Source organism: Chaetodon auriga, chromosome 12 (genome assembly GCF_051107435.1).
Source record: "Chaetodon auriga isolate fChaAug3 chromosome 12, fChaAug3.hap1, whole genome shotgun sequence".
In the NCBI taxonomy this organism is placed as follows: domain Eukaryota; kingdom Metazoa; phylum Chordata; class Actinopteri; order Chaetodontiformes; family Chaetodontidae; genus Chaetodon; species Chaetodon auriga.
The window spans coordinates 3,539,352-3,683,530 of record NC_135085.1 but is presented as its reverse complement, the minus strand read 5'-3'; the positions used below and the strand labels follow the sequence as shown (position 1 = coordinate 3,683,530).

The window sequence follows — 144,179 nt, the reverse complement described above, 5'->3', positions numbered from 1 at the left end:
CCGGAAAGGCTAACACTTCAGCAATGCTTATGCTTGATATGGTCTTCAAGAGTTGCTGAGACATCTGAAATGTTGTGTGACACTGTCTGGGAGACTGTCAGTGATGTAACATCATCCTCTGTTGGTTTCCAGACAACACAGCTGGCATTGTTACTCGACGCTCGGGATTCCAGCGTCGGCTGCAGGATGTCTACATACTTCCTGTTGTGGTTGAAGACAGTGGTTACCCCGCCCAGAGCAGCACAGCCACCCTCACCATCCGAGTGTGTTCCTGTGAGGTGGGAGGCTCGCTGCTTACCTGCTCAGCTGAGGCCACAGTGGGCTGCTTGAAACCATGTCTTCTAGCCAGAGTTGAATCAATGCATGAGATTTTCAGCCACTAGGTGTTGCACTAGACCACTAGCCTATATTAGGAGAGGATGTGCATCTTGAATATTGTTTAACTGGCTGGAATGCTGATTTTTACAGTTTAGAGTCAGTAACATTGGTAACATATTCAGCTTTGTGAGGAGCTATTTCTTCCATCTATTGAGTGACCTAAATCCATGTAACATCATTATTAACTTGGCAGCTATTCTGGTAACACTAGCTATGTTAAACATCAAGTAAAATATGCTTTAGGAACCTAAAGTTTGATAGGTGCAATTGAATGTTAATTGGGACACCACTGCACTCTGCCAGGCGGCACAGTGGCGCAGCAGGTAGTGCACATGCCTCACAGCATGAAGGTCGCTGGTTCGATCCCCTTTCTGTGTGAAGTTTGCATGTTCTTCCCATGCACGCATGGGTTCTCTCCGGGCACTCCGGCTTCCTCCCACAGACCAAAAACATGCTTATTAGGTTAACTGGTGATTCTAAATTGTCCTTAGGTTTGATTGTGAGTGTGAATGGTTGTCTGTCTGTATATGTTGCCCTGCAATCGACTGGTGACCGGTTCAGGGTGTACCCTGCCTCTCGCCCGTTGACAGCTGGGATAGGCTCCAGCCCCCCCACAATCCCGAAAGGGATAGTCGGGTATAGAAGATGAATGAATGAATGCACTCTGCCATCTTGCTTTTACAATGCTACAATGCTATGTGGGTGTCTTTAAGCATGGGGCGGGCCAACAGTTTCACAGGCAGGGTCTCACGCTTACTAACATGCAAAGAACAGACGAGCTTGGATTACGACACAGTCAGATGGTGAGTGCCTTCATTCTCTTCTCAGGAAGACTTTAAGCTGCTATATCTTTACGTCGCAAATAGTTACTATATGAATGTTAAAAATCTCATATAGAACCTTTAAACCTTTGCAGGCTAAACAAGCTAGGAAGCACCATCAACTTTATCAACTGAACCAAGCATGCTAACTAATTTAACGTTATTCAACCATTTAAAACAAGTAGCAACATTAATCTATAAAACGAATGAAAACCAGCAGTGACGAATATTGAGATTTGACGGACGTAATGTAACCTACATTATTCAATGCTTAAATTGTAATGTCATCCAACCTGCATGTGCTACCATGTAACATAAATGTTCACAGTGTTTCCACTACATAACCAAGGTGTCAGAACTAGGACAGACAAACTGGGGACCCACAGAGCAGACCAGAGACAGGCAGGTGCAGAGAGGCGGTTTATTAACAGTCCAAGGTCAGTATACGGAAATCAGTCCGGAAAAGCAGCAGTACAAAATCACTAGGCAGATCGGGAGTCACAAAACCAGTTGAGAGTTCAAAAACCAGATGGACCGTATGAAAGGCAAAAGTACAGTGACGCTGGGCAAAAGGCAACAAGAGACAAAACAGGTCGAAACACAAGGAAGGCAAATACAAGGAAGAACACCGGAAAGCTACTCACAATGGATGCAGACAATCTGACAAAGACACGCTGGGAAGGGCAGGTATATATACACAAGGGGGTGGAGCAATTAGACACAGGTGGAGACAATGAACAATCACACACGGGGAGTCAAGACACCTAACAAGACAACACAAAACAGGAACTGAAAATACCCTTCAAAAATAAAACAGGAAATGACAGAACAGAACACAGACTAGGGCCTGACACAAGGCAGCCTATCTGAAGTACACTACTATAAACTACTATATTAACATTGATATGATCCTGAACGTAACTTAGCCCTTTCAGATGGCAATGATATCCAAGCTCTAATAGATAGCCTTGTGGTAGGAATTAGGGAAATTTTGAAATACTTTTCAAACACAACACATTCCCTCATTTTCAATGTGTTTTCCATGACTGGAAAATTAATTAGTTTCCCAGGTTTTCCAGGACACCCTCAAATCTTCATAGCTCTCATGGCATTCAAATGTTTTTACATTGAGGATTTTTCTATGGCATCTAATTCAGCAAAGTTGTAAAATGCTTTCATTTATAATTAAGAATATAACATCAATCAATTGTAAATATGCAAATAGTCCATTTGAGCTGTTCTGTCATTTTTTCCTCTCTGGATTAGGGTGTTCCTATAGCTTGTATGTAAATAATTTGTTTGATCTTGTAATTGTTTAAATCGTTCATTTGATCTCCTCTCTCCCTTTGTAGATTTAGATTTATTTAACTTCAAATGTAATTGAGTATTTGGCAAAAGCACACATAAAATGAATTCATGAGGAAGATGATGATCCAAGAAACGATGACGACGATGAATAAAAAACATTTATTGCAAAATCTCATCCTTTCATATGTTAAATAGATGAAAGTGAAATCATACAATCCTGGACCCTCAGGGTGAAGACAGTAAAGTAAGGTCAGTAAATCTTTGCAGTATGACAAGCTTAAAATGTCTTTCAATCCTCTGGCAGGAGATCTGGAAGAATGGAAAAATATCCAGCATGGGAACAATTACAACAATGTTTAACAAACTATTACTATGGAAGCAGCGAGGCATGTGCAAGCTGCATGATAGCATTTCTTTTTTTTTAGCCCATTATCTCAAGATCCCACATTAAGTACTTTGTTATCTGGGGATCAATGTTTAATTGTACAGACATGAAATTCATCATTCCTGTACACATGCATTCATATTTTACTTCCAAAGATTACAGTTTTGAAGTTGCATGGTTGATCAAAGTCGACTCTTGACCACAGGGAGCCCGAGACACACACACATAAATATATATGAGTGAGCATAATGCAGTCAAGTTTTTTGTTACACATACTGGTTTTACCAATGAAAGGTTTGTTGGACATGGATCTGATATTTAGCAGGGCCATCTTTAAACTGTTAGTAGTAGTAGAAGCAGCAGCAGCAGCAGCAGCAGCAGCTGGATATTACATAGCAGGTTTAACATAAACAAGGTTCTCCAAGTGAGCACCATGATGGCTGACTGATCTAGGTGATGTTTTACTGCAGTTATGTCTATTGTTAATCATTACTGGAATAGCGCATGCAGGTGTGAGATTTTTGTGATGGAGAAAACTGAGAGAAGAGTAAATAGGATATCAACTCACTGGCCTTCACATAGTGAATGTTTTGCAGTAAAGTAGCGCGAGTTCAGTGTTCACAGACAAAAAATGAAATCCTGCTTGATTTGGATGGAGGTGGCCATGTATAAAGAGATCGCTTATATTGTAGAAAGGTGGTGCCCATGAAAGGGATGTTTCTGATGCAGCTGTAGCTTTTAAGCCAGATGTGCAGTTGCTTCAATCAGCTAAACTTGACGTTGCCAAATGGTCAGAAGGCAGTGGGCCTGAAATTAGGAATTTCCTGCCGGTAAATGTCTGCCCTGCAGCTTTCCACTCTTCACCAAAGCCCAGGGATCTGGGGTAGAACAAGCTTGGGACTTGGGGTTTGCTTCAAGCCTCAATCACGCACCCTGTTTCACAGCCGGCAGTGCATCAAATGGGGCCGACTCAGTCACAGCAAGAAAGGACCCAGACCAAGGCAGGATGGTGCCGGAGTCCAGTGAGACCGTGAAATGTGCTTGGTCTGGCAAGTGGCAGAAATGAGATTCTGTGTGGACTACAGACAACTAAACAGTGTGACCAAGAAAGACTCATACCCGCTGCCCCGCATCGATGAATCATTAAACTGGTGTCCAGCTTCTACTGGTTCTCCCCACTTGACCTGCACAGTGGTTACGGGCAAGTGCCCCTCAGACCTGAGGCTAGACCAAAGACTGCCTTCTATACCAGCAGGCTACATCTGAGAGACTAATGAACAAGGTGCTGCTAGCATTCCCCACAAGGAATGTCTTGTTTACCTGGATGATATCCTGGTTCATGGGAGCTTTTACCAGGCAGTCTTGGGGGTGCGGGTCCTTCAGAGAGTGGTGGCAGCAGGCCTTAAGATCCACCCTGAAAAATGTTGCTTTATGAGAAAAAAAGGTGGAGTTGTTGGGGAACAGACCAGGAGGCGATGTCGTCAGCTCTCTGGAGGAGAAAGTGCAGGCAAAAATGGACTGGCTCCTTACCAGCAGCAGCTGACGAGCTTTCTGGGCCTGACCTCTTTATACGGGAGGTTTGTGTGGGGCTTCTCCTGCATCCATGGCCCTGTACCGTCTACTCCAGAGGGAACGGTGCTTCATCTGAATGCCAACAGGCCTTCAGCTTTCTCCAGAAGGCTTTGATGGAAACCTCCATCTTCAGTCCCCCCTACCCTGCCTTGCCATTTGTTCTGGACAAAGATACCAGCAACACTGGCATGGGTGCGGTGCTGGCTCAGGTGGGGCTGAGGGTAGAGAGTGGTGGTGTATTTCATTAAGACTTTTAGCAAGGCAGAGCGCTACTACTGTGTCACATGTCAAAAGCTTCTTGACAAAGTGTTAGCAGTAGAACACTTCAAGTACTACCTCTGTGGCCAGCCCTTTACTGTTATGACCAATCATTCTGCTCTCCAAGTCACCCCTCCAGTTCTCTGAAACCGGAAATGCTGCCTGGAAATGCTACAGTCTGGGGCTGGCCACGCTGACACCCTCTCCCGATGCCACTGTGCTCCAGATGGGTACTGGTATTGTGAGTGGAGAGAGGCCACTTCAGAGACTTTGTTTGATCCCTTGGATCGAGGGATTTTGTGCTGGGGAGCAGTGTGGCAAACCTGCTCACATGTTATGAGATTATCCTGTTTAGATGTTACGAGTTTATTCTTACTGTCAGTTATAGTCAGCTGGTAAATGTTTACATCTGTTAATGTTATTAATTATTACAAAGCAAGACAGAGAGACAGGTCCAAGGAGTGAGTGGAGGAAGTCACTGGATTTTTTTTGATGTTCTTGTGGCTCCAGGTAAAGAGGTCATTGTTGTTTAGGTAATTTTCTGTATGGTGTGGTCATGGCCAACAGCCATCAAGTTTAGCTGAAAAAATGCACTAATTGCAAGGTAATTTCTTTTCCTGGTATTTCATCATATCGGTCTTAAGCAGGACACTACAGTATGTACGAATGTATGGACATGCCCACAACCTGAATACACAGTGCCCCTGGCCAGGGCTGTTGCCAAAACAGAGGTTTAAAAAGTATTATGGAGTAGGAGAACAGGGTGAATTGTCTGAGTCAATTCTGTTCTTTCTGGCAGTTCAGACTTTAGCCACTTTATGAGTGATAGACTTTCAAATTAGAGCATACATGTTTCTGTCACTTTGGTGTCAACTTTTTGTAAACTAAGACTGAAAGTAGACAAATACAGACAAGACATACAATATTCCTGCTTTTGGTTTGCCTCTTCAGGGGTCTATCAAGCTCTCCTCAAGATCTTTGTAATAATTCCTGGAAAAGCAACATACTGGATAGAAGGTCAGAATTTGCAATTTGTTGTCTGTTGCAATTTTTATGAAGTTAGACATCAAAAGTAGTCTTACATAGAGAAACCTGTCTCCACATGGCACTATGTCAGTGCTGGAGAAAGGTCTAGCTACACCCATTATTATTCTGCTGTAGGAGAAAAAAACCTCTGGCATGTTTGTATTTCTTTGAAACAATCACAATCATCCTGGGCGGCAATAAGCCCAGGGTGCAGTGATGGTGCCCTTGCAAATTAGGGGGAACTTGCAAAAAGAAAAGGCAACAGCTGCCAGCTTGTTTGTCATATCGTTAGAAACCCTAGTGGTTGCTCACTATTTCTGTGACTGAATTGTCATTTTGATCATGAAGGTGACACTACTCTTTAGAGTATCTAGGCTACAATATAGTATAGAATTGAGTATTATAGTATATAGTTTTGAGAATGTTAGAGACCCAGACCCCCCCCCCCCCCACCAATATCACCTACTGGTTACAAGTAATTGATGAATCCAAATGTGGTCTGTCTTCTGCAGTGTGTTGGATCTTGCCTGGTTTGTGTGGTTGAAGAATGTACTTTTTTTTTTTCTTAAAAATTATTTTTGGGCTTTTTGCCTTTATTGTAACAGAGACAGCTGATGACATGACAGGAAAGAGGGGACGACACGCAGCAAATGAGCTGCAGGTGGGAGTCAAACCTGCGGCCACTGCAGAGGAGTGGCAGCCTCAGTGCATGGGGCGCACACCCTAATAACTGGGCTATGGGGGCACCCCTTGAAGGATGTACTTGATTTAAATGTCCAGTGTATAGGATGGATTCTGGGGGATTAATTTGCAGAAATGTAATATAATATTCATAGCTACATTTTCATTAGTGTATGATCACCTGAAAATAAGAATTATTATGTTTTTGTTGCCTTTGAGCTCTTTATATCTACAGAGGCAGCAGGTCCTATTCCACAGAGTCCGCCATGTTGCACCATCGTGTTTCTACAGTAGCCAAGAATGGACAAGATTTTTTTTAAACACTTTGTAACATTGTTAAGACCTTTAAGGGGAGTCATCTGGGAATAATAGAGCTTCATGGCATTTTGCCTTGTTGAATAACATTTATTCCCATTTAAGACTTTCCAGGTATTTCTGGAGCAGTTTATGCATTGATTTTGTTACAACTCCTGAACTCCTGCCAACTTCTAATCATTACCTCTGCCAAGGGGGTTATGATTTGCAATGCAGTTTGTTTGTTTGTCTGTCAGCAAGATCATGGAAAAACTACTGGCCCAATTTTCATGAAAGTAGGTGCAAGGGTATAGCACGAGCCAAGGAAGACCTCATGAAGTTGTGGAGTAAATCTGAATCACAGGGCAAACACGTGGTTTGTATTTCACTGTCTTCAACACTGCGAATCAGGGTGTTTGGAATTGAGGCCTGCTCAGAGACAGGCTCTTTGTCAGCGAGGAAACCCTGTAGCACAGTAAACTAGGGGTGTAAAAATCCATCAATCTGGATCATGTATTAATTCAATAATCAGATCAAGCAGCCTACTGCAAAGAAGAAAAAGGCAGTCTGCTGCCTCTCTGCCTCTGCTTACCTGTTTCCATGAGGGCAAGGCTGAGCTCCTCACACACAGGCAATGGACAGCAGTTTAACTTCAGAGCAGAGCCCACAGCAGAGGGAACGAAAGACACTTTAGGATATGTTTTACTGGAGTCTACAAATGCAACAAAGGGTAGGCAGTATGATGAGTTTATTAGACTGTTGAACAAGCATAACGCAGACTTGCAGAAATGTGATGCCTTTGGCCACTCTGGCAGCAGTACCTTGCTGCCCCTCTTAATCCACAAACATATTTATTTAACATACTGTTTTCTGATTTATACATTGTATGACAGATACTAACTTAATAAATCATACTGTTTGTATAAAGAGGTTTTTTTTTTTTTTGCCAGATGCTTAAATTTTTCTCAAGTAAAAATTTCAGGTCAGTTCAGTTTTTCAGCTGTTAATTAATAAAAAGCTGCCATGTTAATGTTATTTCAGTCTAAAATGTAATATATGTGATATTTGTGCATATGTACCTGTGAAAGTGTTTTCTGGTTTTCACGAAATATGTAAGTATTTGAAAAAAATGTTTTTGTCGAGCTACATAATAAATGCACAGCTGAGATGTTGAGGCTTCAGCTAGGCACAACCATATTTTGACATAATTCTGATAGTCTTGGAAATATATACAAACATATACAGTGCTTGTGCTTGTCGATTTGCATATCATAAACGAGTGGGCTATTGGCCTTGGCGGAGGTCTGTGCCCTCTGACTGACCTTCTTATTCATTCTGTTGTCTGCTCTGTTTTATCCCCGTTACATACTAACTCTTCTGTCATTTCATAACCAGCAACTCTCTGCCTTTCCTGTTTTTCCATCCCCTGACCTTCCCAGCAGCCCACTTGTTCACCTATTCCCACTCTCCCTCATCAACCCTGCAAAATATATACTGGCCCATTTCCCTGCCAGAATGTCTGTTGTGCTTATGCCTAAGCATAAACCTTTTGTTCTGTCTGCCTGACCCTTGTTTGCATAAATTTGTCTGTTTTGATCTGCCTGCCTGGTTTTAACTTTTGCCTGTTTCTGACTACAAGTAAAGTTGAACTTTTACATAATCAGGTTTGAAACAACATGCAGGACTCAGACACAAACAGTTTGTCAACTATTTTTTATGAATTCCATTGCTGTTAGTTGTTAAGTCTTGCACCTCTTGAAGGGTCTAGGTCAGCTAGAAAGCCATTAGAAATAATGCCCGTCTCAACAGCTACAACCTCACATAAAAGCATGGTTTTGAACTAGCCTGGAGTGCTCAACTGAAGACACCTGGTGGTCATTCATGGTCGGAATATTCTTCTTTAGCAGACCAATGTCCTGTCAGTCATGCTGAGTCAGTATTAACCCTAAACCTGCACTGTTTCCCCTAAAAGTGTTACTGAAAACTTAAATAAAGGAGGACACTGCTGATAAGTAATTGTTTGATCCATAACAAAAGTGCCCAGTGTAGTAGATGGAAAATTTTCTTCTTCGGTGTGTGTGATAAACATGGCTTATTCACTATAAATCAGTCTATCGATCTATCAGTGTCTTAATATTTATGAATGCACACAGAAAGATTCACAAATGTATTTTGTATATTCTAATAATATTCCTATCATATCATTGTCTATAGATGTACAAGAAATTCACTTATAAAAAAGAAATTCCCAAATGTATTCTTGATACACCTACAATTATTTATTGTTTTAAGTAAATTGCAGCAATCCACAAATACATGCACGTAAAAATATATGGGAAAAAAAACCCCACGTTTGAATGTTGTTACATTTACATACAAACTGTTGAACCTGCATTTAGAATCTGTTGTTATTTGTGAACTTCACTGCCTTTGTGCGTGGTTGTGTGGCTAACATGCCTTCATGACTCAAACATATTTAATCATGCATGACAAGAGAGTTATCACTTACCTGTGGAGAGCAGCTACCAGACAGCAGGCAGCTGTTTGACTTTCATTCTCTCCTCGTGCTGTAATTCATCATTGCAGACTGTGCAGATGTAACGCTATGTGATCACATTAAATCTAAGCTCATGTGATTGGCTGAAGCGAGAAGAGACATCTGATAATTCCCATTTTGAAAAAAATGCATTTGTGAATTGAGCCACAGCGAGGAAGTCAAAAGAAACTCACTAGCAAATACAATGAAGTTCACAATGACAAGCAGTTTACAAATGGAGGTTCAGTCTGTGACAACATCCAATTATGCTTTTGATTGCATATAGCTTTAAACACATATATATGCGGATCCATTTTACATTTTTTTAAAGCAAGAAACATGTCTGTGTATGCAGAAATCAGAAATATATATCAGAAATACATTTGTAAACCTTTTATATATTTTTACACATTGATATACAACAAGAAATATTTTGTCTGAATTGAAAAAATCTTTTTGTGCAGAGAATCATTTATATAGAAATCACAAAACACATTTACTAATCTTTCTGTGCGCATTCATTATTATTCATTAGACTCATCTGATTCCATAATGAAAGAGCTCATCATTAATATCTGCTGCACCAAATGTCAAAATTTACATTTTACTAAGCAATATTAACAATAGAGAAAATTAATTACCACCCAGTCACAGTGTTTTACTTCATGTGTGCTATTATAAGCAAGCAAACAAACCTGCCACATTGATTGGCTGTAGAAACTTAATGGGAAAAGGTAATTTAAAAGTACTGTTCAGTGTTTTCAACAATGTCTGATTTCAGGTGATGTTGCAGCGTAGAATTGCCACCCAGCTGCTCTGCTGTGTTACGAGAAGCTAGCAACAGATAGATGTGATTACAGTATTTATTCTAAAACAAAATATGAAAAATTTCTCATATTAGCTCATGTTCAGAACAGAATGTCAGTCAGTGCCTGCACATTGGTTAGCCACCAACCTCAATGTGAGCATGCATCATGTGTTCAGGGGTTGTGTGTATGCATTTTAATCGTGGCCCCAACAGCGAAAACATTTCGAAGCATCTACAAACCCCCCCCATAAATGTGGTATTATTACAAAGAGGTTACACATTTAATAAAGAAGTACTATAAGACAAACTCTGAAATACTAGAATTTTGTATCACAAGAGCCTGGCCTGATCTTCCAGCAGTCTGTTAACCTTGTAGCTAAAAATGTTGTTCACATTTGTTTTTCCCTTACAACTACTGTTTCTGAATGGAGGAGTGTCGCAAACCCAGGCAGGACCATAGCTGCGATTTTAGAAATACAGAGGTCATAAGTCCTATAACACATTCAAAAAGAAATAGAATTTATTTGAATAATACAACAAGTGTATGTGTAGTGCATGTATACACAGAGCAGAAAGTTCCTGTGTGCAAAAAGTTTGGACATGTCTTGTTTTGAAAGCTCATAGGTTAATGGTTTCTGAGCTCAGATGCCCATCGTCATGGCATCTTGCTTTAAGAGCCAGTCTGTATATAAGGAGTGTATCTGCTTTTTATTGCCATTCTATATAATTCTTAAATTAACTAAGAGTATTTGTGTCATCCATATTCCCAATGCCATATTGCTATGGCCTGCCACGCGCTTTGGCAGTGCTTCCTGTATTCAAATGCAGTGTTGACTAAATTTGTAGTGTTGCATGTACGTCGGTTACAGCCCTCTCACCCAGAAAGTGAACTGAATGACAACTGTGCTGTACGTGCACAACTCATTACAGGTATGTTACACATTGTAACATGGACTGCATGCAGAGCTATTCAGCTCAGCTGGTGAGATGATGCCAACCTTTGTTCACAACACACCATACAACTATGTAGTTTTAGCATGTTGTTGCTTTAATTAAACATGATATATATTGAAAAATTGAAAAAGAGCCAGAAAAAATACAGAGGACATGACCTTACTGTCCTCAAAGTAGCTATGGACCTGAACCAGTTAGGGACAAGTTTCCTGTAAGAAAAAAATCTGAACGTGATCACTTCTTTATATATTTCCAGAGTAATTTAATTTACAAGCTGCTTAAAGGAAATGGGACCCCGCACTACACATAAAAGGTGGACAGTATATTTCTGTTTACTATTTGTACTATCACTGACGATGCACGCTGTGATAGGATCCCAATCCAATTATAAGGTATTGAGTTCAAGATAGTGCCAGGTGGATTGGGGCAGTCTAGGGAAAAACCTAATTACTCTCAAGTCCACTCTTTCTGGTAATTATGGTAATCTACTGCGGCTGATGGCTCAAGACCTCATAGGTGTATTGTTATGTTTTCAATTTGTCAAATGTCAAGAGTTGTTGATTGTTAAAGTTGCAGCTGGTGCAAGCTGTAGAGTACTTACAGTCAGACAGTGGTTAGACACTGGCTGGGCACCATTTTCTTTTTCAAGACAGGGACCTTCTGCGACTGTGGACCCGGGGAGAAATCACATTCATCACAAATTATCCATGTCGGAGCCTGGTCCTCTGCTCCTGTGCACCTGGAACAATTGAAAGCGCAAGATAATAATGGAAATGGGAGGAGATAATGACTCGCTTCTGCTGCTTGGAGAAATCTATTTGTCAGTAATAGAGTCAGTCCATCTCAGGGGACTCAGGGGACCTCAGCTATCAACCAGTACGTGGGCTATCACGATAGCATGTGGGACCCACTGATGTGCCCAAGTTTTCCCCCACTTCCCCACCTCATTGAGAAGCATTGCAGTGCATTCCCCTGCCTCCACCGTGGGGAAAACCCCCATGAGTGGAGGCAATGGTGGAGAAAACACAAAGATGAGACCAAAGAGCATCAGACATTGCCTTCCTAGAGGCAGCCACCAAAGGATGGGTAGACAACCCTGTGACATGCATCTCAAACAGCTTGTGTGTCAGTGTAGCAATGTGAAAATGCTTAGGTGCTCTTGACTGGTGAAATGAGGCATGTGGGGAGGGAATGGAAGACAGAGGCTGGGGCAGGCACCTGGCAGTCACCCGTCACTCGCTCCACCTGACTTAGGGCGTGAAGACTCAACCCCATCTAAGGTATGCAGCCTCAATCAACATATGTATTACAGCTGGAAAACATCCTGTACTTCAAGGTACTAAGGAAATGTCACAACTCGTCCCCAACGTCATCCAAATGGGCCCACCCCATGCAACGCACAAGGCTGAAACTGAAGGTGAAACTCAGATCAAATTGTCAAACTGAAACATGAATCAAGATTCTGTGCCTTCACTTCCTGTATCTCGCCTAAAATCTTTTCTGAAAAATATTTTAGTGCACTGTTGAGTTTTAATATGAGAGATGAAGGTAAAAGGCCAAAATAAAAAAGAGAGATTCCCCTGATCACAGTGGAGCAAGGGAGGAGGTATTGTTAACTAGTGCTGAGGTTGATAGCAGATGATAGAGGGTCATGATGTAGCTACAACTTGCATCCCTCCTCAGCAGGCAAAGCAGAGGAAATGAGCTCAACTCGATGAGCGAGAAGTAAAAGTGTTTTTGACCAGTAAGACTTGTATAAGGGTTACTGTTTATAGGAAGGAGCTGGAAACATCCGATACGGTAAGCTAGGACTTAATTCTCCCTGCTGCCCTGCATATGGGTTGGACGATACTGGGGAAAACATACAAACCATGCCTTCATCAAACGTCATTGATTCACGGGACATCAGTGACATGGCAGGGGACATTTTGAAACAGCTTCTTCTTCACATATGAGCCAGTGAATGTGCACTACAGCTGGATGATCCAACTGACGTAGCTGGCTTGGATATTGTGGAAATCTCCTTTCCGTTGTCAGTGGACTCTGAGCTAGTTAGCTAACGATCAAACATCGAACAACAAAAACATCAAATCTTGCTTCCCTACACTGTAAAATTCAGAATAAACTACAAGGGTTAATCCTGTAAAGTATTCCTGTTGACTAAGGCTCTACATGGCTTTGCCCCTCTCTCATTTCTGTACTCCTTGCCCCGTATTCCACTTCTCGACCGCTTCAATCTTCTAATTCCTGTCATTTATCCATCCCTTGCTCCAACTGCAAAACAAAAGGCAATCGTTCCTTTGCTGTTTCAGCCCCAACCCTCTGCAATCATCTTCCCCATCTGTCAGATTTCCCGGGTCTTTGGACTGTTTCAAGTGTCTTCTAAGAACTCATCCTGATAGGCAAGTCTTTTTATAGATCTCCACTCTTGGCTTTGTTTTGGTTCATTTTTTTTTTCTCTGGCCTGTCCCTCACTGTATTTTTACCTTATTTGTTGATTCATTTTTATATTTCATGTGTGAATCACTTTGCAACAGTGCGCTTCAAAAAGTGCTATATAAATAAAGCTTTATTTACTGACTTACTTACTTTCCTACTCACAAGATGGTGGAAAGGCCATGACAGGAAGTGATAATGTGAGTGCAAGCTGTTTCTCCCGACACTCAGTGGATACACTGCAGCATCCACAGAGAGGCTCTTGCTGCCAAGGGAATGCCTTTCAGCTTGAAGGACGTTTTGGTCACTTCAGTGAATTCGATGAACTTTGTTAAAGCCAGGCCCCTGAACTGTCACATATTTATTGCATTACGCACTGAAATGGGAAGTGACCGTGTGATGTTATGACTGCACAAGGACATGTGCAGTTTATCAAGGGGCAAAGGAACACGTTTCTGTCAGACTATCTTATCTGGGTGATAAGTTTTTTCTTTCTTGAATGAAATGAATCTTGTGTTATCAGGAGTCACTGTGACCCTCTTCAATGTATGTGATAAAACTGAGCCTATGATAAAGAAGTTGAAGTTCTGGTCAGACTGCATCAACATCAGCAAGAAATCTTCATGTCTAAATTTTTTGTGGGCAAATCAACTCTGTGTGACAGCGTCAAAATCACCATAATGCACCTCATTGAGCTGGCTGCACAGCTGTAAGGGTACTTCCCCAAAACAGAGGAGTTGGATGGTTGGATTCTTTATCCCTTTTCTGCTGTGCCTGCTGCCTTAGCAGCATCTGAACAGGAGAGCCTCACTGATGTCACAACAAGTGGATCCATGAAAACTGAATTCAGTCAGATGATTTCTGGATAGGATTGTGCACCAAGCACTGGCCAGTCATGCAAGACTCTGATGCTCATTGTCACCATGTACTTAGGTGAGAGTGGGTTCTCAGCTTGGACAAGCATGAAAACAAAATACGGGCACAGACTGTGTGGAAAATGATTCAGACATTCTCAAATTCAGCCAAACATTGAAAACACTGTTGAGTTATGTGCGTCCTCTCAAGCACACCCTGCTCATGAACCTGTGTTCAATATTTCGCACTGGGACACATGTATTATACGAGGTGTCTCTTTTACGCCGTGGACAGAGGGTCAGAAATGCAATTGAAGTCTGCTGCACTTCTGATGAAGTCTGACATCAAATGTAAAAGTAAATCAATATTTATTAAAGTTGCATAAATAATAATGAATTCTCAATAATTAATGTGATAAGTGTTTTTCTCAGGACTAAATCCACTCCAAACAAAGCCAAGATTTGGGAAAAGGCACAGGACTATGTGCAAGAACTGTGGAGTCAACACCTCCTTCAAACCTGTCAGGCTCTGCATTAAGTTATCTGGACTCCCTCAGGGGATCTTAAGGTTTTTTAAGGTTGTCTAAGTTTAACTGAAAGTTTGTACTAAAAGTGATTCCTTGCAAATATGTTGGTGGGTTTGACCTGGTTTGCGTGGTTGAGCAATGTACTTGGATTTAAGGAGGGTCAGCTGGGAATAACAGAGTTTCATGGTAAAAGGACAAATGGTTTGACAGTCATTAAGATACTGCTGCACTGAATGTGACTGCATTTTTTTTTCTTGTTGATTATATAACAGTTATTCTCCTTTTGCTGCTGGAAGATTTTTTTTTGTTGTTGTTGTTGCCATTTTCTCTTTTATTGGACTGTTGGTAGTAAAGAGGCAGACAGGACACAAAGGAAGAGCGAGTGGTATGACATACAGCAAAGGTATGAATTTCTGATGCACATTTGACCATGACCTAACCCCTGCAACAATGCCTCAGACAGGTAAAAAAGACAAATGAGTAAATAAAAACAAAACAAACAAACAAACAAAAAAAAAAAACACCACATGATTTCAGGTAAAACACTGTAAAATTTAAAATCTTGTGCAAACAGTCGACCCATTTGTTTATGGGTACAGATCCACAGGCCTTCCATTAACGGCCCCAGAATGCTCAAGATGAAGGTGACGGGATGGTTCTGGTGCTGATCTTGCAGGTGTGAAGCTTGCTCAGGTTTGCAAAACTGGATTTTCTGAATTTTCATCAAGTCAGTGAACCTCCATCATTTCCACCAGAGTCCAACTACAAACTTGCAAAACAGCTTGTAGCAAAGTACACGAATAATTACAAAATCTTGAACACATTTACTGTTGAAGAGGACTATGGGCCTCATGGAAGAACCGCTTGTTTTCATCCATTCTGAGGTGGCATGAGGAATGATTTCAAAGAATGTGTTGTGATGGCAACTTTCTTCTGGGTGCATACAAGACTTATGTGCTGTTCAGTCCCGTCACAAGAGTCTTACACAAATCGTTGGCATGCCTCAATGGGGTGAAAGAATTTTTGTGACAGAAATCAACTAAAATAAAAAAATCATCATCGATCAGATCACCTCCACATGAACATGGTATTCATCTGATTGAAACAAGATATTTATGACATTTATGATATTTGTGCTGTTAAGATAGTTTGAGGAATCTCACTTGTAATACAGCAAGGCTCGCAAGAAAGTGAGACAAACACTATTGGAGACACAATACATGTGCTGCTCTATGGAGGAATCTTTGTTTACAAGGCACAAAGTCAAAAGAAACATCTCAAATAAATAGCAGTCACACTTTCCTTCTTAAAAGCAGGAAAACACTTTACCTATCCCTCTTTAAAAGAACACAACAACTCACTTCAGTATCAGCTATTGTTCTGGTGGCTGCCTCAGCTGCACACCGAACCCAAGACTGCTCCTGCTCAGTGGGCTACAGTCGAGGACTGAATGTCCTGGACAGCTGAATGAATATGAAGCAGAATGCTTCATCAACTCTTTTGTGTGGAGAAAAAAATTCAATCAAATAAATCTTACTCATACAGAAATGCCATAAAAATCCCACCAAAAAATTGTTCAGGTGACATTTCTGACATGTACATTACTGCAAAAAATATCCCAGTTGTTGTGCTCCTGAAACCGATGGTTTGGGTTATCAGTGTTTTGGATGGATGCAGCAGTCGGAGGGGGAGGGAGGGCTGAGGTTTGGACTGAGGAGCCCGAGGATGCAGAAACAGCTTTAGGCTGCACAGCCCACACAAGGCTGGCACAACGGCTTGTGAAAAGTGTGAGTGGGTGGGTTGGTGTGCATATTTAGGGTGTGCACGTGTTTATATGGATGTATGGTGTGTCCGTTTGTGAGTATTTGTGTGTGTAGACATTTGTGCTCTGCTACGGCAATAAGAAAGTCAAGACTTTGTATTATGCAGTGACTAACATGAGGGTGTGTGTGTGTGTGTGTGTGTGTGTGTGTGTGAGGGCAGCATCCTTATCTAGTGAGCTGACTTCTTTTAGAAGCATGAAAAGAGAGGATAAGGGCGTACGGTCATTTTAAGTGTTGGTGTACTTGTGTGTGTCTGAATGTGTATCTGTCAGTTTCAGTTTTTGTGTTTTACACTTGACCATGCCCCACAAATGTCAAGTGAAGCACAAAAGATAATGCCACAAATCAATAAAAGCTTGGCTTGGATGGTGGCAGACAGCCTCAAGGAGACCTGTGTTTTTGGACACATCTCAGCTTCTGAACCTTTTCAGGCCTGGCTGATCAGAGCCAATTTTCTATGTGGCTACACCAGAGCAGCTGTGAACACAGCACATTGGATGTGTGAACGTGTTTAGCCAGTGGATCAGAGAGCAGCAGTCCTAGCCAGACAACAGGCTGTCACAGATCTTAGGGGACCAAGGGCGGGAGGAAAACCTATTCACAGCCTGCAAACACAAAACAAGCACTCGGGACAAAGACATATCTTATTTGCTTATCCTTGGAAATGAGTTCAATGCTGGCACTCTTGTCTCCAGAAAACAAGCCTCATTAGCCATGGCCACAACAAATTCTCAACCTTCCATGTTCCCTAATCCACTGTTGTCCTTACATGACCTAACAAGGTCCCATGTATTCCTCTTTTTCTGATAGTTTTTGAACTGTGGAGTTAGAATTTATTCTTTTTCGACAGACAAAGCCGTTGGGTGCTCAAGGTGGTGTCATGTTCACAGTCACATTGGGTTTAACAGGGGATGAAATGAATGAATGAATGAATTGTCACCCTTTAATTATCATAACGTTTTGTTGTCAGGCTTGCTGCTTACAAGTTTAGAATTCTGCAGCTGTAATTTTAACTAAAACTAGACAATGCGATCATATTGCACCATTTGCCTTCCCTATGCATTTCAGATTAGACTTCAGGTGTTTCTGATGGCTTACAAAATTGTGTCTGATCTCCTTCTAACCTTACATTGCATCCCATGCTCTCTGCTCTCTGAGTACAGGGCTCCTGTCTGTCGTCTGAGTTAAAAAGAAGTCCGCGGGCTGCAGGGCCTTGTCCTGCCTCCCTGCTGACATCAGACAGTGTGACTCCATGTTCGTACCTGTTACCATTATCCTCCCAGCGAGTCGTTCTCATTTAGTCTGTTAACTCTACCATTTATCGTCCTGCCAGTGACAATAATTTTCTCAAAACCACTGCATCTGTCTGTTTGTTTGTGTCCCACGAACACAGTAGTGTACCTCTCTCTCTCTCTCTCTCTCTCTCTCTATCCCCTTCTCACCCTTCTGGTGTTGTCCTCATCTTGTCTGAATGTGCGCTTGAGTTTTGCTTCTTGTATGTTTGTACAGTGTGTCCTCTTTCCAGGTCTCCATGGTCGGGAGAAGACCTTGTGGCTCAGGTCTGTTTGGTGACACTTGAAGCTGCTCAACATCCTCCGCGATCCATTCTTCATATATGTTTCATTTCTATTTCTGTATTTCTAATTGTACCATCCTAATTGTCTGTACTGTAATTTTACTATGATAGTCCCTTCTGTACATACATCTATTACATGTCTGTCTGTCCAATATTCACTATTCTAGTTCTGTTTTGGTCTCCATCAACTTCTGAGAAAAACTGCTCTTTCTCTTAAGAATGTGGTCACACTGTATGGATTACATTTACACCCACCTCCAAATATGGTCTGGCTGATCTGATCGCACATTTTTCCGTATCCAGGGAGGATCTCCTGATGCAAGCTGTGTGTTAATGCCAGATGTAAATAGGATCTTAGGGTTTCGGATGCTGTCAGATGATCCAACAGGCACATTGTGTAAGCACCAAGGCCTTAACGCACCAAGGCCTTCAGTTTAGTCTCAGAATTCAAGTTCAGCCTGCTAATGGTTTGAGCTGTTCAGTTCAGTACAAACAAGGCCTATAAGCAGTGTCTAAGGTTAAAAGCTCAGCAGCTATTTATCAGAGTTGTTGCATCATGATTGTTCCTGTAGCTGTTATGGTCTTTCTGGAAGCTTTTAATCACAGAGTAACATCCAATCATGGCTGAGCTCCCAACAGCGATAAGAGTCACCTGCAAGGAGAGCTTCAATGCCAAAAAAGCTACTCATTGACTCTGTAACACTGGTGATTCCATCCAGCTCTCAGCTCTCAGTTGAGCTAGAGAATTTGGCGTTAACCTCAACCTCATTAACCTCATACATTAGTAAATAGATTGGCACCATGATGGTCCCAGGCCCCTGCAGTCTCCATGTCCTTGGGCAAGATGCAGGACCCCAAATTGCTTCTGTTTGTGGTGCCATCAGTTTGTGAGTGTGCATGTGAATGGCTGTCGTGATGATGAGCATTATGATGATGAGCGGGTGCCACCTTGTATAGTAGCCTCCGCCACAATGTGTGTGTGACTGGGTGAATGCTGGCTTGTGTTGCAAACTGCTCTGAGTGGCTGGTAACACTAGAAAAGTGCTATATAAACGCAGTCCATTTACAATTTACCAGTCACCACAGTACTGACTTTAATGTACACTTGCCATCAATATCATACAACTCTCCCCCATTTATAAAAACAAGGACAAAACTGTGTTTTTGCTGAGTCTTTCTTCTGCTATTGAACATTGCTGAGCCAAGGTTTCCATGAATGAGACCCTGGAGGAAGAAGGTCAGATAAAGCAACGCGTTAGCTGTTAATCAAAAGAGGAAAGGACAGGAAATGAAAAACATTAGATGGAGATTAAATTCATTTGTTGTTCGAGCAATAACCTGTCAGATGGAGCATCCTTCCATGGAGTTAAATTAAATAATCGATTAATAGGGAACTCAAATGAAATGCATTGCTGTTAACGGTTTTGTTTTATGCTGCCTTTCAGAATTGGCTATTTCCCTGTGTTGTGATGAAGTATATGGATTTCAAGGTCACAATTTCCTCTTGTATTGCACATTTCTTTTCCCAGTGCTGCACTACTACTACTCCTCGTCTCCATAGCAAACAGCAACACTAGCATTGTAAGAGAAGGATGAGAAAGTGATGTCCACAGTTTTACTTTCAAGAAAAGTCAAGTCAAAGAAAATGACATGGGACATGAACCCTGTCAGTTGTGATTTTCAGTCTGTCTGACGAAACAAGTGTACCTCACTTTTATTCAGCATCACTGTCTACACTGGCTGCATAACAATTCACATTTTAATAGTATCATGATGTGTGTGAACATGATGTCAGATGCATTTTTAACCACTCAGTCAGTTCATCACTTTGATTCAGATATCTGAACAACTACTGCATAGATTGTCATGAAATGTGGTTCAGACGGTGATATTTCCCCTCAGGATGAATTATATTCACTTTGGTTTTCTGTTTGCAGTAATTTGTGGCAAAGTTTTAGCATGCTAATCCTAAACTAAGATGATGAACATGGTCACCATGCTGAATGTGGTTTCCATGCTGAGGTTGCTAACATTAGCTGATAAGCTCTCTCCAATTTCATGCTGTTTTCAAATGATCTATACTCTCTTTGCAATTCACTTAGAGATGTTCTTTTGGGAATATTGCTGTCTTTTTTCTTTTCTTTCTGGCATAGGGTTAGGGTTATCCTGTTATATTTTATGAGAGGCACTCAAGGCCAATACAAAGAAATCCTGATATTACACACACAATAGGTAAAGGTAAAGGTACAAACACAGCAAACAGCATCTCTCTGTGCAGTCAAAGGAGTGGTGTAATGGCCACACTCCTGTCCAGCTTCGGCAGGCACACGTACCACCTTGAGGATTACGCTCTGGCCTCAGACAAAGAGAGAAGACACACATGATGTAAGTATACACACACCTTAACTATCTTTAAAAACAACCAAGGAGAAACCTTGTAAAACCCAGCACTGACATAAAATGTGTATAGTGTAGACAAGAATGTGGGAAAGTATCAGTCAGCACTGCAAGAAAAGAACAAAAGAAAACATTTCTACACTAGAAAGAGCCACTAAATGGGTATTGAAGAATGATCTGACATGTTTTACCTCAATGGCAACCAAATGGGTTCACTCAGCTTGCACTCAGGGCAGGCATTCTCCACTGCATGAAACACATTCTGTGAAATAGGTGACTGAAGTGTCAGTTTTGTCAGCAACATGCAGCATGTCCTGCATCCCTTTGTCATCAGTCACAAACAACCCAGGGGGGTGTGCTGGCAGTCAAGGGAACACTTGGCCTGCGACACTGAAACGAGTCAGTCAGTCATCTAAAATCATACACAGGATCCCAATGCTTTGTCAAATCATAGCTCAAATAAATTACATAAATAAATTCAGGCCCAAGGGATCTGGTGTACTGACCTTGAAGGTGTTCCACTTACTATACAGGCTTCAATTAGCATTAGTAAGAAACTATTAACAAAGATATAGAGCAGATGTACGCCAACATCAGATGGATGTTACAGACTTTGTCTCTTCAACATGTCTCATTTTGTGCTCACAAAGTTATTTTTTGCACAAAGCGTACTGCTTTATGTCAACACACATCCTCAGCTGTCAGGACTCCCAGGCTCCATAAGAGCGAATGGATAATGGTTGTGTTGATGCACAGCTGTAGAGAGAGTTGGAACAGTCAGTGCAGCAGCTCGTATCTATAATTTAACAGTAGCACAGGGAGAGTAAGGAGGTATGAAGAATTCAGAGAAGTGCAGGAAGAGGGGAAGCCACAAGCCTCAGAGGCCGTCTCTTTCTCACACACGTACAGCAGAGAACAGTGTGTCCTCCACGGGGGAATCTAAAAGCAGATACCATTAGCTGTCTCTCAAGTCCAGACCTGGCGGACTTGAATCAGTGATTTGTTTTTCAGTTTCAACTTCATGCTCGGTCTGTAAAGATGCACAAAATGCTTTGATATGCTTGTTGAATGCATGTATGTTTATGGAAATTCACGAATTTCCCAATTTTTGTCTCAAAAGTTTGCTTTTGAAAACTATGATTATTTTAATTGCTTGATTTTTAATTTAACAATGAGTGAGTACGAGAATAAAAAATGAGTGAGTAGAGTATTATGGGATTTTTTCAAATGCACTTGGGTTGTTCGTATGTATGGGTCTTTGTAGAAAGGATCAGGCTGAGAATAGAGTCCACAAATAAAACCAGTTAAATGTTTTTCTAAGCCAAAACACTGAGAATTGTAAAGAAAAACAGGATAAATATACATTAACAAACACTGAATATATCAATGTTGCATCAGCTTCTTTAGCTCATCACTTCATAAAGTTCAAAAGTGACGTGTTGGCGAAACATGACCTTTTCACACATCCAGCAGACACAGAGCAACATTAACATTTATTCATATGGAATAGCGTTCATGTCCACCCGATGAATACAAGTCCCATATTCACTCTCCTTTCAGCTCTGGTTTGGGCTCCAAAAACATGTGGCTCTTTAGTTGATAAATCTTTCACTATGTTCATGAGCTAGTCTCTTGTCAACCTGTCAGTGGGTGCTGGGCAGGTAGTGTTCAGGGCTGTTAGAGATATTTAAATGAATTAGCTGACTGCTGCTGCTAGAAATAAACTTGATGAGAGTGGTGTTGTCAAGGAAACCAAAACAACGAGCTGAAGGAGGCTACAATGCTGTGACTGCGTGTGACGATTGATTAGCAGAAATTAGGCTGAACTAATGGGAGTGGAATGGAGTCTAGAAAAAATCAGTTTGGGTTTTTCTAAGAACCTCATATGATATAATGCATTTAAATATACAACAATAAAAAAATATAAAATAATATGGAAAAATTACACAAGGTTAATATCTTCACACACACACACACACACACACACACACACACACACACACACACACACACCACACACAGACACACACTCACACACAGTGTTTGTAGTGAAAAATAATTGTAAGGGTATATTCTTTTAAATTGCCCATTTGACATTTCAGGCTTTTAGTCAGATGTGGCATCGAGATAAATGCAGGAAATTTACAGTACGCCCCAAATCCAATTTCACAGCAGTGTGTGAAACATTGAGAGTGTAGTGCTAAATAAAGTATCATGTGTTTTGTTCTGGCTTTTAGGCATAAATAGATCATCTTATCCCATTACAAACCTCAGATCTTGCTTCGCTGCATCAGAATCAGATTGTGGGCTTACGTATGAGTGCAGAAAACAAAGACGGCTGATCTGCTCTGCATCACTGGCAGGTCCACATGCAGTTTGTATGCACTGTATGTATTTATCTTTCACTGAACAAAGAGGGCACAGAAATAATCACATTTACTCGTCTGTTTTACAGTGGGGAGGTCTCATCTTTGATGTTGCATGGATGAAAAGAGTATTATGTAGGTGGACTTATTTAGCATTTTACTTAAAGTGGCATATTGATTAAGTTAGAGTGGTGCCTCCTTTCCAGATATTTTTAGGCACAGCAACACTCTGCCTTTGATGGCCACATGCATTCAGTGGGTCTAAATCGATGGGGTGAGTGGAACGGAGCATAATGGTGTGTTTTAGATGGGTGAGGGGAGTGATATGAGGTAGACATGATGAGATGTAATTACTGACTTCAAAAAAAGTCACAGCAGCTTCATTCAGCTCTCTCTGATGCATCCTCCAGACAAGAGAGCTCAATTTCAGTGGGCTCACAGGCACAAAATATGACTCACTTCTTCGTTTCAGTCGTAGAGATAGCATTACCCGCACTTAATGAAGAGCAACTTCGGTCAAAGTCATGCTTTTTGTAAAATATGCCACATGGATCGTAGTGTGTCACACAGAAGGAGAAGCGATGTGAGCCAGCATGACAAATGTGCCAAGCAGAAACGCCCCCAAGAGGCACAGAGGCATTCACTGACGATGACTGTATTTACACTATCTCTGCCATCCGTTTCATGATCGCAATTCACATACATCAGGAAACTAAATTTATCTGTTTCCATTTACGTAATGCAGGGATGCTCACAGCAGTTCACTTTCAACCAAATATCTGATTCTGACCACCTAAATGTAGTCACTTACTTAACGTAGGCACTAGTTAACTCAGTCCTAGTTACTGAAGTGGTTGCCTGGTGGTGATTTTAGGATTCACTGTGTGTACTCCTGTCTGCGTTGATAGGTATGACCTTGTCGGTGGAGGTTGTCGGGGCTGCGAGTATGTTGTGGACAGTGATTACCTGCAGATCATGTGCAGGTCATCTTATGGAGCCACTGGACCTCAGTATTCAACACGTTTATTTCCAAAATCTCTCCAAAGCGTCTGTGCTCACATGGTCTAACGCAGCCTTGGTGATAACAGACTTCCCTCCTCATCCTTTTCTCTTTATCTACGACTGCTGGTGCCATTCATTCAATCAGTCCCTGTATCCAAACACTTACTGTGTGCTGGAGTAAACTCCCAGTCGCTGCTGAGAAGTTTCTGCTTCTTTTTCTCTCAGCCCATCCGCAGTGTGTCTGATTCAAGAAGACTCTGACCAAAGAAAATAAGATCCACTGAGTCTGCTCTGAAGCAAATGTTGAAATCATCTGCTTTCTGTTTTTATCTCAGCAGCCAGAAAGAAGAGGATTCTGCCGGCCTTTGCCAAATCCAAACACGCCAACTGCAAGTCTTCAACACAGCATGTTATCCTGGCAATAAGACATAAGCATTATTCATAACTTAAACCTGGCACATCATATAGCTAAATATAGTATTATGGCTGTGATGATACTAGTCCACAGAGAACACGTTTTAATGTTGTTGTATTGTTTCACTAAATGTAATTGTTGCATGTAATTGTCCTTTAATAACTGATTCATTTCAGGTTAATAATTAGGAGTCTATATTAAGCAGTGTGGTTGAACAGGTTCTTCTTCCAGCTGGATGTAAAAGCCTGATCTTACTGTAGCTGGCGATGTTTTTTGTGGTAGCAGATGCTCCTTTGTTCTGTCACTCTCTCTGTTTCACACTCAACTCCACAATTTCACACACAAAGAGAAACCCTCAAATCTGCATCCCTTCAAGTCTTGCCCTCTTGGCATCTTTACCGGAATCCATTAAGGATTGCAGCACATGCCCACACACACCTGAAAACACCACTTCTCCATCTTCCAAACAGCACTTAAGAGCAGCTGACCCTCCCTTCTGGTGTTCCCTTCCTCTTTTCTATCCCTCTTCCTGGAGCGCCTTCAGATGGAGGGTCTGGGTGGATTGACAGCCTTCTGACTGAGTAAAAGCTCTGCACTCTATCACACAGTTTGCATTGTTTGATTATGCAGACAGCGGTGATTGGGTGATAATCTGTGTGCTTATGCTGCATTTAGATGCCTTATCATTAATGAACAGCCCACACAAATTGAGTTTACCCATCGTATTTGCATAGTAGTTAACACATATTAAGGGTCTGATGCGGACCCTTAAAGAAATCAATGGTACACACTGTAGTAAGCAGCACTGAACTAATACATGCTGCAGAAAATAAAGATGCACTAATCAACATTTTTAGATTAACAATGGATCAAATGACTACGTCTAATGTGAGAGGAGTCGCTCATAGTGACAACCCCAGAGAGAATTATCTCCACCTCTGCAGCAACTCTCATCTCCTTTTACACTTTTTCAGTGTATTTCAGCCCATTGTTTTGGTTCTATGGCCTGCAAACTCTGCTCTCATTAGCAGGCAAGTGTCACTGAAAAAGCTGTAAAAACCCACTGTACAGTAATTGTTCAGCACCATGCAGTAGATGAAACATGGTCAGCGACTAGCTAGCAAACATAGTGCAATAATATAGCGAGCTGTCTTCCCTGATATCTATAGGTTGTGTGTTCCAGAGCGGGGCATCATTGTCAAAGACTGCACCCCTGATTTTCTTTCTGCTGTTGCTGGGAACGTTCAGTAGGGCGGCAGCACATGATCGCAGTATACTTGAAGGCAAATAGTGAACAAGGGAGTAAGCAATGTAGCTAACTCATGTAAGCCTCGATTATAAAAACGTGTGACTGAAAATCCCGGACATGTCATTTTTTGGTCAATAATCTTCAGTAAAATGTTAAAATTCATCCAATGCCTTGCCATCTGAATTAACACCAGTATAAAAATGGAGTGCGAATGAAAAAAGCACAATGAGCTAATGACGGGAAGAAATAGAGGGAAAATGTGATGAAACAGGAGGTATAGTAATAATAGTAAGAGACAGATTGGATTGAGTTTTGGGTTTATGATGCTGGAAGGCAGGACAGCTGAGACTGTGGCTTTCACCACAGATGATGCGGCAGCAAGCAACAGCTAAAGGGCTGGTGTGTATTTACTGAGGACTTCATCAGGAGACTGGCAGCATGTGTGTGCAGGTGTGTGTGGAAGCTCGGTTAAGGAGAAAGGTGCTAATGCTGCAGACAGCTGCAGAGCGGGAGGGGAGTAACGGGCTTGAGAGGGACAGTCAGGACAGTCACTTAAACAACAACAAGGGTGTGAACACTGAGCGGTTAAAAACATGGTCATCTTGTGAAAAATGTTGCTGTCATGAACAGAACAAATATCCATGAACGAAAATGTGACAAAAGACAAACCAGATTTTGAAGACAGTCTGTCTAAAAGAGACCACAAATGAAAAGTTTTGACTGAAATATCACTGCCAAATGTCTTCAATCTGAAAGTTCAAGGAGCCGGACTTGCAGCTCGTTGTTTGAACTTGAAATTAAACGGTGGATATGCCATGTTTAGAAAAGCTCAAATACACATTAATCATTCAAAGTGGGTCTTTAAGCGTCCCCATTAAGACAAAGGAGGAAGGACAAGTTTAATTAGAAAATCTCATCATGTATACATTTGGAGGTTATAATAATCAAAGCGGAGGATAATCTTTTAATCATTGGGAAATATTATTAAACAATTTGTAATTAATTAGAAGCTATCTGATTAAATATTGAGTATTAAACATTGAGATTAAGGATGCGATTTGCTCTCTCTCCCTCTGCCATCTGTCTCTCATTTAATCTCACATTTCATCTGCCTGCTTTGACTTTATTGCCTCTGTAGTTTCACATTTCTGTTTTTTTTTATAAGATTTTTTGCTTCTTTCTGCCTCCTCTTCAGTTGTCTCTACTGGATTACATCTGATGATACTTCTCATGTCTTCAATGTTGTCCAACAAAGACTCAGCAGTTACATGTCAAGTCTGGACCAGTTCCATTAGTTGGAAGAGGAGCATATTGCTAATAATGTTAAATGTCCCAAAATGATGGTGGTGCACCAGGTTCAATATCTGAAAGACTTATATGTCTCCTTTCATTTGCTCCTAGCGTCTTGATTCATGGAGAATATTCAACACAGCAACAAGTGTAAAAGAAACAAACATACTGTACTCTGTGAATGAGTGACATCATTTTAACCCTCGTGCTGCGTTCGTTTCAGGGTTTCATTGCTTGAGTTTCTGTCCTGCTTTTCAGGGGTTCTAAACTAAAATAAAGTCAGTGTGCCATCAAACACTGTTTAACATCAGCTCACCAACTTAACTGCCATTGAAAGTGGCGCACTTTATTTGAAATATTCAGATCTTCCATCATACATGTCTGCCTTCAAAGTCAGTCATGTCAAGCAATATCCTTGCATGAAGGTGACAAAAACAAAGGACAGTCAAGAAAAGCACAAGATCTTGGTTGAATTGTCATTCAAATTAAACCAAGTCGCCAGAATCAGGGGTCCTCAAAAAGACAGACACAGAGACAGGGACGTTTAAGGATGATACTGAAATGTGCAACAGAAGAATCAGACTTGGGGTCATAATGGACAGGCAGGAGAGGAGTCCACACTTTGTACTTAAAAGCAATGAATCCACAGCGAGCACACTGCAGAGCAGGATGGAGAACAGAACCTGAGGCAGGCAAAAACACAGCAGTCAGACATGCAGGTCAACAGCTGCACAGACAAGCAAAGCACTGAGGCTGGAGAGAACGGTTACCACTGTTCACAACAGAAGACTCAAACACACTGGACGCAGAGCCGGGCTTTAAATACTGGAGAGCAGAGGGACAGCAGGCTGATGTGTCTCAGGTGAGCTCAGGTGGTGAGGGGGTGTGGGCAGGTGGAGCCAATCCCGTCAGTATGACCTGCGTCACACACCCACACACAGACAGGGAGCGACAGACAACACACACACTGGGAAAAAGAGACAAGAGGCAAGCTGCTGATCTGAACGGAACAGAACTCCATTACATTTCACTTCCTTACAAAATGAATGATTTTCTTTGTATCTATCAGTGTGAACAGACTCCTAAAAAAGAAAAATTCCATAATGGTAACTAAATTCTGAACTAGATTGTGTTCTCAGTATTGTCGGCGCTCAATAGAAAATCCACAGTTCAACTACCAATGAATGAGTCCTGACAAGCAAACAAAAATTCTCAGATTGACACTCAGTGCAACAGTCGGTCAATGAAAATAAACCCGTGACGCCTCTTGCATCTAACAGACAAGCTTAGTGATTCTCCAACAACTCCTCCCATAGTCTGGCCAGTGCGCTGCTGTCAGCTCCAGAACATGTCCAGCGTGGGAGCCGAGCAGTTTGATGGTGAGTCCACGGTGTGGAGAGGAAGGCACTGGAGAATTGTCAAATTTCGTAGAACAGATAAACTCCAAATTACAGACTTTTTGGCTGCAGGGGTTAGTGAATTAATCTATGATCACCCTCACGACTGACTGGGCCTCTTCCACTGCTGAGTAATGTTAGAAGAGCCCATTTTGTGAATTCCTTGACATTCTGTGGAATGGGGAGCTTTGGGTGGCTGGATGTGGCCAGAATCAATGTTGGCGTTGTAGGTTTTTGCAAGTAACAAATATGCTGAAACTTTGTGTTTCTTTTCATTTCTATTTACACTTCTGTGTTGTGACAGTGCTGTGTTAAGGTCTGGTTAGCTTTAGGCACAAAACCCACTTGGTTAGTGTTAGGAGAAGAAACGTTACTGGTTTGGTTACCACGAACACTAACAGCGCCACCATCCCCTTCGCCTCCTGATGAGGAACTCAGCTCCTACCAATAATCTGAACTCCGTCACTTTGATACCTATTGTAGAAACGTTGATTTTATACATCTGAAAAGTACAAATTTAACAAATCTATGGTTTGTAGAAAAGGACAATATCAGTATTTTATTGTGGAGACCTAAAGCAGTCAGATGTTTTTTTTTTCTTTTTGTGACAGTAGAAGATTTTAAATAGGTCAAATTTGACTGGAACACACCTCAAAGGCTAAACATGCACACAGCATGTTGCTCTTGATGCTACAGAGCAGCGCTGCTGACACCTATTCGCTTTTAGATCTTTGGAATGCATTTTTACAGAGTGAGGACTGTTAATATGGAATAACAGACAGTGTGAGCAGGAGGAATAAATAAATGAAAGCAAGTAAAAACTGTTTCAATGTACAGATGGACACCTGACTCTTGTTTTAAAAAAAGAATCCTTTAACATCAGAGTCTAGCCTGTGGGAGGAGGCATGAAGAGGACATCTACTGGACAGATTGCCATGAGGTTTGACATTCATGGTCCCCAAAGGATGACTGGAGACTCATAATGATGTTACAATATAGAGAACACCCACTTCTCTGTGCTGAGCCGGGTTTTTAACTGTTTTTTGACTTGATTATTGATCACTTCTCTTCATCACAGCTTCCGCGCTCTGCAAGAATGCTTCATTATGTTAGTCGTCCTGACCAGCACCACCCCTGAATATCCCCTCTGGATAACTAAAAAAACATTGTGTAAATGCAGCATGTGGTTGGACTGACCACGTCGAGTGTGATCAGGCTCACATGGTGATCAGATCTTAGCCAGGTGTAAATGCAGCATTGGTAGGCACATAGGTGAGTTTTTCACAAACACATATGGGAGGCAGTGTAACAGGAACGGTGTGCTGATGGCACGTTTGTTAGGCGAACACAGCATTTCCATTCAGGCACTAATGAAGCAAGCTGCTTTTTTATTGTGTTCAGGTAACCTGTCAGTTACATGGTGACTCATGCAGTGCAACACAGAACAATTTTTGCCAATGAGTACTAAGCTGCTGTTACTCTGTTAGTTCATTGAAAGAAAGAAAATATATTGCAGATATACAGCCCTGAATTTTGTGTGTGCCTGCCTTGACAAAGATGTTGTTAATGCTATGCTAAAATGGGCTCATGGTTAGAGCAAAGTGCCATAGGGCCATGGGGTCTATTATTCAGAATAAGACACCTCTTTCTGACCGATCAGCAGCATCAGGATCAGAGTTTCTTGTGTCCCAGTCTTGTTTTGACCACAAAGTGTCTCAGCCCTCCTGGACTTTGCACCATCTTCCTTCCACCTTCCTTTTCTTGGCCTGCTGTCCCACTGAGGGATACATTATGGTATTTGGTGGCTGACCCCTCATTGGTTTCTCTTGTATTCAATTTTTTTTCAGTGCAAGTCAACAAAAAAAAAAGAGAAAAAGAAAAGACGTTACTTGCTCGCTAAGAGAACAGATTCCTTCACTCCCTCCCTCTCTGGCCCAGTAACAGCCTTCTAAAGCTTCTCCCTGCATACACGTTGTGCCTGTGGTGGAGGGGAAAGCCCAGCGCTGCAGGTCACACACAGCAGAACATCCCAGTGAGGCAGCTCAGCACCTTGTTCAACCCATGCCTTAAAGAATGAATGGCCATGCATTTTTGAGTGAAAAGGTGTGTGCATTTCTGAATATGTAGCAACTGTGTGTGTGTGGTACTCTTTGAGCGGGGTGGGGTTAGTGAGTTTGACAGTCATTTTTTATCTCCTTACATGACAGCCCCATCAAAGATTAACAGTGAGAAAAAATATGAAGCACTAATGGAGGCACGCGGTGTACTCATAGCACGGTAAAGTCACAGCTGTCATCATTAATGCTGGCAGTGGGTAACCACACACACACACACACACACACACACACACACACACACACACACAGAAACTTGGACTGAAGTGACTGATGTACTCTACTTCTCCTGGTCTCCTGTCCATCGACTGCTGACAGATGGTGAAACAGAAAAAAGAGCAGGGATGGCACACAGAGTAATAGTCCATCCAAAAAACAAAAAAGAAAAAAAAAAGAAAAAAGAAAAACAAGAAAAGAAAAAAAAAGAAAAGTTCCAAAATGATTTTATCAGCAGCTTTATGACACATTTTCTCTCCGACTTCAGCCCAGAATGAAGAGTGTGCATCTTTTATGTAATTCTGTTTCATCTAACTATGTAGGTTATTTCTCTCTTTCATTTACTGACAAAAACATGGTAATGTATACTTAGAAGTTTGTATCAATGCGGTGCCGGCCTATTTTTGAGGTTGAGTTGATATTGCTGAGAATTTTTGCTTATAAAAAATAAAACAATACGTCAGTAATGTCCAAACGTGGTACCAGACAGAGGTATGTACTGTGCTGATGGCTAAAAATGATCAGATGTCACAGCACTGTGACAACCAGCTGTGAATGACAGGGCCACTGACTACAGGCCCCAGGGGCAAAAAAATAGTCTGTTGGGCCCCTATTAACACTGTTTCTCATGCTCTCTGTATATTGTGTATGTAGCCTTTCACCTGCAAATGCTCTTAGCACAAAGTCTGACATTTCAGATAGAGTCAATGCTAGTCCTTAGTGCTTGGTGTAATCGCCCACTCTGCCAAGTTTGAGTCTGTACTACTTCTACTAATGAGTAAAATAAATAAAATAAAAACATAGAACTTAAAAGTAAATTCAATTCAACATATTACAGTGATAGTATACAGTATGAACTGACCATAATATATGGTTTTAGTATACAAATAAATAAATAAATGGGAGAGGAACAGGAAATGATACAATATGTTCAACTTTGGAATGCCAGTTAAACTTTAGAGAGAGAGAAAGCAAAATCCTTTTCTAAACATGTCATTGTTTTTTCCTGAAATGTTCCTGGAGGTGAATCGTCACAGCAGGCCTCTTTCACAGCAGACATTTTGACAGGTCACAGTAGGAGAAGAACAGGTGCCACGAATAACATTAACAATGGCTCTGTTCTATTCAAGTGTCCCAGTAAGCCATGACAGCGTGACAGTGAGTCACCGTGAACAATGGCAGGACCACGAAACTGAAGCCCTTGAATGGAGTTCAGCCATCATTCACTTTTTTATTTACACCTGTGAAATGTGTTTTGTGAAACAGGCCTGTCAGAAAATCCTTTAGAGCATTGAGTAGCTCCTTTATTCCCAGAAATAGACTACAGACTACAGAGATATTCCGACAGTTTCCCAGTTCCAGACCAATTTTTGAGATCTGAAACAAAAACCTTTGAGTCGACACAATTTGAACTTGTGCCTGTCACTTCGTGAGACGCGTCTTGCTGTGACAGTTTTCAAACCATCCTTTAGTGACGAGCATCCAGTGAGACTGCAACAGGTGTCAGATGGCAGGCAGTGGACACACAGTTACTTCTCATGTTTTCTTTGAGTACCATGATCAGTCACTCCATTTTCAGATCACTCCAACCAGAAGAATCAGGACACCTCATAACAGATCAGTGATGCAGTTTATGAGCCTCCATGTCAACATGACAGTCAGGGATAAAACCATCTCGTGTGAGCAGCACATGCAGTCTGACTTGTTGAAAGTGTTGTAAATTTGCTTTTCTTGTCTTTGTCTTTGTACTCTTCTGCACGGCTTGGATGCAAGCAGGAAATAAATAAACATGGACAGTGAATGATGATGAGTGACACAGAATCCAAACAAGAAGCAACCAGCTGAGACAAAACAAGGAGCTTGTACCTGGATGGATGGATGGATGGATGTAGTTTATGTATGATAAGTCTGACACGGAACAGAAAACTTTGAAAGTTATACTGCAGACCGTGCTAGTGGGGTGGGAGGCTGGTGACAAGGAGGCTGTCAGGGGAGTGGTTGACTGCTGCAGCTCTGGCCCAGTGGATCACTGCAGCACAGGAAGTGGAAACAGCTACAGCTCAGGTTGAACAGGTTGCTGCAGTTCAGGAACAGATGTCCACTGGACCGCTGACCGGGAACCAGGAGCAGGTGTCGTTTGGACTGCCAATGGGAAACCAAGAGCAGGTGTCCATCAGACTTCCAACTGGGAATCAGGAGCTGGTGAGGCGTCAGCTGTCCCAGGGGTTGAAGAGCTGTCATATTCAGGAACTGGGGAGTTCAGCAGTGGCACTGGGCAGCAGAACCTTCACAGCACTGGGCAGTGGGACCTACAAGGTGCTAGGCAGGATGAGGTGAGGATGGGCAGCTGAGAAGCATGACATCAGCATGAACCACGATTCTTTCTGGAGGGCTTCACAGAGGGTTGCTCCAGGGCTGGACCAGGCAGGGAACTGGCTGGTTTCATGTTTGCCAACTGGTTAATTGGCAGAAGGCTACAAGTCTGGAGGCTGTCTGGCTCTGGAGCAAAGTCCAGCAGAAAAGAGACCAGGGAGCCTAAACGTTGTCGGGAGCCTCACTTTCTTGTTGGGGGCATCTTGCTATCCAGTCATGTCCCCTACAAAGGAGACTCCTGGGAATTGTCGAAAGTGGAATCAGGCAGGAAACTAGCCAACACAGGAACAGGAACTGGCTGGATGTTAGCAGTTGGGGAGGATGGCAGAGGAGAGGAAGGCTTAAGGCTCCCAAACCAAGTCTAGGCCAAGGTGTAGACTGGAAGTTAGCATGCTGGATGCTAGCTGGCTGGGAAGCAGGCTAAAGGCTAGCTGGCTGAAAACTGGCAGACTGGTAACCTGGGTTTGAGGCTTGAGCTGGAAGCTGTGAGCCTGGGGCATTTAAGGAAGTCCATGGCCCACACAGGATTGGAGTTACTTAGCCAAGGCTTAGAAGACACCGGCTTGCATGCCAAAGACAAAGCTGCCTCTCTGTATTGGTGACAAGAAGTCTTCCTCCAAATATCCTTTAAGTGTCTGCTGGATCCATGGTTGGCCAGTTTGTACTGTCACACTTGTGCATACAGGGTACAGGAAAACAAGGGCTAGGACCTAAATGCAGACTACAGGCAGAGCTGGTAGAGATCAAATGATTTATTACAAAATGACAAACCCCCCCCCCCCAAAAAAAAAACAAAACATAAGGGGTGGTGACACAGGCAAGGGTCAAAACCAGAGAAAACAGTTCAAACATGCGAACAAATCCAACAAGAAGCAGGCAAGAATCCAAAAGGCCAAAAACAGGCAAGGTCCAAAAGTAACAAAGCAATGGTACAAAAACAATGAATAAAAAATAGGCCTTCCCATGTGGTCATCTTATATAAACTATTTATTCTTTGAATTTACAGAAAATGCTATATCATTAAATGCATCGTCATCTGGATATGAAAGGACCTATATTAGGATATGGGATTTTGGTCATGTTGCACAACTCTTTTGCCAAGGGCAGCATTTCAAAGCAGACATTCAAGAAAGGTACTTATCACAGTCACTCACTACGATTTGGTTGAAGTAATGAGTTCATTTTTAATTAGCTAACTGGTGTCTGCGGGCCCCTGTTGCAGCCGATGAACATGTTGAACCTGAAGCCAGTGGCCTTTTGAGAGTGGGAGCTCCAGACAGCTGCCCAGGTGGTAATCTGTGGAAGGATACCAAATTTTCTAGAGGAATCCAGTGAATCCTCATATTTACAGATTAATTGAATGTTACATGTTAGTCACTCTGAAGTTGTAAAAAGGTGCAGTTTCTGCTGTTAGAGCAGGAAGAAATAACTGGAGCACTTTTAATGCCTGACCTTAGCAGAAGAGATGTAACAATGCAGTTAAAGAAAACAAAAGAACAACACTTTCACTGTAAAAGTTTATTTTGAGAAAATTAAACAACTTGATAGTACATCATATACGGACGTTAGACTGCCCACAGCGAGTTTCACACCTCCAAAATTACATTAAAAAACAGTGAAGCTGAACGGTCGTTTGACTTTTTTCCCCTCCAAGAATACTGTCATAATGTCCTATAAATATTTGGTACAAAAAGAATGAATTACAATATAAAGAAAAATATGTGGACATTTTTGTTTTAAGCCTTCAGAGCAGACCACGGTCACAAAACACAACTGGAACAAACTGCTGCTTTTACTGGAACTGCCAAAACACACAATACAAATTCCCGATATCAAATCAGAATAACAAAATGTCTGAATCAGTAAATGATTTTGACTTCATAGTTTAATCCATTACTTGGAAACAAATGTTATTTTTAACATAGCACTGAGGTTGACTGTTGTTATGTTGACCTTTGCTTCAGTAACTACTGTGACATCAAAGCAAATGATGAAAATGCTGCCTTCCAGTGTCGGTTAATTACAACATTTAACAACAAAGGCTCATGTCTCTGAATGAGACACAAGGGTGGGCTGAATAAAAGTAAATAAAGCAGTAAATAAGTAAAGCTGTTGTTTTTTTTCTTGTCTCAGACAAAGCAGAGGGTGAACTGTGCCAGAATACCTTTGGGCAAAAACATTTGGATCATATCCTCAAACTATGTGTACATAAGAGAGAACAGGTACGAGCAGGAAATAATGTGAAGCTGAAAATGAGGTTACCAGTCACTGAAAGACATTCAAGCTGCAATGCTGCTTGTGAAGTAGGGCTGTCTCTTTTTCAAAAGTTCAGGTTGGAACGAACGTGCCCTAACAAACAACTTGCTCAAATCAATTTGAACTCAACCCACAGAGCCACATCCTAAACCAGTGTTAGGTTGTAGAGCTGACGCGAGGTGTCATCTGAGTGTCAAACAGGTAACTTGGATTTGTTTGGTAAAGGCAGCTTATCAAACAGCCTCATGTTTATCCACATCTTCCCATTTCCAGAGTTGACTCCACACATTACCTCTCATATAGTTGGTGTCATGCCTATCTGCAGCTCTGAATAAAACCTGCTTTATTTCTCTATTTTTTGGTGTCAACATGACATTGCCACCCAACGAAAAGAGACCCCACATTAAGTTAATGCACTGAACCAAGAAAAAGGAGAAATACAGCTTGTTGTTTTTACCCTTTGGTTTTTGTATTGATAAAAGAAGATATACTGTGTTCATTACTGAGCATTAGAGGAGCCGGTAGCTGAATTCTGTTTACTTTGGACAGAGCCAGCTGTTTTCCTAAACTAAGTGAAGCAGCTTCTCGTGGTAGCTTCATATTTGCCTTAAAGACATGTCAGCGGTGATCAATCTTCACATCAAGTTCTTGGCAAGAAAGCAAATAAGCTGAATTTCCAATTATATAATTGTTGTTATGGCTAACGTGTTAGCAAACATCTCCTTACGTCCAGCACATAGGGAGCAACACTAGCATCCATTTAGGTCTTGTTGGTCTCCACCTGATGGATGGAAGTCTAATATTCACTCTCCTTTCAGCTCCTGGTTGATTTCCACCTACTCTGGCTCTTTAGGTGCTTTAAACACTCTGCTGTGCTCACCAGCTAGTTGCTAACTGTGTCTGTCTGTTGTTGGGTGATAAAAACAGATCCTTCAACCTCAACAATGAGGTTGACTTCTACAATCGTCTCATTCACATTACATGTAGTCATTTGATGCATTGGTATTATAAAAATATTGATTAGGCCAGCTTTAATATTTGAACAAAACCACAATCTTTGCCTTAGAAATGGCTTGATTAACTCAAATATTGACACTTTTGAGCCTGGTAAGTTCATTCACACTCAAACAGTAGTCTGAATTTTTGAATAAAAAGTGACAGCTCTACTGTGAAAACAAGATTTCCCCATGTCCCTCATGTAAATATGAAGCATATTCTCAATGAAAATACTTGTTCAACAACTGTATGATATCTGAAATTGTATTTTGTTATAGAAAAAAAGACTCCAGTAAAAGTAAAGATTCATAGAACTCAGTATACTTCAGTTCAACCACATTTCTGACACAATATACACTTAATCAAGAGCTAAAAATCTAGAAATGATTCCATGAACATATAGCTTCTTTTTGTGTGTAGCACAAAAAAAATCAACCAAAAGAATCTAAAAACCTGCATAAACATAAAGAAATCAGTGCATTTCATCATATGAGTTGTCCTCTTTTTACTCTGTGTCCCGAAGAAGGCGATTTTCAAGTGAGGATCCTTCAGAACAGTTCCTCTGGAATGGTCTATTTGTACAAGACAGCAAAAAAGACAAAAAGCAATCATGTTAGAATCATTAGCCCCCTCCAGTCTCAGCCAACCTACAGGCATCCGCAGTTCAGCTCGAAGGGCAGCAGAAGGGCACTTAGTCAAAAAAAAAGAAAAAAAAAGAAAAGAAACGAACAAAAAAGAAAAGTCTTCTTCCCCACACTCTTCACTTCATATCTGCAGAGGTAAGTGGTGTTTTGTTGACCGACCTGGTTCCCAACGCTTTCCTCCATTCAGTTTAAAGCCACAAGACACACTTTGCAAAATGGTTATTTGGTAACCAAGGAGAGATTAAAGCAAAGCCTGAAAGTATTAAAAGTCCAATTCTTAATACAAAATAGAGTCCAATTTAGATTCAAAACTCCGTTCAGGCCTGAAATGAGTCTTTGAGGAGGTTCACACTGGCGGAACTGAAGATTGTTGGGCTCTACTGTTGCGCTGGTTAATTTACATTTCTACAGCCATTAGTTGCCATTCCCAAAATCAGATACTTAGGACTTCTTGAAAATGACTTGGTAAGCATTTTTGGATCCGTGTGCAGCGAAGGCAGGTGACGGATCAGGTGGCGTGCTTACGTATCCCATTAAATGGAATTAACATCTGCCAGCACATCTGTTGTTTCGTCATGTGGAGTGTGTGTTGTCTGTATTTTGAAAAGTTCTCACATTTTCTTAAAGCTCATCAGCAGCGTCTCTCAGATTGAGTTTTTTTTGGGAGTTAGACGTCGCTGTCTCTGGCCCTGCATTGGTCAAAATCTCTCCTGAACCTGTCTTAGACATGAAAGTGAGCTTGTGTGTGTGTGTCTGTGGTGTCTTTGTTAGGAGAAGTCACTGTCCTCAGCCCCGTACAGGTCAGCCAGTTTCCTGAACCTGGGCCCCCAGTCACTCAGGTAGTGGTAGTCCTGCTCAGCCTCAGACGATGCTGAGCCCAGTGAGCTCAGTGACTCGGCCACTGAGCCCGCGCCCTCATAGGCGTAGGTGGCCAGTGAGTCATACGGCGGTGCTGTCGGGTTACAGTCGTTCTCCAGCACTCTCTGATTGATGAACTCGCGTACGTCCCCGTTATCCCGTGACGCCATGCTGACTGGCGGCATGATGAGGCCAGAGGTGGTGGGTGCAGGTCGACGATGAGGTGGGTACAGCAGGGTGTCAGTGGGGATGATGTCACGCCTCTGTTTGGTAGACTCCTCCAAGGCGGCGGCAGCATCCGGGTGTCTCAGTGCTCCAATGTCAAAAGCCTGGGTGTCCTCCTCACCTCCGCCCTCGTCATTGTAGCTCACCACATTGTCCCGGACATCCTCCTTAGAGATGATGAGAGGTTCCTGCTTTCTTTGGCGTTTCAACGCTGTGAAGAGGACCACGATCACTGCAAGAAACCACAACCGAAAGATATGAGATCAGACAGTGAACAGCAGTGACTGGAACATACAGCCAATGAGGACACAGATAATAAATCAAAGGAAAAGGTCCGTTTATTTCAGTCGTCCTGTTGGTAGCTTTGTTTTTATTGGCTGTGACAACGCTGTAAGTTAATGGCTGCAGTGACGTCGCTACAATTAGGTCAGGCCAAGAAGCTAATAGCTTAGCCTGATTATCTTAACCACTTTATTTAGATGTAAAACCAAGTTGCACCAAAAAATGATGCACACCTTTGGTAACGCCTCATTGGCCCTCGTGGACTGTGTGGCAGGCTCCCTCTTGCCTCTCACAAACCTCAAGCTTGCAGGTACTTTGACTGGACATTTACTCTCTCATGTTGCCATGATACCAGAACACAACTGCACAGTTCTTCTCTAAAGCTACAGGTTCCCACATTATTCAAGCCCCAATAGCTTATTAAAGTCTTTCTGTACAGAACTGGGACAACAATCTGCTTTTCCTTCATTTCAAGTAGTTTTACCGGAATAAAAACTATGTGCTTCCATGTTCTGAGATACATGACAATTGGCGCAATCTGCTGTGCATCAGGGGATATTAACATGAAGCTGAACCTTTTCTTCTTCCCTATGTTGTGCCATGGGACACCTATGGAGCCTTTGTGTCACAGTGGGTGGATATCCGGCCTGGTCTCATTTTCATGGTGAGAGTCTGTATGGAACTGGAATGAATGGGACTCCTAATGGCAAAAACTATGAAATGAGAGCCAATCAGCTCTCTCACATCGGATTGATCAAGTGAATGCAAAATATGTACAGTATTGATATTTAATGTCTTGGCTCTGACCTCATCGTTCTGCACAAGGTAACACCAAGCTTAGCACATCAGGGAGTGGGGGGTGCGATAAGAACTTCCCCCTGAAGGGAACACAGATTTAGAGCCTACAGGTGGATGATGGTTTGGAGATGGGGCTTTTGAAATACGACAGCACGCGACAGGATAACATTCAGGGGAGCAGCGTGGCAGCAGACATGGCAGCAAAAGAAAGAGCAGAACACTGGCAGCACATAGGTACATCAATGGATACAGAGCGTTCGCATGCCACGTGAGCTGCCTGCGTGAGCTCGTTCACCAGCTTCATTTCATTTTGCAATAAATCTAAGTGATCTTTTAATCTCCAACTAGTAATAAAAGCACAGTATTAACAATATTGTACAATGCAAAGATGAACAAGTGAAAGAGTGCGTGTGAAGATGTGCACCACAGCTCATCTTGATTCAGAACAACACATGGAACTCGGAGTAGATGCGTTTTATCTCAAAATGAGTGTAAAAACATGAGTGCTGCACAGCCTGGGCACAGACAGACAGAAAGGACAGCCTTTGATTTCAGAGAGGGCTCAGCCACAAGTAATCATGCAGAACATTTGATTGGCTAAGCTCATGCAGGCCAGTTTGAATTTAAATCAAGTAAGAGCACAGTGGAAACAAGAAAGAGCAAAGGCGGAGTTAAGGTCAGGGAACTGAAATAACCGATAATGCATACACAGTGGCATCGCAAATCACAGCATGAAATGTCTGCAAAGAGGCAGGAGAGCGTGAGCCGTGACGTGAATGAGACAGTGAGAGAATCAGCTAAGGTAAATATAGAGGTAGATGCAGAAATACAGAACGAGGATGATTTGTATAGATAAAGTAGGCAGTTACTGTACAGCGTGTGGAAGATGAACAGAGGCAGAGAAGAACAAGAAAAAACAGTAACGTGATGGTTGAGGTGATGATGAATACATTCATATGCTTATCAGTACTACAAAACACAGCTCAGGGCTGTGTTTTGATCACCATGTTAAATATAATTTGACACAATGAGATTCCTCTAAGTATCACGACTGAGAACGAGAGAGAGCGTCACCGTTTGCTCTTCTTTCTCATACAAATGCATGTTTAAGTATATTTACTTTGCATCAGTTACATCTACATGTGTTATCACACATTTTGTGAGTCTGCACTGCAGCTCACCCCCACTTCATGTTCGAACTGTGGGCTATTATATCCACATCTATTTCCTGACATTTAAACTTCCTTTTGGGGCTGTATAACTGCGTCATATTGCATAGTATCCTGTGGCCTTGTGCTGTATCGTACTGTGACGTATCCCATCATGGTGAACTGTCATGATGGTCACATCATATCATACTGTATCACCCTGTACCATGTCTCATAGTATCATCCCATACATGTAGTATGGTACTATCCAAAGGTGTTGCATCTTAGTGTTCTTGTCATGTTATATTGTGTTGTATGCAGTGGTACTGTAGTGTGTTAAATGTACCTGTGGTATGGTGCCATGCTACTTTCCATTGTACCATGTTTTCTGGTAGCATGTTGTATCGTCTTGTTGCTGTGTCATACTGGGATGTACCATGTGATACTCTACCGTATTGTACGATCTCGCACCACATGTATGAAGTGCGCTGTGGTGATGAAGCTGTATCTCCTGTATTTGTCACCATGTGCTGTTTTCATTGTTCCAAAGCACTGATTTAGTTTAGCTTGTCGCTGTTGTAAGAACGTACTGAGCTGCACTGTGAGTTTCAGAAAATAAATTGAATCACTGAGCACAAATCTGTGCTGAACTGAGTGCTCCTTCTGATTATGACATTTGTCTGATTAAAGTAAACAGATTTAGTCATTTGCACAACAATGTCTATAGCCAGAGTATTTCCTCAACCAGGTGAGGAAAGAGTTATTACTCTGTATGGAAACTGTGTGTGTGTGTGTGTGTGTGTGTGTGAATGCATGTTGATGGCTGGTTGCTGTCACTTTTCTGCACTCAAGTACTCTAAGTGTTCATTGCAGTACGGTCTAGCCCTGAACTCACATACAGCTAGAGTACGTGTCTTAACTGTAAATACTGCAGCTGTACACTGATGCTGTAAAATACGATGTGTGGTTGATTGTTGCTCTTGATTATACAGTAGAACAGATTAGGTATCTAGAGGCTGCTCTAGTTGGAGTTTTGCAGATTATTCAGTTAATATAATACTTTATTTAATCAGGAAGTCGCATTGAGATCAAGATCTCATTTTACAAGTGAGACCTGAATAATGAGCTAAGAATAAGATAAAAATAAACAATAATAATAACGACATAGAAATATGATGATAACAAAATGGCAAAGATTTAAATGTATACTCATATAAACAACAGCATGACAAAATAGGAGCAGGAACACAGACCCTGTTTCCACCTGGCATGTTGTGAGGCTGACACTTTGTCCTGCCACTCAACAATTTAATTAGCTGGTACACGTATATGAGTTGTTGACACAGTTTTGTTTTCTTAGCTAGCTGTTAGCCTGTGTGAGCCAAACTTGTGAACACTTAATAACTGTGTGCAGGCCCTTTGACCTTCTAGCCAAAGTCACATAGGCAGTAACAAACACAAGTGGTCAGCTGGACACTTTTGTGGTGCATGACAGACACAGGTGTGAACAGCAATGTGTCTCGGCTGTCCTCACTAAAGATGCATGTTAATGCAGCTGCATACAGGACAGCACAGTGTCGGCCTGTCCTGAGAATGAGCATGGGTGTTGTATGGGAGTGGGAATGGGACTGATGATTGTAAGAATTTTGAAACATTATGTAACCTTCTATGGACAGACTTTAGGGAGAGGGAGCTTGTGAATGTGGACAGAAATAGAGACACCTTTGACTCTCTAGCCTAATGGACCTGTACTGTATGTATGTGTGTGTGTGAACTCTGCTGCAGACCGGAGTCTCTGCCAACTGTGACAAAAAGAGTCTTGCTGGTCTCCTGTAAGAAATGGCTGTATCCTCACTGCCCTGCGTTATTATATACTGCTGTATGATGAAGGGGCCACGGGCCACACCTTGGTCACTCACACTCACTGCCTCACTCCCTCATCCTCTCCTGGCGTTTTGTGACAGTGTTCTTAACTGTGCAGTTACTGTGGCTGCCGAGACACATGGTGTTCCAGTATGCTGTCTGTAAGTTGTTCTAAAATTAGCGGAACATGCTGTTATAAATGATCCTGGCCATTCAAATTATTGCATGAACCATGAATGTCATGCAGCATTTAGTTTGACGTCATTATATAGACTGATTTTTCTCACCGGCTCCAGCTCTGACTTCCAGTGTCCCTGGAGTGTGTCCACTAAGTCTGCAATGACTGCACTTTTAGAAGCATAAATATGTATTCATTTCCCAGCAGCCCGCTGGACTGTGACCACTGCATGAATAAGAGGATAAGTGGGGATGTGGTGGCAGATGAGATGCATTCATTTCCATACGAGGTTTGATTCTGACGAGCTCTGAACCAACATTCTTTTCCATTATAGCAAATGAGAAGAACACGACGTCTGCTTGTGTTTACGATGCTGTACAAATGGAACCACTGTACCGCACTGAGAGAGGTGTGATCATACATGCTACATGTTGTGTGCACACACATTTCATCTCATTTCTTTCACCAGAGTTCCTATTTCAATTTTAACAGCAAAATATAGATGTTTTACGTTTTCTTGACATTATCTTCATTCACATTTTCACAGTTCTTTTTCTTTAGAATTCCAATGTCTTTAGTCATGTGCATTGTTCCTTAAAATATTTTCAAAGCAGCTCTTTTGTCCTTGTCGCTGTGTTCTTCTTATTGAAAAATTGATGGGCACTGTGACATGAAGTGTGTTTTGTAGCACTGCGTACATGACAGTGAGGAGCACTGTTTGTGTGGAGAGGGAGCAGGACTTAGATGGTTCCTGAGCAGAAAAAGTTACTCTTGTGTGCCTGATTTATGGGACTGAATAGAAACACTGCTTGTAGTTACCACAACACAGCAGAGGACTTCAGTATTCCTAAGGAGGGAGGGAAGGGAATATGGCTGGGGAGACGTGGGTGTTTTCTATTTTTACATTTCTATTTACTTATTTCCCCCATGGCTGGTTTTTAAGGCTTGTGTTAAGATTTTCTTTCATTTTTTCTTTCATTTTTTTGTTTTTTGCATAATATTGCTATTTAAAAAAGAAGCACTATATTGTATTACATTGTTATATGGTACTGATATGAGGCTGACTCACAATAAAAACATTTAAACACAATGGCAGACTGTATGCATACATTATTTTGACTTTCTGTCTCTCATAGAAGGAGATTTTTCTTTCATTTTTCCAAAAATATCAAAATGGCATAGATACATAAGAGGTGATAAAGATAACTTAAATAGAGACAACTAAGAAAACGTCATCAGCTGAGGAAGATAAGGATGCACCAATCCAAGACGCCCCATCACTATCAGTGCTTTTACTGTCTTTATTAAGAAAAACAGCCACAATGTCACTGATCCACCTTATTTTTCCAATTAACTGATTAACTGTATAGTGAAATATCAAGAAATAGTGAGAAAATATCCATGGCAACTTTCCAGATCAGAGAAGGTGGTGTCTTCAAATGTCTACTTTCATTCAGTTTATATAATATTTTTTAGTATTTTTACTTGAAAATGGATGACTAACAACTAAGCAATTATCAAAATAGACGCCTGCTATTTTCTCTGTCATTCGACTAATGGATTCATTATTTCAGCTCTGATATAGAATGTATTTTAATTTAGAATATGATCTGAACGATGAGTTATTGCTCACCTTTTTGTCTCATATTTTAGACTAATCATTTTAAATGGGTCGAAGTGACACAGACAAACAAACATTCTGTATTTTGTCATACTTACTCAGCAGTATGATGGCACACAGGAGGATGGCGATGAGAGCTCCAGTGCTGAGACCAGGAGAGCTGCTCAGAGCCTCTGCATTGCACAGCTCCATGTTGCCTTCACGGTCGCAGGTGCACACCCTCACAGTGAGGGTGCCGGTGCTGCTCTGCATGGGGTAGTCGCCGTCGGTGATCACCACGGGAACCAGGTAGACGCTCTGGTGAAGGCGGCTGTAGCTGGCTCGACGTGTCAGGATGCCAGCTGTGTTATCTGAGTAGGAGAAAGTTCAGTTAGACTATCATTGTGGCACACCCGCAGTGCACGGTGTGCCTGACACTTTGTCACACAGCAGAGCTGTGAATAAAATTCACTTTACTGCCAGGTTGGAAAGAAAAATGTGTATCCAACAAGGCAGAAGTCACTTGTTCTCACTGATGAGACAAAGCATGAGGACAAATCTGTTTTACAACTTGGGGCAAAGGAACAATCAAGCAGGTCTGGATGACAGAAATGGCTATAATGAATAAAATCTAAAGCTTTACACTATCAAAATAGGGTACATTGCTTGACACTGATTGCACACAAGCAGCCAATCATGTTACAGAGTCACAGCCACAGTCAAGAATCACTTTCAAATGTCAGATCAAATTTGAAGTCTCTTCTCAATTTACACCAATCAAGAGTTATGAATGGATTATGGTTCTATGAATACTGGATGATCACCAGATAAAACCTGGATTTCCGGTCGTTGTGGCGGTCAGGAATAAAGAAAGTCTCAACTCCCTTAAGAGCTGATTTACTTTTATTATTAATAGTTGACTTCTAGTGGCTGTAGTAATTACGATGGGCGCAAAGGGGAAGTCAGGCGAGGTAGTATAAAGAGCAACAAAGTCCACATATGGAGGAAGGTGGGGTGGATGGATGGTTCAAACAAACGCTGGGCTTCCACCGAGGAGACAGCTGCTCATCACACACGGGAAAGCCAAAGTCAGTGTTCACCTATTTTAACATACATAACAGAAACGTGCTTATTTTAAACCAAATCATGATCTTTTCCTAAACCTAACCAAGCACTTTAGTTGACTAAACGAGACAGTTTCACAATGTTAACCATGTGATGATGAAGGTCCGGTGCACCTGTCGCTCTCCAAAGATCACATATGTCGTTTTGGGAATTATTGACCTATTCTGTCATTTAGGTATCAATCTTCTCATCTGACTCTTGACCAGAAAGCAAACGAGTTGACCAAAAATGTCAAACTATACCAGAATCTTACCAGAAATATTAACTTGATTTATATTGAGATTAACTATATCAATACCAACCAATATGAAAAAAAAACATATGTTGTCACAGCCACAGTAATAACAATAGTTTGTGTAAAGAGAATGGCTTTAGTTGACAAGTGGCCTGCCATGCATGATGATGTCAGTAATAGCAGGTACTGTAAACAATCCATTCATCCATCCATGATCCACCATGGACAGGTCCACTGTAAACACTGCTGCAGTTAATGCGTTAGTTGGGTGAAGGATGGCTGACACGGAGCGAGTCCTTTGTTTTTTACAGTGACTTATTTTCTTGCTTCTGTCCATCAATGGGAAATGCAAAACAACTGCTACTGCTATTCCATTCTGAAAAACCACATTTCCACTGCAGGGACTTTCCCCAGGGACTAGAAACCTTTGGAGGAACTCTAGCGTCTACATTGATTTAATGAAGTTCAGAACATTACTTTACACCCAAAGAGTCCTTACCAAAAGCACATTATGTTAAAATGTGGGCGTCACTGGACATTTCTGGTTGGTTCAGTACTTTATAGCATTTTATTTCAGCTGTGAACCAGTTTGTTTTTTCTACACTGTGCTTCAACACATCACGGAGTTACAGAAGAATGTGTGCGACAGATGGGACGATGACAAAGTTGTTGTACAATCGTACACAAGAATGACGTGTAAAACCAGCTGTCGTTTCTTTCTGACGTCAGCAGGCTGATCTTCACAGGTCTGCAGACTGTGCTGGAAACACAGACAACAGCCTGAAGGAACCTTTTAGTTCCTTGAACAGAAGCTCCTTTTCTTTTTTTAATGCCAATTCCTTCTCATCTATATGGTCAAGTGTTGCCTACCTCCATTGTCTCGGACAGTGAAGTTGCTGCGGTGGGTCCCCTCAGGAGCCAGGCTGAAGAAAAACTTGTGTCCCGTTGACGGCTCATCGGCATCAACTGCGCTCACTGTTTGGATCCGCTGTCAGAGACACAGACATCCATTAAAATGAACATCCCAATGGAGTTAAGTAAGTTATGAGCAGTCGATGCAGTCACAGTACACACTGTTGTCCTCACTGTCTGTGTGGTATAGCTGCCAACAGAACAGCTTGGATATGATCGGGATCACTGATGTCTGTGCTGAATAAACCATCGATATCTCTGTTAACCACACAGCTCAAAACATTTACTGAAACAGGACAGTAAAGACTAAACATTGCAGCTGGGTTTACTGTACTGTTATCTGCAGCAACAACCAATGGAGTGAAACAATAATTGATACTTCTATGTACTCTATGTACAGCATATCAGGATATACGTGTCTTTCCTTTTTTTCCTGTGCTGCTGCTTTACACGCAGCCATAACAATGCTGTTAATCATTCCTCTTACATGTTACTGTTTTACATAGCCATCAGCTGGAAATAGCTTGTAACCACGTAAGAGCCATTTGCTTTTTGACACTCTAATTTCTTCGCCATCCTGCAGAATTTCTCTCTTTTTGTGAATGTGACAAACCCTCCTGCTTCCAGTGGCGCTTTGAGGAGTGTGACAGCAGGACATGGAAGCACTGTGTTTAGCTTTATTTGAGCAAACAATGAGCGCTGAATCATTCTGAGTGTATGGACTGACAATGGAGAAGTGGATTATGCTACAGCAGTGGTTTGAGAAGTTTCTTTGGGTGTTTTGATACTTTTTGCCACAGCGTTATCTTGTCACCATTGGGATCCATTGTAGCTGACTGAATTCAAGCTGAGCACAGCTGCTGTTCTCTGTGAAGAAGCATGCTAAAAACTTTTTACAGCTAGCTTTCAAATCTACAGGGGGCGAGAGCTTCATATGCCAAAGATAGAATTTGACTGAGAACCACTTTAAGCCAAAAACAACTGATTCTCTAATGAAAATGGGATCCAGTGTGTGGCACGGATTCAAATTCAGAAACCATGAATTTAGTGTGGAATATGGGCTTGAATCTTGAGATTAAAAAAAGGCAAAAATAGGGCTGGGAATCAATGTTAATGCACCAATACCAAAACAATATGATATTTTAATATTTTAGTTAATATCTTACAAAATTTAGACATGTTATAACCTTTTTTTTTTTTTACATTTAACAGTAGATGTTTAACGTACTTTCTTCGTCTTTCACCAAAGACGCAACTCATTATATGAAGCAGCTGCAAAAGTGATAAAGTGCAAGACCTGAAATAGAAATAACCTTTATACAGTTATTAATTTTGCATTTTTTACATCTCGTTAGCTTCACTGACTGACTAATGGTCTGGGTATTGGTTGTTAAAGCTGCTAATCACTATTAGTATATATGTAATGGTTAAAGTGACCGTGTGTTATGTGAAAGGGGTCGCTCCTGGTGCCAAGACCACAGACAATCATCACCTAACTCAGCTCGATGGAGCATTTTATTGTCTTTCAGCTAACTGTTCTGGTTTTCTGGCCCACAGACTCTGCTCTCAGGTTTGCTTTGAGCAGCAGCACCATTTTCAATTAAAAGCTCTAAAAACCCAGTGTTCACTGCCTGCCCAGCAACAAACAACAAACACACAAAGCTGGCGACTGGCTGGTGAACCGTGTGGAGCATTTTGCACCTCTTTCAATTAATGCAGGTTTAATATAGAAATAAATCCACGATGCACTGCAGGAACTCTGCTGACTGTTGCTGAACCCCGGGGAGCTGTATGTTCCTGTCATATCTCAGACGGTGACTCTGTATATATTTTTTTTACTTTATAAATACAGTCTTGTTTAATTGAATGGGAGACACTAGCTGAGAGATTAAAGGCTTTAACGAAGATTTGTGCCAATAACACACGTGCACATGCACACATACATCCAATGAATCCGTAGGGAGGGAAGCAGCAGAGGATATCCAGCGAACAAATACTGATGATTAACATTGATGGACAGATGAAAGGGCAGAGGAATTAAAGGATGAAAGGATGGCAGGATGACAGGGACGTCAGGAGACCAATGGCAGCAAGCCACCATACTGTCAAGATGATGCTGTGCGTGTGTGTGGCATCAGTGTAGTGTTGTTCCACCTCATTGTGTTTTGTTGTGCTATATTTAGCCTGTTATGTGTGTGTGATTGCACACAGATTTGTTTTTTCTTTTAATTGTTGTATAATATTATGTAGATGCATGATGTGTGTGTGTGTGTGTGTGTGTGTGTGTGTGTGTAACCCTATTTACAATATTCTATGTGTGTTAGCTCCTGTCAGCGTCCATGACAGATTAGCTCGTCAGCCACCACAAAAGAAGAAACCCAGTGGTCTCCAGGAGCAGAGCCAACCAGTTTCACAGCAGCAGGAGTGAGTGAGTGTGTGTGTGTGTGTGTGTGTGTGTGTGTGTGTGTGTGTGTGTGTGTATTCAGTACGTGCACATCTATAAGCTTGTGTGCTTTAATCACATTAGTTGCATCAAATACAGTACGTGATGAATCATATCAAGTGGTATTACAGCAGAGTACAATTACACTAAGTACTGTTTAAAGCATTCAAATTCAAATTTGGACTGATAAACTATTCAACATTACACATCTAACACAGTCAGAGCTGTGTTGCATTGGACAGGAAAGCCAGTCAATTAGAAGCCAGAGAGGAATTAATGAAAAGTGATCTACTGTATGTCAATACTTTCATTGGTTCACTGGCAGTGTAACACAAGAAAGGCAGGAAATAAAAGCGAGTTCTTCATTTGAAAAAGCCTAAAATTCCCTCAAACCCATGAAGAACAAAGTGTTCCTGACTCATCTAACAGTTTACTGCAGTAGAAAATCAATTTTTCAGATTGTACTGATGCTCTGTACTGATGTTTTTGACAGAAAAAAGCCTTCAAATACAGACAAGAGACACGTTGGCCTATATTCCTCAAACCCAGTGCAAGGGTCAATGTGGTAGTAAGGGCTGATTCCATGCAAATGCTGTGTTTCTATTCATAAAAGGGGATTACCACTCACTTTAGCCTCTTGCGCTTGGCATGTCCCATAAGTGATTCATAAAAGCACATCACTACACAATAACTACCGCACCACCTGCTCTGGGCAGGCTGGTTCAAACTCTGTAGTTGAGGTCTTTCAAGTTCAGCGTTGTACACTGAAATAATGCTGCAGAGCTGCCAATTTATGAATCGATAGCAAGCAGCAGTTAACCACCAAGTGTGCATTTGTGTGCGTACTGTGTTTGTGTATAATTGTGTGAGTAACCTATTTATTTCTGAGGGACTGTCCATCACCTGAAGGATCACTCTGGTTTGATGAGTTTATATGTGTAGAAATCTGTAGTTTACCTTTTAACAGCTGACATGTGATGGGTATTTTTTTTTTTAAATATTGAAGTAATTAAAAAAATTTGGAAAGCTTTTTGGTCGGGAGTCACAACTTTCAAAAGGTGGTAATGGATGTGTTGGAGGACTCATGTCATCAGTATTTCTAAAATCCGGGACTTGGCCCTGCAACTTCATTATATGTGAATATTTCTGAGATCTGCAAACATGGCGACATCACACTGCGACAACAAAGTGCCACAGGTGCAGACCATCAGACCAACAGTTTGTCCAGATTATCTAAACCACTTTATTTAGAGGTCAAACTGAACGTAAGCGCACCTGAAAGGCTGGTAATGATCCTTCATTAGACAGGAAAAGTGTGTGCACACAACTGCAGTAAGCACAGCAGGTCAAAGTTGGAGCAGGAGGTGGGTCTGTAAACCATGATGGATGTTTACAGCAGACACTTCAAGTAATACTGTTGTTTTCTCTTCCAAACATCTTTGGTTAACCTGGGGGTTTACTTGCAAGCTGTTTATCTGTGTGATGCTCGTGTTTCTTTTCAGCGCGGTTGCTGTGTTCTCAGACCCTCTGTGAATGAAATGTTAGCATAACTGATGGTAACTGAAGTATGAAAATAAGACCCAAGGTGGAATAAAGCAGGATCGTCCTTTCAGACTGCTCTCCTAGGCTTCTAAATTGAAAGGAGACAAGACATGTATGCAGCTCCAAGGTCTCTCCTCGTGCTCCTCAAGCCCAAGTACTACTTAGAGTCTTAACAGCAGCAAGAGCACACAATAGGGAACTACGAGCATGATACGGCATGACTTGACTTTTTGTAGCAGGACACTCTCAAACAAAACCTGTCAAAGCAGTGTGTTCGATCAATACCTTCAACACCAGTCAAATACCTACAGCCACAGCAGGAAAGGGTTTTTAGAGGCACTGCTCATTCTTAGTGTCTTTAAGACGATGTTAGTGTTTCTTGTATGGGATTATTCGGTAAATTTCAAATCTCCTATATTTTTTCCTGACAGCGCGGCCCTGTTCTCGTTCCACTGTGGTCGGTCTGTCATTTCTCTGCACACAGATCCCCTGCTGGCTGAGGTGTAGTAATAATTAGTGGCTTCTCCACATATCCTCGGCAGCTGTGATTATCGAGGAAATAACCTGTGTTTGAAACGGGATATGATGATAGCACTGCTTTCTTGTCATTACTGTTTTTTGCCTTGGGGCTTGCAGTGAGGCTCTAGTTTTGGATCTAGTTAAAATACTTGGATTTGCTCAGCTATGAGAGGAACGCACTTCTATTGAATCTTTTATCTCTCCGTACCCTTTCATATTTGCAAAGAGAAATATACAAAATATTCATGAGGAGAGATTCTATTAGACAGCAGGTTACACCAGCTGTCATAATGTTAATTCTATGAGTAACCTGATAAAAAAAGACAAAAGCTTGGCTGTTTGGTTATTGTGCTCACTGCAAGCCAGTGTCTGCACTCATTCTCCAGCAAACCCAACAAAGAGGTCGTTTGCTAGAGACAGAAGAAGCACGGCTCTCTGACAGCACTCTGTGATCATGAGTGTACTGTATTCATAATGTTGCATTCACATCCAGCTGAAGCTTTTATTCAGTTACTTACATATTGTAAGGGATTCAACACATGGACTCGATTCGGGGGCTGGGTTTAGAAGATAAAATATTATTGACCCCCCCCAACCCTAGGCTCTGATTGGTTGGACAGCCAATCCGATGCTGCTGAATCTTGATTATATCTGGATGCTTAACTGTAAAAAGGACAGTGTACTGTATGTCAGTACATAGTGACCTGACAAAAAATACATTTATCGCTCCATCTGCCTGTCTATCTAAGCTAAACAGCACAATATTTCCACTTTCCAGGAGCACAAAGTGATGAAGCTGTAGTACCTGACCAGCCTTAGTCCTCTCACAGACAAAGGTTTCATACGCGGTGGCAAAGATGGGAGCGTTGTCGTTGATGTCCAGCAGGCGGATGAAGACTGGAACATGGCTGCTCTGACGGGGATTATCTGGAGGGAAACACATAAAAAGCTTCATGCTGGGTAAAACTTAACACCCTGCTCCACATTTACACTCCTCCACATATTCATACTGTGAGTTATCTGGTCCAACCTCAGCTCAAGTCTACTGATAGCTACCACTGAGCAGCACGCTGCCTTGGCTTTAGGGCACCATGTCAGTGTCTGGTGAAGCAGAAAGTTGGAGTGTTAGTCATACACTTTCCTGAGCCATGTTTTCCCTCCTGGTCACAAGGCATGTCTTTAACCTCTGAGCTCACGCATAAACATAATAGATGAAATATGAGTATGTGAAAGAAAACCAAATAAGTTCAAGATGAAGCGCAAAAACAAGGTCATGTTTGTTGAATCTCTGTCCAAGTAGTTGGCTTTTTATAGAGTGCTGTAATTTTCACAGCATGTCTCAGTTTAAGGAAACCAATCGGGCTTCCATTTCACACCTGAAATTAGAAAAATAAACTAATAATAATAATAATAATAATAATAATAATAATAATAATAATAATAATAATCTTACAGTCAACTTGTTTGTGGAAAACAAATTAGTTCTACAATAAAAAACTAAGCAAAACAATATTTTGAGGATTCCCTTTTTTCATCTTTTCTTCATTATAGGCTTCATTGTTTTCTCTCTGATTACCAGAAAATCAACATGACCAAGAACTACACAGTTTCAACAGATCCACAGATACAGTATCTAACTGCACTGAAGTCACTCTGCCTCACGTTGAGGCCACAGCCAGTTAATGACGTCTTTATGTTTCTTTTTCTTTACATGGCTGCAGAGAGAACACGATAAGCAAGAAGCTTAAATGACAGTTGTGCATGTAGCCTTGTTCTAGCCATCTCCCAATGCTCTGCGCGTTCAGTTTCTCATCAGGACGTTCAGGGAGCTGCATGATGAGTAGAATGATTCCATATCAAATGAAAGTGTCTCAGAGGTGTCTGCGCTTTCATTTCTTCCTGTGCTCCCTTTGATAAAAAAGCAGATAGCGCAGTGAAGGGGTGGATCCATTCCATGTGTTTCTGTGGACAGTCTGCTTCACTTTGTGCATGAATCATTAGCAAGTCAACACCACAGACGAGTTTCTCTTTTTGGCCTCATAGTCTCTGTGCAATGATTTGATTTTGTAACTTAACCATAGATATGTCACACCTGCTGTTATGAATAAAAATGAGTTAATAATTAAGGATAAATGAGGCCAAAATATTACTGCTTGTGAAGTCTGGTTTGAGATGCTGTTGACATTTTATTGTGTGAGGTTTTGAGATACCCTCTTTGGAATTGGTACAATGGAGGTGACTGGAATTCAGTTTGTGTTGCTCATATCACTGAAAAGCGACACTCGTGAAACTTGACATTGTGGACACATTGAGCAGGAATTATTTCTCCAGTAGAGAATAATTACAGCCATGCTGTTTGTGTATATGTGTGGATCATCCACAGTAATTGGGACGTTGTTTCTTGAAACTCAAGTTGCTGTTAAGCTTTTGAGATGTCATTATAAATTCCCAGGATGTCCAGCAAAAATATCTCAAATCCTGGACTGAAACTATCCACATGGCTGAAATGTCATGGAAAAACAGAATGTGTGTTTCGTAACTTGTGGTGAGCTGACCCTTTACTGTTTCCCACTCAGCCAGCCCTGGATTCTATGGGGAGTACACTCACTGAACTCCCTCCACGGTAAGTGACTGTGACTGATACACTGTTACACATTCTGTCTGGTCCCATACATTTCTACTCCACATCAATACATCATCTCTCGTGTCAGCCCTGCTGGACTTACGGAACTCAGTGGCTATGATTGAAATATTATGCCAGGCAGTCTCCTCTCGGTCCAGGCTTTTGAGCAGGAACACAGATCCATTTCCTGGATGGACATTGAACAGGCGGTCCATGTCGGTGCGACGGTCGATAGAGTACCTGTAACAAGCAAGAAGGTGAGAAAGGGCTAAATTAGGTTGCGGGTGGGATGAACTACAGTAAGCCATGTATCTGTGCAGCCCCACCAAGGAGTCACCACAATAGGGAGAGTAATTGATTTCTCTGTGATGGAGGAGAGTTGACGGTGATAGAGCCAAGTCAAAAGTGATTATTACCATGGGCCTGAGCTACAGTATGCAGCTGTTCTGTTGCTTCCCACAGGACTTTGTGGTGGAAAATGTGCCACTAGCCACATAAAACAAAAGCTTTTGCAATAAGTCATCCAAAACTAAGCAATGTTAATTACAGAAACGTGATCACAGGAGGCCTGTGAAGGTGAACACATTTTAGTGTTCGCAAAAGTAACAAAACATGTCAAACAAACTAAGTTCTTCATTAACACACGTCTTTTCTAAAACCAGAACCTGGCACTGAAAACAAGCTCAATTTAGAGCATCAAAATTTAACAAATTGTTAAAATGGCTTATTCAACATCTCGTCATCTCTCATGTTTGTGTGAAGCACACAGCCAAGAAGCCTGGCCAAGAGCAAAAATACGCCTACCGAGCCCTCACAAATAGGCACACGCGTTTTGAAGTTTTGAATCTCATAAACAGTAATGCAGAAACAACCATTGGCGGTTTTAGGGGGAATTACATGCTGTAATATTTCCTTATCCATGTTTTTTTCTACTTTTGGTTCACTGTCTCCCCCAACATTCAGCCTAATGCTAGTTAGGCTAACAATGCCCTGATTCCAGCTTTGAATGTGTGATTGATATTGATCTCTTCATCTCAGTCTGATAAAGACAGCAAGTAAGTGTGTTTCACAAACGTTGAATGATCCCTTTAAGGTGTGTTCCAACTGGGCGCAAAGTGAATTTTGCATGAATGGCTCTAGGTTGCACAAACCGAGGTGAAGTCATGTGTATCAGCTTCAGTGAAAAATCTGCGCTTCTCCTGAGGAGGAAAAGGAAGGAGAGGAAAAGGGAGAGAAAGTGGAGGGAAAGAAGTGGGGCAAAAAAAGCTGAGCCCAGCTCAACACAATGTGGCGTCAGCTGGGAGTGTTCTAAACTGCTGTGCAGCTTATGTTCTAAACCTGCAGACTCAGGGCTTTATTCCTCAAACTGGACTTCCTGGTCTAACTGGTACACAAAAAAACACCAACTCACTCCCTCATATGTTTTTAATGCAGGGCTGTGTTTGGTCTGAATGCTCGTTTAGGACTGTGACACTCACGTGGTCGGTGTGCACGTCGCTGCCTACAGCCAACATCAGCCGATACACTGGCTGCTGGCAGCGGACAGATACCGACTGCAAAAACACAGTGAAATTCAAATAATGTGAGGCCAATGTCGGATCCTCCTCCAGCCTGAATGCTCCTAAACTATACGCTTCTTAAAGCTCTGAAGTGAATCCTGAAACCGGAAAATGATTTACAAACTTGAGAAAGGAGATGTGAGGCTGGATGAAGAAACAGACCGTGTACAACAGCCAACCTTGATATTCTGGAAAGACATAATTGTGCTGCGCTGGGAGCTGCGGCGTTCTGTCCTCTCCTCCTATTCAAGCTTACTGTAGCCTGTTCAAAACATCACAGATACTTGGAAATCTCTTCCCACTGTCTGTGGACTGCTCACAGAACATTCTCTATTTTTGAACTAGTTGCTGAATGCAGCTATTCACAGCTTCACAGCACTCCATAGATAACAGAAGTGAGATGCCTTTGCTTCTGTCTTTTTCCTCTCCCTGTCAAAGCAGAGGCGAACTGCTCTGTGACCGGGAACTGCATGTTGTTCTGTACATGAACATCTTCGGCGTCTGCATCAAGGCTGGTTTCACTATCCACTCCAAAACACAACATCAAACTGCTATCAGCTGTTAATTATGTACCATTCAAACTTAATTACTGTTTTCCATAAAGAGATATATGAATCTAAAAGAAAACACTGCCTGAGCACATCCAGGCTTGATCATAATTAGAAAGCATTCAACAGTAAAATAATAGTTCGCTGGCACAATGTGAATAGATGACAGTCACAAAACCAAAGGCACAAACAGGAATAATTGGAATTGTGTGTGTGTGTGTGTGTGTGTGTGTGTGTGTGTGTGTGTGTGTGTGTGCGCCCTCTCATGACACATCATTTAAAGAGCACTCCATGGTTCCATGCTTGTTTTAATTGGAATATGCTCATCATCAGTTTGCCTGCTTTAAATGTGGAGAAAAAGGGCTCAGCTCCAGCGTCCAGCTGTGCTCTGTCCTGCCTGCCACAGTCCATCTCCTGCCGCTTTAACACACTGCTGTCATCCATCCGTGCAGCCATACGTTGATGATTCCTTTTAACTTATCCCAGAGTCCTGGTTTTCCAGTGCACCATTTTCTAGAATTCATGTCAAATCCTTTACTGTATCCTACTTCCTTTTTTTGTTTGGCAGGGAGCCAAATTGTCCTCCGAGTTCAGGAAAGTTTCATCTTATCTGAACAGTCTTGTGCCTCCTGATCAATACCTGCTGCAACAGAGCTAATTTCACAGGGCTTTAGGCATTTTATTTTGTAAACATCAGAAAATTCACAGGATGTATTGATACTGTTTGAGACATGTACAGCTACTAGCAGAAGAGCAACTGAGCTCAAACTAGCCTAATGCCAATCATCAATAATGAACAATGAATAATGTCTCGCTGCAGCTTGCGGCTGCGCTCACACAGTATAGTCCACAGACAGCTTGGTTTCTAATCTCAGCAGTGATCACTACACTGCCTATCTTTTAACCTACTTCATATTTCTCCTCTGTTTCTTTTCAGACTCTTATCAGAACTCACAAGTCTTTAGAGATTCAAGGTCCATTTGAAGTCAAACTTCACCCAACTTCAATGTAGTTTTGCTGAGATTTCTAAAACAGCCAAAGAGGAAGAGAGCAAACTTTCAAATTTAACAGCTCTATGCTGCAGATTTATATGAGAAATGATTGCTATAAAGTTGTTTGTAAATGTTTTGTTATTTATTTTTTTTAAACTAATTGAACAAACGTCACTCTTTTGTTGTGGCGTGAACTGCACATGGAGTGCAGGAAGTGATTTTCTGCCCAGGAAGCATTATAACACACACTCCAAATGTCTATGTTTTGCGTCGTTTTACGGTTGCTCAGATCGATCAAACCGAGAAACCACGAGGAGCTTTTATCGAATACCAAATGTTGTTCATAAGGGTGAAAAGTGCAAGAAATTGACTGAAAAACACCTGAAAAAATGGATAAATAAATTGTTAACTCTCTGTGGTCGAGTGATGTAACATGTAGCTATTGATTCAAATCTATGATGATAGATTTAAAGTAACAGCTACAAGCAACAGACTAACAGTTATTAAGTCAGCATAAACAGTCTGACAGAAGACAGCTGAACATAAATAACGTACCCTGTCCTGTCACGTCTTTAGTACAAACTGCATTTTGTTAGCAGTGGTATGGAAGAATAAGGACTATATTAGCATCTAAACTGCCCCACGCCGACATTCACTGGTGCGCTTTTAAGCTGTTTAATGTGGCTTAGCTATATAGCCTCCAAAATGATGTTAGCTGGGCACTTTTCCACGTTTCCATGTTTGTTTGTGAGCTCGTTTAACAAGCTAAGGTGCAGGACAAGATGTGTCCTCATTTGTAGATATGAAGGAGACGTTAATTAGAAAGCTCCTGCAGGTTGTTTCGGTTCAAATCTGTGGCTATTGTATTGGGTTTCAGGCTGTTAGTCAGTGTGACCATCTGCCTGTGATAGAGCATGACGTTACTGCTTCGATTGGCTAAAGGCTAAAAAAATTCTCCATCTGGAAAACAATGCATTTGTTTTCTGTTGGATTTTAAAGCTGCAAATACACAGTTTACTGAAAAACGCAAGACTCATCAGGATCGCAAAGTGAGGTACAACACAGGAATGCCACAACCCCACAAACTCACACCCCTGGATTCACCTTGTTTGTCCAGATTTTTCAAAATCCTGATGTCAGTAGGTCACTGGCAGGGAGTTTCTACACTTAGGACTCAGATTAGGTGAAGAAAAGAGCTGATAACACAGCTGTGACTTACTGAGCCCTGATTTTCTTTCCAAAATTGGACAATAAATTTAACATGTCCCATTTGGTTACTCTGCTGTCACATACTTCATCTCATTTCTCTATTCTTGCAAAAAAGGACAGTGATTTGGTGGTAATTTAAAGAATAAATAGGCTGTGACGATCTACCAGAAAAACCTCAGCAGAAAGTAGAGCTGACAGAAGCCACATTTTCCACAGTTTGATAAACCTTTGTTCATTTGGACATGGGGAAATCAGCAAATATCTCATAATGTGATAAAAACAAAGTAAATCTGAGATCAAGGGAATGTAGAAGATTAATTTAATTAAGTCCGGTGAGACTGGAGCTACTTTTGAAATCCAAAAGTGCCTCTTGAAAATCTAAAGTCTAACAGTAGTGTACTGATGTCACCTTTAGCATTCCAGGGTTTTCTGTCATTGGTTAGTTTTCTTGCCATATTTGTTTATAACCTATAACTAAGATGAAAAAACGAAATTCGACTGAGGCTGGTCCTTACTTGACCATGCTGCGAGCTCCATCAGGGTCCATGGCGCTGACTGAGCCCACGGCCACACCCACCGCAGCGTCTTCCTTCACCTCCATCAGATAGCTGGCTTTGTCAAACAGCGGCGGCTCATCCACGTCCTCCACGGCAATCCGGACCGTGGCCATGTCTTTGGAGCCTGCGGACATGAAGCGAGGGTCCACCTGGGTGTTCTGGACCTGGATCTCCACCGTGTAAGACGGCTTCTTCTCATAATCCAAAGGCTGCAGAGACAGAGAGAGACACAGGAGGGAGTTTCAGAGGAATGCTCCTGTTGGAACGGAAATCTTGGAAAAGACTTTGTCTGCTGCCGGGCTGGTAGTGCGGGTCAGACCTGACGAACTGAAAGATGTTACAACGTTAAAGGGTTATACAGTATTAATTATTGATAAAAAAGTGTTTGTATTATTGTGAGAAAGATGTTAAATATGGAATCAGTGTGGCCTGAAATTCAGACTGAATTTCTATTACATAGTTTTACAGATAGGCAGGCAGGGCTTGAGATTCAGGCAAAACACGTAACAGTTTTAATACCGTGCAACGGGCTTGACACAACGCAGAACGGCACATTTAGATACAATCCACCAAGGGAATATTTGATTGAACATATAGTTTAATTTAGCTGAGAAGCTGTGCAGGATTTATGGAATGCTAGACCACGTCTCTTTTCTGTATCAGGGCCTGTGACTGTATGATGAAGGATGAAAAGAGCAGCACATGCTGTTACAGAGGAAATCTAACATTAATAAAAAATGTCATATAAAGCAAATGGCAGATTCCATCTGATGACAAATGATGATAGTTTTTTCAGAAGTGCAGAAAATGTTGGTTGAATCTGTTTCTTAACGTCAGCGGTGACAATGTCGCATGGCTGTTGTTTCTAACAAGAACAAAGCTCGAGCAGCTCTACATGCGCTGCCTTTGCTTCCTTCAAGGAATCATAGATATTGTCCTCATCTCGTATCCAGCTGACAAAATATCATTACTTCTTTGTTGGAGCTTGCAGACTTTTCTTAGGTTGTGTCAGCAAGAGGAACAAAAGAATTTCTAAAAAAAACAATTGTGATTGTGCATCAGTAAACACACAGTCTATGAGGACACTGTGATTCATTTCTAAAATCCAGCAGCATGAAAAGCTCCAGTCCTGTGTATTAGTGCCTGCTGCAAAGGCTAGGACTGGGGGTTGTGAAGGTAAAGATGAATAAGTTTAATTTGGTTTCTTTCATCTGTCAAGCATGCCCAGGCTTTGCATATTTAACAGTACGTGTAAAACAGACTACGTGGGCAGGGTCCTTATGAGTGGAAAGTGTGGGATCTGCTGAATCACTGCTTTAGAATTAATTTGATTTAACCACTGCCGTGAGAAAAATATCAAGATAATTAAAAGGCAGCTTCATTTGAACGTGGCCACCAGGACAGCAACGGATTCTGTGTTATTTACGATAAATGCAGTTTGAACTCTGTATTTCATTCTGTGCTACTCAGTGTGAAACTACTGGAATTTACTCTGCTGCTTTTTCATTTACTTGCTTATATAATGAATCTTTTAACCTTTTTTGTGTTTGTGTTTTCTCCTAATTATTCTTGTTTGTAGATCTGACTTTCATATTAGTGTGACACAAACAGTTTCTAAATGAGATTAGTACTCAGAGGCCGCAGCTTCGTGCCTCTCCTCCCACCTTACTGACGGTGATGACCCCCTCCTGCGTGTCTTTGTCGGTGGAGATGTCGAACATGTCCATGCCGTCTCCACTGACGATGGTGAAGTACATCTCAGCGTTCTTCCCGATGTCTCTGTCAGTGGCTTTAATTCTCCCAACTGGAGTGCCAGACTTTGACGACTCAGGAACTCTGAACTGGTAAATACCTGAAAACACAGAACATAAGACTGACAGTTAGCTGCATGAAGTAATGTGTGTCCTACTTTAGCACCCCCAGTGGTCATATCAAAGAGACACAGTACTTGGCTGAATTTCTCACCAACTAATCCCCCCAATTTGACTGAAAACCATCTGGGCCAGGCCACCTCCCAGATTGTATTACTTTTATGTCCTGTGTTAAATCTTCAAAGATAAGGCCTCATCCAGAGACACACACAGCCCTCTCATTCATCTGAATGGAGCAGTTGGCCAGTGCAGTCGCCAGCGCAGACGGCTCTGACAAAACAAAAGCTGGCTCAATGTTTTCTGCAACCGGACATCATCTGACAAGGTGTCCAACGGAATGCATCCGAACACACAGTCCACAGGATTTAAATGACTTCTTATTTGTGCTGCTCCAAGATGAACCTTACAAACTGGTGTGACTCACATTAAGTGTAGATTAAGAAGCCTCCGATTGTGACAATTAAATCCATTTTAAGAAGTGTTCAGGGTAAACGTGTGCAGACATAGAACCAACAGAGGAAACTTTTATTTACTGAGAAATGCACTGACCACAGTCCCATATCTTTGAAAAACTCGCTTTACCGTCTTCCTCTTCAGCCCTTTTATATTTGTACCATATAACAATGTCTAATGTCTCACTGCTGCCTTTTAACCTGGGAGGGGGTTTTGTTAATGTAATCCCTCTCCGGGTCTCTTACATCTTTCCCTTTAGGGTTCATTGTTTTTTTGTTTTTGTTGTTTTTGGGTGGGTGGGGGGTTGGGGGATTATTTTGTTGGTGACTCAGGCAGTTGTTTGTGTTTCTTGTCTAATGTGAGGCCCTTTGAGACTCTTACTGGGATTAAGAGCTGCACAAACAAACCTGCCTTAGCAATACCCAGAACATCGCCACCTGAGTGAGTAAGCACAGACTGACTGTTATTGATCAAGAACATTAATCCAACTGTTCATAGGGTGTGAGTCAGCGACAGAGCAGGGACAGTCTGACTCTGCCGATGTGAATACCAGTCACAGAAAATGGATGCACCACACAAACTCAACCAACGACAGCCAGAAAGTTTGTCTTCCCCTGAACAAAATCATATGACAGCATAAATGCTGAACGAAGAAACATCTTTCTGTTGTTTTAGAACTTCATAAAGAAGGTTAGACAGGTAGACAGCGAGAACAAAAGCGTTCTCAGTCCAAAAAAAGTAGTGCTGATGGAAGCCAGGCGCTGGAACAATGTCTCTCCACCAGACTGCTGACTATCATTAAAAAAGGTTTTTCAATGTATTTTTTGTGAGTGTGATGTATCCTTTTGTTCTCTGGAATAAGTGCTAACGCTGTGTTTTGCATCAGTTTGTCGCAGAGACGAGACGGCCGTTTCAAAGAGTTTTCCTCCCCACTGTGAAACCAACGCAGCCTTGGCCTGCATGAAAAAAGCAGCTCGTTTGAGTCACTGAATGGAGTCCAAACACGACTAAATGAATGCAAATTAGATGTCACTCTGCTAACCTGAGGCAGTTTCACATCAGGACACTTACCTTTACCCAGAATGTGTGCATGTTTGTGTGTGTGTCTGTGTACATACGCTCCATCTCAGAGATCTATTGGTGTGTATAAACCACTTGAGTGAGTAATTATATGCTGCTGTGACACAGCAGGCGTCATAGACCCTGGCAGCTAGACAGTATTCAACCTGCTACTGTTTTGGTATATTTATGTGTGTTTGTGTGTGTGTAACCTCAGAGAGACAGTGAAATACACAGCACACATATAATGTGGAGAGGGAGAAACACACTCGAGCAGCTGCAGCTTCCATCACTCAGCATCTCATCTTTAATAAAGGATCATTTCACTGCCCTCAGAGAACATAGTATGCGTATTTACATATGCATTTTTGAATTAGCGTAGCTGTCAACTCTACGTCATCAGTGAGGAACAAAAGAGGCGGAATGGTCAACTTACAAACCAAGGCAACCAATGTCACCACAAAAGCTGTTTTTCTTTACTATTCTGGTTTTCTTTCTATTTCTTTTGGTAGTCAATTCATGTACATATCTCTTAGCAAAACACTAAAACAAACAAGCGGTGAAACCCTGTAGAGCCCAGAGGTAAAGAGAGAGACGAAGAAGCAGATTTCATCTCCACTCAGTTTTCTTTCTGGCTGGTTGGAGATTGTGTTGCCTCTTGGCTCTAACGCTGACAGCACTGATTGGAATCCTGGTGTGAAGTGAAATGAATTGACACATGTGGACCAAGGTGTGTGTGAGACTGTGTGTGTGTGTGTGTGTGTGTGTGTGTGTGTGTGTGTGTGTGTGTATACTTCTATGAGAACCAGTTTCTGACATTCAGAGTGAGGACAGGATTTGGTTGAGGGAAAAGCAAACATATATGTATAACCCAATGAATTGTCCTCATATTGGTGGAGTTACAAGCGTGTGTGTGTGTGTGTGTGTGTGTGTGTGTGGACTTAAATGGAATGATAATGCCACACGCAATCTGTTCAGCAGATCCGAGGGTGATCTTGTTTTGCACCCTGCACTGGAGAGGGAAACAGTGGGTGAATGGGTGTTAATGCTGGGTGGAGAGGAGGAGGGAGAAACTGACACTCTGATACAGTGACTGTGATTGAACGAGGCAGAGATGGAGAGGCAGAGGGATAAACAATTAGAAGATAAAGAGATGGATACAGAAAGCCACAGAGCTGGAGAACGAAGGGGAGGAAGTTCTTCCTTCATGTCAATTCATGAGGATTAGACGAGAGAATGACTGATGAGCTCGGGGCCAACAGAGCAGCAATTTACTTTCTTCTTTTACACTGCTACGGGCACTGAAACACTGCTGATGGACACACACACACACGCTTCCATGTGCCAATACAGCCTCTTGATGAACAGCTGCCACATTTGCAGCAGCTGTTGCTACATTCAAACTTCAGCTGTAACACTGCATCTACTAAAATGAGATTAGCACTGAATTACACTGAGCTGCACCACACAAACTAGTTCTGCCAGATGTAACTGCTTTGCTGCTGAGTCACGGCAACAGCAAACAAAATGATGTCGTCTTGACAACTCGGAACAATGACAATGCGACGTACTGCCTGAACAATTTTCTTTATTTCTGAGTGCTTTAATTACTCGCCCATGTTGGATTAAAAAGACGAGGCTCAAAGTTAACTCTTGATCTCAGTCAGGAAACAATCTCAACTGGTCGGTGCTGAAGCTTTCAATCACATCCCATTATCTTCATCACAATTACCTTTGAAGCTCAGCTTATAAACCATCCTTGATGAAAAGTGTTCAGACAAAAATGGAAATTTGAACATCTGCAATTCCATGACAACTGGAAAACTCCATGTGCTGATGAAGACTGTTTGATATGACTGAAGCTAAATGGACCGTGTGGCGAGACGATCTCCTCAGCTGCCTTCTCCACGGTCAACGACTACCACCTGGAGAGTTGGCTAATCCTAATTACAATGATAATATTTTACTAACCTCCTTTTAGTCATATCTAAGAATACTTGTATATAGTTTGGGTTTTATTTGCACATTATGAGAGATCTGACCCCAGAACCCAGAAGGTGAATGGAATGTTCTTTGTGGGTAATCGTCCGCTGCTGTGGCTCTCAGGGCAAACCCCCTGTTCTCTCATCCTCTTTGCACCGTGAATGTCTTCTGCTGCTGTTAAGTACCCATCAAACGTAGAGTAGAAAACAAACTGCATGAAGCCTAATATTTGTTGAGAGATGAAGACCAACCAGTTCTCGTTCTTGAATTACAACCTGCTCCATGTTTGCTGTGAGGCAGTTCAGTAAGGTATGATACCTGACAAGTTGGATGTTTTATTACTGGTGCATTCATTTAGGACTACAGACAAACACCTGAGTCACTGTTACTAGAAGTTCACCACAGCCACCAGTCACTTTTCAAGTTCCAATCTGCAGTCGTTTGATTAATACATCAAAAAACATCATGTAACTGACATGACTGAAACAGTTCAGGTAAGTCGAACTGAAGAGACTCTCAGCATGAGTTAAAAATGCAGAGGCAACCTTAAGGTTCTTGCCACTTCAGGTTACATTGTGCATGAGTAGAAAGAAATTTTCATCTCATCAAATTACCACAAACTAATTACCACACAGTAAACCTTTGGAACCCCAAAGGGTCTGGGGCCCCAGGGTAGTTGCCTGCTTTTCCCCGATGCTGTCTTCGCTCACAGTGACATTTAAAAAATTCAGCAGCACCTTCTTTTCCCAGAGACAGTGCTCTTGTTACTCTGCATAATCCAAAGAGCATGCTGTCAGCTAAAAGTAGCTCACTGAAAAGTGTTACTGCAAGGTCTAGATTATTCAGAGCAACCAAACCAACCAAAACCAAAGGGATCTGCTTGGATATATACATCTGCTGTGTCTTGACGAAATGGCCCTTGAAAGATTGTTTGGACAAAATGCTGTCAACTGGTCCAACACACCAGGCTACCTGACATTCCTGTTTCCGTCAGTATTATATTCACAATTGACCCTCCTTCTGTGTCGCATTATATGTACACCTGCACAGGCTCACATTACATTTGCTATATAGCATGTTCAATAATTAACCCCACATTTAGTGAGATTAAGTTCCAATCATGAACATTAGATGGCAAAATTGGACAAGCTAACCTGCTCTCACTATGAGCACCAGTTTTGATGAATGAACAGTTGTGGATCCATAAATGTTTTTATTTGTGCTGGCCACAGTGGATCTGTTGCCATGGGAATCAGCGTCAGAATTAGCAGTCCCTAACTCTTCCTCGTCTTTATGGGAAACTTCACACTCACAGGTGAGGGGAAGACAAAAGTCATTTTAAGACACCGCTGGAGGATGAAAACTCACTGAACTTCTGGAATAAAGACGTTAGCAGAATGGTTCCAGTTCATGCTCTGTGGGTAACAGATTTTCAAGCAGCATAGCGCAGAAACGATTAGTCCATCAATTGTTTCATTTGTCACTCGAAAATGAATCAACAGCTATTTGCAAAAGCCAAACACTGCCTGGCTCCAGCTTCTCAAACTTAAGTATGTACTACTTCTCTCTCTTTTATATCACTGGGTATTAAATAGCTTTTATTTCAGACTGTTGCTAAGACAAAACATACTAATAATCAGTAATTAAAATAAACACAATTTGCAGCCCTAAGCCAGTGCTGGTCCAAACTGTAATTTGAAGCCAAATTTGAAGAACATACTATCAGACAGTGGTGCTGTTGAGTCCACAGCCTGTCTCCCCCGAACGAACACACTACAGCAGGGGACTTGAAAGAGTCTGTGCTGCTCGGTACAAAGCCCACATGTTTACAGTGAGACTGTTCCTGTGATTAAGGATTAATTAAGTTTAATTAATTAAGAAGGCTTTCGGGATGAATTAATGTTACTTGGACTAATTCCCATGGACACACACAACTGGTGAAATCCTCTTCCCAGAGAAGGAGCGCTTGGTTTCTCTGGCAGAGAGGGCTGGACTTTGAATGGATCAACATGCTGCGAGTGAACAGTGCTCCTGCTGCGACGGAGTTATAGAGTTTGTTAGAAACTTCATTTAATCTACTGCAGTGGCTGTAGTGCAGCAGCGTCTGGCCTCTTACGTGTCAGCTAAGCACAAAGATTTACTGATCCATAACAGTGAGGTGAGCAGACAGACGCCAGCAGCTAGCATTAACTCTGAGTTCATACTGATGTAGCATTTATGGAAGAGGTTTATTTTTGAGTGTCTACCTCCATCATTTGATTCAGTTTAACAAAGATGAACAAACAGGGATGGCCGTCCCCTTACTTCAACCCTGCTCTTTGACCTCCTCACTACTGGAAAACTTCAGGATCTTCTTCCATTCACCACTGCTTCATTTGAACCATGATGCATCTTTGGAACTCTTTCCAGCCTTTAAACCCTCGACCACCCGTCTGTCCTAATGCCAGCCGAGTTTGTCTTGGATGCTCCACTGTCTCTTGGATCCTCTGTCTGGTGTCTCTCTTCTTCCCCCTGCCACTTTGCAGTTTGCAGGCTCTTCCTGGCAGGACGGTGGTCCACATGATTCATGGAATCTTGAGTGTTCTGCGTCGGCCTGTGCCTGGCCTTTGGCTCTCTTTTCCAAACTTTGTACTTGATGGAAATGGATGAGGAAAGAAAGCCATAGAGGATCTCTAACCTGACCCAGAAGGTGCTTTCATACAGGGAGTGCCTGTATCTTAAATCAGCGGCAGAGGCTCCGGGCTGCCTCTGATGATCTGTGCCGCTGCAGGCTGCTGCTCTCTACCTGCTAGAATCTCATCATGTTGCTAAATACGTACAGCAGGTTGTAGCTTCAGAGGAAATGTTTAGCAGCAATATGACGTTTTTAATAAAGCTACTTTTGCTAGCTAACATTAAAACATACTGACTTGGATAGTAATCTTTGAAAATTTTGCTCCATTACTGATTCTTTTCGCTAACCTGTTTCTTCACTGCTTTTTACAAAATGTGTGATTCGGGAACTCAAATACCAAACAAACCAATAACATCAGCTTCTGTGCTGCTGTCCGCAGTGTGGTTGCCATGGTCACACAGTTAGCCACAATAGCAGTTACAAAACTTGAACCATCATCACCTTCACCGACAGTGCTCATTCAAGAGAGCTGTAGCCGCCTTCTCTCTCCTTGTTGCTGCCGCCAAATATCGTGTTTACACTGAACACAATGGAGGCGGTGACGGCCACAGCCCGCCGTCTGCAAACACCCCGACCCTAACCCCTGCAGATCTGCGGCAAAGCAGTACGCTCCCCCGTCCTCAAGAACAACCGGAGAGATGATGGGCTTTTTGGGGGCGTTTAACACCAAGTTTGCAAAGAGATGAGCAAAGGACTGTTTCTGTTTATGCTTTTCAGAAGTTTAGAACGATTGCAAAGCAGCTGATTCCTTTTCAACTTGAACTTACATGACTTAAAACACTGTCTGCAGCTGTCACACTCTGAAAAGTTCTGAATCAATGGAATCAGCAAAGAGAAATTACTCATTATCTTAGCAATGTTTGCTTCCCTTACATAAGGAGTGACTAAGTGACACATGAACCGTATGTAATTAAAACCAGCAGTCATTCTTCACTCAATAACCAAGATTTCCATTAGTGTCTGCACATTGTGCTGCCCTTAAAATGCTGGAAATTGCATTTCTCATTAAACACTAACCCTGTTTACACTTTTAAAATGTGTTTCAGACAGCGGACAGCTGAGACACATCGCCACTCACACCTGTGTCTATCAAAGGGCCCTGTGCACATTTATTACATCAATCAACATGATAGAACAGGAGTAGTCTAGGTTTCAGTAAAGGTAAGAATTGCCTGCCCAAATGGAGATTAGGCATCTGGCTCCACCTGCACTCCAACCACGTACATCAGTGTGCCTCTCCATTCTTTGAGCGCTGTCATCAAAACAACCACCACGTCCTGCATTGGCGACGTGTTTCGCTGTTACGTCCCTTTGTCAGGACGCATTAGTGCTTGCACTGCAAAAGGTATGTGGTCAAATGTGTTGCAGACCACCTTGGCGATCGGTTTGAGCGATCGAATCGCAATGCGTCTCGGTGGTTGCTTGTATTTAGCGCTGTCCAATTGCCAGACGCAAACCTGCTCAGTGAGACACCAAATGTTTTCAGAGGCGGCTTGTTGAGTGTTAAAGGTGCTTCTGTGACTTCGGCTATTGTGCTCATTTTTAATATAATGTAGTATGTGCTGCTTTTTAAATGCTGAAATGATTAAATGATTCCTGAGGGGACACTCATTCTGTGGACATAAACTCTGTGATGTGTTGTTAACAGCACGTTAACTGACAGAATCTTTCTCCTTACATGATCACACACCTTTGATTGTGGTGAGCAAATTGTTCATACTGAATAAGATATGGAAAAACATAACAGTTATTCTGCCCTTTTCTGTTTCTCTACTCTATAATTAATGTGCATGTGTGACTCAGTGTTTCATCATTTGCATGCAGGCTGTCCTGCTTCAGTGCTGTTGTCTTACTCTGAGTGAAGCGGGGAGGGTTGTCGTTGACATCAGTGAGGGTGATATTAACCACAGTGGTCCCAGTGAGCCCTCCTCTCTGTCCAGCCATATCTTTAGCTTCGATCACCACCTGGTAGTGCTCCCTCTGCTCACGGTCCATGTCACCAGGGCCCAAGGCTGTCCGGATCACTCCTGAACAAACATAACACATGCCTCTGTTTAAATCCTGTTCATTTTCTCTTTTTACATGGCTTTGTCATCAGCGTCAGCTCTCTTTCACCCCAATCCCACAGCGTGCTAAACTTCGACAACTCTCAGAACAATCAGAGAGCTTGCTATTTCCACTTAAAATGTATTTTTTCAGATGAAGCTAAGCCTTTCTAAAGTGCTGTATTTTGCTCTTGTTTCTTCTGTGGGTGAGAAGAACCAGCCATCTGTTATACAGATATCTAGCTTGTTTTACATCAATACACTGCTTGTTACAAATGTTTTGCAGATAAAATCATTTGGTGCAAACACTAGTCTAAAGTGAGAAAGCAGAACTGTAACTGGTCTTGTGAAGATCATAGATATATCATTCAGGATGTCTTTAGCCTAGCTTAGCACACACACTGGAAACACAGGGGAACAACTAGCATGGTTCTTTCCAAAGCTAAAATACAACTACAACACCACTGATTAACACATTGTATTTTATTTGTTTAGCCCAGACATGAACAGAAATGTAAACATGACAATTTGTTCCTTAGCAGGAGTCATGTGCTTGAACAATTTCTTACCAGATAATACCAGGCTTATTACCACAGCTTTTCATTTGACTCGGTGGGTGAAAACTGTTTTATGACTTGTGACTTACGATGATTTGGGCTACTTTTTCCAGCATTTTGATAGTTTCCTCAGTGAAAAGTTAGTGTATGTATGTGTATGTAGGTATGAATTGGCCTCTCTCCTTTTTCTTTGGTATATTTTCATAATTTTTTTTGTTTGCAACAGCCATTAAATATATAATTACCTCTCTACGGTAGTTTTCATGCTATTCCTACGCTGGATGCAGATTGTCTTCACATGCAAAGTGGACTACAAATGATGCAGGACGTAGTCCAGTGTCAGTGTATCAGTCTTTCTGTGTTAACTCTCAACAGAGGCATCAGTAACTCAAAGGTAATGCAAACCGAACATCTTACCGCTGCTGCTTCACATTAAAAGCTTTAAAAGCATTTACAACTTTAATACACACACGAGTCTTCCCATCTCACCCTTGGAAAGCAGGTTTCCCACTATCCCCTCCACTGCCATTAGTCGTTGAGCCACAAGTTTACTACAACATTCTTTTTTCACGTCCCACTTCCTCTCAGCATCCAGACAACATGGTCTATCATTACTGCTTAATCCATGCAAGCAGTAATCTGACCACGGCCCTGACTCCTCTATTTGACAGAGACAAACAGATGAGCAGAGAGAGGGAGATTACTGCACTGATTATCTAAATGGATGGCTAACTTTTGAATTTATAGAGAGGCTACCTAAAATCAAGGAGTTGAGCTGAGCTGTGTTTTTTTTATGATAGCAGCCCCCTCCTCTCAGTCTTTGTAAGTGTTGTGAGAACAGTAATGTGCAGGGTAAAGGTGGACAAAGTGTGTATTTGCGTTTCATTACTTGCTCTTCCCAGCTTCTCATGCAGAGGAAGAACAGATGTATTGGTTTGAAATGAGATATGGAGCTCCAACAAAGGAGAGGCTATTCCCACTACCTGAGACACTGTTGACTCACTGTTTAAATCCTGCCGTTGGTGTTAAGGTGCAAGATTTCCGGCACAATGTGATAAATTGAATCTGATAAAATGAATATGGAGGAGTGAGATCAAAAAGTGGCACTGGTAAGAGAAAAGTGGAACTGAAAGTCAGCAATCCACCTGGAAATGAGAGACAGTGAGTGGAGCTTCTTGTAGCTCCAGCTTCATGTACTGTAGGTGGTGGTTGGAGCTTTAATTCACTATTTTTCTGCTTTGTGATGTTTGCAGAACAGCAATAAAGTCTAATGCTTTGGTGACACTGTGTGAAAGGACAGTCTGACATTTTTGGGATACGTTCATATGCTGTTTTACCCGGAGTCATGTGGACAGGCTGACATCAGCGTCATCTCTGCGTGTCCACCACAGAGAGAACTCTGTGGCATCTTTATCCTTGTTTAGCACAAAGACTTGCTTTAAGGAACACTCTGACATTTCCCAAAATGTCAATCGGCTTTAATGCACACTTCCTGCTGCTGTAATAGCTCAAATTGCAAATTCAGTTTAATGTACACTTCCACAGCACTAATTCCATCAGTGCAGTCATCAGTTTGCTGCTCTCACTTTCAGAAACGCTGTTTTCAAGCATTAATTATTTCAGTTTTGCTTTTCCATTTTTCTTAAATTGCAATTGAACTACTGTCAATCTGACGCTTACTGTAGATTTCTCACAAAAGGGATAATGCCCTTTGAGCAGCTGGAAGGCTTTTAATGTAAATTCTCAGAGCCGGAACTGCTGAGTTTCACTGACGGTAATTTTGCAACAACAACAACCAAAAAAGGCAAAATGATAGCAACTGGGACTAATCGCTGATTGAAAACAAGATTTCTGTAAAAGAATGGAAAGTGAGAGCAGCAGAGTGGTGAGAATGACATGACACTGACATTGCACTGATGGATTGGGTGTTGTGGAAATTAACATACTAAATCAAGAGCGCAATCTCTCTCTCTCTCTATCTGGTTTCAGGGGAAGAATGGTGGAAAAGACTACAGCCTTCACAGTACTTCTTATTTGTTAATAAGGTATACATCATGTCCAAAAGGCTTGGCCCAGTGCGTGTATACTTTGTTTTCTAAAGAATGAAAAAGTTCTTTGATCTACTTTAAGACTTTCTACCTCTGATGTGTATGTCTGCCTGCATCATTAAGGAGTATTGAGCTGTCTTGTGAATGTTCTTAATGGAAGCGAGAACCATCAGCTACAACACTGGGAATGAGACCTACAGTCCGATTCTGTCAAACATACCTGTGTTCGGGTCCACAGAGAAGTAAGGGTGTCCCTGGCTGATGCTGTAGACCAGTTTGGCACTGTTCCCATACATACTGTCATCAGCATCTGTAGCTGTCACCTGGATGACAGATGTACCTGAGAGATATACATGGACATGAGTGTCACTGACAAAATTAGGGTTATTCCTCTGATTTAAAAAAAAAAAAGATTTAATCAAACCATCAAAGAATGCTCCTCTGCAGTGCCGAAGTCGAGTGAGAGCTGCCCTTACCTATATCAGACCTCTCAGGGACGCTGCCGGTGTACACTTCTTTGCTGAACTGAGGCTCATTATCGTTGATGTCGTGGAGTTTGACGGTGAACTCGGTCTCTGGCTCCAGCTTTTGACCTGTCCGTTTGTTGACCACTGTGGCTTTGAGGATATAAAAAGCCTTCTCCTCACGATCCAGGCGGCGAGTGGCGTGCAGGTCACCGTTATTCTCATCAATGACAAAGATGGTGCCGGCCCCCTCGCCAGACAGAACGTACTTGACTAAGCCATTGCCGTGGTCCTGGTCCGACTGGAGCTGCAGATGGACACACATATGAAAATGCCTACTTATCATTCTCTGAGTGACAGTTACATAACAGACTTCAGCACCTCAGACTTTCAACAGACCACATTTCAAGAGCATTGGAGCATAAACTTTTTTTTCTTGCCCTTTTAGATATTTTATTTTTTTATCTTTCAAAAAATGTCAGCTCCATTTAAAGACAGCTATGATAGCCACTTTTTCAACGTAGTATATTGTCTAGGTGGGCTCACATCCTGGGCTTTAAAGTAATGGCAGTGCCTTTTATAATGGATATAAATCCACTTATCAGTGTTCTCTGTATACACACAGCTAAGCTAATTCAAATACACCCAGTAATGAAAAAAAAAAAAAAAAAAAAAAGATTTTCTTGCCTCCATTTGTTTCATTTGTTCCTGCAGCATCAGATGTGAATAGTGAATGCTCCATAATGTTCTTTATTTATTTGTAATTAATTGTGCCCATTCATTATTGACTTAATTGAAATTTTTTGTGCACATTTACACGACAATGTTTGTCAGAAGCGAAAGCAGAAGTAAAGTGACACTGTTATAGCCCAGCAAAGACTCTCAGAGATGAGGTCAAGGTGGATGGTGGGCTCAGAGGAGAGTGTGGCGTGGTTTCTCGTTTCCTGCTGACAGTGAACGTTGGCTGTGTTTCACCATGACCACGCTCTTTTCCTAACTTTAAAGGATTAGCAGATAGACATTCTACATTTCTATTATTGTCAATGAATGTGGAGACTTAAAATGGTCAATGTATCTTACTAACAAGTACTGTGTGTGTGTGTGTGTGTGTCCAAGCCTCATGTGTATTCTTCCTCTGTGTCTTACAGCTTGCGTACAGCGTACACCATCCTGCTTCTCAAAACACCAGAGCACCAAATGCTCCTCCGTTTACAATAGACCCCAATAAATGCATGTTTCATCCTGTTTGAGATACATTTGTTAAAAACTACAATGACCAGCTGTTTTATACTGAGTCTTTGAAATAAAATAAAAAAATCAAACTATGCATTTGTGGGGTATATTTAAACATGGACACCTCAGGAACCAATAGGCTTGGGCCTAGGAGCCACCGACAGAGCTGCTTTTGGTCTTTTCATGGAATTTCTTGACAATAACATAATGCAGTATTAACATCCTTATCCTCTTGCCAAAAGGGTTGTCATATTGGAAAGAACTCACATGAGTCTGTGTGGAAGACAGTGACTAATTAAGTGTTTAGTCCCTTAGTTTGGAGGAAATGTTGAATGTGGAGGACTGAGTGTCTTACACACTGACCAGTGCTGCATGTATTACAGCTATAAGGACCGAACAGACAGACATCTAAGCCTTGACGGGTTTATTTCCGTCTGTCTAAATTTAAATCCTCCAATATACTTGTACTTTCCCTCTGTCATGAAAAGTGCTTATTGATGGTTCGTGGATGTAGGGAAAAGAGGATGGACAGGCCAATGGATGGCGGTGAGCCGCTTATATAAGACAGAAGCAAAGAAGAGCAAAGACAGAAAGACAAATGAAAGACCAAGAGTCAGCTCAAGACTGAGAAACAAAACAAGAATCTTCTGACGGCACAAACCCCAGCTGAAAATGAAGAGAGAGCAGCAGAAAGCCATAGTTTGTGTTGTGCCTGAAGGAGTAAACATCTATCGGATCTGCTGTGAGGTCTGCTGCTTTTACTCTGATACCTGCAGCAATAACCCTGCTCTCTCTCTCTCGCCTCTTGTCTTTGTCTGTATCTCTTGACCTCAAGTGGCTTGCTGTTCACCTTTCATCCCTTCATCCCTGCTTTACTCCTCCAGGCCAGGTGTTAGGGTGAAGCCTTTGATTATACGTGTGTGTGTCTGTGTGTACTTGTGCAGCTATCGTTCTGAGAACCACTTGGAGTTTTAGATCTTAAGAGTGAGGATACTTTGGAAAGTAAGGACATTTTGGCCAAGCCCCCCGTTCTGACAGACCTTCAGAGGCTTATTTGAGGGTTAGACTGGGTTTAAAGGGTTAGGTTTGAGTTCGGTTTAGGTTAGAGTTAGGCTCAGGGTTAATGTGAGGCATTTAGTTGTGTTGGTTTAGGTTAGGGTAAGGTAAGAGTGTCCTCACAAGGATAGAAGTACAGGGATTTGTGTGTGTGTGTGTGTGTGTGTGTGTGTGTGTGTGTGTGTGTGTGTGTGTGTGAGTGAGCCATTGCAGCTGCTACCTTCTCCACTACCTGTGGGAGGTGTGAGCTACTTACAAGCACCGGCTTTGGATGGATTTATGTGAGGGTTTAACATTTTTTATTTTTATAAAACATGTGATTCAAACCTGATTCACAGTGTTTTCTGCTTGTTATGTGAAGGATCTGATGACCTTTGTTCTGAAGAAATGACAACTGCAGTGGTTGCCTGTGGGAAGCCCTTAATCTGAACTCATTCAAAATCCCCTTTTGATTAGATTACACACACAAGTATGCAGACTGTGTGTTTGGATGTTTCATTTGGTAGTACTGGCCTCGCAGGTCATGACCGTGACAGATTCTTGAGAGACCCAAAGGTGTGAGTGTGATTCACGGCATACTGTGAAACTGTTAAAACAGTGCACGGGGTGTTGCCACTCTTCCCACTGTAGTGCAGAGTGGACAAACCCTGCACACAGTATGTAATCCTCAAGCTAAAAACAGACAGACTAAGTGTTCCTTTGACCCTGGTCTGTGTTTGTTTGGCATATATCATCTCATAGACAGAGCGGGAAACTTGGAGAAAATGCAGCAAAAATACTGTGCTTGCTGTTACTAACCAGCAGTCTAAATAGCAGAGAGTGAGGCTCTGAGATCAGCTCGCCTTCCAGCTGATTCCCCTCCTTTACTAACCAGCAACTACATGACATGTTCTGCTCTGACAAGCACAACAGTACATAACTCTAACAAGCTCCAAGTGTAGCTGTTTGGGGAGGCTGGAAATCATTTCAAATAATGTAATTCTGATTATTATTTACAGAAATGGCACAATAGTGTCTGTAAAGCACTTCTGTTGTAAGGTTAGCATGCAAGTCATGGTATGAACGCAGTGATATGAAAAGTAAGACCAGAAATCAACAGCCATGGTTGCAGCTTTGTGATTTCACTGATGGGTAAAGTTAGGAGTTAGCAATTCAGAAAATACAAGCAATACGCTGTCTGTTAACACATGAAGTGAACAGAGAGCCCTAATATGAATGTAATAGTGCTGAGCAGGCCCTGATCTTCACTTTTGACTCTGAATTTTGCACTAATATCTAACATGCAGATTTACAACAAACAAATGATTAAACAGACTGTAAATCAGACGGTTTTGGAGCCGCTGAAATGATTTGATCATTTTTAATGCGCAAACTTCCTTCCTGCTTCTGGGGTTAAGGCTAGCAACACTGAGAATAAAATGATTTTCTGTGGCTTTGATGACAGTCAGTCTTATGCCCCATGTTGGGGTGTGCCTCTAGCACTTACAGTCAGAATAGGACTAATGCTCACAGTAAAGGCTTCACTTGCAAGACTTGTCTGTTGGACTAAAACCTCAGCGAGAGCCATCATTCAGCAGCAAGCATGTGAAACTCTGCAGCTCTACAGGGACCGTGAACACTGTAGCTGTTTTTCTAGGCTGTGTGTAGAATCGTTTCACTCATACACAAAAAGTCAATTATTAAGGATCAAAGGATCATCGTTGGCTAATTCAAAAGCACTAGAATCCTGCTTTATTCACTGCGTGACTTCACACGTTAAGGCATCTGCAGCTGGCCATGTGGGGCTGTTAAAACGAGACCTCATGGGCTCTTATCAATACCATCAGTTCAATGGCTGGATCAGCCTCTGAACCTTCTGGCCTTCAAAACTCACTTTCCTGTTCATACCAATGAGCCTTGATGAGAAACTAGAGTGCTGACTCACAGCCTCTTCTTCTCCCACTTCAAAAAAAAAAAAAAAAAAAAAAAATCCAAATCTGCAGACTTGGCCTGTTGGAGTTTTGCTGGGTTGTCAATGAGAGGATTTTCCTTTCAACTTAATATCTCTGTTCCCACAGAATTCCTGTTCCTCTGAACCAAAAATGCTAAGTCCAAGGTCTGCTTAAGCTATTGATGTTATTACAATGTAGAACCCCTTTGAAATGTAGCTAAACTCAGCTGTGCTCTGGAGGACGTTGGTCCTACATATTTAACACGGGATCTGATCACACACACACTGGAGGTTTTGTCCTCCCTCGCCTTCCTGGACACTGACTTTTACTTGTTTTTGACTTGACTTGACTCTTTTGTTTTGGTTTCAATTTATTAGCAATTTATTGTTGCACCATAAAATCTGGGAACTTCTGAGAGAAAGAATTAAAAAAAGAAAGTTGACAGCCTCGCACATCATGACACTCAGTCTGTTGTATGAGCGGTATGTTTAAATTTGAAGTCTCCAAGCCCTGAGACAACCCTGATGACTGACTGTGGTTTATAAAATCTGTGTAGTTCCCCTTTAAATGAAGAGGGATGGCTCATGAATGACAACAGTGGAGAAAAGGCCCTCTCCTCAAGCCTCATGTGAATGGAGTGTTACAACTGCATGTATGAAACAAACACTGGAATACTGCAGTAAAGTGAATTAAAATGATTCCTCATGTGGAGAATAATGATTTTAATAAAACTTTAGTCTCTGTGTTAGGGTGGACGTGCTCTTGTGGTGGATGACGGATGATTCAGGGAACAACTAAACCACTCTCAACAAAATTCTGCACAACCCTGATGAGACGAGTGGAATAATTAGAGTCTTCCACACTTTCTGGCTCATTGCTGATAACCCTCTGCTTAACCACACACACACACACACACACACACACACAAAAGACAACACTGCAAATCAGCAGTGAGGAGGGGTGGGTCACACCTCATCTGCCTGGTTCTGGTGTATGAAGTGTTGTGTGGTGTGTCTGTGTCACGGAGTCAAACACACAGATCATCAGTGATGTGCAGTGAAAACATTTTGAGCCACTCCACTCCACATCGTCCAATCTTCCATGTCCTCATCTCCTGCCTTTTCTGCACCTCTGAGAGGGATTATTTTGGAAGATTCAGAAGCTATTTTTTCCTGCGCTCGTTGCTGAACAGACTGTTGAACAGATGCAGCGGTAACGCAGCACAAATGCAGGCTAAGTTGCATGAAAACTGTGAGAATTCATTCATCAGTAAACCGTATTCTCAAGCAGTCAGGACAAAGGTGACAACGACACTGATCTCACTCAAAGCCAAGTACGTATCGCACCTTGATGTGCCTCCTCTGCTCTTTCTTGGTCTATGGCTGCGTGTATACAGTACGTCTGCAAAGGTCTACTTGTTGCGAGTCAATTCATCCAAATGACAAAAAATATTTTCCCACTGCTTGTAGTTTCAGTTTTTCACACTTTAAAGAAATCTATCATCTGGGGTCACCTTAATAAAAAATGGTGTGAATGGTACTTTAATTGTATATTGGAACACGTCATTTGCTCAGTTGTTTAAATTGGGTCCTCTCCTGGTCTTCTCATGATCATATTCAAGACTCGATGCTCCCATGATACACAAAACATATGTGAACAAAAAAATGTGTGAGCAACATCCCAGCAGATTACATAAATAATGCTGTTTATAAAGGGATATGCATCCCTGTGCTGTAATAGCTTTGGGTCTAGAAGACTAATGGTTTAACTGATTCATGACTGCATCAGATTTTAAATCATTTTGGGATTAATGTGACATAGCACCTGGATTTGTCAGATATTTAGAGGAACCAGGTGGATCAACCTGATGCAGACATTCTAATATGGTCGATTTATTCAAAAAATAAACGTCCAGCAGCTTCTCAATCGAGAAATGTACTTTATGATCATATAAACTGCTTCATTCTGCTGATACACAGTATATGCTGTCCTTCATTGAAGGTTGTGCTGATGTGATGTTTCACTGACATCCCTTCACATAACCACTCTTCAACCCTTCCATTTCTTATTTAACAGCTGAAACATGAAATAACATCAGTATTTACTGTTTCACTGCTGTATCAAATATTCTGCTTCAAGCAAGCGTCCAGCCGTGAGGACAGTGGACTGGACGCGGCGTACTGCTGTTTCCATGTATCTGGGACTGGAAGCTGTCTTGACTTTTCTTCCTGGAGTTGACCTGCAGTGTTTCACCTTTTCACTCTCTACTTGTCAGTATACTTGTCAGTGTACTTTCTCTTTCTGCAGACCCTCACGTCTTCTCTTCTTACAGCCGACTTCTTGTTCTTGTTTCGTTCCTGTTGTGCTTTTGTTCTGCCTGTCCTCCTCGTCTCAAGTCTTCTTTTAACAGCACCTTCTCTGTGCATATTCTTCACATTAGAGAGCCTACATGTCCCTTCTCTCCCTCCCCCCTCATTCTCTGGCCCTCTTTCCCTTTCTCTCTCCCTCTTTCCCTTTCTCTCTCCCTCTTTCCTTTTGATCCTTGCTGCCTTTTTTCTCCAGCAGTGTTCAGTCTGATTTGATCTGTCAGTCTGCAGGGCTGCAACACCTCCATGCTTTCACCTAACACGAGCTGACGAAGCCTGCGGACATTTCACCACAGCGCATTTCCAGAGCCCAGTATGCTTTCTGGAGTCCTCATGTGTCCCAGATCACTGTCTCTACTACCATATCTCCACCATACTGCTGTCTCTTACAGTTTTTCACAGTCACCTTCACACTGACAGCGGTACCACATTTATTAGGCGTCGCAGAAAGACTTTTTCTTCTCATTGCTATTTCTAACTTTTCTCGATAATCCCTGCAGCAGTGGGCCTTGCTTTAGATTCAGAGATCCAGGGTGTTAAACTCACTTGTTCATTTTTTGTGTAATCTTTTGTAAGGGATTCAAACACCAATTTGCAATTCTCATTGACTGGATGATAACCAGTTTGCTGTGTTTATATGTTAAGGCAAATTATAGTCCTTTCTGTTATCACTGTCCCTCCTTTGCCACATGGAGAGGACACAGCAAAAATATCCATAAACAGACATCCATCAAATGTACCCAAACATGTTTGTCTGAGGGCTGCAGGGTGTGTACTTGACTTTTGAGATGACAGAAAAGACAGTGATTACAGTTAGTAAAATATCTGAATACTGTAATTTGATCAGAAAACACAAACCTCTGCTATCAGGGAAGATGTGATATGAGAGCGCACAGCTACTGTAAGTACAGTGGGTGAAGTCTGCAGACTGCGGTGGATGTTAGAGTGGCTAACCTGGGGCTTTGTTTCCAACCCATCTGATCCTCTCACTGCTTCTTTCTAGTTGCTGTGTTACCAAATCCAAGCGATTAACTGGATGAGGACAATACACAGTAATTATGGCCAAACCTGTGAAAGTAAGACCCTAGTTATCTTGTCAATTTTGGATGACTGTGGCTGACTTTGCACATGGGCACAAAGCCCTTTGTGTTATGCTTCTTATGTCTTCTCTGATGCTCCCAGGGTTTGGACCCAGACACGGAGTTGGATTGGCATAAGTCAGATTGGGCCTGGAGCTGTTTGTTATTTGTTGTTTACTGTTCTTACATGAAAAAGGATGATGTCAAGCAGAGTGCATCTGAAGGTAATGCTTGCTGTGTAATTGAATATTAATTAATTGGATGAGGACTGCATAAATATTCTGTATTAGATCATTCCTACGCGTCTGCACTCCATGGTATCAGGAGGAAAAACATGATATTAATGTTAGTCTACATATACTGGTGCCCCTGCTCAACACATCCCATCCCCGCTAAACTGTCTCTAAACCATATTGTTGTCACTAAAGCATATCTGAGGCACCCAGCAGACCCCCTGCAGTGAAGGCAACCCCAGCAGGGAGGAAAAGTCTGCTGACTCTGTCTTGCTTTTCTCTGTGTTTACCTCAATCATGGCAAACTCTTGTTTGTTTCAAAGCTGACTTTGTTTTGTGCTGTCAGACAGCAGGCTTCATACAGAGCAGCACAATACCTCCCGGCATCTGGCTACTGATCAAACAGCACAGCTCCAACTATCATCACGCTGCACTGTGTGCTAACTTCACTAATAAGCCGACAAGTGAGAAACTCCTCTTGATATTAAACAGAGCAGCCGGTTAGACGGAACATCCCTTCATCACCTTACTATGTCTGCACAGGGTAAGTGAACATTATACATCTTCTTCTGAGGGCAATAATACATCAGCACACAGCATGTTTCATGTACGGCTACACCAAGGGCCTTACTTATGAATGAATGGATGAAACATTTCTTGGCCTTGAGGGTCTTAACCAACAAAAAATGCATTTTGTATATGTTTAATATATTTAATTCCTCATGGAATTTGTATGAGATACAGCATGTTCATCGCATTGACTTGTATATGTTTATTGATTGCAGTCATTCATTCGTAACAGTCATTTCTTAACATAATGACATCGCCTCTGAAACTTGACATTCTGCATTTATTATCTGCCGAGCAAAAGCCAGCTCTGACAAAAGCTAGTCTAGACATCCAATTTTGCTGCTCAGTTATGGGTTATGAAAAGATTTTTTCTTTAAAATAGTGTAAAACCTATATGTTATGGTTCCCCTGCTTCTCTCAGAGCTCCAGAACAGCAACTACATGGAGCTTGAGAAGACATTGTTTTGTCAACCACATATGTGTAGATTGGGGTTTTTCTAAGTTTCCTGTCTCACCAAGTTGGTCTTGTAAAAAGAGCTGCTGGAGCTGTGTGACATCACTCACATCTTCACTTTAGTGAAACAAAATGTAATGTGAAGTCATCGTCGCCTTTTCTCTGCTTGCTTTCAAGACGAGTTCCTGGAACTTAATCTGGGCGCTGCTCAGGAGGAGGTACAGACACAGAGGCTGCCAGCATCTGACTGGTCAAGTGACTGGTCAAGCAGATCACCAAGACTTGACTACAACACACACAACGACAGGAAGCACCATTTTACGACTGCTTCTGTAACTAATGCTTCAAAAAAGACAAAGCAGAGAGCGAGACAGAGATGTCCATGTGCTCAGGAGTATGTGGGCATTCAAAAAGAGCTGGCACTGGCAGTTTTAGGGGGAAAAAATGAAACCAAACTCCAGAGGAGCAAACTGGAAAACTACAGAGGTACGACATGCTCAATGCTGTGCCTCCCCGAGCAGTGCCCTGGAGTCCAGGTGGGGGTCTTAAACTGGATCTCATTGTTGTCTGTCCTTTTTAACCCTCTGAACTCCAACAGCTTCTGGACATGTTTGGTTCTTGTCATATTTTTACTCACTGTGGGCTCTTTTTTCACTGAGTGAGATGGATATATGAGATGGAAATCACAGCTAGAAGGAGGGAGAACTCAAAAAATCCTTGATTATTACAAAAAACCCCACCACCACCAACAAAAACAGAATCTCCATATACAGCATTTTTCAAGGTGCCCATAAGTTTTAGAAATGCTGGAAAAAAATGGGGCCTCCACATGCCGTACATATTGAACTATTTATTTTTTGAGAACCTCTCTTGTCCTCTCCTCCAGGCTGCTGGCTCCTCCTCCTGCAGGAGTCATTCAAAGCTTGCCAGTCGCACTCAGAAGGGCAGAATTTCATGTTACTGACACCATCTGTTTAGTGCAAACGGTTAATTTTGGGTGACATTTCAAAAGAGGCATGCAGAACAAAATATCTCTATTTTAAGCTTAGGTTTGCTTACTTTTGCTGATGGAACATGATACGCTCAAGGACTATTGAAAGGTCAGATGATCACTCCTGTTTTTACATAAATGGTGTCATTTCTGTGTTTTTCTTTTTTTTTTTTTTTTTTTAAAACACGTCTTTCAAACCCACCGGTAGGTTTTTGCGGTTCAGAGGGATAAGGGCAAAACATTTGAAAAATTCAGTTCAAACACAAGAAACAAGTAAGTACCAACGATTTACAAGGTCCCTGAAGGTTCAAGCCTCAAGTCACAAGTTATTCAGTTTGTGCAGCGGAACAAGGCTCAAATGTCACCAGTGTTTCACTGAGGCCGGATGAGTAAACAATGATGACATATATGTTTTCCCTTTGAAATTAAATATAGAAATAAAAATGTGTTTCCAGCTTTCAGAAGTCATACATCCCCTGAAAGCAGCACAGACACCAATGAGACACAAACAATCTGTGTCAGTATTATGGAGAAGGAGGAAAAGCATTGAAACATAGAGCACTTAAAGTAAACTTGATAGGGATGTGCAACATAGAACACACACACACACACACACACACACACACACACACAGATACATATACAATGAGAGGATTAGGAGAGAGGGCTATGAACGGTGTGTTACTGACATTAACACATCCACTATGGGACTCATTACGTATACATACGTCTGCGTGTGAGGTTAGAAAAAACCTCTCCACCTTCCTGATATATTGACTTCACATTGCACATTCTGTCTTTGTGCCTCTCCTGCCATTTTCTTCCTGTCAGCTCTCTGCCTCTCTGTCCTGAATGTGTACTGCACAGCACAGTCGCTGGGCCACAAACACATCATTATCAACACGACTCTTTACAGTTTGGAGGAGCGAAAATATAACACTGTAACAATTTTAGATATTCCATTATTGTGACAGTGTGAGGAAACACAGCTGCAGCGACGGCGCTTTCACTGCTCCACAGCAATTCACAACTCTGACGCACATCCAAAGTTGCCTAAAATATATGTTCTACAGTTCTGCAGTACGATGTGTTCAGTGTACTCTGCACTGCCATTGTGATCTGAAGTTTTAAAGCAATTTTCACTTGTTATTTTTATTCGGACCACTGTTGGGCGCTAAAGTTGAAAATCTTCAAATTCTGCACATAGTGGCATTAAAGCTGTATTACTCTTGTTTAATTTCCTCTATTACTTGTAGGCAGAACATCACGAACATTACATACAGACATGGAGCAACAATAGCATTCACTTAGAGTGATGTTTCTGGCCCCCGAGTGAGTGGAAGTTCAATACACACTTTCTGTAGCTCTGGTTTGGTCTCTTGAGAACAATATCAGCCTTTAGCTGCTACATGCTGCACTATTTTCACCAGCTAATGTGTTCTGTGTTCTCTGGTTTGGTGTTTGGCATATCACGACTTTCTTGATGAAAACAGCTGCCTGCTGCTGGAAATCTGTTTGAAGGGAGTGACAACTTAACAGTGAATGTGTGGATCATAGAGCCAAAACAGCAAGACAGCCTCAAAAGAGTTAAGTGACACTCTGGGCTCATCTCTACGAGTGACACCACTGACTTACTATTAATATAAAAATACTGATTAGTGTCACTTCAAAGGCAGCTGGTGGACAGCAGCCACTGTGGCCACAATGAAAACTCCAGAATTGTGCGAAAGTGAAGGCTACAGAATGGTGTACCAGTGGAACAAGTAGAGAAGAGTCACAAAGTGTGAACAGTTAAGTTTGGTAATGTGAGCTAACATTAGCCGCAGTGTGTTGAATCAAAAACCAAGAGTGCGTTTTTGTGTGTCAATCTTCATGTGTAAGCTATGTATTAAAGGGGAGACGACACAGAATTCTTTCACACACTCAGCAGAAGTCATGGGCAAAATGGGTGAAGAGTGATTAACTTCAGCATCAGTTCATATTAATCCAGTTCAGGAAAGAACACACATGACTGATGAGTGTCTTTCAAACTAATCAGGGGAATTTGATGTGGTACCATATGGGACATTTTCCACTTGGGAGGCAGTGGCACAGCTCTTACCTTGCCAATGTACTGGTAGTCACTGCCTGTGTACTCCTCCTGCAGGAAAAACTGGTTCCACATCCAGCCTCGTCGAACTCGCTTGAGCAGCTTCTCTCCTCTGATCGCTGCTTCGGTTCCCTCTCCATCTACGGTCTCAATCATTCGTCCACTCAAAGACAAAGCGTCCAGGGACAGGTGAAGACAGAGAACACATACAACGCCCAGGAAGATAGTCCTCATTTTTCTAGTGGAGGTGGAGGATGTACAGGTCACAAATGCTTTATCTTCCCAGCTGGACCACCCTGAACTGGGAGATGAGTCTATCAGTCATAGTCCTTCAGGTTTTGACTGACTGGGTAAAGCAGCTGTAAAGGAAGCAGAGAGACAGCAGTGAGTAGGATACAGGGCTGGGCCAAACAGTGCAACAACGAGGTCCACAATTAATTGTGAGGGCTGTTTATGGATTTCTTGGCACCTGAACTGCTTGATGTAGGAGTGCAGAATTTTCATCTTATTGATTCGGAAACGTATGCAAATCAAGTTATGGCAAACAAAAAGAACACAGCAGAAACAAACAGCCTCCTAATCATCATATACACTCGCAGCACAGTGGTCTTAGAGGGAGGTCACTGGAATTACTTTCCCTTTGCAACTCATGTCTGATGCCTTTTCAGGTTCATCAAAAGAGCATCAAACGGCCCAACCTGAAAACACAGTCGTCTTATGTGCGCTCAGTGAAATGCAGCCTGTTATTCACCCTGACTTTAAAGTGCAGATGTGAGAAGTGCAGCTGATTGCACATTCTGCTGATTTATGAAGATTTGTGAGACTTTAAACAAAACCAAATAAAATACACACATACATTAATAAATTCAACATCTTTCTCCTGAGGTAGAAGCCATGGCTGATGTGAAACAGTATTTTCATTCACTAATTCATTTGGTCAGTCCTACTTTGCAGGTGTCTGGAGTGTTTTTAAGCTTCCACCAGTGAATCTCAACACTTCCTGCAGATGATGATGATGATGATGATGATGATGATGCACTGAAATACTGTGGAAGTCCAATGTCTTCTACTAGTTTGTTGTTTATCAATTGCTGTTAAGCTATCATCAGTGAAACACTTTCACTGACGGCAGAGCCAACAGCAATCAAAACAATGCAATGACACCATTCTGTTGTACTGATGGGATTAGTGTGGTTGAAGTGTACAGTTATACTACAGAGACAACAGACAGGAAGTGTTGAGTGTGCATCAATGGCACCCAGCTTCAACAGAAAATTAAAATGAGACCAGACCAGATCAGACAACAGTCAGGCTTATGCTAAAAAGTATTTATAAAACAGGCAAAATTAGAATTAAAGGTGTTTGAAATCAAAGACTGGCTCTCTCTGCAGCTGAGCTGAATCAAGACTTGTCCATCATTTGGATTTCTGAGGTCCTGATAGTTTCATTACTTCCCGTGTGGTAATGAAGCCGAAGTGTTATGGTGTGGATACATTTGGGCTCCTTACTTTGGTGTACACACGTGACCAAAATGGGAATAAAGCAGATTTATTCTGTGAGCAACACTATAGGACAACTTTGCATTCACTGCACCGCGTGTGGTTGAAGAGCATAATGAACAGTACTATGATTCAGTCATTTCACTGACAAAGTGCCTGCTCATTACATTAGACAATTCAGGAGCAAATGTTATATGCTTCATGATCCCAGATCCCCAACAGCGACAGTAAATCAAAGAGCCCGAGCACAGCGGATGAAAGCGTGAGACCTCACATGCACACGCGACTCTAGACAGAGAGACGAGTTCTCTAAAGCTCAGAAACGGACCCAACATTTTCTACGCATTCACATAGTCAGCTGAATCTTCTTTTTTTTTCTCCCATGACAACGCTGAATATTCCCATTTACCACGGTTGTCTCTCCGTAAACAAAGATTTATTTTTGCCTGGCACAAAGAGGACGGCACATAAATGCACTCAGTGCTCCCACTGCTCAGCCGTACAGTCATTAGTAACACATGGAGAAAGATGTTTAACAAAAAGCAATATAGTCAGACTATCATTTCAAATTAACACAACAAAGGCAGAAATCCAGTGAAAAGAGCTCAGAGAGGCTGCAGCAACAGCACAGCACTACTGAAACCAGTGAGAAGGTACTGACAAGGTTAAGAAATATGAAAGATAAATGGCATGTAATTCTCACTATCTGACTGCTGAAGGCTAAGGCTGGAAAAGGCCTTTTATCAAGATGTGTGTTTATGAGAGGACTGAATTATTCACGAATGAATGGACTTTGACTAGTGCTAGGTGTAATGATGAAGGTAATGCAGCAGACACCTCTGTTCTCTACTTTCTGTCTCTCATTCTTTAAGCTTCTGCTGTCCTTCACATCCATCTGGCCTTATGAGCTGAGTTTGAAGACCTTTCTCTTTAAAGCTGTGCTGACTGAGGATTAAATGATGATGTGTAAGGTGAACTGCTTGGAAGGATGAACCCGCAGAGAAGTATCACTAACTCTGCAGTTCTCCTCAGTCCTACGGAGCATTTAAGCCTCTTTTAGCTCAGTGTTTTGGTTGGTTGGCCGGTCACACACTGCCTGTCCAGCACCAAACAGTGCACGGGCAAAGTTAGCCACGAACGTGGGAACAAAGTGGAGCATCCAGCAGCTAGTTTTTAGCCTTGAAGCATGAGATATCTTACATAAGCCTCCTCATAAATGGAACTCAGGACTATGGAGATGCCACATGGAAACCACATGAACTGTGATTAGTTTGATTAAAATGTGCCCACTTTGGCGCTTATTTAAGAAACTTACTAAGAAAAACTTAAGAACCTTAGGACCTCTTGCTGCTAGCTGCTAGCCTGAGCAGACAGCAAGGCAGGACTTGCACTCTGTGTGACACTGTGAGCAAGCTTCATAAAGCTTAATATTAGCCTCCTGAGAAGACAAGTTCTAGAGAAACACGGGCTCCTCACCAGGAATTTTGTTTCGGCTTGGTTTTTCAGAGTGTGGCTTTTAGTAAAACTGCGTTGACTTAAGAGAAATTGGCTCGACTTCCTTTGCAAATACTGCAGGGATTGATTAAATTTACTTTAATCTATGTGATTGCAAGATAAGGAGCATCTGGAGAGACTGATTAGTGCTTGATCACTACAATATGAGTGACAGATTTTTTTTGTCCAACATTACATCTGTTGACACATTTCATTTGGTTTGAATTCGATCCAAATGTAAATGTTTAATCTTAAATTTTACCAGTTAAATCTAGATTCTGACTCATTTAATCCTTATTGGTTTATCCAGCCAGAAAAGTTTAAGCTTGATTTACACATTCTCTCTTTCTCTTTCATCTCTCCTTTAAACCTGTTCCTCATTTCTGCCTCGTTTCCAATCTGTTCACAGGAAGTAATGCCATTTTAGCACTGTTGTGACCTGGCTGTCTGTAGTCTGTAGTTGGTGAACAGATTACAGAATGGTTAAGGTACATATAAATATTCCCTCCACACAGAGAGCACATCTTTTCTCTCTGCATGCATCGTTCCAGTAAGACAAATTGTCTTGGCTTTAAATAAACATTTCGCCTGAAAATCAGATTGACCACTGACTTAGTGGCCTTGGCCTCTGAAAAACATTTCCTAAAAACTGTCTTTGTGCACTTAAAAACTGCACCGGATCAATAAATCCATACGCATTCACATTGAAGGATCTAGAAGGAATGCTTACACAGCAATTACGAGAGTGAAAGGAAATGTGCTTTTATCTTCCCACACAGAGCTCTGTCAGGGTCTTGCTGCAACAAGCAAAAATAATGTTCTTTTTTTATATGAGCTACTTTCCATACAAATGTAACTCATTGCATTCTGGAGACATGGCACGGCAGTGCTAAGTTCACACCAGAGCAATGTCACCTTTTAGGACTGAGAAAGATTTTTGGACAATAAAAAGACACAATGAACTGATTGATTCAAATGACTGTGACAAATAAAATAATTCTGTTCATTGTGCACTGGCCTTGTAGAGCACAATCTGAACCATAATGCACCACCCCAGTTCACGTTTGCAGCACTAGGGTGCAGCCCTGATATGCAACAGTGATTTTCAACCATCAGCCATCAAAACATGACTGTGTTGGTTGAAGCAGCGCGATTCCCACATGGCAACGAAACCACCTTCGTCTGATCAGTTAAAGCATACCCCCAGAATTATTCTCATGTTCTGTGTTGTAAATATATTAAAATCTTGACATGATTGAATTGAACAGAGCCATGTTTAGTTAATGCTCTTTAAGTAAATTATTGATGCTGCTGAAGCCCTGAACTGATAAATCACAAAGTATTCTCACTCATTCTTTCCTGTCGCTCACCCTTTCTTGTCTCTATCTTGCTAATGTTTCCTCTCCCTTTCTCTGGGTGTACTGCATTAGTCCCATTTAGTTGGTGCTTTATGAAAAGGCTTTAATTGAATCAGGTGGAGAACACACAGGAGACTGATTGATTCTGGTTGGACGCCTTCGCTCGCTTTTTAACGAGCCACACCGCTCCATTATGGTGCAGCGAAAGAGGCCGAGGCCTTCAAGTTTTCCAGTTCAAAGGGATTTCCCCCATCGCCTAGTTATTCTAGCGTGCATTTGAGTGTGCCAAGTCACCAAGTACTGTTAAAGCACTGCTGTACTGGCCCAAGTCCAAGCCTTCAAGAAGCCAGCACGAACATCACAGCAGATGATGATTCATTTTCAATTCAGTCATTTTTGTTTAGCAACATAACTCACAGATGACAAAAACAGCCACCTATGACACGTGTCTCTCTCCAGTATCTTAGTTATTTTTGCAAAAGGTGTTTGTGTATTAAATTTTCAGCAGCCCAACAGCAGACGCCTGCATCTGCAGCGCCTGACAGGAAAGCCTTGACATACAGCTTTCGTGAAATGCTTTTACTATGATATTTCCCTTTCAAAAATAAACATTTCAAGAGTTGACTGTTGTAGAGCACCTCGCCACTGCTTTTGCACATCTTGGCCACGTTACTAAATATCACATATATTTTACATTAGCACACAGAAACAAGAATTCTGTATCTGTCATTCCAGGTATCCGAGGATTTTCATTCATCATTTCACAGTGGAATGAAAATCAACCTCACAACCTCTTGATGAGTTAGGTAATCCATCACACTGTTGTTGCTTTTTCTTTTTACATCATTTCTGTTAAGTACAATGAATAAACTGACCTTGGCTTTCCAACAATGATGCACATTAGTGCAGTCCGTAGGCTGGGCAATGGTGCCTTTTTAAACATGTTGCTGTGCAAATGTCAGTGGAACACAAATAAGGGTCATTTATATTTTGAGCTTAAAAATGATGTTCACAAATAATTTCACAGCCTGCAGTCGCATAGAAAAAAAATTTATGCACATATCTGAGAGTGGAGTAAATAATAAAACAGAAGTTTTGTAGCTGTGTAAATATTTTGTGAAAAGTTTTATGCACACTGATGTAATGTGCACATGTGTGAAAAAGCTTTGTGGCTGTAGAAACAGTTTTTGTGTGTATAACTACACTTCTTGCACGGTTTTCTTCAGCGGTGAGGTTTCACAAAGTTGGAGAGACAGACATGAATTTTCGAGTGCAACACTGAAGTTACAAGCCATAGGAATGAGTTTTGATTCTGTTTTGATGCCTGAGCTGACCAGCCAATCAGTACGTTGCTCACTAACCATCCAATCAGAGGAAAGCGAACCGTCCACTTCCTTCCAAAGTACTAATGAGCTGTATTTGCCTCCATACTCTTAAAAAAGTTATTTCAATCTATCAGTAAGGGGTTATTAATTACGTTCATTTAAATCAAGTCTATTTTAAGAAATGTCATATCTGAAATATAAAAGCATGTTAAAAAAAAATGTTTAGCCTAAATTATACTGCATGACCTTCACAAGACATGACCTGGCATTCAGAACAGCTATGCAAGTGAAGGCAGCACGGCTCAAGTCGGGCTGAGATTAAAATGTTCTTTCAAAAGTCTTCATTAAAATCCTCCCTGTAAATAAATGTCTATGCTCTAAATACTACACAGGCAGGGGTCTCAAAAAGATCAGATCCGAAAAAGGCTGGAAGCCTCGGCCATCATGTCACATGTCTGCATTACAAGCATGTGGTACCTAAAATGTATTGAGACACTGATTTTTTTTGTAGTTTCCAAACAGACTCCCTGCTGTGGCATTACACCACATAACAGCAGTGTGTGCATGAACACGTTGGGGAGAAATCTTAGGATTGCCATATTTTTCCAGCTAAGGCAACCAAGTGAGTGACACATTCGTCTAATCTGGTGTTGGACGCTTCCATGGAAGTAGAGAACAGAAAAGGACTAAATCTTTTCAATTGTGTTATGTTGAGACTGCACAATTACAAACACAATAACCAGTTCACAGCTGCAGGAGAGCTCCGCACATCACATACGAGTCTCTGCAGGCTGCAGCAACACAATACAGCTACAATTCTGTGACCTTTTCAAGTAAACTCTACCATCCACAAGCAAAAGTCGGAAAAACTGAAAGTTGTGGATGGTACTAACAGTGATTCCATTTCCTCCTGTTTTTCCTGACCCCTCTGTTCAGGTACATAGCACACTGACCCAGGACTTCAAGCTGGAGCTAGAAACACTGCAGTTTGTTGACTGGTAAACAGAATCATCATTTCTTGCGCATCTTTCTTTCTTCGTGAGCTGTTTTTTCCGGCAGTATTTTTCCTCGTTGCCTGCAGCCTTTTCTCACACAAAGCTTGTCTCCTAGTTGCAATAAACAGCCACGCACGGAGAAGAAAGAACACGAAACATTCAATGTCCTCCATTCTGTCCTGTCTTCCTTTGTTTACACTGTTGCATTAGATATGATGTGACGCTACTAATGTGGCTGACGTGGCCATTACCGTGTGGTAACAACCCTGCATACGTTCAACTGAACTGTCTGCAGGTCCTCCATTTAACTACATGTAGGTGTGGGTTAGGCACGCGTTTCAAGAGTACTATAGCAAAAGTGTTTGGCAGACAGAGCTGATATGCCCAGATCAGTAGTCAGGCTGTTATTAAAGCAGTCAGGATTCATACAACAGTCTCACCCAGTTTAGAACAGCAGCACAGGCCAACATGATATTTCCTCTCCAATCTCCCCTCCTTTGTCTTTACAAACAGTGATAAATGCTCATGACCTTCTGGTGACAATCACAGCTCCACTCCTCCTCTGTCGCCTTCATCTCCTCCTTCTCCTGATGCATGGCTGTGTATGTGTGTGTGCCAGTGCACGTGTGTGTGTGTGTGTGTGTGTGTGTGTGTGTGTGTGTGTGTGTGTGTATGTATGTGTTGCCACCTTGCAGACAGCCACTGAGACCTCTGACAACTCCCAGAGGACCAATTAGAGGTGAAAAAAGGAGAATGTCAGCCACTGAGCAGCTTGTGTGTGTGTTTGTGTGTGCGTGTGTGTGTGTGCCTGTGTGTGCATGTTTGTGTGCGTGTGTGTGCGTGTGTGAGCGAGACAAGTACAAACCCAGCCACCCTTTTCCATCAGAATAGACCAGCCATCTGAAGGCAGCCAACAGCATCCACACCGCCTGTCCAGTTTTAACTCACACACACTGGCTGTCTCTCCCTCAAACACACACACGCACACACACACACGCACGCACACACACACACACACACACACACACACACACAGCCGTCAGATAGTCCAGTCCCCGGTCCTTGGGAGTGTGAAGTCTCATTATGAATAAACCATAAACGAGGTGCAGAAGCTGCACCTTGACTTTAGACACTTGACTAGTTTTTAAAGAGTGAACTTTTTCAGCAACTTTTTTGTGATCCACCTGACATTGCCATGAATCATTCTCTTTAACATAGACCAGACACCAGTGGCACGGCGTCATTTTCTTATTCAGTCACTGAAGCGGTCAGCTGGGCAGCCACAGTCAATACGCGCATGTCTTCCTAATCCACTTACGAGTCAGCCAGTCTGTCACTCAGTCGTCTTGTTAGATATTGAGTCTGAATGCAGAAAGATCCCAGCCAGTCAGTAACCCAGTTTCTGGCTTGGTGTATGTAAACATCATAACTGGGTTATGATTATGCCAAACCCAGATAACTCTCATTTAAAATCAGTCACATTGGCATGGACACATGGTTCTGCTCGATTGGAGTCCTCATGTTGGTGCGCTCTGATATCAACTCAATATTACTTCTACTGTTACCACTGAGAGGAATGTTTCTCCTGTGAGCAAAATATGCCATGATACAGTAAATATTCTGGATAATCAATCGAGAAATGAGTGTTGGACAGAATAACCAGGAAGTAATGTCTGTTTTTGTCTGCTTCAGAAAACTAATAATGCCACCCATGAAAGCACTTTGTCAGCTTGAAGTAAAAATCCATCAAATGGAGACGAAGACACTCACTTTTGGACAGTGTTTCCTTGAGAGAATTTATGGACTTGTGCTTTTTGAAGTGCTTGTATGAAGAATTTAAAAAGAGCTTGAAAGAGAGAAGGAAAAAGAGAAAAAGGTCAAACCGTGTCAACATACACGCCTCTGCATACCTGTCCATGAGGGTACAGCACGGTCTGCAGATGGGCTTTTGAACGCAGCCCCACTATCCCCCATCTACCCATTTCTGACATCATAAAGGATTGGGGGAGGTGGTTTCAGACACTGTTCAATGATCCAACAAGCACTTCTGTCCCCTTAAGGGTTTACAGACATGCTAGCATGGCGCTCGATGAAAAGTCAGGGGATTCATCCTGAGACCATGGAAGGCTGCTGCAAATGTCATGGAAATCCATGCAAGACTTGTCCAGACTTCACTCTGGACCTGAGCGGTGGACGGAAGGAGCAACTGACCGAGCGACAAACTGCTGTGGCTAAAAGACGAGACTGACTGCATTTAAGTCAGATTGCGGTATGTGGACTGTTTGCTGGAATTCCACAGCATGCCCTCCAGCATTCTGTATTCATCATGTTTCTCGTCAATGAAAGAAACTTTTCAACCGAATGCCAGAGATGCAGATTTCTAACTTTAGGAGTTTTACTTCATTCACTGTAGGTGAAATGTGAAGACTGAGGATAAAGTCTCCTGCTCTGCTTGGACTTCACACATACATAGAATAGCTGCTACGTTAACACTGAGGCCACACTTTCCTTGTCTCTTGACCGTATATTTAGTTACTGGAGTGAAGCCAGTGATGTTTCTGTTACAGTGATGTTTCTGTTACAGTAGCTTTGCTTTGGGTTGGAGTTTCTGCTCCGTGTAACAGGGATTTTATCTCGATGTAATGCTGGACATCTGATGTCAGCCTGGTCTTGCTTTGGGTGAAAATGACTTCTTTTTGAACGTCTCTCTGGTGCGTGAGCCGTGCTGCCCCCTGAGGAACTCAGCTGCAGTTTGGCCTGGACCAATTTTCAGCACTTGATCATGAAAACAATCTGGGCCTAAACTGTTCCCTCAGTTGCTTTGACACTGTTATGAACAAGAGTACAGTATTTTTCAAAATAAGTCCTTCAGAGTTCAACACTGTCGAAATGTCTGACAAAATTCTGTCAACTAGTTTGACATATAAATGACTGGATCCCATGAAAAGACCAGAAGTATACAATATAGCATTAGCCTTGATTAAAGCCGGTGAAGTGCAACTCTTTAGAAGATGTTGGGCCCTTCTATAGTTAAGCTAAATAAGATAACTGAAAGAGATTGCTGCTGTGTGGATTTTGATACATTTTGCAGAATAAACTCTATTTTCATTAACTCTAGTCTCAGCTTCACATGACACTGAGCTGTAGTTTAAGATGGGACAGTTCAGTTAACCTGAACAGACTGCTGACTCATAGCTACAACTATAACTAGCCACCAGTCTCATTTGGCTGGTTGTTAATTTACCATGTAAATAGCAATTATTAATGCTGATATAAAACACTTTCTTTGAGCAAATCAGATGTATTAATAAGACCATAGTTCGCAGACAATCTATGTAAAGCTACGTAATGATTCCATAATAGAAAAAACAGCAGTAAAGTTCCAATCAGTGGTGAAAAGATCACCTCCCAGTGAAGGCAGGACATTTACTTTGGTTGTTTGGTTGAGACAGCAAACTCAAATGCTGAAATGCTATCAGCTGTTGACATTTATCCTTGTGCACAAACCAGTGACCTCCAATGCAGCTGGCAAAGGGGATATTACATCACATTAAAGCCCCATTAAAAGTGAGTCAGTACTGGCCCGGCAAGGTAAAAGGGAGATGCTACGTGCCATTTACTGATTTATTCATGGAAATATTGATTGCTATTGATTGTGTTTCTCTCATGGACACACAGCCACAGAGCTACAGCAAAGCTGCTTTTGTACTCGTGGTGAATTTGGACATATGCCCATTTATTTTTACAGCTAAAACAAGAAAAGAAGGAGAGGGAAAAGCCACAGCATGTCACACACGACACCAGACTTGACGGGTCAATTTCATACAAATACTGAGGAATTGATTCATTTTCTATTGTTACTATATCAATAATATATATAATATAATAACTGTGTGGTGGATTGAAGTCAGGCTTGCAACGCTCAGCATGAATGCCTTTTACAGCTTCATGTAAAATCAAAAATAAATGCTGATCCTGATGAATACAAATGAATGAGGTACGTACAGGGCGAGAAGCATTTTCTGAGCATTGCACCAGCAATGTCAGCTACTCAGCATTCATCGTGCCCAGGTAGTCTGCTTGTCATCCACCAAGACAGGCTTTACAGCGCTTTGTTACAAAGCGCCGATCAATAATATAAACACATCAACAGACACACACAGAGGAGCAATGATCTTTGTGTATGACGGACAGCTGGGGTGTGTTGACAGTTTGTGGTCCACAGGCCATCACAGCGCACCCTCACTGTGTTCTCAACACTCCTGCTGTGATCAAAACTCTCATTATCATCACCCCGCTCTCTGATGCTTCACAATACAACAAAGAATTCAAAATCAACACATCAGTCCTCTCTTTTTTAAAAAAGTAACCACTTCAATAAGCTGGGGAGGGCACTGCAAATGCCCTACTGCAACTCTCATGGGTCCACATTAGTTTAAATCGTGCGGTCTCATTACACTTAGTGAACAAAGAGGTTTCACATGAAAATAACATAATGGGTCCACGAAACTGACAGAAATACATTTTCGAGCTCAGGATGTGTCTCCTTGACACTGATTTGCCAAAGAGGCAAAGCAAGAAAGTTCAAGTGGGGACATATGATAAATACATTTCCCTGAATCTCTAAAACTGAACCTGAACTATAACCATGACCACAGTCAAGTGGTGGTGTAGATATGAAGCTTCAGCTGTCTCAGAGTCCCCTCTTTTCAGTGCCTTTTCCATTGCTGAGCCATGTCAGGGGATACTTCCTTTTAGTCTTATGGTTAGTTGTGATGACAAACACCAGCAATCCCACGAACAACAAGCCATAATGAACATAACTGATTTGGCTTCAGACTGCTGAAGACTCATATTAACTTCAGCTGATCTTCAGTGGATTTTATCCTTTAACTTGGGTTAAGGATAAGTCAGATACCATATTTGCGTGTCTTAACTAAATCTAAACATTAGCTAGCATTTTTCCATTGCAAACACATGATAATGGCATCGTGTCTCAGTCACTGTGAATAAATTAACATGAGCACAGAGCTCTAACCTCAGAATACAACAGTCAGATGTTCCATTTTAAAAGGCAAAAGAAGCCGAGCCAAGCTTTCATTGGTACTGGAGTAGATCAAAATCATACTAAACCAGCTCTATTCTTTAAAGCTGTAACTGCTGTTGGCTCAGGTAATAGCTGAGAACCACGGTCAGCGAGTGTTTTCCTCCATCGGCCACAAGAGACAGCGCTGAGGCCATTCCAGCGGCACTAGAAAACTGGCAAAGAACCATCGACAGATGAGAAGATGTATTGGAAGTAACAGTGTAAACACTATATTTCTCTTTTACAAAATTACAGCCTCCAAACATTAGGTTGCTTTGGCAAATGTGTGTTGGCTTAACATCCTCACCTCCAAAAAAGAGCAGCGCACAGCAGCTTCACCACACTTTCAATGGAAGCATCCAGACGGGGCTGTCTGACCTACAGATGCAATTTAATCAGCAGCTCTGTGTTCATGCGGGGTGTAACCCATAAACCACTCTGTTCACAAAGGGCCAGACTGTGCTCTTATGAACTGAGTCAATGTGAAACACCTTAGAATACTCAAATGTTGGTTTTCTTTACAAACTTTTTTACAGACATACTGTAAAGAGATGTAGACACATTGTAAAGGATCACTGGAGTATAACTGTGGGACACCTAGTTTGTTATTTATCTAAACAATGGATACAAAACACTGTTTATCCATAGGATAGAATACAGCTACAGTTCACTTTACAGTTCCTAGTTCAGAGTAAAAAGAAGGGGCTTCTCTTGTCCTCCCTCTACCGCTTAATTCTCTGGGAATATGAAGTTGTGTGCACAGCACAGACTAAATGTATCATTAATTACTTTTGACACATCAGAGTGTAGAAGGAACTCAGTGCTCCCTTCAGTGCTGCCTCACATTGGAAAATACAATTGCCAACTTCAAAGCAATATCAAGATGGTGTTGAAGTCTCATTTGTGTTGCGCTGAAGGTACTTTCTGCTAAACTCTGCAGCACTGATACAGGTTGAATGTGCCTCAGAAATGGCCACTGTTGCTTTCACTGACCTAGAAAAACAGTGCTTTAAATGAGGGGAAAATGACAAACTTGACTGTATTTGTAAAATCTCACATAAAAAGTTACAAAGCAGCAAATTAAACTGCCTTCACCCATTTGATGTCGCTGGGTGGAGGGAGAAAGAGAAAATCGTCTCATTGTTTTTAGCAGTGAAACTTGTAACTATCGCATCAACACAGCATCAAAGCACACGGAGATAATCTGAGTAAAGGGCACGCTGGTCATTTATATTCACTGGCTTTTTAATGATATTGTTGTGGCTACTATGCTTTGCCCTCTGTCACTGATTCTTTACTACAGTATTAATATTAATAAATGAGTTTACTTTCCACAATTACAAGTAATGCAACTAATCTGTGTTAATGTTATATAACAGGATAACAGAATCATGTCAAGAAATGGCTTTATAACCATTGTAATTCCACTGAATACATGCGCACAGCTTATGGAAAGTGGAACATTTTACAGCTGTGCAATGCATAAGTCACACATGTCGTGTTCCAACAGATAGTTCCAAACACTGAGTCGTTCCACGCTGAACCCCACTCATTCTCAGTGTTTCCCAAGCACGCTGGCTGATCAGCTGATGAAATGACTGCATTTGTTGCCATTTTAGTTCATTAGCTGACCTCTCATGAATACAGTCAGTGGTGGTATTTTATGTAGCCAGTTAATGTGTATCATAAGATAATAGCTAGATTCAAATTACAGTTAGTTAACGTGAGCAACACTAGATGCCATAACCAGATGGTAGTTGGTCCACATTTTACCTCAATATAATTGTAGTTTTTGTTGTTCGACTGGCATACATATTTTATGTTTGGTTATCAGATTTGGTGTTACATTTAGGAACACTTACCTGCAACCGCAGCACAACACCTAACTACAATGACTGGTAGCGAGCTCAACCAGAAAGCATGGCTAGCTTGTATCTAGCAAAGTTGTTTCTTGGTTAATTCAGTCATTGTACACATCATTCATTCATTAGTGCATCGGTGACAGGTGATAAGATCAGCAGCATAAATGTAGATGACCACAGTGAGAACAAAGTGTAACTGCAGAAAGCTAAGTGCGTAATATATTTTTCTGTTGAAGAGCTGACATGTGAAGCCACGGGAGGCTGACTTTGGTGACCTCACAAGCCGGTTATCTACAAAGGAGCCAAAAAGAAACAACATCACGCCAACGTCCAAATACGTGTGGACCTAACTGCAGGTGTGTACTCTCACGTCTGTGATCTCAAACTCATGAAAATGTTTGAGAAACATTAGCTTTCAGTGTGTATTTATGTCCTTCAATGTAATAACCTTTTCCCTGTTTCCTCTGTCTTCACCTCCCCCAGTTCTCTCCAGCAGCAAGAGGCTAAACTCGACTCAAGGCCTGGTCTCCTCTGAGGTCTGTGACACGGTCTGCTTCTGCTCAGCGGAATATTCTCACCTAAAAACTCTGAGTCTGTGATGTGTGTGATGTGTGGAGCAGTGATCATCCAGTGAAGTTTATTGAGCGCTCACAGTCAGGTGTCCACATCTCCTTTTCTTCCTACTGTTGTGGTGGAAGAATATAACGGCTATTTTGAACACTTATGCCTTCTTTCTGCCATCTTTCTCTCCCTGTAGGAGATCGGACAAGTTTCTTTGAAGATTGCCCATTCAAGTAAAAACGGATCTGCCCTCTCCCTCAATAGATTATATAACCAAATGTTTTACTGAATGTAATGGTTTGTCTTATTTATTTTGGAGTATTGACCAAACCGACAGCTGGCATTGATTGAGATTCACTTGTTGCGCATGTTTATGTGAAAGTCTTAACATTAATGTGAGTAATTATGACCAAAGGAGCACGAGACATGAAAACAGACGATGTGCTCAGATCAGCTTTTTAATCAAAAGTAGCCACACCACAGTGTAGAAATATTCTGTTAGATGTAAAAGTCCTGCATTTAATTTTGCTTAAGTAAAAATACTTAAGTATTCGCTTCAAAATATACTCACAGTACAAAACAGTAGCACTCATTATGCACAATGGCCCATGTCAGAATAATGTATATTATACTAATGAATTCTGAGTATTGATGGATTAATATAATCATCTGGGGATCATCTTACCCATAATATGGCATCATCATTAATGTGTTGATTATATTTTCTATTAGGAATCTCAACCTGCAAAATAACTTTGTAACTAAGGAAGTTACAAATGTAATGGTGTAAAAAGTATTTGTCTCTGAAATGCAGCTGTGTTGAAATAGAAACGAAGTAAAGTTCAAGTACCTCAAAACTGTACAGCACGATTAGTTACTTTCCACCACTTCTGTAAACAGTCTATGTTACAGCAGCAGTCTCCCTCCAAAATTAAACACAGAAAAACTGATTAATGCTGTGTCTCTGCTGTCTCTGAGACAAGTCATACTGACATCCAGCTCCATGTCCAGAAGCCATCCTCCATGTTTGGTTTGTATGCCTGTGTTTGTGGTGGTGTTTATCCCTGGATGCTCTGACATCTACAGGCTCCTGACTGCCAAACATCATTGTGTTCACAACAAAACAGAAACCAAACTACAAGGAAGCCTCTTCCATTAAAAAGATGGCTGTCAAGTTTTGGAAAGATAGCTACAACAATGATGCAGCAAGACTTTTTAAAGCAAATGTAAAGATACAAGCTGTGGCTGCATGGCATTCTTTACTGCTGAGGCAACTGGCTGGAGGATTCAAGACCTCAGCCTCTTCTCCCACAGACCACAACATGCATGATGACTGAATGTTGGTAATAACAAGGGCACAATTTTACGGACATTGAATTTGGCTGAGTCCATTCTAAATCCTGGCCACTTTTCCAAAAGTAACAGGTCTGCAACCTGTTGTAGAAAATAGTCATGGTTCATTGACTCAGATGGAAATGCCTCAGTTACTCAACACAACAGACATCTGACAGAATTTCAAATGTTTGAAAGTACTGGAAAAATATAAACATTTGGTGATGTTACTGTTGAACAAATGGTAATCGTGGTAGCTTAACACAAACTGATAACTGTGAAGTTGTAAATGTTGATCCACAAGGGGGCAGCAAAGCCTCTCACCTGGTAGCCTCTAACAGTGAAAGGGTTACTGAAAAACTGTTATGAATAAAAGGTATTCTTAAAAAAACATTCTTAGTTACTTCTAAAACAAATGGTTGAAATCAAGACATGTGGACCTTTAATACAGGATTAGAATGCATGATGGGGAATAGAAGTGTCTCCTTTAACTGTGACCTTTCAAATATTTCAAGCAAAGTTCAGCTGTCAAATGCGACAGTCTCCTTCATTGCTCCCTACAGACGCATTTCGAAATGTGCAAGAGGCTGAGATGCATCTATGCAGCAGTTTGAATTGCTTACAGCAACATCATATTACCATATTGCATAATTTCCAATTTTGGAAACAACAAAAGTTGAACTACACTACAGCGAGGAGAAACTATATCAACAACAGATCAAATGGCTCTATGTGAAGTGTAAGGGGCCCACAGAAAATTGTCACCTGACTCTGCAGCCTTACAGAACCTTTTAGCTTCTTTTACATTTGCGTTTTGGTTCACGATCACATAATTCTACTCTCGTCAACCATGTTTCCAGGCAGCTGTTTACAGTGAGAAGGCTCAGACAGACAGACATAGTTAGAGACTAGCTGGTGAATATAGTAGAGCATTTAGCAGCTAACAATACATTATTTTCTCTGAGAATTGGTGGAGACCAAAGCAGAGATAAAAGGAGAGTGAATATTGGACTTACACTGATCAGGTTGACACAAAGATGACACAAATGAATGCTTGTGTTTCTCCTGTGTGTGATGGATGCTAATTAAGTAACTGTTTGCAAACATGATAGTCACAACAACTTTATAAGTACAAGCTGTAATATCACTCTGCAGTACTGCAAACACTCTGTTATAATTAAGTTTCAAATTTTACTTAAGTAAAACTATAAAAGTGTTAGCAGCAAAAAGCACTTAAAGTGTCAAAAGTCGTCATCAGGCAGCAGAATGGCCCCCTTGGCCCCTCACTGTAATGCCACCATACTCTGATTTATTACTACAACGTTCCTATTGATGTAGCTGGTCGAGGTGGAGCGAATTTAACTACTATTCTTTACGTGTGCTATTATTCGGAAGTTCACCTCTTAACAATATAACATTTTAGAAACTCACTTGAAGTTTTCTGTGTAAAATTTTCATCAGAAGTAACTACTAACTAAAGCTGTATCATTTCATATTTCTCTGTGAAATGTAGTGGAGTAGAGGTAAGCAGTATCAAAATTGTGCTCAAGTACACTATTTGAATAGATGTAGTTAGTTACTTTTCACCACTGTAACAATGACTATACACAAGTATTCCTGTGCGATGGTAACTCACAGTCAGTCAAATACAAATGGAAATCTGGTAGCTTTGAATGGCTTTAATAACCATCTTGCCCATTTAGCTCACCCTACCTAGAACCACTGTTCATCCACCAAACCACATCACCATGAGGAGTTCAGGCCAGGTTTGTGGGTCACTCAGTGATTCAGGAAATCAATGAATTGTTGTTGGGCTTGCTGTAGTGTCAGAAACCAGAATCATTCAACTGTCACTGGTGCCTTGTTTCAAGACAGCTAATGGTCATTAGGATGTGTACGGACCTGATTTTTGTTTGTTTGTTTTTAGTGTCTCTACTTGAAGCACACAGAATGACATCATTAGCATCATCTTAAAAACCTGCTGACCTTCAATTTCCCGCCCTTGGTATAGACCATGTAGTGGGTCGGGGGGTGGGGCTGAACATGTAAAAGCTCTCAACCATGTATGTGTCAGTAAAATGACCTACATATATGGTATTTAGTTGAGTAGTTTGGACAATACAGAGTAAATTGTTATTAAGATCTTTACTGTATGACAGCCAGGCTTTGATGTGAATGGCACATAAACATTTGATCTAAAGCTCTGAGCTCTTCAGCATTAGACTGAGGACATCTACAAGCAAGCTTTTAGTGGAGTGTAACGGTTCACAGAAACTGACAAAGCACACAACAGGGCATGTACATTGTGGGTCATGTAATCCCTGCCCCCTATGCTTGACCCCAACACAGACACACACACACACTGCACTCACTGGGTGACCCATTCCCAGCAATTACCAAGTCCCAACCAGCCTAATCCCCCGTGCAACCTGAGCTGCTTTAATCTTCACAAAAGGGAGATAATAGATGTTGAAATGTGTGTATGCACGTACCCGTGTGTGTGTGTGTGTGTGTGTGTGTGTGTGTGATGTGTTTGGTTTTGCTATCCATCCAAGACTCCATCCAGTTAAAGTTTTACATGTTTGCAGAGTTTAAAGGGTGTTTATTTTGTCTCAGTCTGTATATTTGGTTTAGATATGAAAGCAGGAAGGTCCTCAGAAGGATACATTGTGTGTGTGTGTGTGTGTGTGTGTGTGTGTGTGTGTGTGTGTGTGTGTGTGTGTGTTTGTGAGAGCTCTGATGATTGTTGCCATGTGCATCAACAACAATTAGTGATGGATAGTGTTGTTGGTACCAGATGGTCCTTTAGGATTTACAATGTTATGTAAGCACAGAGAGGGCTTGGGGAGGGAGGTCAGCAGGACTAAGGAAGATGAGAGACCTGACACATCATGAGCAGCTTTTATCACACACCAGCAGACCCAGAACACAGCAGGAGACAGTCTGGAAAATCATTGACCTGAAATCCTGTAAGGTGACATCACAGTGCCTTCCTTTGGTGGAGTGGAAGAGGACACTTTCTCTGGACAGAGGATGGACCAGACCATGAACCTGACCAGCAGCTCAAAGCCCATAGAAATATTTGGTATTTTTGCTTGATAGGTGACTTAACAATACAAACTTGAACAACTAATCAACTAATAGTTAAGGTAACAGATTTTACTCAAAAGTGCTCCCAGATCAGTGGCCAGACCAACACCAGAATGAAACAGCAGCTGAAATCTACCTGGTCTCAAATAGTAGAGCATGTGGAAATTTACATGAAGATCGAGTAAGAAAATGCTTGTAAACACGAGAATCTTTAAGATTTGGTCTGAACGGCATCAATAACAACATTTCAGACTCAAATGAAATTGCTTCAGAGTTGCAGAAGATGTGAGCAATGCTGTTGCTTAGAGTGCAGTTGATGCTGGGTTTTGAGATGCCAAAATCTGAGAAACAAAATCAGTCTGATGATGCAATCCCGGACAATGTTGATCTTTTTCAGTAAATAACACAAACGTTTTTGATTAGAATCCCTGAATGTCGGTTCTCAGAGAATTGTGACCATGATCCGTATGGAGCAGAGCATTTTAGTCTCTCTACAGACTCTTACAGTTTGTTTAAAAAGTTATTGTTTAAACACATTTAAACTTTAAACACATAATTTAAATTTGACCATATGATCTTAGTGAGGCTAATTCCCCCTAAAATAATAATATATCACCTTTGATGTCATGTAGCTTATATATCTTTTTATATTTAGTTTAGAATTTGAACAGGAAAATGACATAAAGACATAAAACCAATGATCGGTTCATCTTTACAATCAAGACTCAGCAGCTGTCAGTGCTGAAAGGAAAATATTCAAAACAAAAACTGAATCAAATTGTGAACTTAAAAATTGAAAGTCAAATCGATTAGTGTGTTTGGAGAATCGTGACGCCCCTAGTACACAAAATGTCTGCGAGGCTGATTCTTCAGTGGGGCATCTGTCCCTCATGAATGATGCTGGCTTATGTAACAGCTCAAAACAAATACAGAAGTAGTGTTTTCAGAGGGATGCTCCTAATCACTGGGTGTCACATTTTCTACACGCCATTCATACACTCTTTTCCAGTTCTACTTTTCATGCTCTGCTGTTGCAACTGTTGCTTGTGTTTACATAATGTTTATATAACCCCTATTCTTATTTTTATCTTACTTTTCCTTGCTCTGGACTCACAGTAGTGGTAATAGCTGCTGCAGCAATCTCTTGCAGGGATCATTAAAGACACATTTGCTGATTTTGTTACAGTTACCCTAAATAATTAAGATTTCCATACAGCTCAGCGCTAAAGCTCCAAAACTTAACTTGGAACTGGAGATATATGGGCACCGATGGACATGGTAGGAAAAACTCTTGTCATGCATCATACTAAAATTGCAAAGATTATTCCATTGTTACAAAGAAACAAAGATTATTTTAAGAAGGCAAACAGATAAGTAACATGACGACAATAAAACAACCGTGCGCTGAAAAGGCTTTAGTGTGACTGTCTGCCTGTGAAAAAGTGTGTTTTAAAGGAGCACTTTTTCTCATTGTTTAACAGAGTTTACGAACGTCTGTAGTGGCACTCTGTTTGCAGTTCTTTCATTCACAAGGACATCTTATCATGATGAGAACTCCTGTTTTATGGCTGCCACAGAGCCGGGAAGCAGCAGGAACACACATACACAAAGACAATGCTTTTGTCACTCTCCTTTGGAATGTAGCAGGCCATTACTATGCAAATGAGCAAACATCTAGCCTTTTAACTACGGTGTGGGTTTACATGGGAGTGTAAGGAGCAAGGATAGTGTTAAAAAACATACAGACAGGACAAGGCTCACGTCGCAGAAAGCCTGCAGTTAAGATGAACATCTAAGATGTGGTTCACTGATCCACTTTAATTTCCTTACTTTGGAAAGAACATGCAGCTGTGTCATCCCGGGCTTTTTCTATACATTATATTACAGCCTCCTTCTCAATGTGGGGATCAGTGTAGCTTCCTCTTATCTTAATCTCCTCTACAAGCCATGAATCCAATTTGGAAGCAGTTTAGGAGTCTAGTGAGAAAAATCGACTTGTTCCAGAAACCACAATCAAATATTTATGTTCAGCCAGCTCCAGCTTCCAGGCCACTCGTTTCTATGTCACATCCAAAAGTGACCAATATGAAGCACTCTGGTGACCACTCAAGCTCAAAACTAGAGAATAAATAGGAAGGAACTGAGTGTCTACTCACAAACTAACCAACATGGGCAACCAACATCTTTGACAACCAACAACCCTTTTCATAATGATGGAGTCATTACCAATAAATACACACTCAGTTGCCAATTTATTACATACACCTCGCTCAAACTAACCTCATACAACAGTGAAGAAATAAAGGTTCCGATGTACGACAGATGAACTAGTCAAGGTCCAGTAGACAAGATCTGCCAACCCAGGGAGTGATCGTGAAAAAACTGCTGTTCTCCTGGAGAGCTGACATTATGTCAGTCTTGAGAAATATGACTTTGGTGTATCCTGGTGTGAAGACAACAGCAGTGGCTTGCATGGAAAAATATAAGCACTTAATTGTTGTGATGTGTCAAACACCACCACTGTGTATTGTCCTCATGAAGCTTCACACTGGCGAAAGCTTTTTCCAAGACCACCAGCAGCACCCGTGAATCCAGGTTTTGAATGGCATCTCCTGCTGTAACCTTCATTAACCAACATTTACAAAATACCAAAGGTGACTGGTCACATGTCAGCTTTTATCTCCCTGATGAATGAATGTCAATTCTGGTGTTCAGATAAGACTTCATGGCTGCTCTTGTCACTCAAACATTTAACAATGGATCTGATTTTATCTTTAAGAAATATACTGCTTCCTGGCTACTGGTCCAAGGTGTACATCACCTCTCACCAGATGCATGCTGGGACAGCCTCCAGCCTCCTGTGACCCTGAACACTATCAGTGAGTACAGAAAATGGATGGCTTGAAGATCAGTGAGGGAGTAGCTCACAGCCTCGGTGGTGGGTGGTGGCTAAAAGAGGAGAATACTGTACAGTATATTATCTAACAGAATAGTGTACATTCCGTCAAAGGCCATGGCGAGCGGACTGCACTTGGCTTTATGTGGTTGTCTATTGTCCTCAGAGATTAGAGCCTTGGTATTAACTCAGCCTGACTCACAGCCCTCATAAAACTACAAAACAAGTTCTTACCAGTAAGGTTAAAGCCCTCAGAAAGAAAAGTAAGAAAAATTAGCTGAAATGAGCCAACATGTGATTCAAACATCACCAAAACTTTTTCCTCTTGTTTTTCTTCTTGTTCCTACAGTTAAATGTTTGTGCAGAATGATGTAGATGCAGAGCCTGGCACTAGAAGGCTGTTTTCACATTTTATCAGCTTAAGGAAAGGAAAGTTTCTCTGATTGAAGATCCAGTTTTATCCTATAGGCATCATTTGTGACAGCACAAACAGTCTGGAAGCCAGTCCTGGTCTAGTTTTCAGTGTGATGAGGAAACTTAAAGCCTCCAGTGCTCAAACACTGACAGTGGACTGCAAGTATTTAAAATTTTGCAATGACACATAATTGCATAATCGCAGATTTGGGGTTTTTTTTTTAAATGAAGGAGAAGAAGAATAGAACTTTTTTTTGTTGAAAAACCATGATTACTCAAAGTACAGTGGTTTCTATTCAAACATGTCTGGAGGGGATCTTTAAGACTGAAGATCTGTCTTCATTGAAACAAGCAGTAATTGACACATTACTGACATGTAAATGGGATTTATGGTTCAATTTCTACAATTGCCAGCAAAATGTGTAGTACTTTCTATTTAAAGAATCACACAGAGGAATACTGTGAAGATTAAAACTGGGCCAGAAAACATGTATAAAAAAAAAAAGGCCGCCCATGTAGAGCGCAGCAATAAAAGCTCTCTTTGAAATGGTCTTTTATATCACAGCAGCATGTCCAGTCCAATCTGATCCAATGAACATCAACTCTAATCAAACCAGGAATGAAGCTGAACAACTTAACCTTTGTCTTTGTGCTGTTAAACCATCCAACTGTTCTCCACAGCCCCAGAAGACAGACACTGTGCCATACGATGAACAGCTGTGGTTAGTTTGAGGGAGTCTATTAACTCTTCTGTTTCAGACTACTTTAAGCTAACTTGGCTTTGTCCTGCTTCTCCTCTCACCTCTAAAAAGCAGACAAAACCTGACGAGGAGGAACCTTTGACACCAAACAAATAAGACAGTCACGTGTGGAATGGTACTTTCTTTGTCAGTGCGTTTGTCTTTGTGTTTTTAACAGCCCGTGAAACAAGATGTAGGGAAATATTTGGGCTAAGAGGCTGAACATTCTTCCTATTCTCGTCACCTACATGTGGTGTGGTGTCACTGTGAATGCCAGTCCTGTCTTCTCAAGCTTCACACAGTCTGGACGTGACCACGGGTACGCTGTCAACTTTTCACAAGACCAGGTTTACATCCTTTTCCACATTTGTTGTACAAACAAAATGCTATAAAGCCCCTTCAAAGAGAAAATAATAGATTTTCTGAATTCTCACTCATTCTCCTAAGCGGAATATTGTTTGCACTTGGGAGATTTTATGTGTGACTCTGTGACTGTTGATGCAGCATTTCTCCATAAGGCTGTGACACTTGTTATTTCCACAACACCTACACTGTGAATTTAAAATGTGAGGGTGTTGACAGTGGCTTATCACATAAACATAACAAGAATTGAAAGGAGTACGCCACAGAAAATCTATCTTTTATCTTTTTAGTCAATTCTCACCACAGGTAGGCCTGAAAGGCGCTTGTATAAGTGTCCCTCTTTTGTGAGGGACGGCAGCGGCAGTCAGTTTCAAGTCATGTTGTATAAAATGGATTCCAATCAGGAGCCCCAGTCATAGGGGAAAAAGTTGAAAAAACACAATCCAGTCCTCTGCTTCTGATCCATATATTCAGCACAATTTAAACAGACCAAGTCTCTCCACAACATATCTAAATACACTATCGATGTGTTATGCTTTCATCTCGTCAGAGTCTGCTGGAAGTAGTTTGGCTGCAGGAAGCATTTTCTGCCTTACTGGCCGAGAGACTATTGTTTCAAACCTATTCTGCCTGTCGATCAGGGGTGTATTGAAGGACAGGGGAAATATCTTTCATGGATGTTCTGATTCTGATTGTAGCTGCTATCCTGAAACATTTGTATCCTAGCTACGGGCTTCAGAGTTCAAGTAGACCAAACCAAAGCCAAAACGAGAGTGAATATTGGATTTAGGATAAAAACATGACTCCAAATGAACAGTAATGTTGCTCGACTGGATGTGTAAGCAACTGTTCGATTACACATTGCACTGAACAGATTTATAAGGTGGGACTACGTCAGAAGTTGTGTGAGTCCATCTTCATATCCTCCATCACTGTCTGCTACACTGCTGCCACTGTCAAGGACAAGGACAAACTGTAGTGCATCATTTGCTTTGCTGAGATGGTGACTGGCTGCAATCTGCCACCCCTCCAGGCCCCGTATGCCCTCAGGACCCAGAGGTGAGCAGGAAAGATTGTGGCCAACCCCTCCCACCCTGGACATAAACTCTTTGAAACACTCCCCTCTGGCAAGAGGCTGCGATCCATCAGGACCAAAACCACAAGCCCAGCTTCTGCTTGACAGCAGCTGACCTCATCAACAAGGCCCGGGACCCCCACTGTCACTGACTCCTGCCCCATCGATGTTACATGTTACATTAAAAGCAAGTCTCCATATCTAACTTGACGTGTTACATTAACACACATTTGCAAATCTAAAGGTTTTTATTTTCACACATTGAATATTCTTCAGTCAATATTTAGCACATCCCATCCTCTTCATTTCAAACACTTTTCATTCCAGCTTTTCATTTTAGAATATATACTTGTATATTTTACACATTTGAATTGTAAATTTCTGTTTTCTATTTGTGACTCTTGACCACCAATATCTGTAATATAGCAGACAAAAAGCAGTTTCATTTCAGTTAGACTTGTCTTGTTCAGTAGCGTGGGGTATTGTGTCAGTGTGAAAACAGCCTTTGAACCAGCAACAATGGCAAAGCCCCTGAGCAAGATTACATATTGTGCTCTCGTCATGTACCAGTATTCCACCTTTCATTGCTTATTTTCCCTGGTCCATTTTTATTTTCAACAAAGTTCTCCACTCTGTTACCTCAGGTTAGCTATCAGACACTAATTAGATAGCTTGCATGTTGCTGTAGGATCAAAAAAAGCCTCTCATCTGATTTCAGTCAAAACGGTAAAGCGGTCCCGAGAATTTCGACATGCTGCCACGTCTTTTCATTCTTTCTGACCTGGCTTTGATGAACAGCGATCTACTGTATTTGCAAACACAACACACTTGGCCTGGAGAGCTGTAATTGGAGGAGCTGTCAAGCCAGAGGAAGGGAAGGCTGAAGTTGTCTTCAAACAGCAATTTAGCGGCTCCCTTCCAGAAAGATGCAGCTGAACACCTGTCAGAGGAAAACTGTTCATTTACTGTGAATGTTTTCTGCAGTGTGTTAAAAGCTGCTGCTATTCACATGCACACCAATTTGGTATGTGTTGTTGCCTTGAGTTATGAACAGGAAGGTGATAGCTAACTGTTATGGCTGTCTTGTATCACCACTATAACCTGCATTGAAACATTGCTTCGGCCTACGCTTTCCATTTGATTATACATAGTCACGGTGATAGAGGGGTACAGGTTAGAAAAACAGACCTGGGGAATGTTTGACTCAGCAAATTGTCCAGCAAAATATGGACAGGAAATGTGCTTTCCATGGAAAAATACTGATAGAAAGGATAGAAACACACACATACACACAACTCTACTACAGTCACACTTCCACTAACTTAATCCACTTAATGTACCTGATGGTGCACCTGGACCGAATCAGTGTTATCACTCTACACACACACACACACACACACACACACACACACACTCACTCACACCCAACGTCACACACATGCATACAGAGCACAAAGACTATTGTCAAGGCAGTTGTCGGACGTCAACGTAAATTAGCACACAGAGCAGTTTCAGGGCTTCATTAGCATCCAGAACTTCTATAATTAAATGTGTGTGAGTGGCTGCTCTGTCAGATGGCATCATGTACTGAGTGTTTTTAATAGTCATTGCTTTAATGAGACTATCCATTACAACTGATATGTTCTAACAGCTTTCTCACCAGCAGCATTTCTCCCTTTCTGCTAGATACAGTAACTCTCTCTAGTGGACCCCATAATGACATTGCATACACTAAGTGATCATGGACTGGCAGTGTTCTAAGCAACTTTGCTTTTTGCTAACACATTTTACAACTTACACTTGTAGGAACAAGCTCTCACAGTCAAAGACTGAATGGTTCTAAACAAGTCAGACAGCTTCACTAATTATTCATGATTTTGAGGTGTCATAAGCTCTTAATCAAGTTCCAATTTTCTATCAGCTCCTGCACAGAAATTTGTTTGTGGGACAGAGCACCTGGGTCTGAAAAGCGTAAAGAAATGCGGAGGTGCATTAAACCTGCAATCTTTCTAATGGCCAGCAGGGGGCAATTAAAATGACTGAAAAATTAAGTCCAATTGTATGAAAGCTTGTGACTCTACTTCTCACTTGATTTGACAGTTTCCTCACGAGTTTATGGTCTCAATCACTAGTTTTAAGTTTTCTTCAATACAGCATGATGTTGTAAATGATGGTCCCATTAAGAGCAAAACAGATGATAAAGCAGGGTATGATTTAGGGCGTGGCTCCCCTGAGATTGACAAGTTGCTACCACTTCATGTCCTCAGGTTCTTGGTCAGATCCAAGGTGTAGGTGTTTTATGTTTTTCCCAGCTCCATCCTCTCATGCAAATATGGTCAATTCTGGCTCCACAAAACCAAGATGATAACAGCCATAATACCAGACCTGAGGCTTCAAAACAGCAGCCCACAAACCAGTGTGTTATATCACAGAGACCACGTCCACTATTCATTACACAGTCTACCCTCACTCACTGTGCATTGTGTATGCACCCTGTCATGTGTATGAGACACAGAAAAAATAAAGAGTCCTCCTGTGCTGAAATAGTTGTACCTGGCCCTGGGGTTATTCAGAAATATGCACAACATAAACTAAAATGCTGGGTCAATGCAGGGGCCCTCTACAAAACAGGGCCACAATAATTCAGAGCACATCTGAGTTCATATTGTACTTTAGTGGTAAAAAAAAATCCCTTATGTGCTATTAACCAAATTACCAAAACCACTTGACATTTGTGGGCCTTGAGGCCCTTTGCCCAGTTGGTAATCCAGCTTTGATGCTGAAGTGTATCTGCCTGTAATATCTCACATTAACGTTTGACCACCAACTGTTTCGCCCACAGGACATAAGCACTATGCAGAACTTTCACAGGCTGCAGTACTATGAGAAGTTCAATATGAACACGGAATATACAGAAATAAGTGCTGCAACAATTTTTTTCATTGCCAAATAATCACATTTTTTTCATTAGTCATTTATTTCTATGAAATATCATAAAACTGAAAAATAACCATGAAAACCTAGTCCAAGGGGTCATCACCAAATGTCTTGTTTTGTTCAACCAAGCCCCAAACTCAAACAGTCAGTTTGCAATGATCTATAACACAGAAAAGTATCTCACTTCAGACACTGGAACCGACGAATGTTTTTGCACTTTTCCCCTATTTTTGCTTTAAAAATGACTTCATCGATTATCACAATAGTTGCATATTCCTCTTCTGTCAATAAATGACTGCACAAATGGTTTAAGCTCTAGTATCACTATATAATATTCTTGTGATTTTGGTGATTGTGGTCCTTTTAAAAAAGTACCACAAAAAAAATTCACAGACAAGACAAGACAAGACAGAGTATACAACTGACATTTGTTGTTGCTGTCAAAACCACAAAGGGATGGTGATAAACACAAAGAAAGAAATGGAAAGAAATTGCATTTTGTGCCACACTGTCTCAATAACAGCTCCGCAATCTTAAAAGCTGTTGCTCAATTAATAACAACATGCCATTAGTATATCCTCTTTAAGGATGAAAAAATGTGAGATTGAAAGAAAACAGTGTTTCCAAGCTGAAAAAAAGCTAGAAGTACAAAGCTTCTGGTAATCATCAGCTAATCAAAGAAATATTTACCTCACATTTAAAAGATTGATTTAAGCCCTAAAAATGTCTCTGAACAAGGCAAAATACCCAAGTTCTGATGATTCATACTTATCAATGGCTCTGGGGAACTCTTCCCCTGGGCCTTTGTCTTCTGGAAAGTGCTGATAAAACGAAGGTCATCAGGGTCTTACATTTTCTTATCCTATCATCATATTGATCATCTGTGTGATTTTAGTTTGCTCATAGTCTGCTCTTCCTGTTCTTTTAACATCATCCCAGTCTAATTTCTCCTCCTTTAGGGTCAGTCGCTGTTTAGCCTCTTGTACAGTATATACCAAATTTGATCCATGTGATGGTGTACCAAATGCTCCATCTGGACTGCAGCACTTGACCCTGTAACTTATGGCCTCATTGTTAGTGCACATGGTTTTTAGGGACTGGGTGAGACTGGTTGAACTCCTCCTTGACAAACAGAACACACTGACATGGTTGGTCAGAGCAGTCGAAATCGGCACCGATAGATCGACTGTTAAATATTATTATTAAACCGTAGCAACTGAGTAATTTATTTTCTATTTAAGTGTGCACATACAGAAACCCAGCTGGAATGTGGTGACATGTACAAAAGGCTAATAAACAAATGTTCACCAGAAGAAATCTAGCTGTGAAAACCAAGTCTTTCTAGTCTTTTACACCATTTTTCTAAAACTGGGGCATTTACTTGACATTTAAGTGATCAGCTGACAGCAGAGAACCGACACTATCCAGGTTACTTAAGTGGCATCTCCTTGATTTTGTTTGCCAATGATCCAGCATTGCTGAAGCTGCCCTCACTCATCTTAATAAACACATTAGGCCTGTTCCCAAGCCCTAATTTGGCATGACACACTAAAATACTTGTTCATTCAGGCTTTTCTGGTCATCTGGAGCACTTCTATACTTAGATCCATCCTGACTTTCTGGAGAATTACATGCTTTCATCCCTCTTTACTTTGACTGCTGCAGTGGCCTGTTTGTTTACCTTAGCCAAAAAGAGAATGCCTCAAGTGTGGTGAGAGTGCTGAAGCAAAGCTTTTACCTACAACAAAGAGAAGGGTCCAATATCTCTCTCTCCTCACTGATGGCTTCACTAATTTTTGGAGTGATTTTGTGCCAATCTTTTCCTGGCCTGGCTCCAGGTTATCTCAGTGAACTTTTGACTGCTTAACAGACTACAGATTGCATGACTGACCCGACTGTGTCCAGGACAAAGACTAAAGGTGGCTGAGCTTTGCCATCATGGCTCCGTGGCTTTGGAGCTACCTGCTTGAATCTGAGGCTGGCTGTGTCTCTATCTTCTTCCATAAATCTCTTCCTGACACTTACATTTCCTTACGGCCTTGAAATAATCTCTTATCTCTAATTGTTTGTTATTCGAGTTACTGTTTACGCTACTTTTTTAGTTTGCCATATCTGGTATTGGCTTTATCGTTCAGTCATTGCATTGATCTTTAAATTATCCTTGTGATGTGCTAAAAATGTTTTTTGATAAGAACATTAACCACTTCTGCATCTCACAATCCCCTGGAAATTATAATGTGGCTGAAAGAAAAGGAGAATACAAGTAAGTATTTTTTTCCCCCATTGTTTCAAATTTGAGTGCTTTTGAATCTACTTCTTTTAACTGAGTTATATTTGCTTCATTATTTCATCTTCCATGTTTTCCAAAAAGCATTTTTATGTTTTTGGTTTTTACATTTATTCTCCCGTTTTTATTGTGCTCTAACACTATATCTGGCATCTTGTTGAATATAAATTGATTACTTGTGAATCACAGATCACAACCAGTGAATGTCCTCCAAATTTAGAGTCTGGAGTTTGGCAGAGCTGATTATGCTGTGCACCACAGCTCAGTCAACTGATGATCGCTATGTATCTCCAACAAGGTCCACCATTGATACATCAGTTTAGATTAAGGACAAGGTCAGGGTAAAGACCATCTTGGGATTTGTATGCAGCCTGCAAGCAGTGTTGCCTTAGAGGCTAAGCTTAGGGAAACAAGGTCCCCTATTGTAGTTTTCAGAGTTAAGTGCAGTGGTCACAAACAATACGTCCTGGTACATGCAGGCACTGTGGGACAGGCTTTCTGAGCCAATTTCTCTGTCAGTGTCAATGGTACCAACACGGTTGTGCTTTTAATAGACTGCACAGTCCACCAGCACAGACTGGATGTCCATACAGTTAGCAGAAAAAATAATCTATTAATATTCCTCCTTTTTGGCAAGAACATCAAGAGAAAGTAGGCTTTTTGTACAAATTGGCAGTGTTTTCTGGTAAATGAAGCATATTTTCTATCCACCAACAGTTGCTAAAATTCAATTATAACTTATACAACAAATTCACACTGGTCACTGCCGCCTGGAGGAGTGGACTGGTGGAGGAAGATTACAGGAGTAACACACAAACCAATTCTCACAGCAAAAAAAAAAAAGAAAGAAAGAAAGAAAAAAAAAGCTAATTGAATTGGATGCATACTTACGTTACGTGTCTTTACTCAGCCTTAAAGTGGCAATAAGCTCATTATGTACCAACCAGCCAGCGGACTACCTCTGGTTTTTGTTCTTTCAAAAATGCAAGTGGTCAAGGTCACGTCTGAGTCAATGAGGAATGTTTGTGAGGACTGACTCAGGCCACGTAATATAGGATGGATGCCAGTGCCAAGTAAATTCCTAAGGCACTTCCATGCATGCTGGGAAACCCCAGAATCCTCCAAAGTATAAATCAATGGATCTCAACTGGGGGTCTGAATTACCCGCCATGGCTTTGAATTCCAGTGATCCGTTAAGGGTTTCCAGGTAGTTTCAGGGGTTAAGAGTTCACGACAGTGACATTCATTATTATTCTAAACAGTGAATTAAAAGCAACTAATTTATCAACTAAAATCTTAATGACTAAAAAGTTTGTGGCTACACTGGGTCAATTTATGTTTTGTTATAAACCAAGTAAAATAAGCCATAAAATACATTCTTGTTGTTGTGACTGAGCACTTTCTGGGGTATCAGTCAGGAAATTAAAGATCAAACCTGATTCATCCTGCTTTCAAAGTTTGCCTCATTAGTATCCTTTCAGTGGACACTTTCAACACAAACAACAAAGATTGTTTTCACAAAACATACCACAAACTCTTCTTAATCTTAACTGAAGGCCAGCTTCCTTGTAAAAGGAGAGGATCTAGAATTTTTTTGAGATTAACATTATATTCAACACTGTTGCTACACAGCTGGCCAGATGTTACACACCCCAGTCCTCTGGCACATCAAGCAGGTCAAATCCAACAGTGAACAGCCGCATCTGCAGGCGCCATTTAAACCCAAACCTTCGACCATGACCACTCAACATGTCCAGTCTGAGATAACACACACATTCAATTGCTGGGCCCAACTGTTCCGACAGAGACTCTCATTACCGGCTGCAACAGACACAAGTGAACACCAACTAATACAAGACAAAGCAGGGAAGCTATGGCCGAACTGCTCTTTCATGGAAATATGACCAGATCAGAAAAATGGGTTTGATGATGAATCTTACGGATGCTACAACAAGATGTGAGGAGATGGATATGGAATAATAAAAAAAAACTTTATATCCTCTAATGAGATGCTAACTTCACTATGTGGAATGACCAAGATGGAGTCAGAGAGAGAGAGAGAGAGAGAGAGAGAGAGAGAGATGAGTTGAAAGAGACATGAAAATGAGTCGGAGCGGATCAGCATCACTCCATTCAGCCTCGGTCCCTCTGCAGGTCTCTGCTCTCACTCTACTCAAACCACAGACTGGAGCAGTAAACTCACATCATTCATGTTTCAACTCTTTTTTCTGCTAAAATCATTTACACACTCAGGCACAATATTTCCTTCACTCACACCGCATCAGGTTTAGCAGGTAATATGTCATTTTACCACGCATAATTATATCTTCGTCGGAAGAAAAATCACCAAACCCGACAAGACCGAAAACTTAGCCAACAACAAAGACAGAAATGTTCTGATGTAAAGTTGTTCTGAACAGGTCTGGGTTTGTTCCCGAGGCCGTCGTTTGACGACATGTCAGCGGTTCGCGGTTACACTGAAGCGGCGGCAGGTCTGAAGCCTGTTCACATAAAAGAGTTCACACATGGAGCTTCAACGGAGAACCTATCAACCCACATTTTTCACCATTCAAGAAAAAACAACTGACCTTCAATTAAGTCAGTTTAAAAACGTCAGTATATATTTTTTTTATTAAACATTTATTAAGCTAACTTCCATATAAGTTGCCGTTTTGCTCTCTGCTGTCGACGTTCGGACAACGACAATATGAAGACTAACTTTCACATAATTGAGGTCAAAGAATAAAGGGAAAATTGAGAAATTTGTTAGAATTTTAAGAAAAAATGGCCTGTTTTTCATAAATTCATACAGGTAAGAGTTTCCAAAAACTGGCCCGGGGAGCGGCTGAAGAAAGCCTCATATGAATTAAAGTTGCTAACTAGCTCAGTGCCTCCATGTTTCCTCACTTTTAGCATAAAACAGCGTAAAGCGGCGCCCTGCCCTCCGCAGCACAGTGACAGCCTGCAAATCACTCAGTTCAATCAGGCGACATCTCACACGATAAGAGCTTCAAAATAATCCACACTCCGACCACTGAGCAACAACGTGGACAGAAAAACGTGGAAAATGGAGACGAGTATCTGAACAATAGTTTCGTGTGCTGTAAAGCCGCTGAAGGGCCAGTAAAAGCAGCGTAAAGCCAGTGCCACTTACCGCTGTGCCAAGGATGGAGCTTTAACAAGAGCAGCCCACGGAGGCGGACTGCTGCTCTCCGTGTCGGTCCCCTCTGAGCCGTCCTCACTCTGCCTCTGCCGCGCGCGCTCTCTCTCTCTCCCGTGCAGTCCTTACGTCTCTCTACCAGCCCCCCGTCCCACGGCCCCCACTCACCAAATCAACAAATTGAGGAGTTGAACTGGCTGCTGATTGGTCATTACAGTGCCGTCAGTGATTAAAGGCGCGCACGCCCACTCACGCGCACAGGAACACACATCATAGGCTCAGCCTTCACCCCAATTCCAACTAACAGACACATTTCAAGCTGGCTGACTGCTTTCTTAAAGGAGCACTCTGGGTTATTTGAACACTGACATGTTGTTTCTGATGAGCTTTGATTATTACAGCCAGAGCCTCCAGGAGTCACCGCTGAATCTGTGAAGTGTCACAGTATTCCGGATCATTAAAGATGCACTATGTGATCATGTTGACATTTTGAAATTTAAAGCTGCACCAATCAAAATGTATATATCAACAATAAATCAAGTTAGTATGTGTAATTTTAATGGTGTTGCTCTATAAACTCACAGGTTTATCAGCCTACTCTGTAGTTCCCGTCCATTCTCTTCCCTGTATAGTGTCTTTAAGATCATTGTTTTGATTTCACGACCCATAACTTTACTGTTGTGGTTCAGCCTTATCACTCTCTCATACTTTGTTGTCAGGTGCAATAGGCAGGCAATCTCTAAACTCGCTGCATGTGACCAGCCCAGAGACAAACAGCACTCGTCAGCAACAAATTCACGCCCCCTTAGTCAGTTAATAACATTTTAAAGGGATACATGGAGTTTTTTGAGGTGGGCTTGTGTGTTGTCATTAACCATAGTCAGTGTATTACTTACAGTGGACAGTGATCAGCTCATCCCAGTGTGGAGAGGCAACATTAGCAGAAGCAAGCAATGTACTACTGTGTATGGGTGCAGCAGCAAAATGCATTTTAGCCACCCTAGAAAAGGGTGTTTAAGTGTACACTATATTTAGAATATTTTCACTGCTGTGCTTTGCCATCAGACAACCCTTTCCAACAGGTACCTGAAGCTGTTACCCGCAAATTCCATTGGGCACAGCTGCATCACATTCAGGCTGTGACAAGCCGATCGCAGCCATTCCAGACAATGCTTATGATTCCATTATGGATGCCGCGTCAAGCTACACAGAGCAAGTTGAGCCAGGCAGGATGTCGGACACAGGAAACGCCAAGAGAAACCAGTCAAATTTCAAAATAAATCACACTGTGTGGACTCCTGGTTGTGTATCAACAATGAATACAATCAAAACAGACAAAAACAAAACCATTTAAGTACATAGCCTACTTAGAAGCACAAACATCAAGAAAAAAAAGACAAAATCGTCAAAATCTGAGCAAGTCAACAAGATCAGGAAGGCAAAATGCTCCGCTTCTGAAACGCTGTCGATGGGGTATTAAGCTGTGCGGAGGATGGAAATTGGAAAAACCAAATTGCATCGCAGCCAGAAAGTGATGCAACCATTCCCGGTGGAAGATCCCAGTTATATCGCTCTCTCTAAAGCCACCAGACTGCACTGCACACAAAAGCCGTAATTTTACCACGTAAAATGTCTACCGCTGCCTCGATCGGTTAGTCTGTTTGTGTTATTGTGGAATTTTGGTGTTTTAAAGGGCAGCTAACCCCGCTTTCTGAAATACAAAATAACTGTTTTTGTCAAAGGAGTCTGGTGAATTTGGAAAAAGCAATGCTGTGTATGACAGCTTCAGTTACACTTTGGAAAGAGTTGTCTGATGGAAAAGTAAGGCACTGAAAATTCTACATATAGTGAACAGTGATGATTTTTTTTAGGTGGGCCTTCTTTTTTTTTTTTTTTTTTTTTTGCTTTTTTTTTTAGATGTTTGTAGGTACTTTTTGCTGCTGACCCCACTCACTGCAGTCCCCCTGATCGTTGCTTTGTTCTGCTGTTTTGGTGAACAGCAAATTTAGTCATTTAAATTCATTTGAATGAATGGATATGTTTAACATAGATTTGTGTCCTGTTTAGTGCCGGCAGGATTATTTGCTACTTTTTTTTTTTTTTTTTTTTTTCAGGGATACTTTGTGCCAGTCCACCAGAGTTAAACTGCTACAAAATGGAAAGAAAGCAAAAATCAGGTGCACAGACACATGAGGGAAGAGAAACTGTTGGTGTTCTTTAAATTCTCTCAGTGCCAGTATGAAACAGGAAGACGTTACACCTGAAAGTGAACATTAAGTTGTGTTTACTTTGTTATTCAGAGTTAAGTGAGTAATTCATCATCTTGGAGTAGCACCAGTCATTCCCGAGAAAGACACAGAACCAGGTAAGTTAACAGATGTACAGCATTACTGTGTGTGTGTTTGTGAGAGTGACAGAAACAGAGACTTGACTTTTCATTTAGCGCCATCATCAGGTCAACATTTCAATTTCTCAAAGCTTCTGTTAAATACCCCTTTACGTCTAATGATGTTCTATTGTCAGCATCGCTCTTTATGTGCCCAGCACGTCTTTTGTTCATACAGTAGCTGCAGATGTGTGATGGTTGATACTATTGTCATAATCAGTGAGGGATGTACTCAGAGATATAGTGCTTTCAGTATGAAATATGCATATTTTTTTCTCTTTAATTATGCTTTTAATTTAGGTTTTTTATATTGCAGCAGGCAGGATGTGCCACCTTCTCCAGGTGGAATGCTTGCCGTATAATTTCTTCTGCACAAGAACCTGATATTTGGCCAGCAGGTTACTTTAGAGACTGAATGTTGAAGTTGTTTTTGGGAGAATTTCAGACAGTCTTTGCCTTCAGAGTTTCCTTTCCACGAGCCATGTGCTTGTGTAGACTACATGTGATTATATCTGTCTGGAGGCTGCTGGACTGTGGGGAACGGAATACGTTATTGATCAGAAACAATGCTATGTTTAGTTGTGATAAAGTTTTATTTCTGTTGCTACAGTAATTACTTTTCAGCCCCTTAGCCAGCTTTTACAGATCCAGCCTCTGTCTGTGTCCAACTTATGGAAATTAACCTTTTGTGCTGGAAATAAACATTATGGTAGACTGAATGTAATTACTGAAAGAGAAGGATATAGAAAGTTTTCCTACATAAAACGGCCAGCAAAAGTACAATATTGATAATATAGGAAATCCGACTGCACCCAAAGGTCTCTTCCTCTAGAAGTGCAAACTAATTGCAATCATACCTACAGTCTCATGCTTTAAAACAGGCACCGTATTTCACTCAATAGTCTAACATACTTTACAGGAAATGAAAATGATTCTGATGGCTGCAACAATCATGGCCCTGATCCTCGACGTGTAGAGCTGGGGTCTTAGTTATCCTGCTCACTGTGTAGTGCCACTTGAGACTGCACAACCTCTCCACTTGTGGATCCACGGCTCTCATCCATTTCAGCTCCTCAGGGACAGTCTGTCCTCCTCTGGCCCTCATCGGCCCTCACATGATTGCTGAAGTTTGATGCTGATACTGCATTTAGTGCACCGATGAAATGGTTTTTATTGTTGTTCGCCTCTGTTTTCTAAATTTCCTTGTTGGGGTGTTCAGTCGTCCACAGCTAACAGCCTGAAGAGTGTCTGCCCACTGCTGTGAGCTTGTTGCTTTTGTAAAGGATTATGCTAATAACAAGTGGAACTGGAATGGGATTTTAATTTCAGGACAATCACAAAAGGAATTTATTTATTTAGGTTTGAACAAATCAGCAGTGTGCACATGCTCCTGAACCAGAAATAAGGTTTCCTAAATTCTAAGGTTTCCTAAGGTTTCCTAAGATATAAGGTCACTTATTTCTCTTTCAATTTTTAAAAACAAACTTCTGAGAGAGGAATCGTTTGTGAATCAGGTCAATTGTTCAGCTAAACCTTAATTATATCCTGAAGGGCAACTTGGTTGTAAGCAATACCACAGAAAGCTAGCAAACAAAACAACATCAAACAAAGGCAGAGGGAAAAATGGAACCAGTTAACATGAGGTGAGTCATTCTGGGGAAGACTGTTCAAATTGCCTTCTCTTCTTCTTCACAATGCGATTATCCCTCTATCCCCATCTCTCCCCTCATCTCCCCTCCCCTTCCCCTTGTCCTGTGCACAAGCATGAACACCACTTGTTGATGATTGGCTGCAGTAGTGGTGTGTGGCTCAGTGTGAGCCACTGTGTTTGTTTCCCATTTACAGAGCCAGGGCTGTGTACAAAAATAGGATTTTTTTGGGGAGGGGATTTCAGCACATGCACAGAGCAGACCATCAGGAGATTTTCGCTGAATTTCAAATTCAACAAATATCAACAATCTTTCTCCAGAATGACTCACCCCACCTTTAAAATTCTGTGGGGAAACGATGAAGAAGAAAATCCTTGAAAATATCAATTTAGTAATTTAACTGAGAAAAGACGAATATTTGAGGAGAAAAGTTTTGTAGAATTTGAGCATGGAAATTCTTTCTGGACTGCTGGGAACAGTAGACCACACATGACAAAATAATCTGCCATCAGAGGTCCACTTATCAGACCTTTGAGCTTAGGCCATTTGGTTACATATAAAATTGCATTATCTCTAAATATCTAAAGGTACGCCAGCTTTTGTACCTCTAAACTACCTTTGAAAGTATATTTATCCACCCAAGTAATGAAAAAGTACCTTAAAACAAAGGATTTTCTCGTTAACTCCCACTGTCTGGGGGAGGTGTTGGCAGTCCTTTCACCAAGACTGTGTGAACAGTATGACCTCCAGTGTTATATCTGAAATTACATTTCACCTTTATGCTGGATCAGAAGGTACACATCTACTCTCATGAGGACCATTATCTGCCTGTTATGCTACATCTGTGAAAAATATGCTTTATGGACAAAAATGTACTGCCGTACCTGTATTTGTGTGCACTGGGCACCTGAATGTAGATTGGCATAGTCATTATAGTTAGAAAGGATGTTCAGCTTCCCGTAAAACTGCCTGACACTTAGCATCTTCCTCTTCCTGGCGATGCTGTCGGCACCGATTAGCAAACAAATCCCAGAAAAAAACAATACTGTGGCTCATAGCGTTTCTACGTGCAATCTATATTTTGATTAGAGTTTCTGTCCTCTAAGCTCGCCACTTGGATCACTTGCACATGCTGTAAGTGCTTCGACTTAACCAGTGGCATTACTTCTGTCTCACGAACAGCTCTGCCTCTGAGAAATACTGGAAACACTAAAACAACACTGATTCAAAGCAATGCCCTCAGCATTTTGTGGATTATTCTTGCCATTATGAGAGCCACGAATGCTTGATGTTTGTGGTAGATTCTGTAAAACATTCCAATTCAATGTGTGTCTTTTCAGCTGTTGAGTTAAAGGCTTTGGTTAAAAACACAAGTCAAGGAAAAAAAATGGTATTTAAACCTGATTGAAGTGATACAAAAATAATGATTTTTATGCTGTCCCTCTACTCACAATGACTCGGTCGAAAATTATGAAACTGCAAGTGCTGTTATTCAAAGAAAATCTAAAACTTCTTTTTGAATGCACAAAAATGAACAAGAAACTAAAAACACTCACTGTGTTACTGTGCCCATGGTGGTTTCTGATTGGCTGGCAGGTTAATATTGTACATCAGGAGACCTCAGACAGCTCAACTCATGCAATCATTGTGCAGGCTAAATTTTTTTCTTTTCTGACTTAAAACACTCATTACTGTGTGTTTTCCTGTACGTGTCAGTTCTCTGTACCTGTTTCTGGAGTACTGTCTGTCTGGTACCCATTGAATGGGCCCCCTGGCCTTTACTTTGCTTTATAGATTTGGTGGACTTGGTAATGTGGTCTTTTAAATAAATTTAAATAACACATTGTGAAGTTGTGTTTTTTTTTTTTTTTTTAAATGCGTAATTTTCTAAGGAGTTTAGATAGAGGTTAATGGGTAATATGAATTGCTGAATAAATTTGATGCAGATCCCCACATGTATTTAGCCTTCAGAGTATTTCTCAGAGCTCATGCTTTCATGAATTCACAATTGAATATCTGAACGGCTTATCTAGATTGAAGATTTTATTGATGCACAACAACATATAGGATATTTCTTGACTTGTCCTTCTATATTACAAGCTATTGTGTATTGCTTTCAGTTGTGATGAGCATGAGAAAAATAGGATAATGCTGGGCACATGTATATTAGAAGCTATTTCACTTCCATGGAACTAAAGCTTTTTCCAGGAATTAGTTAACCTGAAGAACAAGAACTTCAGGCTTGAGGAAACAGTGGTATGTATTTTTAAATCAGGTTCTTGTTCAAACATCATAAAGAAATGTCAGGCGTTGACTGGCTTTAAAATATAATCATGTCACATGTTCTTGAGACTTAAAGCCAGCCACCTACAATGGCTGCAAATATCACAGGACGCAAACATTTTACATAAGATGCATTGAAAATGACTATTGTTTCTTTCACTAATTCAGTCCGTCTGTGAATATTTGAGAGGATTCTCTCAGGCTTAGCACAGGAATCTCTAATCCGCCTTAAATCAGTTACACCATATTGGCTGACTGGCTCTGGCAATGCTGTTTACTGTTCCCTGCCAAGACAAAGTGAAAAACTGGAGCTCTGACTGAATAAGGGTGCTGGGATGGAAGCAGGAAAATTAGCTTTTCGTTCGGGCTCTTTCTGTCGCTATATAAACACGGGGGTGGACATTTTCCACAGCATGATGGCACAATTTCAGTTACTCTTTTCTTGAAAATGAAATTGAGAATTGCGTTAGTATCCTTTTAATACTCGTTTTTATTCATTCACCTTGTTTAATCAGGAAAGTTGCTGAACATATTCCCCTTAGGGAACCAAGGAACAGCTGAGTAAAACAGTTTTAAGCCAATAATTGTTGGATTTTGGAAAAGGAGGAAGCTAAAGAAATGTGTAAAACATGAACAACACAGAATGTGGTCATTTGCTAATCCTTTCTGACATGCACTCAATTGAAAATGGCACAAAGAGTATATTTAATGTTTGACTTCATCAGCTTTATTGATTTTTGCAAATATATTCGTATGCTGAATTTGCAGCAACATGTTTGAAGATAGTTGGGATTGTAGCAACTGAAGACTGGGAAAGATATGGAATGCTCCAAAAACACCTGTTTGGAACATTCCACAGGTAAACAGGTTGATTGGTAACAGGTGATAGTATCATGATTGGGTATGAAAGGGCCATCCTGGAAAGGCTCAGTGGTTCACAATCGAGGATGGAGCGAGGTTCACCACTTTGTGAACACATGATTGTATAAAGGATGTTACTACGGGCTCTGGAACACGTCTTAAAGCCGTAAATGCAATTTGTTTGCAAAGAGTTAATTCTGTTTTTATTTACCTTTAACGTCCCAAGAATTGGAAATAGAACTTAGATACCCCATTTCTATCTGGTATTACCATAAACAAGAGCCAGTCATTTGGCAGCAGGGCTTCCTGCAAGCAAATGACCAGCAGAGCTTTTTTTTTTTCCTTTTAGTCTATTTTTGTCTTTCTCACAAAATATTAAATGCAAATTTTATGCAGTTTTTCTGCTATATTCATATTATGGATATTTTATTGCCGGCTGCTTAATCAATATGTAACTGTCCAAACTTTCCTTTTAATCCTCTGACTCTGAAACACTCTTGTCCACATATACTGCGACCGTCTTTCATCATCCTCAATGCTCGTGCTGTTTATGGCCAGGAGTCACTTCACAGTCATGCATCTTTGTTTTCATACTGGACACACACACAGTCACCTTGTCATCTTGAGTTTGATGTTCAGGGACTGCTCCAAAGTCCTTAACAGTAACAAAAGAATATCAGAATGTCTGCACAAACTTTCAAACTACTAGGAATAATTCACACAGCCTCTGCTTCTATGCTCGTATCTCATTCAAACTTACATTTTGGGGAAAATATGACTAAATTAACTTCCTCTCCTGCCCACCTTTGGCTTCTCTGTTGGCCAGGAGGCCTGCTTCAGGGAGCTGATCTCCAGCACTAGAATAGTTGGATTTAATGGAGTCATTCAGGCACAATAACTGTCAAAAAGAAATAAAAAGCAAGAGGAACAGAAAGGAACAGAAAAACAATACTTGTCATACACATGTATAACCCAGTGGCCCTGCCATGCATGTGACAGGCAATCAAGCAATTATACAGACAAAGTCAAACAATGTGAAGACGACAAGACAAATAAACAACCAGACGAGTAAGGATTTATGACCAGATACAAGATTTAATCCTTGTGCTTCCACTCAAAAGGCTTTATGTGACACCTGCTTCAAGTAGTTCAAATAACTTTGTGCTTGGGTTTATGGATTACTGATGATCATAATAGAGGTATCTTGTATTGATCTGAAGTGTTTTTTCTTATTGATTTCAAACTAAATCTTCTCCAAATGTTAGGTTTGAAGAAGTGCACCATGGGATACTGTGGCGTGAGTGATTTTAGAAAAGTTCACCACCTTCCACAGTTATTGAATAGGCTCTACTTTTGAAAAATTAGTTTGACTTGATAAAAGATGGTAGTTTTTTTGAATGATATTTGGATGTCCTTGCCATTCAAGTCTGGATGAAATAAAATGTGATTGTGAGGTGTTTGTGAAGAAGCATGGACGTGTTGTGCTGGAAGTCCACACTGTCATTAACTTTTCAAGATGATGTGGTCATTATTGAGGCTTATGATATGAATCTACACAACAAACCATTTGGTCTACTGCTTGGTGTGAAATAATTACAAATAATATAGATTCTGCTCCTGGGAGAAAGTTCCAAATATCTCTAGGTTCATTTATTTATATAAATACTCAAGAATAGCTTGACGGGAATTGGACTATGTCAATCCCTGTCTTTGGCTGTTGGTCAAAATGTTTCACACTGTTATTGCAGTTCATCCTCTGGGGGACATGTCCGTGCCAAATTTCATCACAACCCATCAAACAGTTGTCAGAACCCCAAAGGATCATCATAGTCATTACAAAACATCCTCTGGGAACCATGAAGGTCTATACAAAATATTGTGACAATTATTTAGTAGATTTTGAGATATTTCACTGGATAAGCAAAGACTGGAACGTGTTGTTGGAGCTAAATGAAAAGTCAGTGGATTAACAGAGTCATTCGGCTTAATCCTCTGGAGACTATGAATGTTTTACATAGCTATCCATGTAATAGTTGTTGAAAGTTGTCTGGATCTAAGTGGTAGACTAATGGAATGCCAGAAATTGCTGTCCCTACAGCCACGCTCCTTCAAAGAAACCAAGAAAGCCTGAGGGATGTCCCCTCCAGAGCTGAGACCACCAAAATGAATTGGACAAATGACAAGATAGTTAATCAATGATACAGTTTGACAAGTGAAGCACATCAGAAACAGAGCAGACAGTTTAAGCCAGCTTGTGACATAGTGAATAATAAGCAGAAGCTGAGCCTGTACAGGTCTGACAGCCTGGCGCTAGTGTTTTAAATACCTAAAGCGTCCTGTGGATGAAGTAGTGCATGTGTATAGCTGGTGATTTGGCCTAATTCATGGAAGAGCTGAAAGTATCTTGGTATGTTTAATATCCTCTCGCAGGGATTTGTGAGGGCATTGCAAAAAGAGTAAGACGTTGTCAACATAAAGTCAAATACAGGCAGTTTGAATTCCTTTGATGTTACTCATCTGAAGCTGAAAGTACAAAAATACAGCAGCAAGGTTTTTGATGACTGTTGCAACAAGGGAAGGATTCACCAGGCTTTGAAAGCATGTTACTGATATGTAATGGGGAGTGGGGAGGGGGTACTCAAATGAAATCCTGCTTAGGGCACCAGAAAGCCTTGTGCCGGCCCTGTGACAGTACATTCATGTTACACAGAGACTTTCATCGTGTCCTCAGTCTGTCCGTCAGCATCAGTCACCACACTGAGATCCTGCTCAGGCTGCGGCTTAGTCAACGCCGCTCTCCAAACAAGCACCGCCAGACCCCTGCTGTTCATGTCCACACTCACAAGTATGTATATGTGCCTTTATCCACGCAGTCAGATGCACAAACAGAAATGAAATGTGTACACGTGTAGTATATAGACGTAGAAACAATGCATCCACGCTTTCTCATACACACCACAGATACACACACACACACACACACGTCAGTTCATCAGCTCAGCCAGTGACAAGTAGGCCTGCCAGTCTGCCCGTCTCCGTCAGCCTGACAAACTGTGTGTCTGAGCTTGCGTGTGAGTGTGTGTGTGTGTGTGTGTGTGTGTGTGTGTGTGTGTGTGTGGGACAGAGTGTGTCTGAGTGGCTCTCTGTGGAGCTTGCTGAGCACAGCTAATCACTCAGTGGAGCATCTTGGAGCCCTCTGATGTCCTGTGAGATTCCCAACAAACAGACACAGGCACACGCACACACATGCATGCACACACACACACACACACACACACACACACACACGCACACACACGCACACGCACACACACACACACACACACACACACACACACACACACACACACACACACACACAGTCCAGGGGAGCTGGGCTGCCTCAGGCCATGGAAGAGGAAGAAATAAGAAACTCCTTTGTGCTGTGCCTCAAGCTCCCATCTCTGTTTCTCTTGGGAGAAAGCAGTTTAAATACAGGAGTGTTTACACACAGATGTTTGAATCATACAACAGGATTAATTTCATGTTGCACCCTTTAAACTGCTTTTCTCAAAGGAAATAGTTCGCAATTTGCAGCTTCCACTTCTCATTCTAATTTCACTTCCCTATGTACGTTCGGTCTCAAAAAAAAAAAAAACAAAGCAAAACAAAAAACCCCAGAGTTTAAGCGACACCTCTCGGACACAGAGGTCTCTAGTTAGAGGGTGGTAAACGTCACTGGTTGTTCCATCCAGTTTCTACCCCTTTCAGTCTGCAGTGCAGTGACCCATGATAAACCCATGTTTGCCGCTGGTCTGAATGGCTCAACATGACCTGGCTTTGTGACCCTGCACCTGACCAGGGTTGAATGTGGCTCTGACACTGCTGTGGTACCAAAGAGCGATCACATGCTTCTATACTAGCTTAACTTACAGTGTGTAAGTTCATCTAATGGTTGCTGAATTACTGTAAAGCTACAGAAGATATTGGTGCTGACTTGTAAATCTCTCAGCCAGAAATTCCACTCTAGTTAGAGACTGTGTTACTTTAAAAAGGGGACATTATACTTTTTTTAAATTAAAAATGAACTCATAAGCAATAAAATGCATCCTTCCTCAGTTCTCCATATCATGATCTGGCTCAAGGTTCAGATTAAGCAAGTGATTCAAGAGAATCTTGGGAAATGAGGGGAATGTGACATTATCCGGTCATTTCATTTTGCCACAGTGTGACCACTGTGAAAATGTCTCTCTTTTTTTTTTGTTTTTGGCAAAGATGGTTTAACATGATTGTGAAATGAGAGTTGTTGCTTTTTTGTTTCCACAAGACATTCTACAGTTAAATCTAATCACCATTTTCATTAAATCTGCAGAAAAAAAGACCATTTTAATGAACTGAAAGTTGACGCTGAACAGTGTAAAGCAGGATGCATATGGAACTGACAGTCTCGTATATGTGTTGAGGTGTTAAACACAAGTTCATTTTCTTGCATAATAAGTGGCACTTTATGCTTGAAATTGGTATTTAAATGCTACTTCTTGATCACACTGTACACAAGCAGAACTGCATGTAATTGATGTAAATTAGACTTGTGCTCGCTGTCATAATCACACTGTTTGTTCATGTGGATTTCTCATGCATATAAGCGTTATTCCAAAATGTTTATGTTCAATAAAATGTAAATGATAATAAGTATGAGTAAGTTTAGACAGATGTTTCTCCCTGCAGACATTACAAAGACTGTGAGAAGTGACAATGGGTCTGTGCGCCCTCATCATAAGAATATACAGTACATACAATGCAAACCAACAACTGTCAAGCATTTTGCACAATACAGAACAGCCGTTAGTTTGAGATGTGAGAATGAGCTTATGCTATTCAAATCTGAAGAGACTGTTTGATGTGTGTGATGCAAAACAAAGAACAAGGCAAACTGAGACAATCTTGAGAGCATTCAGTTTAAATCAGATAAAGGTACGTCAGCACTATTCTGTTCTCTGCCCACCAATCAGACACTCAGAAACACACACCCATCCTGATCCTTAAGCCCTCGTAAAAACTCCGAGCCATCAAAACAGGCTCTCTGCTGGAGTATAATAGCCCCCTCTTTTCTTCCCATTTTACAGTATTTCCTCTGTCCATATCTGGTGGTGTGGGGGGTTCAGAGACAGAGATTAGAGGCCCCCCTCTGACTCCACAGATGGACGCTGCCACCCCCCTGCCATGAAATTCCTCTCAGATCACATACTACTCTTTTTGTCCATAAAACAGAGCTGTAACCAGTAGAGCTGGCTGGTTAGTAGCAGGGCCAGGTGGTTTCCACTGAAAAATACCTCTTTATGAATAAATGTTAATTTAACTCAGAATTAAATGAATAAACCACATTTTTTTGATAGATGACAGATTGGGCCAGTTACACTCAGTGCACTGCATAACCTCTGCTGCTTCAAGGGAGCATTTTAACACACTCAGACAAGGTCATACTGAAGAATTCTTCCTCAAACACTGAAAGTGTTGGCATGGAGCTATTACTTCACACCACTCAACATACTGTATAGTGTATGGTTAAGTGTTTGCATGTTTACAGCAAACAGCGAAAGGAGGATCAGATAAACCAGACAAGAAAAAATAAATATGTTGAAGAAATCCATTTAGAACTGAAAAAAGAGAATCTGATAACAAAATGACCAACATGTACACTCCGGCCCCAGTGTTTCATAAAAGAAGCCACATCTTCAAACCTGTGTTCTGTCAACATAAAACTGTGTTCTATTTGGAAGAAATTGAAAAAATCTGGCTTTATGGATGTCATGGCAGCTCAAGATACACATTCATTTGATCAAATTCTAAGATTGGGTTAGAAAAGTTGAATTCAATTAGTGTCAGGATATACAGTATTTGATATAAACCCTCATAATGGTTAATTTTCTTAAACAAGTTGAGACTGAGAGACACTTGATTCTGAATGATTTGATTTTGATCACACATTTTATTCATATTATTAGTGCACTGTCACTGTATTAGATAGCATATTTCATTTTAGAGATATTCTCTTCTTTTCTTATACGTCAGACTTCTGCAGTATTTTATATCTGGTCTTCAATTCTCATTTTCACTTGTATAATTTTCTGCCTGAGAATTAAGAACTAAGGATGATCTCTTCACTGTAATTGTTGTGCGCATGACAGTGAAGAACTTAAACTTCATTCTTACAAAAACTCATGTTCACCCTTTCATACCAAAGCCAACCAGTCTGTGTTCCTGACCCAGTTATGTGACCTGAAGCCATGAAGGCAGGCTGTGTAATTTATTTGGCAGGTTCTTTCCAACATGTTCTCATATCAATAGCTCACAAAATGACGCACTGTTCTCCAAAAACCCACACTATATGATTGAAGACTACCAGTAACAGGTGTAACAGAAAGACATGTGGTTAACATTGTAAAACAGTGGCAGTTTGATTAGGTTGAGGCACCAAAGGTACTTGGTTAGATTTTGGAAAACATCATGGTTTAGGTTAAAATAAATATATTAGTTATGCAAGTTCAATTACATATATGAGTTAACTTAGGTTACATGACTGGGTCTTTGTCACATGTAGGTTTATTGATGGTGTTCTGTCTGGGCAATTCGCATAAGTCAGTGCGTATCCCCCCAAGTGTGGCTCAGTGATGAAACACTGTTCATAGAATCAAAAAAGAAATGTATACACAAATAATATTTGCGTATACAGCTCAACTTGGCTAAATTGGACTGCTTAAGAATCATATTAGCTTCCTCTGAACATCTTGGCACAGGATGAGGACTGTGTATCGTGTACAGTGCAGCTACGCAATGAACCTGAATATGAATCTATCCAGGAATCAAAGCGGGCTGATGGAACCTTTGCAGGACATCAGCCATGGTGGTCACAAGTGGCAATTAGGTGAGAATGGGAGATGCAAATATCTATAACATTAGCTACAGAGCTACTGGTCAGGCCAGCCCCTGACAATCCCTGAAGGCAAAAGAATGGAGACCGAGACTCCAGCTCTAGTTGTAATGGTTCAAAGTCATAGCATTTTTCTTCCAGTGTGGCCTAAACACAAAAGCTCTTATATCTGCTGATATTTATCCTATCTTGTGCTTTCTGTCTGAGTAGCCATTAGCAAACCACTGAATATTTCTGGAGTGTAGTTTTAATTAAGACCTGGAGTTTCGATAATGGCATTTTAGAATGTAGACTATATCATTTTTCATAAAAGTAAGTTAAGATATAGTTCTGGGATATTCCAGATGTCTGTGCTCTGCCCATACATTACAGTTCTTGCAACATGACAGAAATACATTATCCAAAAAAGAAGCAATCTTGTCAAGTGTGGTTCCTCGTCCTTTCTTGCATCATCAGGAAATTCTATTACACGCTATTGTTATTACAATTGCTTAAATCCTGCCCAATAATTTCATTACCTGCTATTTAGCATTTTTGGCATTGGAATGACTGTCCAATATCTGGGCCTAAGCCATCGATCTCTGGGCACTTGGCCCTGAGATTACCTCAGACAAATTTTTCAAAGAGAAGCCAAAATGTGGTTTTGGCACTGGAAGCCACCCATGGGGCATTTCTCAAACAAAAAACATTGAAAAAGAAAAAAAAAAAATAAAACAAAGAATGAAAATCCAATCATGCTTGTCACCAAACACGGGGCTGTTTGCCACCATTTCCATGACTGCCAAGTGATATTATTCACAAGTTGATGAAGAATTTTCACAGTGAGCTGAGGAGAATCTTCCCTCTTTGTCTTCCTTGTCCATCTTCGGAAAATCCTCTCACTCAGACAAGCGTGACACTGCAGGGGATTGGATTTATGACATGTAATATAAAGTGAATAGATCCCTGAAATTCCTGAGAACTATAGAGGAAGCAAAAGAATATGTAGTCCGGGACTGCGGCCTGTGTGTGTCGTTAAGAGTACGTCTAATGTGGGCCCTTTCAGGTGTACAGCCTTAATCAAGTGTGGTGTGTTAGTGGGTCTGCAGGGGGGTTAATCCTCCATTCAGACCCCACTATTAACCCCCTACCTTCCTTTCTCTTTTCCTCCAGCCCTCTTTTCCTTCCTCTTTCCATCAACAGTGCTCTCCCCCCTCTGTGATGCCCTCCAGTCATCCCTCTCCCCAGTTCCTTTGTCCTCCTGCTGACTCGTTCCCTCCTATTACCCCAGTCTTCCCATTCTTTGGTCACTGTTTCACTCGGCAGACAGGACGGAGACAACAGTATAGTGACAGGAATGCTTACCGTGTCCCTTTCTCTCAACATCTCACGGTGAAGCCCAGCAGACAAGAGAAACAATGAAGTGAGCACAAGGGTTACACGGCAGACTTGTAAGGGCAGACAGGTTACCTCTTGATTCAAGTGATGCTGCTCCAATAAGTGGGTGAAGAAACATTTGTGACATGAGCGTGACTCATTACAAGTCACTGACTGATCACTGTGACAAAGCTACCAAGGTGCTCCTGTTGGTCATGCTAACATTCTCAACCATGTTAAGCCACGATAAGGTTCAAAAAGGTTAATGCCTCACTCATGCTGAGCTCACGTAATCTGGGGAAGTCCAGTGATTCATCACCACCTCATTCCAGCTAGTTCAATCGATTGTGGATCTCTTTAATCTAGCCTGAAACTTTTTATGGCATGTCCCCCTTCAGATGCCAAAAACCGTTCAAACTCTAATTCTAACAAAAAGGATCCAAGTCTAATTTCAGTGAAACTATTGTTTGTTTATTTTCCCTACATAAAACATTCATTCGGCTTATTTTCACCAACACCCTCTCTGCAGTGGCTCTATGCCCCCCCAGGGGGGCCCGCCCCCCCTTTTGGGAACCACTTATCTAGCCTATTACAGACTTTGGGTTTCACATGCTAGGGGCTTTGTCGCCATTCCAGGCAGATGATGCTGCAGAAAAAGTTGAGCTCCATTCAACTTTTTTGCCAGGTGACCTTGCAATGTTTTACCGGACCTCCCTGTGTTGGCACCCCCGCTGTACTGCTGCATTGGCTGCTTTCAAATGAATGAGAGGGATATTGTTTTTCACACAGTTTAGCATATTTATCATGTTTAGTTCAGGACAGCTGCTTCAGACAGTTTCATTTTGCTTTTGATGTGGATTCACAGTAAGATTAAATAACAAGGCTACAGCCATGGTCACTGAGGGTGTACTTAGAGACAGTGGTGCTTTGAGTTCAATGTAACTTGCTGATGTTTAGCCAATATTTCCAGATAACTGGATATATTGACAGTTTGAAATTTTACTAATTTCACTCAAAACCAAAAATCTTCACCTGCTAGTAGCACATGGGGCCTATAGTCAGCAGGATTCATCCTCTGGGATCATGAATGTCTTTACAAAATTCCATGGCAGTCTATCCAATGATTGTGAAGGTATCTCATTCTCAATCAAAGTTGACAGACTGACTGACCAAACATCACTGCCATCATGACAACCATGTCACTATCATGGCTACAAGTCAGCCTTGTTGCCAGACAACAATGTTTACATCAGACAAATCTGCAAATCTGTGGACTCCATTCCATCAGGTTTTATTGTGTCCAATACCAACATTTTAAGAATTCCCACTAAAACATTTGGTTAAGGTTCGGGGATAAGATTGCAAATATGGCTGATGAAAAGGCGACCATTAATTGTGGGTATGTGGTGGCATGCAAAGTCTGGATAACTTGCATGAAGGGGCTACATGTCCATCCAACACCTTGAGTCCACACCAGGACTTTTCCCCTTAGGACATAAAGGACACACTACATCCTTAATTGACCCTGAACATTAGCATTGAAAATAGAGATTTGTCATTCCTCAGGATTTTGGGCTGCTAAGCAGGCTTTACTTTCTCTTAGTGCTTCAGTTTAATCAGCAGATGCTTTGATACAAAATGGTAAAATAGATAGCAAGGCTGTGCGATTTTTTTTTTTTTTTTTTTTGGAATAATTGCAGAGTATAACATGACAATTAGAATGTATTACATTTTCAAAACCATTCATACTGTATGCAAAATGGAATTGGGATGCATCCTCTGCCTTAAACCCAACAGAAACAGCTGCATGACAAACTGCTCTGAACCGTCCGTCTTGCACTGTTTCCTCCCTTGAGTACAGTCCTGCAAACAGTATCACAGCAGGCCATGCGATAACACGAAGTCACAGGCTGGGGGAAATTAGCATATGTGACCGTGCTTAGTTACCACACTGTTACTGCAGAGAAATACAACCCTTGAGGTGGCCGAGTCCTTTTTATTAATTCTATTTATAAGCTTTTCAATATAAAAGTGAAGATTAAGACAAACAGCAGAAGGTATCAACACAATAAAGAAGCCAGTCAACAATGTATGGCTGCAGTGAGATATATTGGATATTTACCCATTGCTTTTTGCCAAAAAAATCAAGTAATGGCTCGAACATTTTTAAGAAAACAGTAAGCGTCCTATAGTGACTCACCCTGACTGGCCTTCTGTAAAACTCCATGTGACTAATTCTGACTCCAGACAAAAAAGTTTAGTCTCTCATCATGATCTGTCTTTATTGTTATGCTCATAGTCTGAGGGACATTTGAGTGTAGGCGGCCAATTCATAATCAGCTTTGAAATTTCAAATGAATCAACTTGTTTTTTTACATACTTACTTTCATGCACCCTTTAAACTTGTATTTGTTGTAGTGTAGGTAAGACTGCTTTGCAAAGCAGGAAATTCTATTAGCATACTTACTATCAATTAGAAAAAAAAAAAGTCAAAAATGCTCACCACAATTTCCAAGGTGATGTCTTCATACTTGTTTTCTCTCCCAATATTTGGCACCACATAAATTAATGAATTTGCTTTGATCCTGTTTGATTTTTTAAAGGGATAGTTTGACCTTTTACAAACTACTTGTATTAGCTTTCTTGCCAAGAGTTCAATGTTGAGATTGATACCAGTCTCAGTTAACATGAAGCTGGAGCCAGCTACCAAAATCCACCTACCAGCACCTCTGAAGCTCCCTAATCAACATGCTGTACCCGAAAAACAAAGTGCAATAATGATATATTTGGTGTGATGTGGGGTTATGTGGTGGACGGGTGCAGTGAATTCCTGTGGCAGCAAGATGCCATCTGAGGTTGGCCAACTTCTAAAATATCCCATCATTATCAGTGGATGTCATGAAAAATAGCTGTGATGGTGAGTGCACCACTACAAGTTATCTCTTGTTTGTTGTCAAATGTGCATTTAATGATGAAGATGGTGATTACTGTTGTTCTGTTACTGTTGGGCTGTGAGTGTAGCTACTCAAAACTCATGAAACTCTTTTATCACTCCAAACCACGTGGATGTGCCTCTGTCCCTCAGTCACCTTGACCATGACCATTTCCCTTTCCTGCCGCCTACATCCTGTCTGCTTGTCTTACCACACCCTGTCACTCATCCTTCCTGAACACACGCTGTTCTCACAAACAACACACCACCGATTGTCTCAGCAATAAAGATTCATGTGAGGGCTTTTACACGCGGCTCCCCTAAACTGTTGATACCTCCAGTCATTGTTTGACCATTATTATGTCAAAGTTAAGACCCCCCAAAATAATCATGCCAATATGATGCTGAAGCTATTTATTTAATCTGTCGGCTATCAGAGAGGTGGTGAAAGCCCAGTCACCTCTCTCTCTCTCTCTCTCTCTCTCTCTCTCTCTCTCTCTCTCTCTCTCTCTGTCCAGGTTTTAACATGCTCATCATCACAGGTGTATCACCTCAGTTGACCAGCTTACCTCTGAGCTTAAAGTAAATTGAATATATATTTGTAGTCAAAGGTGAATTCGTCTGCAATCATGTCATGGGGTGTGTCTCCATGTCGACAAGTTCATGTAGCAACAGCAGTATACTCTTTGTGGTGGTACAACCAGCTCAGAGTGCATGGGTAGGAAGAGAGGCACAAACAGGTGGGAGGTTCATTCAAATGAGGCAGCACAAAGAGAGTTGTTATTTTGGTGGAAACTGGGTCTTAGATGATGTGCTGAGAATAGACGTCTCAGACCCACGTCAGTTTCTGCTGCAACATCACTCAGGTGTTCAAGTCAGCATCAAAAATAACTTCTAATGCTGTTAAAGCAGGATCGTCAGTAAACCAGTCTCCATTGATCTCATGAATTAAAATGGGTACTTATCACAGAATCTGTTGTCCACAGCTGTTTTATGCTGCCTGGAAACCTTCTCCTTCAGTTTTTTGACAGTCACAGCAGTCACCTGAAGGCAGCACGACACTTGCTGATTAAGTCTGTTGTTTCACAAAGCCGTCCACATTGCTAACCTTGATTAAATCACACACAAACTACACCAAGCTGCAAGAAATACCCACACACACCTCTATGCACATTACACCGGTTGGTTGTGACTTATTAATCCTGCGCATCATGACCTCCTTCCCAACTTTTTTGCAGTTTGTTCAGAGTTTCATGTTTATTGTGGAAATGCATCACAGTGCAAACACTGCTGTGCAGCATTTTGCAAAATGATGACAATTTACAGCATGAGATAGTCTATAGTAAAATGAAGACCGAAAAAGTGATTGATGCATGCCATAAACAGCTATTTTCATTAGTCTATTTATTTCTATTAAGACTGGACTAAGAAACTGTTCAAAAAAAATCAACAGCATGTTAGATGCTTTTCCTTCAAGTAAAATAATTGGTAATACAAGCAATGCTCAATGAGCCTGCAGATTAGTTGAAACATATTTTTGTCTAGTAAATTTCTGATATTTCTGATGTCCACTGTCCTTTCAGCTCATCAGGAGCTGAAAGGACATGAGCTGCTTTTGAGGATAGTGCAATCTCGCTTTTGAAGTGGATTCAAAGTAAGACTAAATTTAACAAGACTACAGCTATGCTAGCAGCTCTGTGAGGCTGCTCATAGACACAGTGCTGCTTTGAGTTAAATGCAACATGATGTTCAGCATGTATTAAGTTTACATTTACCACCTGAGTTTAATGTATTAGGAGGCCAACATTTATTCAAAATGTATATTATTTTGCGGGTATTTACTACTATTTACGATAGATGAGTCAGGATCACCAAAGTTATTTGAATTCATCCTGAGGGAGACAAGATTGTTTGTACCAAATTTGATGGTCATCTATGAAATCCAGTTGTTGAGATATCTCATTAACACAAATGGCAACGTCATGGTGGCAACAGAGGAAAAGTCAGAGGGTCACCAAAGTCATTGAGAGCTATTTTCTGGGCACCACAAATGCGTGCACAAAATTTTATGGCAATCTATGCAATAATTGTTTTAGTCAACCTACATTTTAGGTTGGAAAAGTTTGTAAATCAGTTTCCATACTGCTACTCAAAGTGAGTAAAACAGTTTTAATATTTTTCCACCCAAGCATCTATCAGCCCTAGGTAGATGAAGACTGAGTGGTGTGTGTGTTTACTGAAGTCAACATCAGAGTCCTCTAAAAACACAACAGATATAACAACAACTGATAAAATAAAACACGGAGAAACTGGGTTCATCAGTGGAACCAGTGGAACAGTCTGAAAAGCAACTCCACAATAAACAGCAGGACTTCCTACATCAGTCTCTGCATGCTGGCTCGTTTACGATGCCCTTTTACCCTGTTTTCTGACAGAATGCGTAAACAAAATTCCATTTGACTGATTGCATGCAAATGCAATGGACGGAGGCAAACTGAGAAAGATGGAACTTCACTGTAGGCAGCACAAAGTGAGGTGAAGAGGAGTCAGGCAGTCAGCAGGATGTTATCCAGGCCCTTTTAAATCTGTCCCCCATAGCTTTCACAGCAGCTAAAATGTTCATTGTGTGTTTGTGAGCAATAACTCGGACCAGTGATATCTGAGCAAAACTCTTCTGAAAGCTCAAGTCACAATGATGGTGCTGCCAAGCCTGGTTAATACAGTACAGATCAAATCTCTTTTACACATTAACATTAGCTTTTAATGTTGAACTGAACTTCTCAGTCTTCAATAGGAAGTTTGAAGTTTAACGAGAGGACATTAGCCCAATTGCATTATTCCTACATTGCTTTCCAATGACTTCTAGAATACAGTTTAAAGGCTGAGACATGGTAATATTCAATATTTGTTGTCTTGCCAACAAATCCTGTGAAAACAATCAAACAAGTGAACACTGCACAGCCTCTCACAGTCTTCAACAGCTGTCACAGAGTTACTCTCTGTGAACATGACAGTTCACTTCAAATCCTGCAACCCCTCTCCCCCCACACACACCTGGCCAATCACTGTGCAGTGTGGGTGAGCTTGTAAATGGTATGAAACAGCACCCCCAACTTCAAAGCCATCAACTTTGGTGACTCCCTAACTTTTCATCATCAAGCTAAAGATGCTCCCATCAGCCTCAGCTGTACTTTATGTTTAGTGTAACATGTTGGCATTGTCACGTGAACATGTTAGCATGCTGACGTTAGCATTTAGTTCACAGCTCCACTGTGAATGACCTACCATTCACAATCCACAGAGCTATTTCTTTATGACACATCAATCATTTCCAATAATATATATTTTCCACTCATTTCATTTTGTTTGACTATTCTCTGCCTGATCATTATTACTGTCTGTTTTGGTTTGATTTGTTCAGAACAACACATCCTCATACCTACAAGGTTCTTAATAGGTTGTTTGGCAGTGACTCCCAAAAGAACATGTATCACCACTGTGTAGCACCTATGATGGTAGGTTTAGGCAACAAAACTTATTGGTTCAGGAAAAGATCATGGTTTGGGTTAAAATAAGTATGCTACTGTTATGTACATGATGTAACTTAAACATGTTATGTAACTTGAAATAGGTCAGCACTGACTTTCTGATTCACATGGACATAAACAGTGGTCTCCTGTGTGAAAGTCATGTCTGTTTGATTCATCCATCCACCCCATCTTGTTCGCAGATGTTCTTGTTCTGTATACGACATCACATCGCATCACCTGATCCTCACCATGTCCATCTCAAATCACAATAAATTCAGTTTCTCTCTGTTTTAACAGTATTGATTAGAAAAGTTCTACCTTGGCCACAACAATGGAGAGCTGAACAATCCACCTTTATCCAAACACACTTGTTGTGTTTGTGTGTTTCTGTGTGTGGGTGGATGGGGGTGAATGAGGTCACAGATAAGAACTAGAAAAGACAGTGTGAAAGATATGTTGCTAGACTGTAGTGGGTGGGCAGAAAGAGTGGAAAAAAAGGAGAGAAAGATGGAGAGAGAGACAGAGAAGTGAGAAAACATGAAGAGGAAGAAAGAGAGGTGTGTTTTCATCTTTCTCTGTGACTTCTTTCCCTGTTTTTCTCCAGGAAAACTCTGCAAACTGACAGTGTTCTTTCTCCCTCAACACATGTCAGGAGCTGATCCTCCAGTCCAACTTATGACAGTCTTAAACACCTAGAAATGTTGAGTGCTCTGATCCTAGCATAGATCAGTGCTTCACTGATTTATGAAATGTATTAAAATAAATCTGGCACAGGATAAAGCTTGTCACAACATACAGTCACATTAATCAAAGGTGTAATTAGTAGCAGCTGTACTGTATCTATGTGGTAAAAAATGCCCATAATAAATGATTGACACATAAAAGATAGGTAACAAAAAGTGGACACGTGTATTAGGGGTTAAAATATATTGAAATATTTCTCATTCCCATTCTAAAATACCAAAAACTGACTTTTACAAACTGTCAAGGATATCACAAGAAAATTTGCTTCCTGATGTTTTGTTACAGCCTCAAATCAAATCAGCAGCAAAATGTGCTTTAATGTGGAAGCAGAATGGCCCGTGGTAAAGCAAGGTAAGGTAAGCAAGGGAAAATGTTCCAAATTTCCCTGTGCAATGTAGTAGAGTAAAAGTGCAAAGTAGCATAAAATGGAAATACTCAAGTGCAAGTACCTCCAAATCGTACTCAATTGCAGTGATCTGGATTTGCAGTTCCAACAAAAGTGGTGTTGGGCACAATGTTCCTTTAAATTTCTGATACAACACTGTCTAATCAGGTCACTTGAAGAAAAAAACAACCCTTAGGTCACGTTGTAAGTGTTTACCTTTGAACCCATCAAGTGCCTGTGAGATTTCATGGACTGCACCGTCATGAGCTGTGACCCCCTACCTGCCAAAGGCCAGTGACTCCATCAGGCCCTTCAGCAGGACTGAGGTAACACAACTGCCTGGTCACAGTGCAAGACATGGTCGTGCAAGCAGACTGCAGAATTAGTGCTATTAATGGTCACATTATCAGTTCTAGCTATACAATGATTGTATTCTAAAACATGAATTTCAGCACTCACAGAGGCTGTTTCTTTTTGTGTTTCAGTACCTCACTGCAAGGCTTATTGGGGATCATAAGGCTTTAAACACACTGGAAACTTTATCTGTAGTCCCAGTTTAGCAATAGTTCATGCATCCTAGATGTTGTGTTTGTGTTTCCATCACTGTATCTAAAATCATTACTTGCTCAGGTTATGGGGTGTCCGCATTTCTATATAGAGTGAACTTTTTATCACAAAAATTGTGGTTGATTTACAAGACTGTGAGCTATTTTGCCAAAGCTGCACTCTATTTTGAAAGCCCTTTTCTGTTGTTGATGACAAGGACACCACAACACCTGAGCTTTCAGAGGTGGCTGAAAAACATCTTCCCTGCACAAAGCTGCTAAACTGACACAAACCTTTCATACTTGTCTTTTCACAACATATTTGCTAAATGTTTGTTTTCTGGATTTGATTTTCAGACGTCACACATCATTGAATGTAATGCCTTTTTGCTGTCTAACTTTCAAATGTGGGATGTCAGAGCTGGTGTCTGGTTTTTCTATTAGTTACTGATCACAGCTTAAGTAAGATGCCTGGTTCCCACTGAGAGCATGGCTAATGAATCTGACTCTTTCATGGCAACTTCAGAGGTTCCTCAATAAAATGATTTCTTCCTACAAGACTTGTAGTCAAAGCTGAGCAGAATGCCCACCCAACATAAGCCAGCATATTTCATAGTCAATGTTTTACTGGAGTTATGAGAGGTTTCACTTTGCTGGCTTTAACTTTTATTGGCAAGCAAGAGAGCAACTCAAGGAACACATCAATTTCACATGAAAACCTCAAATGAATTGGGGAAAATTGTGTTGGGAGTTTTGAATGAGCACATTGGAACAAAGAGTAACCATTTCCATTGCATGACCATGTGCAGTTTGCTATGAACATTTTTGCTGTTGACATTGAAAATGATTTGATTCTTTCATCCAATATCTGCATGGAATTTGCCTTAATAATCAAGTGAAAACTTTTCAAAATTTGGGAGTAGTTTTTACCTTGGTCAGTGTTTCCAGTATTAAGGTTCAATATTAGTGTAGCTGAATGGGCTGTGTGAGGCAGCAGCTGGAACCCCGATGGATTTGCATACATAGAGCTATTTGGAGTATACAGAACTGTATATGCATCCTCTGTCAGTGTTTGCTGTCCATGTCCTCTTTTTGTAGTTTTTGCCCATGAGTATAACATTATACTTAACAAGATTGTTGAGAGCTCTTCAGGGACACTGCAAAATAAAGTCAGAGAAGGGCATGAAACACAAGCAATCAGATGCTCAGATGAGTTTTATACAAATCCCCAGATTAGTCAAATGTATGTGAAAGAGAAAACTGTCTGTTGTAAACGTCCATGCCAGGTTCCAGACCCACTTCCTGCTTCAGCTTAGAGCAGCAGTGCTTATGGTTGTTGTGTGTGTACACAGTTTTCTTTTGTTTCACTCACTTTCACTGCGAATAAAGTGGAGTAAAGAATTTGGCTAAACTATTTGCTCGTCTAAAACCTATTGGCCTAGTGATTAAGGTGCTGACTATCAGGGCGGAGACCCTGTTGCATGTCATTTCCCGCCTGTCTCTCCACTCACTTCCTATTATCTCTCTACTGTGCTGTGTGAGATGTTAGAAAATGTATTAAAAAAACTCCCATATTGTACTAAAGCAAGAGTATTCTTCAATGCCAGTTTTAGCAACTGTGTTAAAAGAGCCTGCTGGTGTGCTACAGTTTATTCAGGTGTTCTGAACTGAAATGTCTCCACCCTCCATCATCTGACCTGCTAATCCCCACTGATTCATTAGCAGCTCTTCCCTCCTGACTCTTAAATGCCACTCAGAGAACAGAATGGCAGGAAAAAATACTAGAAAGAGAGCAGGAGAACTTCATCTTGAATGAACTATTTCAATCATGACAAATAGATCATATGGAAGACGAATGCTGTTCTTCCCATCTCTCGCTTTAATTAATTCTGTGACACATACTGCACAGCTTGACTCTGGCCCAAACCCAATTTTTTTGCAGTACAAATCCAACATGAAGGACAGTGTTTGCTCACATTTACACTGTGCATGTTAACTCCAAATTGTTTTTGCCTTGCATCAGTCCAATAGTGAAGGCATTCTGCTGTGGTTTTGATTTTTGAATGTGGCAATCCAGGACAGACTGATTAGCAGTGAATTACAGCTGAGAAAAATGAAAGCAGACACACTGTGATGGTTTCTTCTTTTTGACTTTCTGTGGGTTAATTTTCAGAGCAGAATAAAATGAAGGGAAACTCTGTTAAAACATTAGATGATCTCAAACACCACAACATGCTTTCAAGAAGCAAAATACATGCAATCTAAACCCACAATAAATGAAAGTCTTGATATATTTTTCTTCCTTGGTGAATACTCCTTAATCGTCAGCAACTTCCTTCATTGTGAAAACCTTCCTGCACATATTTCTGATTAATACATATTCAAAACAGGCAACATTTTTATCATTAAGGAGCTGCAAATCACCAAGTCAGTCACGTCATTTATAAAGATCGTTTTTCAAGCAGCATCAGTACATTAAGTGGCATTATTTCTTCCATGCCATCTTGCATTTCTTACATCATAAGGAATAATGAATTGTAATTTGATGTGAAAATTGATCATGCACGATATAGATATTAATTGAATCTAAAACTTAGTTTTAGATTTACTTCACATCAGTTAAATATTTAATACAGCAAGAAGGTTCTGAACTGCCCTTTGCTTTTCTTATTGGACAAACAGCTACAAGTGTTTCACATATGTTGTGAGGCAATTTGTTTAATATGCAGATCAGTGGTTTCCGAACTTTTCTTTTTTCTTTCCTTTTTCTTCATGTATTTCCAGGGATGAGAAAACCAGCTCACACAGGTTAAATGTTGGAAATGGCAATAGAGTACTGATAGAAGGATAAACAATGATGCATAAAATGTGAAGCCAAAACATGTCTGTAAAGCCATCAGCCAATCAGCTTCCAGTGTACAATCAGCTTGTAGTGTCTTGGTTGGCTGGTACAGGCTCAGTCTGACCTCTGTGTTGAGGTCAGAGATGTATGAACATTTCTTTGAGCTGTTCTGAGCTCTTGTTCTCAAAGAGGCCATTTGTTATACACCTGGAATGTGTTGTGTTACTCCAATCTGCAGCTCAGCCTTCAACATTCAAGTTGCATTGTGGCTTTTGACAAATAAAGTTGAAACGGTGAAATAAAAAAGATGATATCTCTGGTTCGGCTGCATCCTTTTTTAAAAACTCCAAATGATATATCATGACTCTAATAATGTTATATGAGTGCAATGCTGAATCTGTGTAGTACTCTTTTAAAAGGACATTATGTGCTCTCTAACAAGCACTGTAACAGAAAGGGGAGGTTAAATAGAGACGCCCCATCAGTCAGTTCAGAGCTGAAAAAGCCCCTTGAATGAGGGTTTTCAAGTTTCTAGAACCAAATCCAGCAGCTCTAGATTCAGCTCTCCACGGATCGTCAGTAATTGATTGAGGTTGAGTTGAGGGGAGTCCTTAAGACTCAGGTACAGGCCAGGTTTGGGTCTCAGATGACCTCACACTACATCCTCCCAGCTCCATCTTGGACAAGTTCTCAGCACAAGAATTTATCAACAACCACATCAACCCCAAACAGATGTAATAGTTTCATATTGTGCTTTCAGAAAAGAGAGACACGCTTGTTTTGGAACAAACCCATGCTTCTTGTGACTGATGCAGTGGGAGAGCTCCAGAAGTTCTTATTAAGTTCACGGATGAGGCAGAAATTCATGTGATACAGCATGATTGTGTCAGACAGCAGGGCTGGTGCAGTACGTGTGGCACTGCTGGCTTCCCATCTGCTGACGGCTGCAACCTCCTGACAGGACAGAAAACATCAGCGAAGATGACAACAGCAAATGATCCTTCACACAGAAGAAGAACAGAGCAGAGGTGAAACCGTGATCTATCTATTTCCCTTGCATTCGGTCTGCTCTCCTCTCTCCAGTTGACTCTTTTCCTCATTCTTTCCCACTGACAATCTAGGTCAGCCTGTCAGTGTGACTGTCTTCCCTCCATCCATCCATCCATCCATCCATCCATCCATCCATCCATCCATCCATCCATCCATCCATTCTGCAGAAGAGTACAACACCCACTGCACCTCTACACCTGTCAATCCCACACTGATTAGTTTGGCTTTGTCATAGCACCTGTCAATCACTTTGCCTGCATCTCCCTACTTACCTGTCTGTCTGCCACTCAATCAGTACATGTATGAATGAGTTAGGCTGAGAAATGTACTGTAGCTATCATCATTCGAAAATCAGATCACCTCCTGGCCTTTTTTTTTCCTTTTTCTTTGTCATTTGGAGAATTTCTGACAAACACTGATATGTGACATTGGCCCACTGGTAAAGAAACTAATTAATCCGCTCAATTAACACAGTTTGTGTAGATGGCAACGAAAATATATCTGCAATGTCAAACTATGGCTGCAAAAATACAGTTGATCCTCTTCAGAATAGATTTCACATCGCAGTCTCTGCAGCAGTATCAGGAGCTGTCACCTGTCAATCACAGCCAATGCAAGCCATCAGAACACATTAATGGGTGGAGCTAGTGCAGCGTGTGGAAAGATCGGTTACAACAGCCAGAGGCTACAAGCAAAAGGAAGCTCTTTTAATTAATGACAGTAAAAACAAAGGTGGGACCACTTTCAATACTGCCGGATTTAACTGACAGCAAATTGCCCAATCACTGCCTTGAACATTTTTTTGACACCATAAGTCTTTAGCCAGATTTGGTTATATGATGTTAAAATAACACATATAAAACTTTCTTGCAACAACTTTTTATTAACCTTTTTGATGAGATTATGTT

At 41.3% G+C, this 144,179-nt stretch overlaps 1 protein-coding gene across 1 annotated transcript; it reads right to left on the bottom strand.

Moving 5' to 3' along the window:
- Window positions 1-34,559: 34,559 nt before the first annotated feature.
- Window positions 34,560-115,927, bottom strand: LOC143329365 (cadherin-6-like). The gene is made up of 12 exons (XM_076745215.1): window positions 115,793-115,927; window positions 83,337-83,683; window positions 71,335-71,629; window positions 71,079-71,198; window positions 68,062-68,235; window positions 59,833-60,020; window positions 58,127-58,377; window positions 53,407-53,543; window positions 51,486-51,607; window positions 46,135-46,252; window positions 44,024-44,275; window positions 34,560-38,267 (listed from the first exon to the last, which is right to left on the bottom strand). The coding sequence occupies exons 2-12, from the start codon at window positions 83,556-83,558 to the stop codon at window positions 37,720-37,722; spliced, it is 2,427 nt and encodes an 808-aa protein (XP_076601330.1). The 5' UTR covers window positions 83,559-83,683; window positions 115,793-115,927; the 3' UTR covers window positions 34,560-37,719.
- Window positions 115,928-144,179: the final 28,252 nt, after the last annotated feature.

What these genes read in the sequence shown, in the direction of transcription:
- LOC143329365 (XM_076745215.1), bottom strand. Translation starts at nt 83,558, where the DNA reads ATGAGGACTATCTTCCTGGGCGTTGTATGTGTTCTCTGTCTTCACCTG. An exon ending in CTCTGTGGACCCGAACACAG is followed by an intron (nt 68,236 to 71,078) that starts GTATGTTTGACA and finishes ATGTTTGTTCAG; the next exon opens with GAGTGATCCGGACAGCCTTG. An exon ending in AATCATAGCCACTGAGTTCC is followed by an intron (nt 51,608 to 53,406) that starts GTAAGTCCAGCA and finishes GTTTCCCTCCAG; the next exon opens with ATAATCCCCGTCAGAGCAGC.